Here is a 144179-nt window from a genome sequence, read left to right as displayed (position 1 = left end):
TGTATAAAACTGACCATACTGTGGAAGGTTCCTGAGTGTAGCAAGTGCTTTCCCAACAACAAAACGTCTAGTAATATGCTAGGTGTATCAGAGAGCATCCTCCACAATACATTTCACAGTGCCATGTATGTCACTGAGCTCCCCTCGCAGTAAAACCATGGATGGACTGCTCTGTGACAACTTTTATTTGTGAGCGGATCAGTGTGGTAATTTAATCTATTAGTTTGTTTTATATTCAGTTTAAGTACTATTTTGCAATGGAGGTGGGGTAGAGTCTGGTTGGGAAGATCTATGAAAAGCAAGGCAGAGGTACCGTAAAACTATGTGCTTCTCTGCTCTGATGTCTGGTCCCAGCCATGCTAACTCCTTCTCTCTCTAGGCTGCAGCTGCATTTCTATTTGCAAATATACACTGCGGCATTCTATAGACGTTCTACGCATGCACAATACGGGCTGCAGATGTCAGGAATTAATTAAAGGGCTGCAGTAGGTGGGGTAAGACAGCAAATGGAGGCAAAGAAGAAAGGTAATCTCTCGGACACTATAGTCACCAGCCCACTACAGCTTAATATCTGGTGTCTCTAGCCTGTCCCTTCAAAGAAAAGGCAGTGTTTACATTGCTGCCTAGTAACACCTTTAGGTGCAGTCTCTCAGATGGCCACTTGAGGTCCTTCCTGCAAAGTGTGCAGCAACTAAGGGAAAGCATTGGATTGGCTGAGATCATGAAGACTGGAGGCGGGGCCAGCTGTGCCAAGGGAGAAAAGGTAAGTTTAATCACCTTTTACTTCACTATGAGGGGAACTGGTGACCTAAACTGCTGCTCTATCACTCTAGTTTTAGGAAGCCATGTTTGTATGCCTAACACGATAATGTTCCTTTAAAGCAGCACTTATACCGCGCTATATTTAATAATCACATGGGATCACGCTGCAGTGATCATGGAATCTCCTGGAGCTATCCTCCATTTTCAGTTAGTTCTACACCTACCTGGGATCCTTGGGCTCCTCACAGCCCAGCCCCCTCATCCTACATCCATATTAGTGACATTAATTCCACCCATGTTTGGATGGAATTCGTTGATTCAGACCATTAGCTAATGCTACCAACCAATGATTTCCACCAATATCGGAACACAGCTGACATACATTAAGCACTTCTGCTTTAATGGGTTAATCCAAGCACCATAACTACTTCAGTGATTTCAAGTAGCCATGGTGTCTGGAGTCTGAATGCAGAGTCATTTGGGCACTATAATTCAGCCTGGAACGAGGTATTTCTATGCACATTCATTGGCTGCAGCTCTGCAAAAGCTGAATGTCCTTAACCTGCCTACAGAGGAAACCTGGCGGCCAGCAGGAACTCAGGTAAGAGAGCAAACCATTGCAAAATGGTTTAACCAATGATTGGGAAACGGGGCCATCATAACCGCTACAGTGGGATGGAATGGTTGGAATGGCACATAGGGATTAAGGAAAAAGCGCAAGTAACATTTTCTTTTCTTTGGTTTGTACTATATATTGGGGCTGATGTGTATTGTAGTGACTACATGTCATTTGTAAACCGGATTTAAATATTACTTGCGTGATGACACCAGGAACTATAACCACTACGGCATGGGTTATAAACCTGCTGGCTGCAAAACTCGCTGTATAAACGGTTTCAAAAGGCTCTCCTCAAATGTACGCTTTACAGGGGGTACTTCTAATGAGTACAGCGGTGAACGCCCAACCAAAGATATCTGGTCAGAACTCGAGATATACATAGTAAAAACAGAACCTAGAACATACATTTCTTATTATCCACGCTGCTGTAAACAGCTATGTTCACATAAAAAGCCTAACAATCGAACAGAACTCAGAACCATTATATAACTTTTTCTCCATATTTTTTACCTTAACAATGTTATGTATGCTTCTCTGTTCCCTTATTGTGCACAATAATTTTGAGCTAGCGGCAGTGTCGCTTTAAGGAAAATGACCGGCTCCCACATCATATCAGATGAGCAGTCCTATCACCTACCTAGAGAAGCAGTGGCTGGTTCTAGATACCAAAGACTCCTATGATATCACTGCTAAAATGTAGAGCTGGGAGCTCATGATGATATGACAATGTGGGGAATTTGGGAGCTAGAGAGCTCAGACAGAAGACCTAGGGCATGAGGATATGAGAAAAGCATGGAATTTGCAAAGACTTTGGACACGGCCTCTAATGTAACAGTTTCTCTTTAGGGAAAGCATGTTATGTGAGATTCTGATATTGGCATGTGTGTTTCACTTTAAGTTGCAATCACCGCTAGATGCATTGTTTCAAGGTAGACAGTCGGTGATTCCATGCACTGTGAATGTGTCTAAATCCTTGGCTACTTGACGCAATAACTTTTCCTGAAGGAATTCCTTCACTGGGCCCCTCTGTTTAACCCCTTAAGGACAAATGACATGTGTGACATGTCATGATTCCCTTTTATTCCAGAAGTTTGGTCCTTGAGGGGTTAAACAGCAAGGTCGGGTGTTACTGCAGCTGCTTCTGCTCCAATCTCCTGGATTCGACTTCTGGCTTTAATTACAGACAGCTTCTTGGACATCCCTCTACTCTGCATGATTACTTGGGTTTAGGAATTCAGGATTGGATTAACCCACTGATTACTTGGGTTTAGGAATTCAGTATTGGATTAACCCACTGATTACTTGGGTTTAGGAATTCAGGATTGGATTAACCCACTGATTACTTGGGTTTAGGAATTCAGTATTGGATTAACCCACTGATTACTTGGGTTTAGGAATTCAGTATTGGATTAACCCACTGATTACTTGGGTTTAGGAATTCAGTATTGGATTAACCCACTGATTACTTGAGTTTAGGAATTCAGTATTGGATTAACCCACTGATTACCTGGGTTTAGGAATTCAGTATTGGATTAACCCACTGATTACTTGTGTTTAGGAATTCAGTATTGGATTAACCCACTGATTACTTGGGTTTAGGAATTCAGTATTGCATTAACCCACTGATTACTTGGGTTTAGGAATTCAGTATTGCATTAACCCACTGATTACTTGGGTTTAGGAATTCAGTATTGGATTAACCCACTGATTACTTGGGTTTAGGAATTCAGTATTGGATTAACCCACTGATTACTTGGGTTTAGGAATTCAGTATTGGATTAACCCACTGATTACTTGGGTTTAGGAATTCAGTATTGGATTAACCCACTGATTACTTGGGTTTAGGAATTCAGTATTGGATTAACCCACTGATTACTTGGGTTTAGGAATTCAGTATTGGATTAACCCACTGATTACTTGGGTTTAGGAATTCAGTATTGGATTAACCCACTGATTACTTGGGTTTAGGAATTCAGTATTGGATTAACCCACTGATTACTTGGGCTTTGGAATTCAGTATTGGATTAACCCACTGATTACTTGGGTTTAGGAATTCAGTATTGGATTAACCCACTGATTACTTGGGCTTTGGAATTCAGTATTGGATTAACCCACTGATTACTTGGGTTTAGGAATTCAGTATTGTATTAACCCACTGATTACTTGGGTTTAGGAATTCAGTATTATATTAACCCACTGATTACTTGGGTTTAGGAATTCAGTATTGTATTAACCCACTGATTACTTGGGTTTAGGAATTCAGTATTGTATTAACCCACTGATTACTTGGGTTTAGGAATTCAGTATTGGATTAACCCACTGATTACTTGGGTTTAGGAATTCAGTATTGGATTAACCCACTGATTACTTGGGTTTAGGAATTCAGTATTGGATTAACCCACTGATTACTTGGGTTTAGGAATTCAGTATTGGATTAACCCACTGATTACTTGGGGTTAGGAATTCAGTATTGGATTAACCCACTGATTACTTGGGTTTAGGAATTCAGTATTGGATTAACCCACTGATTACTTGGGGTTAGGAATTCAGTATTGGATTAACCCACTGATTACTTGGGTTTAGGAATTCAGTATTGGATTAACCCACTGATTACTTGGGTTTAGGAATTCAGTATTGGATTAACCCACTGATTACTTGGGTTTAGGAATTCAGTATTGGATTAACCCACTGATTACTTGGGTTTAGGAATTCAGTATTGGATTAACCCACCGATTACTTGGGTTTAGGAATTCAGTATTGGATTAACCCACCGATTACTTGGGTTTAGGAATTCAGTATTGGATTAACCCACCGATTACTTGGGTTTAGGAATTCAGTATTGGATTAACCCACCGATTACTTGGGTTTAGGAATTCAGTATTGGATTAACCCACCGATTACTTGGGTTTAGGAATTCAGTATTGGATTAACCCACTGATAACTTGGGCTTTGGAATTCAGTATTGGATTAACCCACTGATTACTTGGGCTTTGGAATTCAGTATTGGATTAACCCACTGATTACTTGGGGTTAGGAATTCAGTATTGGATTAACCCACTGATTACTTGGGGTTAGGAATTCAGTATTGGATTAACCCACTGATTACTTGGGGTTAGGAATTCAGTATTGGATTAACCCACTGATTACTTGGGTTTAGGAATTCAGTATTGGATTAACCCACTGATTACTTGGGTTTAGGAATTCAGTATTGGATTAACCCACCGATTACTTGGGTTTAGGAATTCAGTATTGGATTAACCCACCGATTACTTGGGTTTAGGAATTCAGTATTGGATTAACCCACCGATTACTTGGGTTTAGGAATTCAGTATGGGATTAACCCACTGATTACTTGGGTTTAGGAATTCAGTATTGGATTAACCCACTGATTACTTGGGTTTAGGAATTCAGTATTGGATTAACCCACTGATTACTTGGGCTTTGGAATTCAGTATTGGATTAACCCACTGATTACTTGGGCTTTGGAATTCAGTATTGGATTAACCCACTGATTACTTGGGCTTTGGAATTCAGTATTGGATTAACCCACTGATTACTTGGGCTTTGGAATTCAGTATTGGATTAACCCACTGATTACTTGGGGTTAGGAATTCAGTATTGGATTAACCCACTGATTACTTGGGGTTAGGAATTCAGTATTGGATTAACCCACTGATTACTTGGGTTTAGGAATTCAGTATTGGATTAACCCACTGATTACTTGAGTTTAGGAATTCAGTATTGGATTAACCCACTGATTACTTGGGTTTAGGAACTCAGTATTGGATTAACCCAACGATTACTTGGGTTTAGGAATTCAGTATTGGATTAACCCACTGATTACTTGGGGTTAGGAATTCAGTATTGGATTAACCCACTGATTACTTGGGGTTAGGAATTCAGTATTGGATTAACCCACTGATTACTTGGGGTTAGGAATTCAGTATTGGATTAACCCACTGATTACTTGAGTTTAGGAATTCAGTATTGGATTAACCCACTGATTACTTGGGTTTAGGAATTCAGTATTGGATTAACCCACTGATTACTTGGGGTTAGGAATTCAGTATTGGATTAACCCACTGATTACTTGGGTTTAGGAATTCAGTATTGGATTAACCCACTGATTACTTGGGGTTAGGAATTCAGTATTGGATTAACCCACTGATTACTTGAGTTTAGGAATTCAGTATTGGATTAACCCACTGATTACTTGGGTTTAGGAATTCAGTATTGGATTAACCCACCGATTACTTGGGTTTAGGAATTCAGTATTGGATTAACCCACTGATTACTTGGGTTTAGGAATTCAGTATTGGATTAACCCACCGATTACTTGGGTTTAGGAATTCAGTATTGGATTAACCCACTGATTACTTGGGTTTAGGAATTCAGTATTGGATTAACCCACTGATTACTTGGGTTTAGGAATTCAGTATTGGATTAACCCACTGATTACTTGGGCTTTGGAATTCAGTATTGGATTAACCCACTGATTACTTGGGCTTTGGAATTCAGTATTGGATTAACCCACTGATTACTTGGGCTTTGGAATTCAGTATTGGATTAACCCACTGATTACTTGGGGTTAGGAATTCAGTATTGGATTAACCCACTGATTACTTGGGGTTAGGAATTCAGTATTGGATTAACCCACTGATTACTTGGGTTTAGGAATTCAGTATTGGATTAACCCACTGATTACTTGAGTTTAGGAATTCAGTATTGGATTAACCCACTGATTACTTGGGTTTAGGAACTCAGTATTGGATTAACCCACCGATTACTTGGGTTTAGGAACTCAGTATTGGATTAACCCACCGATTACTTGGGTTTAGGAATTCAGTATTGGATTAACCCACCGATTACTTGGGTTTAGGAATTCAGTATTGGATTAACCCACTGATTACTTGGGTTTAGGAATTCAGCATTGGATTAACCCACTGATTACTTGGGCTTTGGAATTCAGCATTGGATTAACCCACTGATTACTTGGGCTTTGGAATTCAGTATTGGATTAACCCACTGATTACTTGGGTTTAGGAATTCAGTATTGAATTAACCCACTGATTACTTGGGGTTAGGAATTCAGTATTGGATTAACCCACTGATTACTTGGGTTTAGGAATTCAGTATTGGATTAACCCACTGATTACTTGGGTTTAGGAATTCAGTATTGGATTAACCCACTGATTACTTGGGCTTTGGAATTCAGTATTGGATTAACCCACTGATTACTTGGGTTTAGGAATTCAGTATTGGATTAACCCACCGATTACTTGGGTTTAGGAATTCAGTATTGGATTAACCCACCGATTACTTGGGCTTTGGAATTCAGTATTGGATTAACCCACTGATTACTTGGGTTTTGGAATTCAGTATTGGATTAACCCACTGATTACTTGGGTTTAGGAATTCAGTATTGGATTAACCCACTGATTACTTGGGTTTAGGAATTCAGTATTGGATTAACCCACTGATTACTTGGGTTTAGGAATTCAGTATTGGATTAACCCACTGATTACTTGAGTTTAGGAATTCAGTATTGGATTAACCCACTGATTACTTGGGTTTAGGAATTCAGTATTGGATTAACCCACTGATTACTTGGGTTTAGGAATTCAGTATTGGATTAACCCACTGATTACTTGGGTTTAGGAATTCAGTATTGGATTAACCCACTGATTATTTGAGTTTAGGAATTCAGTATTGGATTAACCCACTGATTACTTGGATTTAGGAACTCAGTATTGGATTAACCCACCGATTACTTGGGTTTAGGATTTCAGTATTGGATTAACCCACCGATTACTTGGGTTTAGGAATTCAGTATTGGATTAACCCACCGATTAATTTAGGAATTCAGTATTGGATTAACCCACTGATTACTTGGGTTTAGGAATTCAGTATTGGATTAACCCACTGATTACTTGGGCTTTGGAATTCAGTATTGGATTAACCCAGTGATTACTTGGGCTTTGGAATTCAGTATTGGATTAACCCACTGATTACTTGGGTTTAGGAATTCAGTATTGGATTAACCCACTGATTACTTGGGGTTAGGAATTCAGTATTGGATTAACCCACTGATTACTTGGGTTTAGGAATTCAGTATTGGATTAACCCACTGATTACTTGGGTTTAGGAATTCAGTATTGGATTAACCCACTGATTACTTGGGCTTTGGAATTCAGTATTGGATTAACCCACTGATTACTTGGGTTTAGGAATTCAGTATTGGATTAACCCACCAATTACTTGGGTTTAGGAATTCAGTATTGGATTAACCCACCGATTACTTGGCTTTGGAATTCAGTATTGGATTAACCCACTGATTACTTGGGCTTTGGAATTCAGTATTGGATTAACCCACTGATTACTTGGGCTTTGGAACTCAGTATTGGATTAACACACTGATTACTTGGGTTTAGGAATTCAGTATTGGATTAACCCACTGATTACTTGGGCTTTGGAATATAGTATTGGATTAACCCACTGATTACTTGGGCTTTGGAATTCAGTATTGGATTAACCCACTGATTACTTGGGTTTAGGAATTCAGTATTGGATTAACCCACTGATTACTTGGGTTTAGGAATTCAGTATTGGATTAACCCACTGATTACTTGGGTTTAGGAATTCAGTATTGTATTAACCCACTGATTACTTGGGTTTAGGAATTCAGTATTGTATTAACCCACTGATTACTTGGGTTTAGGAATTCAGTATTGTATTAACCCACTGATTACTTGGGTTTAGGAATTCAGTATTGGATTAACCCACTGATTACTTGGGTTTAGGAATTCAGTATTGGATTAACCCACTGATTACTTGGGCTTTGGAATTCAGTATTGGATTAACCCACTGATTACTTGGGTTTAGGAATTCAGTATTGGATTAACCCACTGATTACTTGGGTTTAGGAATTCAGTATTGGATTAACCCACTGATTACTTGGGTTTAGGAATTCAGTATTGGATTAACCCACTGATTACTTGGGGTTAGGAATTCAGTATTGGATTAACCCACTGATTACTTGGGTTTAGGAATTCAGTATTGGATTAACCCACTGATTACTTGGGTTTAGGAATTCAGTATTGGATTAACCCACTGATTACTTGGGTTTAGGAATTCAGTATTGGATTAACCCACCGATTACTTGGGTTTAGGAATTCAGTATTGTATTAACCCACTGATTACTTGGGTTTAGGAATTCAGTATTGGATTAACCCACTGATTACTTGGGTTTAGGAATTCAGTATTGGATTAACCCACTGATTACTTGGGCTTTGGAATTCAGTATTGGATTAACCCACTGATTACTTGGGTTTAGGAATTCAGTATTGGATTAACCCACTGATTACTTGGGTTTAGGAATTCAGTATTGGATTAACCCACTGATTACTTGGGTTTAGGAATTCAGTATTGGATTAACCCACTGATTACTTGGGGTTAGGAATTCAGTATTGGATTAACCCACTGATTACTTGGGTTTAGGAATTCAGTATTGGATTAACCCACTGATTACTTGGGTTTAGGAATTCAGTATTGGATTAACCCACTGATTACTTGGGTTTAGGAATTCAGTATTGGATTAACCCACCGATTACTTGGGTTTAGGAATTCAGTATTGGATTAACCCACCGATTACTTGGGTTTAGGAATTCAGTATTGGATTAACCCACCGATTACTTGGGTTTAGGAATTCAGTATTGGATTAACCCACCGATTACTTGGGTTTAGGAATTCAGTATTGGATTAACCCACCGATTACTTGGGTTTAGGAATTCAGTATTGGATTAACCCACTGATTACTTGGGCTTTGGAATTCAGTATTGGATTAACCCACTGATTACTTGGGCTTTGGAATTCAGTATTGGATTAACCCACTGATTACTTGGGGTTAGGAATTCAGTATTGGATTAACCCACTGATTACTTGGGTTTAGGAATTCAGTATTGGATTAACCCACTGATTACTTGGGTTTAGGAATTCAGTATTGGATTAACCCACTGATTACTTGAGTTTAGGAATTCAGTATTGGATTAACCCACTGATTACTTGGGTTTAGGAATTCAGTATTGGATTAACCCACCGATTACTTGGGTTTAGGAATTCAGTATTGGATTAACCCACCGATTACTTGGGTTTAGGAATTCAGTATTGGATTAACCCACCGATTACTTGGGTTTAGGAATTCAGTATTGGATTAACCCACTGATTACTTGGGTTTAGGAATTCAGTATTGGATTAACCCACTGATTACTTGGGTTTAGGAATTCAGTATTGGATTAACCCACTGATTACTTGGGCTTTGGAATTCAGTATTGGATTAACCCACTGATTACTTGGGCTTTGGAATTCAGTATTGGATTAACCCACTGATTACTTGGGCTTTGGAATTCAGTATTGGATTAACCCACTGATTACTTGGGGTTAGGAATTCAGTATTGGATTAACCCACTGATTACTTGGGGTTAGGAATTCAGTATTGGATTAACCCACTGATTACTTGGGTTTAGGAATTCAGTATTGGATTAACCCACTGATTACTTGAGTTTAGGAATTCAGTATTGGATTAACCCACTGATTATTTGGGTTTAGGAACTCAGTATTGGATTAACCCACCGATTACTTGGGTTTAGGAATTCAGTATTGGATTAACCCACTGATTACTTGGGGTTAGGAATTCAGTATTGGATTAACCCACTGATTACTTGGGGTTAGGAATTCAGTATTGGATTAACCCACTGATTACTTGAGTTTAGGAATTCAGTATTGGATTAACCCACTGATTACTTGGGTTTAGGAATTCAGTATTGGATTAACCCACTGATTACTTGGGCTTTGGAATTCAGTATTGGATTAACCCACTGATTACTTGGGGTTAGGAATTCAGTATTGGATTAACCCACTGATTACTTGGGTTTAGGAATTCAGTATTGGATTAACCCACTGATTACTTGGGGTTAGGAATTCAGTATTGGATTAACCCACTGATTACTTGAGTTTAGGAATTCAGTATTGGATTAACCCACTGATTACTTGGGTTTAGGAATTCAGTATTGGATTAACCCACCGATTACTTGGGTTTAGGAATTCAGTATTGGATTAACCCACCGATTACTTGGGTTTAGGAATTCAGTATTGGATTAACCCACCGATTACTTGGGTTTAGGAATTCAGTATTGGATTAACCCACTGATTACTTGGGTTTAGGAATTCAGTATTGGATTAACCCACTGATTACTTGGGTTTAGGAATTCAGTATTGGATTAACCCACTGATTACTTGGGCTTTGGAATTCAGTATTGGATTAACCCACTGATTACTTGGGCTTTGGAATTCAGTATTGGATTAACCCACTGATTACTTGGGCTTTGGAATTCAGTATTGGATTAACCCACTGATTACTTGGGGTTAGGAATTCAGTATTGGATTAACCCACTGATTACTTGGGGTTAGGAATTCAGTATTGGATTAACCCACTGATTACTTGGGTTTAGGAATTCAGTATTGGATTAACCCACTGATTACTTGAGTTTAGGAATTCAGTATTGGATTAACCCACTGATTACTTGGGTTTAGGAACTCAGTATTGGATTAACCCACCGATTACTTGGGTTTAGGAACTCAGTATTGGATTAACCCACCGATTACTTGGGTTTAGGAATTCAGTATTGGATTAACCCACCGATTACTTGGGTTTAGGAATTCAGTATTGGATTAACCCACTGATTACTTGGGTTTAGGAATTCAGCATTGGATTAACCCACTGATTACTTGGGCTTTGGAATTCAGCATTGGATTAACCCACTGATTACTTGGGCTTTGGAATTCAGTATTGGATTAACCCACTGATTACTTGGGTTTAGGAATTCAGTATTGAATTAACCCACTGATTACTTGGGGTTAGGAATTCAGTATTGGATTAACCCACTGATTACTTGGGTTTAGGAATTCAGTATTGGATTAACCCACTGATTACTTGGGTTTAGGAATTCAGTATTGGATTAACCCACTGATTACTTGGGCTTTGGAATTCAGTATTGGATTAACCCACTGATTACTTGGGTTTAGGAATTCAGTATTGGATTAACCCACCGATTACTTGGGTTTAGGAATTCAGTATTGGATTAACCCACCGATTACTTGGGCTTTGGAATTCAGTATTGGATTAACCCACTGATTACTTGGGTTTTGGAATTCAGTATTGGATTAACCCACTGATTACTTGGGTTTAGGAATTCAGTATTGGATTAACCCACTGATTACTTGGGTTTAGGAATTCAGTATTGGATTAACCCACTGATTACTTGGGTTTAGGAATTCAGTATTGGATTAACCCACCGATTACTTGGGTTTAGGAATTCAGTATTGGATTAACCCACCGATTACTTGGGTTTAGGAATTCAGTATTGGATTAACCCACCGATTACTTGGGTTTAGGAATTCAGTATTGGATTAACCCACCGATTACTTGGGTTTAGGAATTCAGTATTGGATTAACCCACCGATTACTTGGGTTTAGGAATTCAGTATTGGATTAACCCACTGATAACTTGGGCTTTGGAATTCAGTATTGGATTAACCCACTGATTACTTGGGCTTTGGAATTCAGTATTGGATTAACCCACTGATTACTTGGGGTTAGGAATTCAGTATTGGATTAACCCACTGATTACTTGGGGTTAGGAATTCAGTATTGGATTAACCCACTGATTACTTGGGGTTAGGAATTCAGTATTGGATTAACCCACTGATTACTTGGGTTTAGGAATTCAGTATTGGATTAACCCACTGATTACTTGGGTTTAGGAATTCAGTATTGGATTAACCCACCGATTACTTGGGTTTAGGAATTCAGTATTGGATTAACCCACCGATTACTTGGGTTTAGGAATTCAGTATTGGATTAACCCACCGATTACTTGGGTTTAGGAATTCAGTATGGGATTAACCCACTGATTACTTGGGTTTAGGAATTCAGTATTGGATTAACCCACTGATTACTTGGGTTTAGGAATTCAGTATTGGATTAACCCACTGATTACTTGGGCTTTGGAATTCAGTATTGGATTAACCCACTGATTACTTGGGCTTTGGAATTCAGTATTGGATTAACCCACTGATTACTTGGGCTTTGGAATTCAGTATTGGATTAACCCACTGATTACTTGGGCTTTGGAATTCAGTATTGGATTAACCCACTGATTACTTGGGGTTAGGAATTCAGTATTGGATTAACCCACTGATTACTTGGGGTTAGGAATTCAGTATTGGATTAACCCACTGATTACTTGGGTTTAGGAATTCAGTATTGGATTAACCCACTGATTACTTGAGTTTAGGAATTCAGTATTGGATTAACCCACTGATTACTTGGGTTTAGGAACTCAGTATTGGATTAACCCAACGATTACTTGGGTTTAGGAATTCAGTATTGGATTAACCCACTGATTACTTGGGGTTAGGAATTCAGTATTGGATTAACCCACTGATTACTTGGGGTTAGGAATTCAGTATTGGATTAACCCACTGATTACTTGGGGTTAGGAATTCAGTATTGGATTAACCCACTGATTACTTGAGTTTAGGAATTCAGTATTGGATTAACCCACTGATTACTTGGGTTTAGGAATTCAGTATTGGATTAACCCACTGATTACTTGGGGTTAGGAATTCAGTATTGGATTAACCCACTGATTACTTGGGTTTAGGAATTCAGTATTGGATTAACCCACTGATTACTTGGGGTTAGGAATTCAGTATTGGATTAACCCACTGATTACTTGAGTTTAGGAATTCAGTATTGGATTAACCCACTGATTACTTGGGTTTAGGAATTCAGTATTGGATTAACCCACCGATTACTTGGGTTTAGGAATTCAGTATTGGATTAACCCACCGATTACTTGGGTTTAGGAATTCAGTATTGGATTAACCCACCGATTACTTGGGTTTAGGAATTCAGTATTGGATTAACCCACTGATTACTTGGGTTTAGGAATTCAGTATTGGATTAACCCACTGATTACTTGGGTTTAGGAATTCAGTATTGGATTAACCCACTGATTACTTGGGCTTTGGAATTCAGTATTGGATTAACCCACTGATTACTTGGGCTTTGGAATTCAGTATTGGATTAACCCACTGATTACTTGGGCTTTGGAATTCAGTATTGGATTAACCCACTGATTACTTGGGGTTAGGAATTCAGTATTGGATTAACCCACTGATTACTTGGGGTTAGGAATTCAGTATTGGATTAACCCACTGATTACTTGGGTTTAGGAATTCAGTATTGGATTAACCCACTGATTACTTGAGTTTAGGAATTCAGTATTGGATTAACCCACTGATTACTTGGGTTTAGGAACTCAGTATTGGATTAACCCACCGATTACTTGGGTTTAGGAACTCAGTATTGGATTAACCCACCGATTACTTGGGTTTAGGAATTCAGTATTGGATTAACCCACCGATTACTTGGGTTTAGGAATTCAGTATTGGATTAACCCACTGATTACTTGGGTTTAGGAATTCAGCATTGGATTAACCCACTGATTACTTGGGCTTTGGAATTCAGCATTGGATTAACCCACTGATTACTTGGGCTTTGGAATTCAGTATTGGATTAACCCACTGATTACTTGGGTTTAGGAATTCAGTATTGAATTAACCCACTGATTACTTGGGGTTAGGAATTCAGTATTGGATTAACCCACTGATTACTTGGGTTTAGGAATTCAGTATTGGATTAACCCACTGATTACTTGGGTTTAGGAATTCAGTATTGGATTAACCCACTGATTACTTGGGCTTTGGAATTCAGTATTGGATTAACCCACTGATTACTTGGGTTTAGGAATTCAGTATTGGATTAACCCACCGATTACTTGGGTTTAGGAATTCAGTATTGGATTAACCCACCGATTACTTGGGCTTTGGAATTCAGTATTGGATTAACCCACTGATTACTTGGGTTTTGGAATTCAGTATTGGATTAACCCACTGATTACTTGGGTTTAGGAATTCAGTATTGGATTAACCCACTGATTACTTGGGTTTAGGAATTCAGTATTGGATTAACCCACTGATTACTTGGGTTTAGGAATTCAGTATTGGATTAACCCACTGATTACTTGAGTTTAGGAATTCAGTATTGGATTAACCCACTGATTACTTGGGTTTAGGAATTCAGTATTGGATTAACCCACTGATTACTTGGGTTTAGGAATTCAGTATTGGATTAACCCACTGATTACTTGGGTTTAGGAATTCAGTATTGGATTAACCCACTGATTATTTGAGTTTAGGAATTCAGTATTGGATTAACCCACTGATTACTTGGATTTAGGAACTCAGTATTGGATTAACCCACCGATTACTTGGGTTTAGGATTTCAGTATTGGATTAACCCACCGATTACTTGGGTTTAGGAATTCAGTATTGGATTAACCCACCGATTAATTTAGGAATTCAGTATTGGATTAACCCACTGATTACTTGGGTTTAGGAATTCAGTATTGGATTAACCCACTGATTACTTGGGCTTTGGAATTCAGTATTGGATTAACCCAGTGATTACTTGGGCTTTGGAATTCAGTATTGGATTAACCCACTGATTACTTGGGTTTAGGAATTCAGTATTGGATTAACCCACTGATTACTTGGGGTTAGGAATTCAGTATTGGATTAACCCACTGATTACTTGGGTTTAGGAATTCAGTATTGGATTAACCCACTGATTACTTGGGTTTAGGAATTCAGTATTGGATTAACCCACTGATTACTTGGGCTTTGGAATTCAGTATTGGATTAACCCACTGATTACTTGGGTTTAGGAATTCAGTATTGGATTAACCCACCAATTACTTGGGTTTAGGAATTCAGTATTGGATTAACCCACCGATTACTTGGCTTTGGAATTCAGTATTGGATTAACCCACTGATTACTTGGGCTTTGGAATTCAGTATTGGATTAACCCACTGATTACTTGGGCTTTGGAACTCAGTATTGGATTAACACACTGATTACTTGGGTTTAGGAATTCAGTATTGGATTAACCCACTGATTACTTGGGCTTTGGAATATAGTATTGGATTAACCCACTGATTACTTGGGCTTTGGAATTCAGTATTGGATTAACCCACTGATTACTTGGGTTTAGGAATTCAGTATTGGATTAACCCACTGATTACTTGGGTTTAGGAATTCAGTATTGGATTAACCCACTGATTACTTGGGTTTAGGAATTCAGTATTGTATTAACCCACTGATTACTTGGGTTTAGGAATTCAGTATTGTATTAACCCACTGATTACTTGGGTTTAGGAATTCAGTATTGTATTAACCCACTGATTACTTGGGTTTAGGAATTCAGTATTGGATTAACCCACTGATTACTTGGGTTTAGGAATTCAGTATTGGATTAACCCACTGATTACTTGGGCTTTGGAATTCAGTATTGGATTAACCCACTGATTACTTGGGTTTAGGAATTCAGTATTGGATTAACCCACTGATTACTTGGGTTTAGGAATTCAGTATTGGATTAACCCACTGATTACTTGGGTTTAGGAATTCAGTATTGGATTAACCCACTGATTACTTGGGGTTAGGAATTCAGTATTGGATTAACCCACTGATTACTTGGGTTTAGGAATTCAGTATTGGATTAACCCACTGATTACTTGGGTTTAGGAATTCAGTATTGTATTAACCCACTGATTACTTGGGTTTAGGAATTCAGTATTGGATTAACCCACCGATTACTTGGGTTTAGGAATTCAGTATTGTATTAACCCACTGATTACTTGGGTTTAGGAATTCAGTATTGGATTAACCCACTGATTACTTGGGTTTAGGAATTCAGTATTGGATTAACCCACTGATTACTTGGGCTTTGGAATTCAGTATTGGATTAACCCACTGATTACTTGGGTTTAGGAATTCAGTATTGGATTAACCCACTGATTACTTGGGTTTAGGAATTCAGTATTGGATTAACCCACTGATTACTTGGGTTTAGGAATTCAGTATTGGATTAACCCACTGATTACTTGGGGTTAGGAATTCAGTATTGGATTAACCCACTGATTACTTGGGTTTAGGAATTCAGTATTGGATTAACCCACTGATTACTTGGGTTTAGGAATTCAGTATTGGATTAACCCACTGATTACTTGGGTTTAGGAATTCAGTATTGGATTAACCCACCGATTACTTGGGTTTAGGAATTCAGTATTGGATTAACCCACCGATTACTTGGGTTTAGGAATTCAGTATTGGATTAACCCACCGATTACTTGGGTTTAGGAATTCAGTATTGGATTAACCCACCGATTACTTGGGTTTAGGAATTCAGTATTGGATTAACCCACCGATTACTTGGGTTTAGGAATTCAGTATTGGATTAACCCACTGATTACTTGGGCTTTGGAATTCAGTATTGGATTAACCCACTGATTACTTGGGCTTTGGAATTCAGTATTGGATTAACCCACTGATTACTTGGGGTTAGGAATTCAGTATTGGATTAACCCACTGATTACTTGGGTTTAGGAATTCAGTATTGGATTAACCCACTGATTACTTGGGTTTAGGAATTCAGTATTGGATTAACCCACTGATTACTTGAGTTTAGGAATTCAGTATTGGATTAACCCACTGATTACTTGGGTTTAGGAATTCAGTATTGGATTAACCCACCGATTACTTGGGTTTAGGAATTCAGTATTGGATTAACCCACCGATTACTTGGGTTTAGGAATTCAGTATTGGATTAACCCACCGATTACTTGGGTTTAGGAATTCAGTATTGGATTAACCCACTGATTACTTGGGTTTAGGAATTCAGTATTGGATTAACCCACTGATTACTTGGGTTTAGGAATTCAGTATTGGATTAACCCACTGATTACTTGGGCTTTGGAATTCAGTATTGGATTAACCCACTGATTACTTGGGCTTTGGAATTCAGTATTGGATTAACCCACTGATTACTTGGGCTTTGGAATTCAGTATTGGATTAACCCACTGATTACTTGGGGTTAGGAATTCAGTATTGGATTAACCCACTGATTACTTGGGGTTAGGAATTCAGTATTGGATTAACCCACTGATTACTTGGGTTTAGGAATTCAGTATTGGATTAACCCACTGATTACTTGGGTTTAGGAATTCAGTATTGGATTAACCCACTGATTACTTGGGTTTAGGAATTCAGTATTGGATTAACCCACCGATTACTTGGGTTTAGGAATTCAGTATTGGATTAACCCACCGATTACTTGGGTTTAGGAATTCAGTATTGGATTAACCCACCGATTACTTGGGTTTAGGAATTCAGTATTGGATTAACCCACCGATTACTTGGGTTTAGGAATTCAGTATTGGATTAACCCACCGATTACTTGGGTTTAGGAATTCAGTATTGGATTAACCCACTGATTACTTGGGCTTTGGAATTCAGTATTGGATTAACCCACTGATTACTTGGGCTTTGGAATTCAGTATTGGATTAACCCACTGATTACTTGGGTTTAGGAATTCAGTATTGGATTAACCCACTGATTACTTGGGTTTAGGAATTCAGTATTGGATTAACCCACCGATTACTTGGGTTTAGGAATTCAGTATTGGATTAACCCACCGATTACTTGGGTTTAGGAATTCAGTATTGGATTAACCCACCGATTACTTGGGTTTAGGAATTCAGTATTGGATTAACCCACCGATTACTTGGGTTTAGGAATTCAGTATTGGATTAACCCACCGATTACTTGGGTTTAGGAATTCAGTATTGGATTAACCCACTGATTACTTGGGCTTTGGAATTCAGTATTGGATTAACCCACTGATTACTTGGGCTTTGGAATTCAGTATTGGATTAACCCACTGATTACTTGGGGTTAGGAATTCAGTATTGGATTAACCCACTGATTACTTGGGTTTAGGAATTCAGTATTGGATTAACCCACTGATTACTTGGGTTTAGGAATTCAGTATTGGATTAACCCACTGATTACTTGAGTTTAGGAATTCAGTATTGGATTAACCCACTGATTACTTGGGTTTAGGAATTCAGTATTGGATTAACCCACCGATTACTTGGGTTTAGGAATTCAGTATTGGATTAACCCACCGATTACTTGGGTTTAGGAATTCAGTATTGGATTAACCCACCGATTACTTGGGTTTAGGAATTCAGTATTGGATTAACCCACTGATTACTTGGGTTTAGGAATTCAGTATTGGATTAACCCACTGATTACTTGGGTTTAGGAATTCAGTATTGGATTAACCCACTGATTACTTGGGCTTTGGAATTCAGTATTGGATTAACCCACTGATTACTTGGGCTTTGGAATTCAGTATTGGATTAACCCACTGATTACTTGGGCTTTGGAATTCAGTATTGGATTAACCCACTGATTACTTGGGGTTAGGAATTCAGTATTGGATTAACCCACTGATTACTTGGGGTTAGGAATTCAGTATTGGATTAACCCACTGATTACTTGGGTTTAGGAATTCAGTATTGGATTAACCCACTGATTACTTGAGTTTAGGAATTCAGTATTGGATTAACCCACTGATTATTTGGGTTTAGGAACTCAGTATTGGATTAACCCACCGATTACTTGGGTTTAGGAATTCAGTATTGGATTAACCCACTGATTACTTGGGGTTAGGAATTCAGTATTGGATTAACCCACTGATTACTTGGGGTTAGGAATTCAGTATTGGATTAACCCACTGATTACTTGAGTTTAGGAATTCAGTATTGGATTAACCCACTGATTACTTGGGTTTAGGAATTCAGTATTGGATTAACCCACTGATTACTTGGGCTTTGGAATTCAGTATTGGATTAACCCACTGATTACTTGGGGTTAGGAATTCAGTATTGGATTAACCCACTGATTACTTGGGTTTAGGAATTCAGTATTGGATTAACCCACTGATTACTTGGGGTTAGGAATTCAGTATTGGATTAACCCACTGATTACTTGAGTTTAGGAATTCAGTATTGGATTAACCCACTGATTACTTGGGTTTAGGAATTCAGTATTGGATTAACCCACCGATTACTTGGGTTTAGGAATTCAGTATTGGATTAACCCACCGATTACTTGGGTTTAGGAATTCAGTATTGGATTAACCCACCGATTACTTGGGTTTAGGAATTCAGTATTGGATTAACCCACTGATTACTTGGGTTTAGGAATTCAGTATTGGATTAACCCACTGATTACTTGGGTTTAGGAATTCAGTATTGGATTAACCCACTGATTACTTGGGCTTTGGAATTCAGTATTGGATTAACCCACTGATTACTTGGGCTTTGGAATTCAGTATTGGATTAACCCACTGATTACTTGGGCTTTGGAATTCAGTATTGGATTAACCCACTGATTACTTGGGGTTAGGAATTCAGTATTGGATTAACCCACTGATTACTTGGGGTTAGGAATTCAGTATTGGATTAACCCACTGATTACTTGGGTTTAGGAATTCAGTATTGGATTAACCCACTGATTACTTGAGTTTAGGAATTCAGTATTGGATTAACCCACTGATTACTTGGGTTTAGGAACTCAGTATTGGATTAACCCACCGATTACTTGGGTTTAGGAACTCAGTATTGGATTAACCCACCGATTACTTGGGTTTAGGAATTCAGTATTGGATTAACCCACCGATTACTTGGGTTTAGGAATTCAGTATTGGATTAACCCACTGATTACTTGGGTTTAGGAATTCAGCATTGGATTAACCCACTGATTACTTGGGCTTTGGAATTCAGCATTGGATTAACCCACTGATTACTTGGGCTTTGGAATTCAGTATTGGATTAACCCACTGATTACTTGGGTTTAGGAATTCAGTATTGAATTAACCCACTGATTACTTGGGGTTAGGAATTCAGTATTGGATTAACCCACTGATTACTTGGGTTTAGGAATTCAGTATTGGATTAACCCACTGATTACTTGGGTTTAGGAATTCAGTATTGGATTAACCCACTGATTACTTGGGCTTTGGAATTCAGTATTGGATTAACCCACTGATTACTTGGGTTTAGGAATTCAGTATTGGATTAACCCACCGATTACTTGGGTTTAGGAATTCAGTATTGGATTAACCCACCGATTACTTGGGCTTTGGAATTCAGTATTGGATTAACCCACTGATTACTTGGGTTTTGGAATTCAGTATTGGATTAACCCACTGATTACTTGGGTTTAGGAATTCAGTATTGGATTAACCCACTGATTACTTGGGTTTAGGAATTCAGTATTGGATTAACCCACTGATTACTTGGGTTTAGGAATTCAGTATTGGATTAACCCACTGATTACTTGAGTTTAGGAATTCAGTATTGGATTAACCCACTGATTACTTGGGTTTAGGAATTCAGTATTGGATTAACCCACTGATTACTTGGGTTTAGGAATTCAGTATTGGATTAACCCACTGATTACTTGGGTTTAGGAATTCAGTATTGGATTAACCCACTGTCAGGGTCTTACCTGAGTTGGGAGTTTGTAGCGCAGATATGTCGCTCACCCTTGCAGATAGCCACAGGCCGAGGTGGTCAGGTAAGAATTCACCTGGCCTGTGGGTCTGTGCACGGGGGCTGTGCAGGATGCAGTACCAAATTCGCAGGACAGGCAAGGACAGAACCAGCAGGATAGTCGAGGGATAGCCGAGGTCAAAGGAAGCCAGAGGTTAGAATAAACGTAGTCACAAGCCGAGGTCAAATATACGAAGCAGAATAAACAGGAACACTGGTACAACACAGGAACACAGATCAAAGACTTGACAACGAGTGCAGGGCGAGGCTGGGTTTAAATACCCTGCTAATGAAGATCAGAGTCAGGTGAGAAGCAGACAAGTCAAGGTGCAGCCCCCGGTGTAGTAGCCAAGCCAGGATGAACAAGGCCGGAATCAGAAGTCTCAGGTAAAGCCGCTGTGGCTCAGAGGTAGAGAGCAGGACTGGGATAGACAAGTACCCTGGTTCAAGTCCCCTGCTGGGAATTCCAGGAGCGACCACGTCTGGCCGTCTGTCTCACAGGTGAGTACCCTGACACCCACTGATTACTTGAGTTTAGGAATTCAGTATTGGATTAACCCACTGATTACTTGGATTTAGGAACTCAGTATTGGATTAACCCACCGATTACTTGGGTTTAGGATTTCAGTATTGGATTAACCCACCGATTACTTGGGTTTAGGAATTCAGTATTGGATTAACCCACTGATTACTTGGGTTTAGGAATTCAGTATTGGATTAACCCACTGATTACTTGGGCTTTGGAATTCAGTATTGGATTAACCCACTGATTACTTGGGCTTTGGAATTCAGTATTGGATTAACCCACTGATTACTTGGGTTTAGGAATTCAGTATTGGATTAACCCACTGATTACTTGGGGTTAGGAATTCAGTATTGGATTAACCCACTGATTACTTGGGTTTAGGAATTCAGTATTGGATTAACCCACTGATTACTTGGGTTTAGGAATTCAGTATTGGATTAACCCACTGATTACTTGGGCTTTGGAATTCAGTATTGGATTAACCCACTGATTACTTGGGTTTAGGAATTCAGTATTGGATTAACCCACCAATTACTTGGGTTTAGGAATTCAGTATTGGATTAACCCACCGATTACTTGGCTTTGGAATTCAGTATTGGATTAACCCACTGATTACTTGGGCTTTGGAATTCAGTATTGGATTAACCCACTGATTACTTGGGCTTTGGAACTCAGTATTGGATTAACACACTGATTACTTGGGTTTAGGAATTCAGTATTGGATTAACCCACTGATTACTTGGGCTTTGGAATATAGTATTGGATTAACCCACTGATTACTTGGGCTTTGGAATATAGTATTGGATTAACCCACTGATTACTTGGGTTTAGGAATTCAGTATTGGATTAACCCACTGATTACTTGGGCTTTGGAATTCAGTATTGGATTAACCCACTGATTACTTGGGTTTAGGAATTCAGTATTGGATTAACCCACTGATTACTTGGGTTTAGGAATTCAGTATTGGATTAACCCACTGATTACTTGGGTTTAGGAATTCAGTATTGGATTAACCCACTGATTACTTGGGTTTAGGAATTCAGTATTGTATTAACCCACTGATTACTTGGGTTTAGGAATTCAGTATTGTATTAACCCACTGATTACTTGGGTTTAGGAATTCAGTATTGTATTAACCCACTGATTACTTGGGTTTAGGAATTCAGTATTGGATTAACCCACTGATTACTTGGGTTTAGGAATTCAGTATTGGATTAACCCACTGATTACTTGGGCTTTGGAATTCAGTATTGGATTAACCCACTGATTACTTGGGTTTAGGAATTCAGTATTGGATTAACCCACTGATTACTTGGGTTTAGGAATTCAGTATTGGATTAACCCACTGATTACTTGGGTTTAGGAATTCAGTATTGGATTAACCCACTGATTACTTGGGGTTAGGAATTCAGTATTGGATTAACCCACTGATTACTTGGGTTTAGGAATTCAGTATTGGATTAACCCACTGATTACTTGGGTTTAGGAATTCAGTATTGGATTAACCCACTGATTACTTGGGTTTAGGAATTCAGTATTGGATTAACCCACCGATTACTTGGGTTTAGGAATTCAGTATTGGATTAACCCACCGATTACTTGGGTTTAGGAATTCAGTATTGGATTAACCCACCGATTACTTGGGTTTAGGAATTCAGTATTGGATTAACCCACCGATTACTTGGGTTTAGGAATTCAGTATTGGATTAACCCACCGATTACTTGGGTTTAGGAATTCAGTATTGGATTAACCCACTGATTACTTGGGCTTTGGAATTCAGTATTGGATTAACCCACTGATTACTTGGGCTTTGGAATTCAGTATTGGATTAACCCACTGATTACTTGGGGTTAGGAATTCAGTATTGGATTAACCCACTGATTACTTGGGGTTAGGAATTCAGTATTGGATTAACCCACTGATTACTTGGGGTTAGGAATTCAGTATTGGATTAACCCACTGATTACTTGAGTTTAGGAATTCAGTATTGGATTAACCCACCGATTACTTGGGTTTAGGAATTCAGTATTGGATTAACCCACCGATTACTTGGGTTTAGGAATTCAGTATTGGATTAACCCACCGATTACTTGGGTTTAGGAATTCAGTATTGGATTAACCCACCGATTACTTGGGTTTAGGAATTCAGTATTGGATTAACCCACCGATTACTTGGGTTTAGGAATTCAGTATTGGATTAACCCACCGATTACTTGGGTTTAGGAATTCAGTATTGGATTAACCCACTGATTACTTGGGTTTAGGAATTCAGTATTGGATTAACCCACTGATTACTTGGGTTTAGGAATTCAGTATTGGATTAACCCACTGATTACTTGGGCTTTGGAATTCAGTATTGGATTAACCCACTGATTACTTGGGCTTTGGAATTCAGTATTGGATTAACCCACTGATTACTTGGGCTTTGGAATTCAGTATTGGATTAACCCACTGATTACTTGGGGTTAGGAATTCAGTATTGGATTAACCCACTGATTACTTGGGGTTAGGAATTCAGTATTGGATTAACCCACTGATTACTTGGGTTTAGGAATTCAGTATTGGATTAACCCACTGATTACTTGAGTTTAGGAATTCAGTATTGGATTAACCCACTGATTACTTGGGTTTAGGAATTCAGTATTGGATTAACCCACTGATTACTTGGGTTTAGGAACTCAGTATTGGATTAACCCACCGATTACTTGGGTTTAGGAATTCAGTATTGGATTAACCCACCGATTACTTGGGTTTAGGAATTCAGTATTGGATTAACCCACTGATTACTTGGGTTTAGGAATTCAGCATTGGATTAACCCACTGATTACTTGGGCTTTGGAATTCAGCATTGGATTAACCCACTGATTACTTGGGCTTTGGAATTCAGTATTGGATTAACCCACTGATTACTTGGGTTTAGGAATTCAGTATTGAATTAACCCACTGATTACTTGGGGTTAGGAATTCAGTATTGGATTAACCCACTGATTACTTGGGTTTAGGAATTCAGTATTGGATTAACCCACTGATTACTTGGGTTTAGGAATTCAGTATTGGATTAACCCACTGATTACTTGGGCTTTGGAATTCAGTATTGGATTAACCCACTGATTACTTGGGTTTAGGAATTCAGTATTGGATTAACCCACCGATTACTTGGGTTTAGGAATTCAGTATTGGATTAACCCACCGATTACTTGGGCTTTGGAATTCAGTATTGGATTAACCCACTGATTACTTGGGTTTTGGAATTCAGTATTGGATTAACCCACTGATTACTTGGGTTTAGGAATTCAGTATTGGATTAACCCACTGATTACTTGGGTTTAGGAATTCAGTATTGGATTAACCCACTGATTACTTGGGTTTAGGAATTCAGTATTGGATTAACCCACTGATTACTTGAGTTTAGGAATTCAGTATTGGATTAACCCACTGATTACTTGGGTTTAGGAATTCAGTATTGGATTAACCCACTGATTACTTGGGTTTAGGAATTCAGTATTGGATTAACCCACTGATTACTTGGGTTTAGGAATTCAGTATTGGATTAACCCACTGATTACTTGAGTTTAGGAATTCAGTATTGGATTAACCCACTGATTACTTGGATTTAGGAACTCAGTATTGGATTAACCCACAGATTACTTGGGTTTAGGATTTCAGTATTGGATTAACCCACCGATTACTTGGGTTTAGGAATTCAGTATTGGATTAACCCACCGATTAATTTAGGAATTCAGTATTGGATTAACCCACTGATTACTTGGGTTTAGGAATTCAGTATTGGATTAACCCACTGATTACTTGGGCTTTGGAATTCAGTATTGGATTAACCCACTGATTACTTGGGCTTTGGAATTCAGTATTGGATTAACCCACTGATTACTTGGGTTTAGGAATTCAGTATTGGATTAACCCACTGATTACTTGGGGTTAGGAATTCAGTATTGGATTAACCCACTGATTACTTGGGTTTAGGAATTCAGTATTGGATTAAACCACTGATTACTTGGGTTTAGGAATTCAGTATTGGATTAACCCACTGATTACTTGGGCTTTGGAATTCAGTATTGGATTAACCCACTGATTACTTGGGTTTAGGAATTCAGTATTGGATTAACCCACCAATTACTTGGGTTTAGGAATTCAGTATTGGATTAACCCACTGATTACTTGGGGTTAGGAATTCAGTATTGGATTAACCCACTGATTACTTGGGTTTAGGAATTCAGTATTGGATTAAACCACTGATTACTTGGGTTTAGGAATTCAGTATTGGATTAACCCACTGATTACTTGGGCTTTGGAATTCAGTATTGGATTAACCCACCGATTACTTGGCTTTGGAATTCAGTATTGGATTAACCCACTGATTACTTGGGCTTTGGAATTCAGTATTGGATTAACCCACTGATTACTTGGGCTTTGGAACTCAGTATTGGATTAACACACTGATTACTTGGGTTTAGGAATTCAGTATCGGATTAACCCACTGATTACTTGGGCTTTGGAATATAGTATTGGATTAACCCACTGATTACTTGGGCTTTGGAATATAGTATTGGATTAACCCACTGATTACTTGGGTTTAGGAATTCAGTATTGGATTAACCCACTGATTACTTGGGCTTTGGAATTCAGTATTGGATTAACCCACTGATTACTTGGGCTTTGGAATTCAGTATTGGATTAACCCACCGATTACTTGGGGTTAGGAATTCAGTATTGGATTAACCCACTGATTACTTGTGTTTAGGAATTCAGTATTGGATTAACCCACTGATTACTTGGGCTTTGGAATTCAGTATTGGATTAACCCACTGATTACTTGGGTTTAGGAATTCAGTATTAGATTAACCCACTGATTACTTGGGTTTAGGAATTCAGTATTGGATTAACCCACTGATTACTTGAGTTTAGGAATTCAGTATTGGATTAACCCACTGATTACTTGGGTTTAGGAATTCAGTATTGGATTAACCCACTGATTACTTGGGTTTAGGAATTCAGTATTGGATTAACCCACTGATTACTTGGGTTTAGGAATTCAGTATTGGATTAACCCACTGATTACTTGGGTTTAGGAATTCAGTATTGGATTAACCCACTGATTACTTGGGTTTAGGAATTCAGTATTGGATTAACCCACTGATTACTTGGGGTTAGGAATTCAGTATTGGATTAACCCACTGATTACTTGGGTTTAGGAATTCAGTATTGGATTAACCCACTGATTACTTGGGTTTAGGAATTCAGTATTGGATTAACCCACTGATTACTTGGGTTTAGGAATTCAGTATTGGATTAACCCACCGATTACTTGGGTTTAGGAATTCAGTATTGGATTAACCCACCGATTACTTGGGTTTAGGAATTCAGTATTGGATTAACCCACCGATTACTTGGGTTTAGGAATTCAGTATTGGATTAACCCACCGATTACTTGGGTTTAGGAATTCAGTATTGGATTAACCCACCGATTACTTGGGTTTAGGAATTCAGTATTGGATTAACCCACTGATTACTTGGGCTTTGGAATTCAGTATTGGATTAACCCACTGATTACTTGGGCTTTGGAATTCAGTATTGGATTAACCCACTGATTACTTGGGGTTAGGAATTCAGTATTGGATTAACCCACTGATTACTTGGGGTTAGGAATTCAGTATTGGATTAACCCACTGATTACTTGGGGTTAGGAATTCAGTATTGGATTAACCCACTGATTACTTGAGTTTAGGAATTCAGTATTGGATTAACCCACCGATTACTTGGGTTTAGGAATTCAGTATTGGATTAACCCACCGATTACTTGGGTTTAGGAATTCAGTATTGGATTAACCCACCGATTACTTGGGTTTAGGAATTCAGTATTGGATTAACCCACCGATTACTTGGGTTTAGGAATTCAGTATTGGATTAACCCACCGATTACTTGGGTTTAGGAATTCAGTATTGGATTAACCCACCGATTACTTGGGTTTAGGAATTCAGTATTGGATTAACCCACTGATTACTTGGGTTTAGGAATTCAGTATTGGATTAACCCACTGATTACTTGGGTTTAGGAATTCAGTATTGGATTAACCCACTGATTACTTGGGCTTTGGAATTCAGTATTGGATTAACCCACTGATTACTTGGGCTTTGGAATTCAGTATTGGATTAACCCACTGATTACTTGGGCTTTGGAATTCAGTATTGGATTAACCCACTGATTACTTGGGGTTAGGAATTCAGTATTGGATTAACCCACTGATTACTTGGGGTTAGGAATTCAGTATTGGATTAACCCACTGATTACTTGGGTTTAGGAATTCAGTATTGGATTAACCCACTGATTACTTGAGTTTAGGAATTCAGTATTGGATTAACCCACTGATTACTTGGGTTTAGGAATTCAGTATTGGATTAACCCACTGATTACTTGGGTTTAGGAACTCAGTATTGGATTAACCCACCGATTACTTGGGTTTAGGAATTCAGTATTGGATTAACCCACCGATTACTTGGGTTTAGGAATTCAGTATTGGATTAACCCACTGATTACTTGGGTTTAGGAATTCAGCATTGGATTAACCCACTGATTACTTGGGCTTTGGAATTCAGCATTGGATTAACCCACTGATTACTTGGGCTTTGGAATTCAGTATTGGATTAACCCACTGATTACTTGGGTTTAGGAATTCAGTATTGAATTAACCCACTGATTACTTGGGGTTAGGAATTCAGTATTGGATTAACCCACTGATTACTTGGGTTTAGGAATTCAGTATTGGATTAACCCACTGATTACTTGGGTTTAGGAATTCAGTATTGGATTAACCCACTGATTACTTGGGCTTTGGAATTCAGTATTGGATTAACCCACTGATTACTTGGGTTTAGGAATTCAGTATTGGATTAACCCACCGATTACTTGGGTTTAGGAATTCAGTATTGGATTAACCCACCGATTACTTGGGCTTTGGAATTCAGTATTGGATTAACCCACTGATTACTTGGGTTTTGGAATTCAGTATTGGATTAACCCACTGATTACTTGGGTTTAGGAATTCAGTATTGGATTAACCCACTGATTACTTGGGTTTAGGAATTCAGTATTGGATTAACCCACTGATTACTTGGGTTTAGGAATTCAGTATTGGATTAACCCACTGATTACTTGAGTTTAGGAATTCAGTATTGGATTAACCCACTGATTACTTGGGTTTAGGAATTCAGTATTGGATTAACCCACTGATTACTTGGGTTTAGGAATTCAGTATTGGATTAACCCACTGATTACTTGGGTTTAGGAATTCAGTATTGGATTAACCCACTGATTACTTGAGTTTAGGAATTCAGTATTGGATTAACCCACTGATTACTTGGATTTAGGAACTCAGTATTGGATTAACCCACCGATTACTTGGGTTTAGGATTTCAGTATTGGATTAACCCACCGATTACTTGGGTTTAGGAATTCAGTATTGGATTAACCCACCGATTAATTTAGGAATTCAGTATTGGATTAACCCACTGATTACTTGGGTTTAGGAATTCAGTATTGGATTAACCCACTGATTACTTGGGCTTTGGAATTCAGTATTGGATTAACCCACTGATTACTTGGGCTTTGGAATTCAGTATTGGATTAACCCACTGATTACTTGGGTTTAGGAATTCAGTATTGGATTAACCCACTGATTACTTGGGGTTAGGAATTCAGTATTGGATTAACCCACTGATTACTTGGGTTTAGGAATTCAGTATTGGATTAAACCACTGATTACTTGGGTTTAGGAATTCAGTATTGGATTAACCCACTGATTACTTGGGCTTTGGAATTCAGTATTGGATTAACCCACTGATTACTTGGGTTTAGGAATTCAGTATTGGATTAACCCACCAATTACTTGGGTTTAGGAATTCAGTATTGGATTAACCCACTGATTACTTGGGGTTAGGAATTCAGTATTGGATTAACCCACTGATTACTTGGGTTTAGGAATTCAGTATTGGATTAAACCACTGATTACTTGGGTTTAGGAATTCAGTATTGGATTAACCCACTGATTACTTGGGCTTTGGAATTCAGTATTGGATTAACCCACCGATTACTTGGCTTTGGAATTCAGTATTGGATTAACCCACTGATTACTTGGGCTTTGGAATTCAGTATTGGATTAACCCACTGATTACTTGGGCTTTGGAACTCAGTATTGGATTAACACACTGATTACTTGGGTTTAGGAATTCAGTATCGGATTAACCCACTGATTACTTGGGCTTTGGAATATAGTATTGGATTAACCCACTGATTACTTGGGCTTTGGAATATAGTATTGGATTAACCCACTGATTACTTGGGTTTAGGAATTCAGTATTGGATTAACCCACTGATTACTTGGGCTTTGGAATTCAGTATTGGATTAACCCACTGATTACTTGGGCTTTGGAATTCAGTATTGGATTAACCCACCGATTACTTGGGGTTAGGAATTCAGTATTGGATTAACCCACTGATTACTTGTGTTTAGGAATTCAGTATTGGATTAACCCACTGATTACTTGGGCTTTGGAATTCAGTATTGGATTAACCCACTGATTACTTGGGTTTAGGAATTCAGTATTAGATTAACCCACTGATTACTTGGGTTTAGGAATTCAGTATTGGATTAACCCACTGATTACTTGAGTTTAGGAATTCAGTATTGGATTAACCCACTGATTACTTGGGTTTAGGAATTCAGTATTGGATTAACCCACTGATTACTTGGGTTTAGGAATTCAGTATTGGATTAACCCACTGATTACTTGGGTTTAGGAATTCAGTATTGGATTAACCCACTGATTACTTGGGCTTTGGAATTCAGTATTGGATTAACCCACTGATTACTTGGGATTAGGAATTCAGTATTGGATTAACCCACCGATTACTTGGGCTTTGGAATTCAGGATTGGATTAACCCACTGATTACTTGGGGTTAGGAATTCAGTATTGGATTAACCCACTGATTACTTGGGTTTAGGAATTCAGTATTGGATTAACCCACTGATTACTTGGGCTTTGGAATTCAGTATTGGATTAACCCACTGATTACTTGGGATTAGGAATTCAGTATTGGATTAACCCACTGATTACTTGGGTTTAGGAATTCAGTATTAGATTAACCCACTGATTACTTGGGTTTAGGAATTCAGTGTTAGATTAACCCACTGATTACTTGGGTTTAGGAATTCAGTATTAGATTAACCCACTGATTACTTGGGCTTAGGAATTCAGTATTAGATTAACACACTGATTACTTGGGCTTTGGAATTCAGTATTGGATTAACCCACTGATTACTTGGGTTTAGGAATTCAGTATTGGATTAACCCACTGATTACTTGGGGTTAGGAATTCAGTATTGGATTAACCCACTGATTACTTGGGCTTTGGAATTCAGTATTGGATTAACCCACTGATTACTTGGGATTAGGAATTCAGTATTGGATTAACCCACTGATTACTTGGGTTTAGGAATTCAGTATTAGATTAACCCACTGATTACTTGGGTTTAGGAATTCAGTATTAGATTAACCCACTGATTACTTGGGTTTAGGAATTCAGTATTAGATTAACCCACCGATTACTTGGGTTTAGGAATTCAGTATTGGATTAACCCACTGATTACTTGGGTTTAGGAATTCAGTATTGGATTAACCCACTGATTACTTGGGTTTAGGAATTCAGTATTGGATTAACCCACTGATTACTTGGGCTTTGGAATTCAGTATTGGATTAACCCACTGATTACTTGGGCTTTGGAATTCAGTATTGGATTAACCCACTGATTACTTGGGCTTTGGAATTCAGTATTGGATTAACCCACTGATTACTTGGGGTTAGGAATTCAGTATTGGATTAACCCACTGATTACTTGGGGTTAGGAATTCAGTATTGGATTAACCCACTGATTACTTGGGTTTAGGAATTCAGTATTGGATTAACCCACTGATTACTTGAGTTTAGGAATTCAGTATTGGATTAACCCACTGATTACTTGGGTTTAGGAACTCAGTATTGGATTAACCCACTGATTACTTGGGTTTAGGAACTCAGTATTGGATTAACCCACCGATTACTTGGGTTTAGGAATTCAGTATTGGATTAACCCACCGATTACTTGGGTTTAGGAATTCAGTATTGGATTAACCCACTGATTACTTGGGTTTAGGAATTCAGCATTGGATTAACCCACTGATTACTTGGGCTTTGGAATTCAGCATTGGATTAACCCACTGATTACTTGGGCTTTGGAATTCAGTATTGGATTAACCCACTGATTACTTGGGTTTAGGAATTCAGTATTGAATTAACCCACTGATTACTTGGGGTTAGGAATTCAGTATTGGATTAACCCACTGATTACTTGGGTTTAGGAATTCAGTATTAGATTAACCCACTGATTACTTGGGCTTTGGAATTCAGTATTAGATTAACACACTGATTACTTGTTAATGTATCCTGTTTATCGCCTCCACTTTGCTGCACACATTAACCCTTTACAAAACCTGCTGGATCTTTATGTTTTTAGAATTGGCTATGAACACAGGACTTGTATTACTGTTTAAAGCGGCACTGTCATGGGCGCATCCTTTTTGTCTTTTTTAACCCCAATCCCGAGTCATCCCCAAATGCCCCAAGACCCCCAATTTTACTTTTTTAGATCTTTATTTCGCACCCGGACGAATTTCAGCTATCCACCCTTAGTGACGAAAGGGAGGGACCTATGGTCTCTCCCCTCCTCCCGGCCCACACCCATGAACAGGTGGTAGGGGGCCTTCAGTGACAAAAAGGGGGGGGACCTACTGCCTCCCCCAGCCCCCACCCATGAGCGGCGCGTGGGTGTAAAGCTCAGCGTGGAACCAAAACCTACAAACTATAACACAACAAATAGACAAGCCGAACACCGATCCTTAGAATGGTCAGGTGTAAAATATCCTATATTTTGGAAATGTCTCTTACATACAAGGTGTGGTTGGTGTTGAGTGACATGAACAGACGACAATAAGTGTTGTAAGCTAATCTCTATTTCTGAGTGTCTGTAGAACAAGCATATTGTATCAATAGCATTGACTTGTAATGCTTGCACAGCCATTTTGGTAGTATATATGTGTAAGAGGGTGTCTATGAGAATGAGACACTGAGACACGGAACATCAAAGGCAGAGTGTCTCCGCTCTCTGAATGTCCAGCATGTACCATCAGCTGTGAGAGTGTCTCCGCTCTCTGAATGTCCAGCGTGTACCATCAGCTGTGAGAGTGTCTCCGCTCTCTGAATGTCCAGCGTGTACCATCAGCTGTGAGTGTCTCTGCACTCTGAATGTCCAGCGTGTACCATCAGCTGGGAGAGTGTCTCCGCTCTCTGAATGTCCAGCATGTACCATCAGCTGTGAGAGTGTCTCCGATCTCTGAATGCCCAGTATGTACCATCAGCTTTGAGAGTGTCTGCCCTTTCTGAATGCCCAGCATGTACTGTCAGCTGTGAGAGTGTCCTCACACTCTGAATGTCCAGCATGTACCATCAGCTGGGAGAGTGTCCTCACACTCTGAATGTCCAGCATGTACCATCAGCTGGGAGAGTGTCTCCGCTCTCTGAATGTCCAGCATGTACCATCAGCTGTGAGAGTGTCTCCGCACTCTGAATGTCCAGCGTGTACCATCAGCTGTGAGAGTGTCTCCGATCTCTGAATGCCCAGTGTGTACCATCAGCTTTGAGAGTGTCTGCCCTTTCTGAATGCCCAGCATGTACTGTCAGCTGTGAGAGTGTCCTCACACTCTGAATGTCCAGCATGTACCATCAGCTGGGAGAGTGTCTCCGCTCTCTGAATGTCCAGCATGTACCATCAGCTGTGAGAGTGTCTCCGCACTCTGAATGTCCAGCGTGTACCATCAGCTGGGAGAGTGTCTCCGCTCTCTGAATGTCCAGCATGTACCATCAGCTGTGAGAGTGTCTCCGCACTCTGAATGTCCAGCGTGTACCATCAGCTGTGAGAGTGTCTCCGATCTCTGAATGCCCAGTGTGTACCATCAGTTTTGAGAGTGTCTGCCCTTTCTGAATGCCCAGCATGTACTGTCAGCTGTGAGAGTGTCCTCACACTCTGAATGTCCAGCATGTACCATCAGCTGGGAGAGTGTCCTCACACTCTGAATGTCCAGCATGTACCATCAGCTGGGAGAGTGTCTCCGCTCTCTGAATGTCCAGCATGTACCATCAGCTGTGAGAGTGTCTCCGCACTCTGAATGTCCAGCGTGTACCATCAGCTGGGAGAGTGTCTCCGCTCTCTGAATGTCCAGCTTGTACCATCAGCTGTGAGTGTCTCTGCACTCTGAATGTCCAGCATGTACCATCAGCTGTGAGAGTGTCTCCGCTCTCTGAATGTCCAGTGTGTGCCATCAGCTGTGAGAGTGTCTCCGATCTCTGAATGCCCAGTGTGTACCATCAGCTTTGAGAGTGTCTGCCCTTTCTGAATGCCCAGCATGTACTGTCAGCTGTGAGAGTGTCTCTGCTCTCTGAATGTCCAGCATGTACCATCAGCTGTGAGAGTGTCTCCGCACTCTGAATGTCCAGCGTGTACCATCAGCTGTGAGAGTGTCTCCGCACTTTGAATGTCCAGCGTGTACCATCAGCGGCTTTGAGTTTGTGTGCTGCTTGTACTCATGTGTTGATCCCATAGGCGTTTGTGATGTGCGATCATGTGCCTACGCAAAGCAGTTGTACCTAGGTGGGTGTTGGACTTCCCACGACTCAGTTTATTTTGGCACAGGTTGCAAATGGCATCGCTGTTGTCAGAGGCAGACACACAAAAAAAATGCCACACTGCTGAGCTCTGCAATGAAGGCATTCTGGTGGTGGACACAGCATGCGTTGATTGTCGTGCTGTCGGGCTGACCCCGGGTGCCGATGCATGCTGTCTGACTGTGCCACTAGCTCCTTGTGACTACCTGCTTCCAACTCGTCTCCTCCTCCTCCTCTCTGTCTCCCCATCTGAACTTTCGCCCTGTTCTTCTTCTTGCCGAGCGGGCACCCACGTGACATCCATGGACGCATCGTCATCATCAACCGCTTCACTTGTATCTGACAACTCAGCAAAGGAAGCAGCAGCGGGTACAACATCATCATCACACCGTACGTCCATGTGTGTAATGCTGCCTGCCTGAGACATATCCCTGTTATCTATATCATCTGGCAATAATGGTTGCGCATCACTCATTTCTTCAAACGGATGTGTAAATAACTCCTCTGACATACCAAGTGAAGCGGCTGTGGTGCTAGTGTTGGTGGTGGCGGCAGGCGGGTGAGTGGTATCTTGAGAGGTGCCCGAAGCTAAGCTGGAGGAGGATGGTGCGTCAAGGTTCCGGAAGCTGTAGAAGAGTGGGTGTCCTGTGTTAGCCAGTCAACTATGTCCTCAGAACTTTTCAAGTTCAGGGTACGTGGCCTCTGAAAACTGGGCATTATTCTAGGGCCAAAGGGAATCACAGCACCACGACCACGATGGCCCCTGCGGGGTGGCCTGCCTCTGCCTGTCATTTTTTTTTGGATTAGTGGTACTATGCGTGCAAGCTACTGTGAGACCAGATATGAGTGGCAATGTGCACTGGCAGAGGTTGGCAGAGTACACGGTTTAGGCCTGACACCCGCTTGAAGTACACTGACTGCTATTAGCTTACAGTGAAAAACTTTTTTGCTTTTTAAAGGCACGCTATTGTGACACCAGATGTGAGTGGCAAAGTGCACTTGCAGAGGTTGGCAGAGTACACGCTGAAGGCCTGACACCCAGACGCTTGCAGACAACTAACTGCTATTCAATCTATAACAGTGAAAAAAATGTTTGGGTTTTAAATGCACGCTATTGTGACACCAGATATAAGTGGCAATGTGCACTGGCAGATGTTGGCAGAGTACACGCTGTAGGCCTGAAACACCCGCTTGAAGACAAGTAACTGCTATTCAATCTATAACAGTGAAAAAAGTTTTTTGGTTTTAAATGCACGCTATTGTGACACCAGATATGAGTGGCATTGGGCACTGGCAGAGGTTGGCAGAGTACACGCTGAAGGCCTGACACCCACTTGAAGTACACTGACTGCTAGTAGCTTACAGTGAAAAACGTTTTTGCTTTTTAAAGGCACGCTATTGTGACACCAGATATGAGTGGCAAAGTGCACTTGCAGAGGTTGGCAGAGTACACGCTGAAGGCCTGACACCCACTTGAAGTACACTGACTGCTATTAGCTTACAGTGAAAACCTTTTTGCTTTTTAAAGGCACGCTATTGTGACACCAGATATGAGTGGCAAAGTGCACGCTGAAGGCCTGACACCCGCTTGAAGGACACTGACTGCTATTAGCTTACAGTGAAAACTTTTTTGCTTTTTAAAGGCACGCTATAGTGACACCAGATATGAGTGGCAAAGTGCACTTGCAGAGGTTGGCAGAGTACACGCTGAAGGCCTGACACCCAGACGCTTGCAGACAACTAACTGCTATTCAATCTATAACAGTGAAAAAAATTTTTGGGTTTTAAATGCACGCTATTGTGACACCAGATATAAGTGGCAATGTGCACTGGCAGATGTTGGCAGAGTACACGCTGTAGGCCTGAAACACCCGCTTGAAGACAAGTAACTGCTATTCAATCTATAACAGTGAAAAAAGTTTTTTGGTTTTAAATGCACGCTATTGTGACACCAGATATGAGTGGCATTGGGCACTGGCAGAGGTTGGCAGAGTACACGCTGAAGGCCTGACACCCACTTGAAGTACACTGACTGCTAGTAGCTTACAGTGAAAAACGTTTTTGCTTTTTAAAGGCACGCTATTGTGACACCAGATATGAGTGGCAAAGTGCACTTGCAGAGGTTGGCAGAGTACACGCTGAAGGCCTGACACCCACTTGAAGTACACTGACTGCTATTAGCTTACAGTGAAAACCTTTTTGCTTTTTAAAGGCACGCTATTGTGACACCAGATATGAGTGGCAAAGTGCACGCTGAAGGCCTGACACCCGCTTGAAGGACACTGACTGCTATTAGCTTACAGTGAAAACTTTTTTGCTTTTTAAAGGCACGCTATAGTGACACCAGATATGAGTGGCAAAGTGCACTTGCAGAGGTTGGCAAAGTACACGCTGAAGGCCTGACACCCACTTGATGTACATGACTGCTATTAGCTTACAGTGAAAAACTTTTTTGCTTTTTAAAGGCACGCTATAGTGACACCAGATATGAGTGGCAAAGTGCACTTGCAGAGGTTGGCAGAGTACACGCTGAAGGCCTTGTGGAGTGTGGATCATTATTTAATGTGCAGTTTGCAATGTATATGTGTATTATATGGTGTGGCACATACATATATATATATATTTAATACTAATGTACATTTGGTTGTATGAAATACTACAGGTTTCTTAACTTAGCTTAGATTTGAAAACGTTACACTTTCAATGACATTTCCACAAGGTTAACAGCTAAAAGGTTGAAGTTAAATTAGAACAAACACATGTGCTGTCAGTTAAATGTATACAAAAACACTTTGTAAGCTAACTACAAGCTCAAGCCATTTAAGGAATATCCCAAACTTAGATATGCAATACATTACATCATGTAACAAGTTAGAAAACCTTTTTGGGAAAATCACACAGGTGGGGGCTGCTTTATGGAGGACAAAATGGCTATTTAACTGAAGGAGAAAGGATAGGATGTTGTCATTCAACCATTATTCCATTCTCACTTGCACACGGACACCATACACAAGGACATATGCTGTAGCCACTAATACTTTGGTAAGATTGATTATTTACCGACTATTTTTGCATTCTGTTACATTCATCCAATACACTTTTATCTTATATTTATTTGAGTCATTGTTTCATTTATTACAATATTTTTACAGTGCTTTTTGGGTCTTCAGACACTGAATTATTTTAGTGATAAGTCAAGTTATCATCTAGAATGGTTAAGGAAAACAGTATTTATAAGTAATTTGGGAACGGAAGGGTCTACTCCGTATACAGCTATAGATTGCATAAAGACACGCTAAGCTTAGAATGACCCGGAGTGACCTTTTGTCGGTAAAGGTCCACATCATACCTGAAGCGAGCCATAACTACCAAAATTGAAGTATCACCGAAACCGACAGGCCTGACACCCAGAAGCTTCCAGACAACTAACTGCTATTCAATCTATTACAGTGAAAAAAAAATGTTGTTTTTAAATGCAAGCTTAAACCCTTAAGGACCAAACTTCTGGAATAAAATGGAATCATGACATGTCACACATGTCATGTGTCCTTAAGGGGTTAAGCTATTGTGACACCAGATATGAGTGGTGGCACTGGGCAAGTGGGCACAGTATCCACTGTGAGCCTGACACAGAAGCTGGCAGACAACTAACTGCTATTCAATCTATTACAGTGAAAAAAAATTCTTGTTTTTAAATGCAAACTTAAGCTATTGTGACACCAGATATTGATACCGGAGAAACTGACGGAAGCCAAGCACAGAGAGATGGACACAGGTTTCTTCAGGAAGGAAGAGATTCTTTATTGGATCACCGATCGGGACTCAGAGGGACTAATGTCACCAAAATACAGCAAGTTCTGAGCCCCGGACAATAGTGCAGGCTCCTTATATAGGCACATAACTCCTCCCATATTAAGCTCCACCCGCACATTCTCTTGACCAATCAATACAAACAAGAATTAACTTCCTGCTTGACCGCATGGCTTGTCCAGCACAATGGAGGAGGGGAATACTACATCCTGTATTCTTGCACATGCTCCGTACACTACTGATCGTATCTTGCCTCGTGCAACCAACTGATCGATACGTCAGCATATGCACGTACACATGCCACGTGGTAATCTCGGCCTACTAAATTTATTTTTACCGAGATTCCACCACATTCCCCCCTTTGATGCCTCTTGATATTTCACAATTACTAGTTTGCATACACCGCAAGTTACCTTGAACCAGACCAGACTTATCTATGATGTGAATCTTCAACACTCATCTTCCTGCATTGGTTCTCCCTGATCTAGAGCCTTATATTTATAAATTGCCATTATCTGTGCAGCAGCCTTCCTCTCTGCTATATTTTCTATCAGGCTTTGCACAGACCTAACTACTAAGGGTATAAGACACGGCAGGAGTAGACACAACATTAAAATCAGTAGGACTCCACCTACCACTGCCTTAAGCCCTCCAAACCACTCATACCAGCTACCAAACCAACTACTTGGATTGTACCCTTTCCATACCTGAGTAGGCACATGCGCTAGTTTAACCATATGGCTAGTAAGCTCAGCTATTGCTTGCCCTTCGTCATCTATTTGAAGACAGCAATTGCTCAGGTTAAACTTCCCACATACACCTCCCTCTACTGCCAAAAGGTAATCCAAGGCTAATCTATTTTGGTATACTGCTGTCCTCATCCTGGTATTATGCTTCGCTAGAAGATTGAGCGCTTGTGATGTCTCGTTAGTAATGATCTCAACCACCGCCTGTAATCTTATAATACGGTTGAGCATATAAATTGGGGTTCTATAACCAAAGGTACCGTCCTCTGCCCACGTGGCTGGCCCATAGTAATCTATAATACGCTTGGGAGGCCATTCATTATCTATCTCTATGGGTCCCCTTTTCTTCCTATGATTCACATCATACACTTTAACACCTAAAGTCTCACCTGTTTCAATAGGTAACAAGAAGAAGGATGGTTTGAGCATACCCAACACACATGCCCCTTCCCAGTCCTGTGGCAACTCCGAATAGGCTTTCTTACCACAGATCCAGTACAAATTTGCTGGGGCTCTCCAGGTAGATGTGATGGATAGGTCAAACCACACATCCTTTAAATTGGCGTATCTAGCAAACGGGTTAGATGGTTCTGAGACATTTGAAGCCGACCACCAAGTTGTATTCTTCGTATCATCATCATAAGCTTTTTGCCCTAGACAAGTTAATTCTCCTACAGAAGTATTGTACATCATTCCTTTCCTCGCTATGCAAACATAACCTATGATGGAGGTCTTTAATCTCCACTCAGATTTACCTCTAACACTCATATGATAATCGGCTTGTGTAGATATTAATTGGTCAACTGCCTCAGAACCGAACATTACCTCCTTTGCTTCCCAAGGCCATTGGTCTCCCATGTTAGTACCTCCACACACATAGCAGTTGGTAACATTAAGACTACCGGCAATACTTTCGGCTAAATCAATAAACAGGTTTTTAGCATTATGGGGGATCTTATTATCTATGCTCATCTCTTCATAAAAGGAATGGTATACTTGATGAGTTTGGGAGGATACCGTATCAGTCTCTATCCCTATAAACAATACTGTCCCAGGATCTAAACCCGTCCCATATATTTGAAACCCAAATAAATTACCATATTTATCTAAGAACTTGTCGGAGTTATTTATAAGTATATGGACTGGATTGCATTCCATAGACTTACAATATGGGCTGGTAGGCAACTTAGTCACAATCATGTCCTTGTCTACTGTCTGTCCCCAAGTTGCCCACCCCACACAAGACCAATATGGGCAAAAGTTATAATCTTTATTTGGGCATCTAGGACTCACATATTTATTTTTACTACTGGGACAAATATATTTATCGTTAGACCCATACGTCCTCTCCCATCTAAGATCCCCACATACATTCCACGGCTTTCTACCACTTGATATCGCCTTACACACATCAAATAGCAGAACACCCGAACAATGTACGGATTCTAATACCGTCTTATTAATAGGGTCCCCTGAGGATCTCCATTCCTGAGAGTCAACCAAATTGTACGAGGTTGATACTCTGGACTGAAGCACTTAGGTTCTCCTACTCCTAAATGGCACACACTATATTCTATATTTAGGTATCTACATCTTGATACATCTCCTTTACACTCGTATTGTGAATGCCAAATTAGGGTTTGGGAAATATGGTTACCTGTTCTTGTAGTTTTAATGCATACCTCACAGCTAGGAGTGTCGGTACCTCTACCTTCCTGAATATAAAAATACACATAAATAAACATTATCATAAACACATCTTTCGTCGTCATCCTCAGTCTTCGTCCGTGCGAAGGCACCTCAGCTTCCAGGATGTAAGGGCTGCAGGGAATGGAGTTCTGCTCGTCTTCACAGGGGTCCCTTCGAGACTTTTCCTGGCTTATATACTATACGTCGGTGAGCGGACAGGCTTTATTATGGCCTTCTCACTCACTTACCAAATCTCTGAAACAATAACATTTGTAATCCACAAAGTTCCTCGTCACTCCGACTGAGTCGTGCGTTTTAACCGGATCTTGCAGGGATTCTCTGGATCTGCTGTAACTTGCCAAGAATCGACTGCTGCTGGTTTAACCCTGGAGTGATGTATCCACGGAGTCACTTCGGCTACTTTTATCGCTGTAGGGGTAGACAAAAGAACAACATAAGGACCTCTCCACTTGGGCCCTAACGGTACATTATTCCACTCTTTAATCCACACTTGGTCTCCTGGGTGGTAACTATGAACTGGGGGATAAATATTCACAGGTAATCTATCTTGTACCCATTTCTGTACCTCCTCCATAGTCTTACCCAACTCTACAACCTGCTGCCGGGTAATTCCTTCTCCCAACTGACTCAAGTCCCCCCTTAAGTTACCAAGTACGGGAGGTGGTCGCCCATACATGATTTCAAAAGGAGAGAGGCCCATCCTTCTGGTAGGTGTACTGCGGATTCGCAATAGAGCTATGGGCAAGAGAACGTTCCACTTAAGTTGGGTTTCCTGACACATTTTAGCCAACTGATTCTTAATAGTTCTATTCATTCTCTCTACCTTACCAGAACTCTGGGGTCTATATGCCGTATGAAGCCTCCACTTTATACCAAGCATATGAGTCAGTTGTTGTAGGCACTGATGAACAAAAGCTGGACCATTGTCCGATCCTATAGAGCAGGGTAGTCCATATCGGGGTATTATTTCTCGTAGCAGGAATCTTACAACTTCTCCTGCTTTCTCTGTACGAGTAGGACATGCTTCTACCCAGCCTGAATAGGTACACACAACCACCAGCAGGTAGCGATGTCCACCCGATTTAGGCATCACTGTATAGTCAATTTGTAAATCGGACATGGGGAGTCCCCCCATAAACTGGACTCCTGGTGGCTTTACTGGTCCTTGCCTTGCATTATTTTTAGCACACGTTACACATCTTCGTACAATGGCCTGAGTCAAGTTGGACAATCTTGGTATGTAGAAATGTTTTCTGAGAGATTCTTCTGTGCTGTCTCTCCCAGAATGTGTCCCGTTGTGATAGTTTTGGACAATTTCTACCGCTAGTGATGCTGGAATGACTATTCTTCCATCTTCTAACTGATACCATTTGTTCTCCAAATACTTTCCAGGTTCAGTCTTTAACCCCTTAAGGACACATGACGTGTGTGACACGTCATGATTCCCTTTTATTCCAGAAGTTTGGTCCTTAAGGGGTTAACCACTCCTCTTCTTGAGCTGTATAAACTGGAGTCCATTGAGACAGTGGAGTTGGTATAAGAGCAGCTATATGCCCCACATACTCTTGTCTTCCCGATTCAGCGGCACGCTTAGCTGTACTGTCTGCCATCCGATTTCCTTTGGTTACATCACCATCTCCTCTCAGATGCGCTCGACAATGTATAATACCGACTTCTCTCAGCTCCCACACTGCTTCCAATAGTTGTAGGATTTCAGCTGCATACTTGATTTCTTTGCCTTCTGAATTCAATAGTCCTCTTTCTTTATACAAAGCTCCGTGGGCATGAGTGGTTAAAAACGCATACTTGGAGTCCGTGTAGATGTTCACTCTTAAACCTTCAGCCAATTGTAATGCTCGTGTCAGTGCTATCAATTCTGCCTTTTGTGCTGATGTTCCCTTTGCCAGTGGCCGAGCTTCTATCACCTTGTCTATTGTTGTTACTGCATATCCTGCATAGCGGATCCCTTCTTTCACATAACTACTGCCGTCGGTGTAATATTGAACATCGGGGTTCTGGATGGGAAAATCACGAAGATCGGGTCTACTTGAAAATACTTCATCCATTACTTCCAAACAATCATGTTGACTTTCAGTAGGTTGTGGCAAAAGGGTAGCTGGATTTAAGGTGTTTACAGTCTCTAAATGCACTCTTGGGTTTTCACACAACATTGCTTGATACTTGGTCATACGGCTCTTACTAAACCAATGATTTCCTTTGTAATCCAACAACGTCTGTACTGCATGTGGGACTCGTACATAAAGTTCTTGACCCAGAGTGAGTTTATCAGCTTCAGCTACTAGCAGGGCGGCTGCAGCTACGGCTCTTAGACAAGGTGGAAGTCCGCTGGCCACTGCATCCAGTTGCTTAGACATGTAGGCAACAGGTCTTTGCCATGATCCCAAGTACTGTGTCAATACTCCCACAGCCATTCTTCTTTGCTCATGTACGTACAGGTAGAATGGTCGTGTGTGATCAGGTAGACCTAATGCTGGGGCACTCATCAAAGCCTTCTTCACATCTTCAAATGCCGTTTGCTGTTCTTAAGAAGGGGTCGTGCTCTGTACCTTTGATAGCTGCATACAGAGGTTTTGCCAGTATCGCGTAGCTGGGAATCCATATCCTACAGAAGCCTGCTGCCCCCAAGAATTCTCGCACTTGTCTTCTATTCTTGGGTATCGGTATTTGGCACACAGCTTCTTTTCTCTTTGGCCCCATAATTCTTTGACCTTCAGAGATATGGAATCCCAGATATTTGACAGTTGGCAAACACAACTGAGCCTTCTTTCTAGACACCTTGTATCCTGCCTTCCAGAGAATGTGTAGTAGATCGTGCGTCGCTTGCTGACATATTTCCTTTGTAACTGCTGCTATCAACAAGTCATCTACATATTGTAACAATACACACTCTCCTGGGAGGGACTCGAAATCCAATAAATCTTGACTTAGAGCTGAACCAAATAGGGTAGGTGAATTTTTAAACCCTTGGGGCAGTCTTGTCCAGGTCATTTGGCGTTTTGAGCCCGTTACAGCGTTTTCCCATTGGAAAGCGAAGATACATTGACTTTCTGCGGCAATTCGGAGGCAAAAGAAGGCATCTTTGAGGTCTAGGACTGTAAAGTAAGTAGCCCCGCCCGGAATTAAAGCAAGCAGGTTATATGGATTGGGCACAACTGGATGTATACTAACAACCGCATCATTGACTGCTCTCAAGTCCTGCACAGGTCGATACTCATCTGTACCGGGCTTTTGAACAGGCAGCAATGGGGTGTTCCAGGGGGAAGTACAGAATTTTAGGATACCATACCGTATGAACTTATCCAGATAAGATTGGATGTTCTTCTTAGCCTTCTGCGGGATGTGATATTGTCTTAGGCTTACTGGATAAACCCCAAGTTTTAGTTCGATTTTAATAGGTGGAATATTGCGGGCCAGTCCTGGTGGGTTGTTCTCTGCCCAAACTCCTGGTATGTTGAATAAGGACTCATCACTCCTAGGGTTTTGGCTAGTCAACGCTGTATAAAGTCGCCACTCTTCTTCCTTTGGTACGGATAATGTCATAATACCTGAAGGTCCATTAAACTTTAAGGATGTTGTTCCATTTGGTAGGAACGTAATCTGCGCTTGTAACTTAGATAGCATATCACGTCCCAGCAATTGGACTGGACATTCAGGCATATAAAGGAATTGATGTTTTACTACGTGGCCTCCCAATGTACAGAGTCGACTTTTAAGAACCGGTTTTGCAGCACTTCTTCCAGTTGCTCCTATTACAGTAATAGTTCTTCCAGATGGAGGAGCAACTAGGTCAGTCACCACCGAATGTTCAGCACCAGTGTCGATCATGAACGCACTCCTTTTTCCCCCTATTGATACATCGACCATAGGCTCCGCTCGACCAAGGGGGATGGAGCCCGGTCAGTATCAATAGTCCGCCATGACCGTGTCAGCCAATCCTACAAAGTCCCTACCTTCTCTATCGCGGTACCTTTGCGCGGCTGGATAGTACCTATCTTCCCTTACACTTCCTCTGTTCCCATTACTCCCTCTATTACCATTGCTCCCTCCGGGGCCTCCTCTACCTCTCGCTCTGCCTCTAAAGTTTCCGTAACCTGCCCTGGGTAAGTCTCTCTCGTACTGCTCTCTTTGCGGACACTCGTTTCTCCAATGCCCTTCTTCCTTGCAATACGCGCACTGATTCCTACTCAAAGGCTCCCTATTCCATCTACTATCGCCTCTATCTGGGCCCCGTCTATCTACGCCTGCGATCGCTACCGCTAGCATATCAGCCTTTTGACGCATCTTGCGCTCTTCCTCTTTCTTCGTCTCTGTATCCCTGTTCATGTACACTTTATTCGCTACCTCCATTAGTTGGGTGATAGACATACCTGCAAACCCTTCTAACTTTTGTAGCTTGCGCTTAATATCTCCGTAAGCTTGGCTGACAAAGGCGGAATTCACCATTCAGGAATTATCTGCGTCTTCCGGATTAAAGGGGGTATACAAGCGGTATGCCTCCAATAATCAGTCAGAAAAGACACTGGGCGCTTCATCACTTTTCTGAATCACCTCAACTGTCTTCGACATGTTAATAGCTTTCTTCCCTCCGGCTTTCATGCCAGCAATTATAGCGTCTCTATAGGCTCTGAGTTGAACCATATCTGCGCCATTTACATTCCAATCGGGATCGGTATTAGGGTAATGAGTGTTGTGGATCAGAATGTTGATCTTTGTTATATTCAGAGGAAACCCAAATTGTTGTTACAAGTGCACTCGGAGAAGCAAGAATTAGACACCAGACACCTGTTGGTATTCAAAATAAGCCTCTGACGTTTTTTTATTCATCAGCTGGGTTTTATACATTTAAAAAGTAAGTGCTTACGTGCAAATACTCTTAGAACAAAAATAGCAAGGGAATACAGATAAGACATAGGAATAGGACATAGGATAAGACATAGGAATGAGCGCCATGTATACATAACAAATAAGTTTCTGGGTAAGAGAGAACAACAAGATTAGAGTAGAGACATCTTGGGTGGGGGCTCTCTGCTCCCGGGACTTAGACATATATGGTCTTAAGTGTTGTTCAAGCATCAAGCAATCAATCCTGATTCCAAGTTAGCCAATTTTAATACAGGATATCATTATATGACACCTATAAGCTTGAGCCTTGGAATCGAGATAAATTCTATCACAATCCCCTCTTTTGATCCAAGGGTCACCCAAATGTCCAAGGTATATCCAGGCCTGCTAGCCAAAGCCTGTGGGACTTTCATTTATTGCTTCACCACGGTTCCCTTGGACTGAGCGACCACCAGAATCAGCGGAGGAGAGTTCTTTCATTTGTTAGGCGAGGTAACATCATAAAACCTTTCCGAGGTCGGAGCTGGAATGTAAGTTAAGGTACGACCAACAGTAGGTTTGCTTTTACATAGAGAGGTTAGTAGACATGAAAAAAATCTAAAGGTTAGAAAAATAGCCATAATGACAAATATAGCTAATAGCAAAAAGTACAAAATTTTCTTAATTAGTAAAGTCAACCATGTTCCTAGCCCAAATGTCCAATCCCAATCCTCAAAGAAGCCGTTATCTTGTTTGATATCCTGTACTAAGTCATGTAAATCTTTTATATGTTTATGGATCATAGTGCCATGGTCAGATAGGTTAAAACAGCACATACCTTCAATAGCTTCACATCCTAAGTCATGTTTCATTAGTAAGTAGTCAATGGCTGCTCTATTCTCAAGGATTGCCTTCTTATTTGCCTGGTTGTCCATAAGTAGCTCTTCTAGGGCCTGTGAAGTGGCATTTAAACCTTTTGCAAGGGAACAGGCTACAGCATTAACTACTCGGGTATTATACAGTGCTAAGCCTGGGACTCCTACCAAGGTGTACGCTAGGGCAGAGTATTCGGCTTTGGATAAGAGAGTGATTTCAGAGTTACAATCAGAAGTAAGGGTGTTTTTAACATCTCTCCTGTCTTTCAGCAGTTTGTGTAGCTGGGTGGTTTTAGTGATCAGGTCAGATTTGGAAAACATGGTCATGGTTAGTCGAGAAATTGCACAGGGACCTCCTGTAATGTTACCTGGGACATAAGCATAAGTAATATTTCCACAGGAGAAAGTCCATCCTTTAGGAAGATAGACATTGTAGTGGTAACTCATAACTTGGTGAGTTTTGGTACAATTCATAGTGGTGCTCAGGGCTCTACAATTCGTGGTATTTTTCCACCATGTGGGGCAAACAGGGATTCAGTATTAGGGTCTCTTGAACAATTACATGAAAAAGACCAACATAGTTCAGCGCCTGTCACATTAATTGTCTTCAGGGATAGGGGGGGCATGCCTACCAGTGGTTTGAAGGCATAAGAATATAGTTGTAGAGATTTATGGGGTCTATGGGTATGTAGGTACTTCCTCAACAGTGAGATTGGTGTGGGGACAGCTATAAGACAAGATTCTATGGCGTTTTCAGTACTAAGGAGAGGGTTGAGGCAAAAGGAGGTTAAATTGAAAGCCTTTGCTATCTGCAACCATATATTTTCCTGCCATGCATTATTATTTTCTGGTCTCAAGTCAGAGTAGCATATCTGAACAGAGCATAATATGGTAAAGGATATGAACAGCTTCATGTTGGTGGATCAGTCGGAGTGACTTGTTTACAGTGACTGGCGTGTATCCACGTGGCTTTTCCTTCTAGTTTTACCGAGGTAGCCGTAGTCAAGAGCACTTGGAATGGACCGTCAAAGCGTGGTTCAAGTCCTTTCCTCACATGCCTCTTTATCACCACCCAATCACCAGGCTGCAGTTTGTGAGTTGCAGAGTCAGAGTCTGGATCTTTTCTCCACATTTTGTCATCATCAGGTTCTGCATCTTGTTTCCTCCAGAGGTCATGTTCTTCCTTGCTTGCCTGTCTTTGTAAGCTCAACAGTATATTGTAGTCAACGGCGTCATCTGTAAGAACAACTTGTAGGAAGGTTTTACCTTTAGAGGGATGAACTTGAATTGCTGCTTGCTTGGCAGCTTCGTCTGCTCTGTGGTTTCCTCTTGAAATTTCATCTGTGATCTTCACGTGAGCTGCCACCTTGATGATGCCTACTTGAGTGGGTAACAGGATAGCGTCCATAAGTGCACTCACGGCTTCAGAATTCTTGATTGGAGTTCCTGCTGAGGTGAGAAAATCACGAGCCCGCCAAATAGGGCCAAAATCATGGGCTATACCAAAAGCATAGCGAGAGTCTGTAAAAATATTAGCAGTCTTACCAGAAGCCATTTTACACGCTTCAGCGAGTGCCTTCAGCTCTGCCTCCTGTGCAGAGCAGTGAGGAGCGATTGGTTCAGCTTTTATTATCTCATATGCAGAGACTACAGCATATCCAGTGTGGAAATTACCCTTCTCATCAGCATATCTGGAACCATCTACAAAAAACTCAAAATCTGCATTAGATAATGGAGAATCAGTTACATGCAAAAAACCTGCTGTTTCTTGTGCCATTAGTGCTGCACAATCATGGGGTACCTGGGCATCAGCTAACTCATCTGGTGAAAGTGAATTTACAAAAAGATCAGAAGTACAAGTACCATTCCCACTCCCCTCTTTTAAATCCAGGGGAAGTAATGTAGATGGATTTATTACCATACACCTTTTAAGAGTAACATTAGGTGGCATAAGCAAGGCACATTGCATTCTGAGATGCCTTGCAGTATGTATGTGTTTTGGTTGAACTTGTGACAGTATGCTGTTGATATCATGTGGTGTGTATATGGTCACCGGATTATCTAAAACAATATCAGTGGCTTTGTCCAGGAGGGCAGTAACAGCCGCCACTGCCCTAACACATGAGGGGGCACCCCTGGCAACAGGGTCCAATCTGGTGGAGTAGTAAGCTATTGGTCTTTGTTTACCACCATGGTCCTGTGTAAGGACAGATGTAGCATAACCTGATTGCTCAGTACAGAACAGGTTAAAATTCTTTCTGTAATCTGGGAGACCCAGTGCTGGAGCTGACGTTACCAGTATCTTAAGTGTATAGAAGGCATTTTCTGCCGCATGATTTAATTTAAATGGTTTGTTTTCGTTGGCAAGACAATCATACAGTGGTTGCATGTAGATAGCTACTGAACGCAGCCAAGGACGACAGTAAGATATCAAACCGAGAAAGGTACGAAGCTGGGCTAGGCTGCGGGGGGGTTTAATATTTTGAACTGCAGTCTTTCTACTCTCTGTGAGATGTTTTATGCCCTGGGAAATGCAATGTCCTAGGAAAATAACTTTCTCTACACAAGCTTGCAGTTTCGTTTTTGACGCTTTACAGCCTGCTTTTGCCAGGAATTTCAGCAAGGAGAGAGTGTTTACAATACAAGATTCCATATTATCGCAACATAGGAGTAGGTCATCGATATACTGCAATAAAATTACATTATTTGGCCTCTCCCATTCTTCAAGAATCTGGGCCATTGCCATGCTGTACATAGTGGGTGAGTTTTGTGCGCCCTGTGGCAATACTGTCCAAGTGTACTGTTTGTGTTTATGTGTAAATGCAAATAAAAACTGACTGTCGGGATCCAGGGGGACACTGAAAAATGCATTTGCCAAGTCAATAACCATAAATACCTTAGAGGAAGGTGGTATTTGTGCCAACAAGGAGTGTGGGTTGGGAACATTAGGGGCAATCAGTTCAGTTACAGCATTAATTGCCCTCAAATCATGTACCATACGGTATACCACAGGTTTACCTTTCTCTTGCTTTTTCTTAATTGGGTACAATGGTGTGTTACAAGGGGAGGTGGTCTGGACAACTACCCCTGCCTGCAGAAACTCTTGCACAGATTGCGAAATAGCATCTTCCTGTGCTGGGCTTAGGGGGTATTGTTTTTGGTATGGAGGTTTGGCTCCGGGCAGGAGATTCACCTTGACTGGGGGCACAGAGAGTCTGCCTGTATCTGTCTTCCCTGTAGCCCATAAGGAATCAGGGACTGAGGACAAGTCAATGGTAGGTTCTGGCACATGGCTGGGCATAGTGAGAGTTGCCAGAACATTTGAAAGAGATATCATTTGTTTGTCCTCTAAAGGCACAGACAATGTTACTTTTCCAGTGGGGCTATACTGGATATTTGCACTAAGAGCAGGCAGTATATCACTGCCTAGTAGATTAACAGGGGCATTAGGGCTGACAAGTAGCCTTGTCACAAGGGCAGTAGAGTCGTGTAGCTTCAATTTCAGCTTGTGGGTAAGGGGAATGTCATTTTCGATACCATCCACCCCTACACATGATAATACATCATTCGATTTCTCATACGGGAACACATATTTTTCCTGTAACATCGATTTAGCAGCGCCAGTGTCCAACAGGAAAGGGACTATTCGGCCCCCAGGTAGTGTAACATTGATAATGGGTAAGGGTCCTGCAGAGTCAGGGATATTTATAATATGTAGGGACACTGGTTTGCCAATTTCCTATTAGGGAGGGGGAGGTGGTGGAGGTGGTTGGCTGTCTTGGGAGTTATCATTAGAATCCTGGGGTTTTCTATTTTTAGGAGGACACTTGCAGTTACGTTTAATGTGTCCTTTCCTGCCACAATTCCAGCAGTCTACCTGCCTTCTGTCTCCATCAGCTCTAGGGACAGTTACAGCCATTAGAGGTGTGCTCCTCTTTCTAGTATTTAGATTAGCTTCCACTCCCCTAGCCACCTTCACCAGATCACCATAGGTTAAACTTCTCCACTCAGGTCTAGCATTTTGGAGACCAGTCCTTATGGGTATGTGGATACCATCCATGAAGCAGTTAATAAGCAGTCTGGTCGAAGTGGTTTCAATATCTGTGTAACCCAATGCCTCCCAAGCCATCTGTAGTCTGGTGAAAAATGTTTCTACAGGTTCATCTTTCCCTTGTAATATATCTCCTAATTTATGGGCTAGTTCCTCTGTCTTTACCTTAGCCCATTCTCTTATTGCAGTGACATAGCATGCTCCAGATGCAGACTTGGTTCTAAACCATTCATCTGTTTGCATGTTGCTTTTTCTGAGGTTATCTTCATGGGCATCAGTATATTTAGCAATTATTCTAGCCAAAATGGGGCCAGCTTTTAGTGCCACAATCTGTTTTAAATCCATCCAAGTACACTGGTAAGTAGCTTGAATTGTGGATAGAGACTGAACTAGAGCTAAGGGGGCCTTTTCAACATCTGCCAGCTGCTGTATTATTGCCAGTTGTTCACTGGGTGTCCAGGGCTTATATTCTTCCCAGTATTTGATACTTGAGCTCGGCTGTCTGTTCTCATGGTACATGCTCTCAACTTTTGGTATCATTGGAGTAGAAAATTGTGGAGCTAATGGCCCCACTGGGGTGTCTATTGGGGCAACTAGGGGTTCCTTTAAGTCTGGGCTATCTGCCTGCTCTAATGAACCCATAGGCCTTACAGGGGCTGCTAGGGGACCATATGAAGTCCCACTGCGTAATATTACTGGAAAGAGAGGTTTTGATCTCTGTAAAAGGGAAAGCGCCTGTCCTTTAGGGACCAAAGGAGTCCCTGCATTATCCTGGTAAAGGGGTGGGTTTACAAGATTTTTCCCAGGATCCTGCCAACTCTGGGACCCTAGAGGTCCAAAACATTGATAATATGGTACACCTTTCCTGGTGGTTTCTCTACAACCACATTTAGTTAATTCAACAGCAGTATCATGCCATTTTTGTGCAACTTCTACTAAGTTATTATCTTCTAACCAACCTCTGTAATTTGCCATAAATTCACTCCATATATGTGGGTCTAGAGTGCCCTCTGAGGGCATGCCAGCTTTCTTAAGTAACCTCTTAACATTCTTAATTGCTCCTTGTTCTTTGTGATGCTTGACAATAGTCAAAGCCGTAAATCCCCCTTGGGTACTTTCAGAGCTACCCATCTTAAAACTTGTAAGGGTTACCGTATATACTCGAGTATAAGCCGAGTTTTTCAGCCCATTTTTTGGGCTGAAAAACCCCAACTCGGCTTATACTCGAGTCAGAGTCTGTATTATGGCAATTTGCATTGCCATAATACAGACCGGGGGAGAGGGGGGCTGGCAGAGCTGTACTTACCTTTCCTGCAGCTCCTGTCAGCTCTCTCCTCCTCCGCGCCGTCCGTTCAGCACCTCGGTCAGCTCCCAGTGTAAGTCTCGCGAGAGCCGCGGCTCTCGCGAGACTTACACTGGGAGCTGACAGAGGGAGCTGCACAGACCGCGCGGAGGAAGAGAGAGCTGACAGGAGCTGCAGGAAAGGTAAGTACAGCTCTGCCAGCCCCCCTCTCCCCCCCACTGAACTGCCACTGGACCACCAGGGAAGGAGAGCCCCCCTCCCTGCCATATATCAAGCAGGGAGGGGGGACGAAAAATAAATAAATAAATAAAATAAGAAATAAAATTAAAAAAAAATTAATAATACAAAAATAAAAGGGGTATAAGGACCACTATGGGAGGGGGGGGGGTATAAGGACCACTATGGGAGGGAGGGGGTGGGTTAAGGACCACTATGGGAGGGAGGGGGGTATAAGGACCGCTATGGGAGGGAGGGGGGTATAAGGACCGCTATGGGAGGGAGGGGGGGTATAAGGACCGCTATGGGAGGGATGGGGGGGTATAAGGACCGCTATGGAAGGGAGGGGGGGTATAAGGACCGCTATGGGAGGGAGGGGGGGGGGTAAGGACCACTATGGGAGGGAGGGGGGGGGTAAGGACCACTATGGGAGGGAGGGGGGGATAAGGACCACTATGGGAGGGAGGGGGGTATAAGGACCACTATGGGAGGGAGGGGGGTATAAGGACCACTATGGGAGGGAGGGGGGGATAAGGACCACTATGGGAGGGAGGGGGGTTAAGGACCACTATGGGAGGGAGGGGGGGGATAAGGACCACTATTGGAGGGAGGGGGGTATAAGGACCACTATGGGAGGGAGGGGGGGTATAAGGACCACTATGGGAGGGGGTGGGATAAGGACCACTATGGGAGGGAGGGGGGGTATAAGGACCATTATGGGAGGGAGGGGGGGGTATATGGACCACTATGGGAGTTATGGGGGGGATAAGGAACACTATGGGAGGGAGAAGGGGGATAAGGACCACTATGAGAGGGAGGGGGTGGGATAAGGACCACTATGGGAGGGGAGGGGGAAGTAAGGACCTCTAGGGGAGGGGAGGGTAAGGACCACTAGGGGAGGGGTGAGTCAGGACCACTGGGGGGGGGGGAGTGAAGGAACACGGGGGTGGGGAGGTAAGGACCACTGAGGGAGGAGGAGGGGAAGTCAGGACATATGGGGGGGGGAGGGGGCGGCAAAAAATTTTTTGCCTACGGCGGCAAATATCCTTGCACCGGCCCTGCACACACTGCATTCACACACTGCATTCATGCACACACACACTGCATTCATGCACACACACACTGCATTCATGCACACACACACTGCATTCATGCACACACACACTGCACTCATACACACACTGCACTCATACACACACGCTGCACTCATACACACACACATACGCACACACTGCATTCATTATACACACACTGTAAATAAATATTCAATTAATATATTTTTTTTAGGATCTAATTTTATTTAGAAATTTACCAGTAGCTGCTGCATTTCCCACCCTAGTCTTATACTCGAGTCAATAAGTTTTCCCAGTTTTTTGGGATAAAATTAGGGGCCTCGGCTTATATTCGGGTCGGCTTATACTCGAGTATATACGGTAATTACTTCCTTACACAAGACAAACTGTACAATAACAGTGTATTTAAACACTTATGACCGCTGCAGTGGAATTTTCACAGTTCTGTCTTCTAAACACAGATCAGGAGATCTGCCCTTGGAGGATTCTAACTCAAATTATAAAACAAATGACAAGGCAAACAATAAAAATAACTTACAACCCACAGTTCTATTCCACTATCTCAAGAATCCTTTCACAAGACATAACACAACCTCCACCTGAATATAACCATAATACCACAGAAAACAAGTTCTTTAGATCAGACGTTTTTAAAATCCTTACCCACCCGGACCGGGGTCTCAAAGAGCACCAGAGAGTCTAAATCATTTATAGGTAGAAAAATAAAAGCTTTTTCTTACCCGCTGCAGCTGATTAACCGTCTGGGCTCCGAGCCAACCCTTCTGGGTCCGGATGAACTGGATTCGTCTGATCCCGGGGTCACGGCACCAAATTGTTGTGGATCAGAATGTTGATCTTTGTTATATTCAGAGGAAACCCAAATTGTTGTTACAAGTGCACTCGGAGAAGCAAGAATTAGACACCAGACACCTGTTGGTATTCAAAATAAGCCTCTGACGTTTTTTTATTCAAAATCTGGGTTTTATACATTTAAAAAGTAAGTGCTTACGTGCAAATACTCTTAGAACAAAAATAGCAAGGGAATACAGATAAGACATAGGAATAGGACATAGGATAAGACATAGGAATGAGCGCCATGTATACATAACAAATAAGTTTCTGGGTAAGAGAGAACAACAAGATTAGAGTAGAGACATCTTGGGTGGGGGCTCTCTGCTCCCGGGACTTAGACATATATGGTCTTAAGTGTTGTTCAAGCATCAAGCAATCAATCCTGATTCCAAGTTAGCCAATTTTAATACAGGATATCATTATATGACACCTATAAGCTTGAGCCTTGGAATCGAGATAAATTCTATCACATGAGTTGCGGCCCATGCTGCTGGATTGGCTTGATTCAAAGCACGGGCTCTATCCTCTAGCGCTTTAATGGCCGCTTGATTAATCCTTGTCCTTTCCTCATTATTGAACAATGTCATTAATAACTGCTGGCAATCAGCCCATGTCGGGTTATGTGTCTGAACTATCGAGGTGAACAGATCGGTCATAGCTTGTGGTTTCTCAGTGTACGAGGAATTGTGGGTCTTCCAATTCAAGAGATCGGTAGTCGTGAACGGGACATATACGAAGACTGGGTCAGCATGTGCCATTTGACCTGCGGCATCGATATAAGCTGACCCGGGATTCAGACGAAGAGGCATCTGATAATGTCTAAGTTGCTGGGTACCGGTCAGTTGTCGGGTTAGTATGGGGCTACATGGAGGGGCGTCAGTTATGGGTTCCAGTCGGGGAGAAATAGGGAATGAGGATGCACGTACACATGCCACGTGGTAATCTCGGCCTACTAAATTTATTTTTACCGAGATTCCACCACAATATGAGTGGTGGCACTGGGCAAGTGGGCACAGTATCCACTGTGAGCCTGACACAGAAGCTGGCAGACAACTAACTGCTATTCAATCTATTACAGTGAAAAAAAATATTTTGTTTTTAAATGCAAGCTTAAGCTATTGTTACACCATATATGAGTGGTGGCACTGGGCAAGTGGGCACAGTATCCACTGTGAGCCTGACACAGAAGCTGGCAGGCAGGCAACTGCAATTACATTACACAGGAAAAAAAAAAGAAAGAAAAAGCAGACTGATGTTATAGCCCTAAAAAGGGCTTTTTGGGGTGCTATCCTTACAGCAGAGATCAGATGAGTCCTTCAGGACTGTAGTGGACACTGAATACCCTAGCCTAGCTATTAATTTCCCTATCAAATGAGCAGCAGCTACACTTTCCCTCCTCTATCTAAGAATGCAGCTTCAGAATGAATCTAAAATGGATGCTGTACAGGAGGTGGGAGGGTCTGGAAGGGAGGGTCTGCTGCTAATTTGCTGGAATGTGTCTGCTGACTGTGAGGCACAGGGTCAAAGTTTACTCAATGATGACGAATAGAGGGCGGATCGAACCGCGCATGTGTTCGCCCGCCGTGGCGAACGCGAACACGCTATGATCGCCAGGAACTATTCGCCAGCGAACAGTTCGGTACATCAGTAGTCATGTATAATATAAATATAAATACAGTGTTATACATATAATATACATATACAGCACGTATAATAGGTGTCATGTATAATATAAATATAAATACAGTGTGGGATGGGTTAGGGTTAGGCTAGGGTTAGGGTAGGGTTGGGGTATGGTTAGAGTAGGGTTAGTGTTAGGGTAGGGTTAGGGTAGGTATAGGGTTAAGTTAGGGTTATGATTAGGTTAGGGTAGGGTTAGGCTTATGGTAGGATTAGGGTAGGGTTTGGGTAGGGTAGGGTTAGGTTAAAGGACCACTCTAGTGCCAGGAAAACATACTCGTTTTCCTGGCACTAGAGTGCCCTGAGGGTGCCCCCACCCTCAGGGACCCCCTCCCGCCCGGCTCTGGAAAGGGGAAAGGGGTTAAATCTTACCTTTTTCCAGCGCTGGGCGGAGAGATCTCCTCCTGCTCTCCTCCTCCGATCCTCCTCTTCTCCTCCCCGTCGGCTGAATGCGCACGCGCGGCAAGAGCTGCGCGCGCATTCAGCCAGTCACATAGGAAAGCATTCATAATGCTTTCCTATGGACGCTGGCGTGTTCTCACTGTGAAAATCACAGTGAGAAGCACGCAAGCACCTCTAGCGGCTGTCAATGAGACAGCCACTAGAGGACATAGGGGGAAGGCTTAACCCATTCATAAACATAGCAGTTTCTCTGAAACTGCTATGTTTATGAAAAAATGGGTTAACCCTAGCTGAAGTGGTCTGGGTGCCCCCTCATTAAGCTGAAGTGGTCTGGGTGCCTAGAGTGGTCCTTTAAGGTAGGATTAGTGTTAGGGTAGGGTTAGGGTTATGTTATGGTTAAGGTAGGGTTAGGATATTGGTAGGGTTAGGGTAGGGGTAGGGTTAGAGTAGTGTTAGGGTTAGGGTAGTGGTAGGGTTAGAGTAGATTTAGAATAGGGGTAAGGTAGGGTTAGGTTAGGGTTATGGTAGGATTAGGGTTATGGTAAGGTTAAGGTTAGGGTTAGGGAGCCTTATAGATGTTCAGAATTCCAAAGTCCCGAATTGCGGAAGTGCCAAATTGCCGAAGACCCGAACCGAAGTGCCGAAGTCACAAATTTTGGAAGTCCCGAACCGAAGCCCTGAATTTCGGTAGTGCTGAACCGAACCAAAATTTTGAATCATTCACATCCCTAAAATATAGTGTTACACATATAATATACATATACAGAACATATAATAGGTGTACACGTGTAATATAAATATAAATACAGTGTTATAATAGGAGATAGAATCAGTACAATTGTAGATCCAATGATATACATTTCATTTCAAGATACCCACAAGTCAACTTCACTCTTCGTTATCTTTATATTCGTGTGTAACTGTATTACAGGCTTGTCTAGTAACTATGTGTTCTATCTAGCCCTGCCTGAGATGTATTGTGTTTCTCTCCTGCATTTACAGCTTTGCGTGGCGTGATATGAATTCTGTGATCTACGAAACAATCCACAATATGATCCAGAACTGACCTCATTGGACCAGCCATGAAAAGACTTGCACTCGTAGACTGATGCTCCTAAAAGGAAACTTTTTTTTACCTCACTTTTCATATGGTCTTGCTCTAAAATGTTGTGCAGGTAGCATGGGAACTTAGGAGGGATGCAGGGCAACACAATTCTGGAGGACTGGCTGGCTATAAAATAACTTGAAACTGACTTTGTTTATTGTGCAAATGCTTTGCTGTTTCTACGTCTCTTACAGCCCCACATCCTGCAGTCATCATGTGTCAGTGTTGTGCATGTCCGCTTTTGGCCACACTCGATACATCCACCTCTTTCTCTATCTATGGCTGCAGAGCAGGAGCTTGTGTCTGCTAGTAAGAAGGGAAGAGAGGAGTGTACAATTGAGTGCCGAGAAGAACGGTTCCAAATTTGTATTTATTAAGAGAGAGAGAGATGTGAGCTGTGGGGTTTGTAAGATGGACAGATATATGGGCTATGAGATGGAAGATAGAGACCGACAAAGGCTGTATGTAGACTTAATATGTCTCCTGTAAGTGTTTCTCCAGCACCACCTCCACCAGATACAAGAAACACGGGATGATTGGTTATTTTATTGTTTTATCTATAAGATTCAATAATTAATTCTGCCCGCATTGTCTGGCCTGAATTCTTCTCAACAACAGAATTCTCATGTGGATCAGTTAAGAATAAATGTATGGAGTCTGCATTTCACACATTGCTGCACTGTCATTACATTTAATTTAAGCAGTGATATGTTTTTTACATGAAATTATATATATTGATTTAAAAAAAAAAGAAAATTGAGGTTTTATCGGGCAGTCATGTTAGTTCAGACTCTACTATCATCTGCTGTTCAGCCTAACTTTCCTGCTGCTGCAAACCGGTCCTTAACGCATTTATCTCCCAGGCCCAGAGATTCCTGGGAGGGGCTTGTGCTAAATACAATGGAGACCCCCTCCTGGGGTCTGTGCATAAAAGGCAGAGTTTGGCCCATTAAAATCAGTTGTAGTCCCAGAATTATGTGTCGTCTAGTTACTGGGAGAGGAAAGGGCTAATCCAGAGCTGCCCAACAGGTAGATCCCCAGATGTTGTAGAACTACAACTCCCATGATGCTTTGCATGCCTTTAGAATGGCAAAGCACCATGGGAGTTGTAGTTCTACAACATCTGGGGATCTGCCTGTTGGGCAGCACTGGGCTTATCAGTGCTCAGCACCTTGTTCCAGCGGGTAAAGTCCTTGTAAGGACTACAGCTCACAGGACTGTGTGTCGTCCAGTCCCTGGGAGGAAATAGAGCTAGTCCCCTATTCTGCTCCATGACGGAGAGCCTCCAGGAGGACCCCAGTTAAGCCACGGAAACTGGGGCAGAAGAGGGCCAGTTTTTCCCGGTTCCAGCTAGGAAGCGGTCTTTGGCGGAGGTACCCAGCCGGGGGAAAGGGATCTCCGCTACACTATGGACCCTAAAATGTGTGAACAGAGTGTCTTTTTTTCATTTTACAAAAAATGCAGATTTCAATAGAAATAAATCTTGTTACACCCCCTGGCTATCAATCATTCAATTGATCCTGTTACTTGCCAGTTGTTCAGCTCAAGAGGCAGCTGAACTCAAGAGGCAGCAATTGCTCAGGGCACCTGCCTTGTAGGGACTTGTCATTGAGCTGCACTGGGAAGTCTGTGATTGGACAGCCACAGAAAGTGTGGGTGAGGTTAAATAGGAGGGACCTTCAGGCTGCAGACAAGAGATCTGAAGCTTTTACAAGACAATCTTAGATATACCCTAGTCAACAAAAAATGCAAAACAAATGAAAAATAACCTCATGCATGTTTTCATTGGTGCATGCCTACTAAACACTGTGTTTGTTTTTTATTTGGGAATTTGAGAGTCCCTTTAAGTTTTCTAGTAACATCAAAAGCAGGAACAAACCACTCCCCTGTATAATGTCCCTAAATATGAAACCACTCCCCTGTATAATAGACCCGTCCCTGAAATACCCTCTTTATAGAGGAATGGGCTTTATCCAGGGCTGTAAAAACACCCACAAAAGCACCCAAGGTCCTTTATAAAGGAGTCCCCGAATAACAGGCCTTGGGCATCCTTGCCCGCCTCGGTGAGGGCGAGGTTGGCGAGTTTGGGCTCGATTTTGAAAAGAATGGCTTTACGCCGTTCTATGGACAGGGAGGTGTTAACACAGCCCACTATGCAGATTGCCCTCTGCACCCAGCCACGGAGTTCCTCCGGGTCAACCTGCCTGTTTTCGGCTCTGGCGATTACAGCCAGGTCAAATAGTTTGGCCAAAGGACCAAATATGTCCAGGTGTATATCCTGGCACGATGTAAGTGCCGAATCTAAGCCCTTGCGGGGATACCATCCCAACTTTGAGAGGAATTGGGTCATCTTAGGATCTACAATAGGGGTCTCACAGACTTTGCTGGGCACCAGAGGTCTAGGACATTCTGCCCTGAGTTTATTTCGCGCCGCCTTGCTGAGGGGGCGCTGTACCCAATTTTCCAGGTATCGTGCCACATGGTCTGCTGGGAGCCATTCTGCCAACCTCAGATGATGGAGAACATCCGGGTCAAATATGGTTCCCCAGACGGATCCATGACGGTTGATCCCGCAGTAGCGGGGGAGTCACTCCGAGAGCCACTCACTACCATTCCCGATTGAGCGGGGACAAAAGGGTCAGTGTCCTGCCCGCATACCTCATCGTCAGTCACACACAGACTCGGCATCAGCCTCCTCACTAGACCAGATTTCTGAGTTGGAGTCGCTCTCTTTTTGTGCTCTAGCACATTTTCACTGCCGCGCCTGTTCTGGCTGGCACGGGAAGGTTCTTTTGCGTGACATGGGCACACTATCATGGGTGGTCATGGGTGCACCTGTCATATTGGTTCTGGAGGCAGGGGGACTTAAGTGCCTGGATTTGGCAGTAGCCTTTTTAGGTGCGCCCCCTGTAAGGCCTGGAGCGGTGTGGTCGGTGTGGCCGAACCTTCTGCGGCTAAAGGGTGCACAAATAAGGCCTGTGATATGGCTGGGAGAGGCCAGAGCACATAGAGCCCATAGCGGCCATAATAACGTCCGAAACTGAGCGCTGTAGCGCCAGGGACTGGGCTTCATCAGGCATAGACATAGGGTACACTGCAAAAGAAGGGGAATAAGAGCTGGAAGAGGGGTTACCCAAAACTTGGGGTATGCCCATCTCCCCAGGGGAAAAAGGGACTGGCAGGCACTTTGAATTTGGGCATAGTAATACTGTGAGATTTCCCCTTTAACTGCGAATATATATGAAGGACTGTAAGGAGTGAAAAAATAAAAATAAAATGACAGAACAGATTAGCAGGAATTAATCACCCCAAACTAGCTATACCTTTAAGAGAGTAGGGAGCTCACCAGGGTCGAGACCGGCAGATAGGAAAAAAAACATGAGGCAGAGCAAAGAGCCAGAAGGACAGTATGTAAGAAAATGGCCGCCAGCAATCTAGCGAAATTTGCAGCAAAAAACCCTGTGAATTTGTCAAATTAAAGAGCCGAACGTTCGGTAAAAAAGAGACAAATTTGTGTGAACAAATAGACTAATGGAATGAATAGAGAAACAGACAAACGAGCAGACCATTCGTATAAAATTAGTCGAACGCGGCAAACAGACGAAAGATGCTATATGCCGGTAAAACTAACGAACGGCATGGTTTCGTGATGAATTTAGCCGAACAGGCTTGATTCATTCACTAAAAACAGCCGAACGGGTAGGAGAAACAGGCGCAAAAGGGCGCCAAAAAGACAGGGAGAAGCCACAGTGTTGCGGTCACCGGCCCGCCGAGCCTCACGGTCGTGCCCGACCGGCACGACCGCACCGACTACACGAGCTTACCTGCTCGTCCGCGAGCCGGGAACCGCGCACGTAGTTCTTCCGGGCATCACGCCCGAATCCAATATGGCGCCGACCACGTGGTCGCGTCTATGGATAGCCCCGCCCCCGAGAATTATACTAACGTGTGCGTGACGTCACGACGTCAACGCACACGCACGTTCTGGGGTCAGAGGTCGCCCTCTGACCAATCATAGCTTAGAGAGGGGTATTTAAACCCCTAATTCACCCCAGTACTTTGCCATGTCGTGGTTTCAGTTTCCTGGTTTCCTGAAAGTGCTAATTCCGTGTTTCTGATTTCCTGGTATCCTGATCCTTGGCGTTTCCCTGGTTATTCTGATCTCTGGTTTCCCTGACTTGGCTTGTTTAATCGGTATTGAGTATTTTCTGGCTTCCTTGACCTCGGCTTTCCCTTTGACCATTCTCTGTCTCTAGCGTATTAGTCCGGCCATTCTAAGGTCCGGTTTACGCTCTATCCTGTTATTTTCCTTTTCTTACTTATGTATATGTTTACATAGTTTCTGCGTGCTGGACCACATTACTAGTCGTGACATTACGACATGGCCATGGATCCTGCAGAACTATGCAAACATATGATCGCCTGTGAAAATAGGGTGGAGGATATGGACCACAGGTTAGACCAATTTGCCCAGGCATTTCAGACCTTGCTCCAGAGGACTGCCTATTTAGAGGTCCCTCCTGTACCACCTGTGGTTCCGCCACCTGTAGTGGTTCCCGTACCACATAAACCACCGTCCATAACCTTGTCACCGCCCCCTCATTATGGAGGTGATTCTAGGGAATTCAGAGGTTTTTTGTTTTTTTTGTCAATCTGATTTTTATTAAGGCATATAATATGGGGTACAAAAGAGAAGACGGAGGAAACGTTTAAGCAAGTTACATTATAGGGTTGGTACAACAATACGCAAAGTTAGAGTACATTTCCAGATTTTCAATGCCTCATTTTTTTTTTTTTGTAGTGTAGTTAAACTCCATTTTAAAAATACAAGCTAAGGATCGCAGGATCCGGGTTGGTATCTCGCTAGGTCATGCTAGTCAGGCATCAGGTTACACATGGGTGAGAAAAACATTAGTTACTTATACTAGGTACATGCTAACTTCAATATGCAAGCAGGTCTGGCTAGTTCAGCGTTAATGGTACTGGTCGGGTAGGTTAAGCAACAAACAGTGAGCTGCGAGCAGGTTGATTCGAAACATACATGTGCATATGAAGACACATCATATCTAGACGTAAGTTCCCTTACATGTAATGAAACAAACAATAGCCTTATAAACATAGGCCTAAAATTGCTAGGCATTTAGGTAGTTGGTACCACAGTAGACAGGGCATATGGTGTGCCACTCGTGGGGTTCTGGATTCTAACAAGCTAGATAACTATCTGTGTATTCAACAGTAGGAAAAACAATTGAGAATAGCATAACAGTATTCGAGTAAGCAGTGTGGTAGGCCAGGTTAAATCGTTATACGGTCTAGGGTGAACCAGCAAAGCACAGCTAGTTAATAGCTATAAAACTAACAGGTAACTTGGGGGTGAGGTTACAAACATAAGTCCAGCAAAGAGAGGTCGTGTAGCAGAGTAGGTAATGTCCCAACAGTCCTTAGCCAAGCGTGGTGGTAGTGAGACTGTCTGCAGGGGGGGTTAGTAGGTTTTTTCAGCCTATACCGCTGCTTGGTGGTGCAGCCACGCACGTCTGGAGATTGGGAGAAATGGCTACGGCAGCTTGTAAGATCCCTAGGGGTATGACTTGGTGCGGACTTGCGGCAGCCGACTGCCAGCCCCAGGCCTCTGTGAAGGCCCTCACCTGTGTTCCACTGACACGGTTGCTCAATGAGGCCGGGTCGTCCCTTCTGCGGGCGTCATGTGGGGCTCGGATGTTCTGCCGCCGCCTGCGGCGGGTGAGCCTCCGACGGTGTGGTTGGTGTCTAGGAGTCTGACTCCATGTGGTCTTCAGCCTGGGAAGGCCTTGTGGGCGGCCTTCAGTACCGCGTCCCTGTCGTAGGTAGCGCTTTGGGCGTTGGGGTACACCTTTGGGCCTGGTGGCAGTTCCGTCACCCAGTTGAGGTGATTTTGAGTAGATTTAGTGCTTCACCTGTCCCCTCCACCGCTTATCATGGCGTTTCTCAAGAGCCGTCTGGCAGGGCGAGCTTGGTGCGTAGCGGGGAGGGTACCTTGTGTCAGGCGGCAGTTTCTTGGTCCTCGGTTTGCTCTCAAGCCTCTTCCAGAAGGCTGTGAATAGCCGATCAAGGCGGACCTCCAGCGGCTCCGTTAGGTCCCATGTGGCGAGGATCTGTGTGGAGTCCGCCATCTTGTCTGCTACTGCGCATAGTGTTCGTCGCTTTCGGGTTACCCCGTCCTCGCTTGGCTTCGGGTATTGGTTAGCTGGGACCGGGATAACCCCCACCGGTCCATAGGGGGGGGAACGCGGGCCTGGTCTCTGTCTGATAGCCATCGCTGGCGGCGGAGGAGCGGCCGCCTCCTCCGCGCCGGCCATGCTTATAGGCCTCGGGTTGCTTCGCCGGGTGTTCTGCGGTCGGTGCCTGGTATGTGGCACCATCGTGTAGCCCTCGTCAGCAGCTCTCCGTTGGTGGCCCATATGTCGGGTTTTAGTGCAGTTTTGTGGCATTTTAGTCGCCAAATTCGTCGTTTGGAGCGGGAGCAGCTTTGTCCTGCGTCCGCTCAGCTCTGCGTCCAGGCCACGCCCCTTCAGAGGTTTTTTAAACCAAATTGAATACCACTTTGAGGCCTCCCCAGGTTCATTCCCAACAGATAGATCTAAAATAGGCTATCTGATGAACCAATTAACTGGAAAAGCCTTGACTTGGGCTAACCCCTTATGGGAAAGTGGTGACGCAGTAGCCCGTGATTACAGTACCTTTCTTACGGCCTTTAAGGCTACATTTGAACCTAAAGGCAGGGAGAAGAACGCTGCCAAAGCCCTTATGAGAATCAAGCAAGGCAGTCGTTCTGTAGCCGATTATGCAATACAGTTCAGGACATTAGCGTCTGAGGTTGATTGGACCAATAGTGGTCTGGTGGCTGCTTTCTCTGAAGGTCTAGCTGAGAGTATACAAGATGAGACTGCAGCTAGAGACCTTCCGTCCTCTAGTTAATCTTAATGAGTTTATTGCCTACATGATAGACATTGATAACCGGCTCAGAGAGAGAGAGAAAAACAAACAACGTAACAGACGTTCTAATTTGTCCATAGCTCCTCGTTTCTCTAACCCAGTGGTGAGTAGCCAAACGCCTCTTCCAGAACCTGAACCCATGCAATTGGGTAGTGCTAAACTCACTGAGGCAGAGAGACAACACAGACGTAACGAGGGGTTATGTATGTATTGTGGCAAGAAGGGACATCTAAGATCGTCATGCCCGGTTCGGCCGGAAAACTTGCACACCTAAGGCACGTACGGGGACCGACCTTAGGTGTAATGTATATGTCCCCTAAATTGACTAAGAACCGTTTCCTTGTCAAAGTAACCTTATCTTTCGAGAACACTACTGTTCAGTGTGAGGCTATGATTGACTCTGGGGCAGCGGAGAATTTCCTAGACAAAGAGTTCTCTGCAAAACATCTCCTGCCCTTAAGACATAAAGAGAAACCTATAGCAGTCGAGGCCATTGATGGAAGGCCTCTTACCCAGCCTTTCATCACACACGAAACTCTGCCAATCACTGTCTCAGTGGGTATTCTCCACTCTGAAGAAATGACCTTTCAAATCATATCTTCACCTACAGTTCCGATAATACTCGGTTTCCCTTGGCTCCTGAAACACAATCCACGTTTGGATTGGATTGAAGGAGAGATTGTGAGTTGGGGTGAGAGATGCAAAGGTGTTTGCTTTAAGCAAATCCCACAACCTACTGGCACCATTAATGTTCCTGTTACACCTCCCTTGACCACACAAATTCCACAGCAGTATATGGATTTGAAAGAGGTATTCAACAAGGTCCAGTCAGAAGGGTTACCTCCTCATAGACCTTATGACTGTACTATAAACTTATTACCAGGGACTATGCCTCCCAAGGGAGGAGTCTATGCCTTGTCCCCCCAGGAAAATCTTTGTTTGGAGGAATATATTAAGGATGCCCTCAGAAAGGGTCATATCCGTAGGTCCTCCTCACCAGCCGGGGCTGGATTCTTCTTTGTCTCTAAAAAAGAAGGAGACCTACGCCCTTGTATTGATTATAGGGGTTTGAATAGGATTACCATAAAAAATGCCTACCCTATTCCCCTTATATCAGAGCTATTTGACAGATTGAAGGGAGCTCGAGTCTTTACCAAGCTCGATCTCCGAAGTGCATACAATCTAGTCAGAATTAAGGACGGTCACGAATGGAAGACCGCATTTAACACCAGAATGGGACATTTTGAATACCTGGTTATGCCGTTTGGATTATGTAACGCTCCAGCGGTATTCCAGGATTTTATTAACGATGTCCTAAGAGAGTACCTTCACATGTTCGTTCTAGTGTATTTGGACGACATTCTCATCTATTCCCCAGACCTAGAGACACATCACGAACATGTGAGAATTGTACTGAAAACCCTGTTACAGAACGGCCTTTACTGTAAACTGGAGAAATGCCAGTTTGACCAAACGGAGATACAATTCCTTGGATACGTTATATCTCCGTCTGGTTTCCAGATGGATCCTCGCAAACTGGAGGCAGTCTTACAGTGGCCATTACCCAAGGGCCTTAAAGCTACTCAACGCTTTATAGGTTTTGCGAATTACTACCGCAAATTCATAAGGGGATTTTCCTCCGTGATTTCCCCTATAACCAATTTAACAAAAAAAGGAGCAAATTGTATATCTTGGCCCAAAGAAGCAAGAGAGGCATTTGAACGATTAAAATCTTTATTTTCCTCAGCACCTGTCCTGACCCATCCTGATCCATCCAAACCATTTATCCTAGAGGTGGATGCATCAGAGACAGGAGTTGGAGCCATTCTGTCTCAAAGAGAAAGTCCAGATACGCCTTTACATCCCTGTGGATTTTACTCTCGCAAACTCACACCTGCAGAGAAGAATTACGACATAGGGAATAGGGAACTTTTGGCCATTGTACTTGCCCTTAAGGAATGGAGGCATCTCTTGGAAGGTTCCAAAGAGCCACTTTTGATCTTTACTGATCATAAGAATTTGGCTTATATTGGGGACGCTAAGAGACTGTCCTCTCGTCAGGCTAGGTGGTCATTGTTCCTCTCCCGATTCAATTTCGTAATTACATACAGACCTGGTACTAAAAACACCAAGGCAGATGCACTTTCTCGGCAGTTTGAGACAGATGAAGTTCCGGAACAGGCGATATATCCTATTGTACCTCCTGAATGCCTCATTGCCACTACAGTTTCCGAAGGGTCTTCTCCACTCTTCTGTGCCATAATAGCAGATCAAACTCAGGCACCTGTGGGAAAACCTCCGGACAAACTGTATGTGTCACCTCAGTTTCGAAAGAAGGTACTAGATTTGTTCCATGACAACCTCACAGTGGGCCATCCTGGAGTCCATAAAACTCTCTCTGCCATCTCCAGGAGATTTTGGTGGCCTGCTCTTAGAAACGATATCAAAGATTATGTTGGGGCATGTCAAATATGTGCCGTTTCTAAAGTTCCTCCTAGGTCACCTCCTGGACTGTTACAACCACTGCCCATACCTAGTGCTCCATGGACCCACTTGGCCATGGATTTCATTGTGGATCTACCCAGTTCAAACGGGTTTAATACAGTCCTTATGGTTATTGATAAATTCACGAAGATGGCACATTTCGTCCCACTTAAAAAATTACCATCTGCTCAAGATCTAGTTCAAATATTCTTGAGAGAGATCTTTCGGTTGCACGGTGTACCCAAAAGCATAGTATCTGACAGAGGTACCCAGTTTGTTTCTAGGTTTTGGCGTTCCTTTTGCAAACAATTGGGCATCGAACTCTCCTTTTCGTCAGCATATCACCCTCAAACAAATGGAGCAGCAGAGAGGGCGAATCAGTCTTTAGAAGACTATTTACGTTGCTTTATAAATGCCAATCAATCTAACTGGTATGAGCTCTTACCCATGGCTGAGTTCGCCAGAAACAACGCCACTCATGTTCTAATCACAGTCCATTCTTTGTTAATCAGGGTTATCACCCCACTGTTTTTCCTTCTGCATTCTCAGACACAGAAATCCCCGCTTTGAACACCCGTTTAGAATTGATTCATGATACCTGGGATTCCGTCCATTCAGCTCTGCAAAAAGCCTCATTACGAGCAAAGGTCCAAGCTGACAAAAAACGGGGCGCTAATCCTGTCTATCTTCCGGGTGACAGGGTGTGGCTCTCCACAAGACATATCAAGCTTAAGGTCCCGTCCATGAAATTTGCCCCTCGGTACATTGGTCCCTTTCGAGTTACCCAACGTATTAATCCAGTGACCTATTCTTTGGCACTACCGGCTCATATGAGAATAGCGAATACTTTCCATGTGTCTCTGCTCAAGCCCCTTACTTGCAATCGCTACACCAGGGTATCCACTCCTCCTCCGCCCTTGGTAGTGGGTGATCAAGAAGAATACGAAGTCCGTTCTATCATGGACTCCAAATTATCCAGAGGTGTCTTGTCCTATCTCGTTGACTGGAAGGGTTATGGTCCCGAGGAACGTTGTTGGGTTCCTGCTGACCGGGTCCATGCGCCCCGTCTTATCCGGTCATTTCACAACCGCTTTCCTCTTAAGCCGGGTCCTTCCCGCCCGGTGCGCGGTCTTCGAGTGGGGGGTACTGTTGCGGTCACCGGCCCGCCGAGCCTCACGGTCGTGCCCGACCGGCACGACCGCACCGACTACACGAGCTTACCTGCTCGTCGGCGAGCCGGGAACCGCGCACGTAGTTCTTACGGGCATCACGCCCGAATCCAATATGGCGCCGACCACATGGTCGCGTCTATGGATAGCCCCGCCCCCGAGAATTATACTAACGTGTGCGTGACGTCACGACGTCAACGCACACGCACGTTCTGGGGTCAGAGGTCGCCCTCTGACCAATCATAGCTTAGAGAGGGGTATTTAAACCCCTAATTCACCCCAGTACTTTGCCATGTCGTGGTTTCAGTTTCCTGGTTTCCTGAAAGTGCTAATTCCGTGTTTCTGATTTCCTGGTATCCTGATCCTTGGCGTTTCCCTGGTTATTCTGATCTCTGGTTTCCCTGACTTGGCTTGTATTTTCTGGCTTCCTTGACCTCGGCTTTCCCTTTGACCATTCTCTGTCTCTAGCGTATTAGTCCGGCCATTCTAAGGTCCGGTTTACGCTCTATCCTGTTATTTTCCTTTTCTTACTTATGTATATGTTTACATAGTTTCTGCGTGCTGGACCACATTACTAGTCGTGACACACAGACAGCAAGAAGGAGATAAGTCAAACGGAGAAAAGATAAGAGCAACAAAAGGAAGCTCATGGGAGAGGGATATAAATAGTAATACCCCAACGAAGGTCTGGAACCCTGGGCTCAAAGGTAACAAACAAATGCATAATACACAATAACCATAGAAGAAATAAATAGAAGAACAAATTCGTAATAACATGTAGAAAATAAAGCAATAATGAGTCTACAACGAATAATACCAATAAAATAATAAATAGCATTAATAAGAAGAAATCAATGATAATTAAGAAACATATATATGGAAGAGAAAATTAGTCATGCACTTATCTTTGTGTGGAGCAGCAAAGAAAGAGGAGATATGTGGGGAGGTGCTGACTATTATACTAGGACTTGGTATGGGAGTGGCCTATCACTGTGGTTACCATTTTTCTTACTGTTTCTATTCTGTGCTGCTATTGGTGGACAGTAAAGAAAGGGTTAAGCAATATGAGCCCCCTTGTCTTGACATAAAATCAGGGATTAACATATCCAAATGTGGCTGAAATAAATGCGTTTTCAGAAGACTTGCATTATTGTTGGTTTACTGACTGAATCACTGACTCAATGTCTTTTAATCAAAATGTTTGGAATGAATTGTATTATTTTGTAATATCTATTGTAGGTTGCACATTGGGTGAAGTTATCGCTGTTTATGTTGGTGATAGGTGAACCAGAACCAGACCCAAAAGGTCTGAAAGAAATAGGACGCCCCCTTGTGGGTATGTATGAAATGAAAACTTAGCTTTTAATAGCTCCATAGTAAAATAAAATTCTCAAAGTAAATAAAAAATACAAAAATCAAAATCAGTAATAGTAGAGTCAGGAGACGAAGAATATGGGCTCATAGGTGGGATATAGCTCTTTGAAGATACTTTCAAATAAGCATATCAATGACTTCTTGTAGAGATAAATCCCTTTTATGTGCTAAAATCGTTAACATACACTGCTAAGTAGCTAGGAAAGGGGGACAAAAAACCCCATCAATTATCCTTAAACACAGAAACCCTAGAACTCTTGAGATAAGCTTGTAAGATTTGATAAAGTTACAAAGTATATAAGTTGCACAGCAAATAAGTTGCACAGCAAACAAGAAATAAGGGTACTGCTAAGAGTAGCTGCAGTGTGTATATATAAAGGATACTTGTAGGTTCAGCTTGTAGAGAGTAGAGGAGGATAGAGTCTATTACAAATATAACTGGTGTGCTGGAGTGAAAGAGGAGAGGATCGCCGATCAGCTAAATTACTTCAAACACCCCTTACTGCCCCTCTCTGCACCCAGATTAGACCCCCAAAAACGAAATCCAAGCTGGCAGAGTCCCTAATAAAAGGTACAATACAGAATCCAATACTAGCTGACTAGCTAACTGTTAAACGATGCACGAGCTAACTAAATCTCCTGGCTATCTGTTTGCCTGACACGTGTTTCGGCGCTTAACAACGCGCCTTCTTCCGAGTTATTATAGTTATCATAGTTATTGTAGATTATAGTTATTGTAGTTATTATAGATAGTTATTGTAGATAGTTATTATAGATAGATAGTTATAGTTATTGTAGATAGTTATAGATAGTTATTATAGTTATTGTAGATAGTTATTATAGATAGTTAGTTACTATAGATAGTTATTGTAGATAGTTATAGATAGTTATTATAGTTATTGTAGATAGTTATTATAGATAGTTATTGTAGATAGTTATTTAGTGACTTTAGCCATATGCAGGCTCACACCAGAGTTTGTTCTATATATTTTATTATTGTGTTGCCATTTTCACCTGGTCTATCACCAGAAGAGCTGTCTCACCAAGGTTAGTTTAAATGATTCATTGGATCTTTTTTGGGACAATTTTCTCTGGCTTTTTTGCATCAAGGGACACCTCGTATAAGACCCTGGTGAATTGCTCCCTCTGAGAAAGCAGTAAAGGAGGAGACTATATTTAAAAGAAGAAAAACTACCACAACAAGAGGACATAGTTTTAAATTAGAGGGACAAAGGTTTAAAAATAATATCAGGAAGTATTACTTTACTGAGAGGGTAGTGGATGCATGGAATAGCCTTCCAGCTGAAGTGGTAGAGGTTAACACAGTAAAGGAGTTTAAGCATGCGTGGGATATGCATAAGGCTATCCTAACTATAAGATAATGCCAGGGACTAATGAAAGTATTTAGAAAATTGGGCAGACTAGATGGGCCGAATGTTTCTTATCTGCCGTCACATTCTATGTTTCTATGTTTCTACGTAAATGGCACTTAGACCTCTCTATATTATGGCTAGTTAATCGTTTATCATCTATCACATTATGACTGTATTTTTTTTAGGCCTGAATTGCCCATCCCTATTTTTCAGTAGAGTCCAAGGGCTGTTTAATTGTGTATTTTGTAGTCTCTCATTCTTTAGTTTCATACCATCATCGCATTAAAGTTGATTTATTTTATGTTTATTTGATGAGGGATCTCTTAGCTAGACTTGTATCTGTCTAATTCTGTATATATTTCAGTAGTTGTTGTGGGTTATCCCCACTAGAGGTCTCTTTGGCACAATTTTTAGTTCCCGTGTGGAGCTTTGGCATTATTTATAAAGTGAATGTTGCTGATTGTTAAAGAAAATATATTCGAGACATGAGATTAAAATGGTTTTCTAACTGATATCGCACATTTGTGAAAAGAAAAGAATGCGTATTTGCAGTAGTCAATAAATCTTTTATAAATTCTTTCATGAAAAATAAATGTTTCTGGTTCTTTGATTAATGACGTGTTATATAAAATTGGTTGAGTTAAAAAAGTCTAAAAATCATACATAATAAAAGAAAGGCTTAGCTTTATTAACTTTTAAGGGGATTAATGGGGGGGCAAGTCACCTAAGTGGTTTTAACACTATAGGATCAGGAATATGTTTGTGTTCCTGACCCTAGAGTGTTCCTTTAATATGTTATTTTTTTTTTGCATGCACAAATCGTTATAGTTTTTGCATAAAAATAATTATTTTGCTGAAAGCTGCACTGTAAGCCTGCCTCTTTAGCCACGCCCCCTCACCCCAGAAAACCACTTCCTATATAAATGTATGTACACAGCTCAGCTAATGACAATACTGAACGATATAAGCAAAAAAACAAATCACCTGCATTAGAAAGGGTGGACACCCCGGGAGACATATACAGGGTTATTCACGAAAGTGAGAATTTAAGGCCAGAGCAGCCAAACTGAGAGCAGGGCTGGCTTAGAGAATGTTTCCAGTTTGGCTATTTTGACCTTAAATATGAAATTCACATTGGATTCTCACTGTATTGAATAATGCTTAGAGATCCTATACACACACACAGTCCGCAGCAAAGCAAGTCCTGGACTTCAGGCTTCAGCCACATCCTGTAGCCAAAATGGCAAATTAGATCCACATTTCTGATCTCTGACCAATCAATGGGAAGCAGAGATATCACCTGGGTATCCCACCCAATACACTGATTAATCCACGAAGAGGCTCAGTGAAGGTATATAAGTGTCTGTTTAGGTTACACATGTCAGACGTGTCGTCCAAGGATATTGTGAGGTAACTGCAAAGCCTGATTATTTCTCCAAACACCAGGACTTGTAACTGAATCCAATTACTGCCCAGCTTTTCCGTACTAGGATAAACCGTCCTGGTGATTCCATTTACCAGTAAAATCGTCCTGACGAAAAACTCCTTGAGTTTAAAAAAAAACTGGCTATATCACACCCTGCTTATATTTTACCCAGAGACCAGTCTCTCCAGCCCTGTAACCGGTCTATCTGATACTCTGTGTCTTCCCTCCCCTAGTTATATCACACCCTGCTTATATTTTACCCAGAGACCAGTCTCTCCAGCCCTGTAACCGGTCTGATACACTGTGTCTTCCCTCCCCTGGTTATATCACACCCTGCTTATATTTTACCCAGAGACCAGTCTCTCCAGCCCTGTAACCGGTTTATCTGATAAACTGTGTCTTCCCTCCCCTGGTTATATCACACCCTGCTTATATTTTACCCAGAGACCAGTCTCTCCAGCCCTGTAACCGGTCTATCTGATACACTGTGTCTTCCCTCCCCTGGTTATATCACACTCTGCTTATATTTTACCCAGAGACCAGTCTCTCCAGCCCTGTAACCGGTCTATCTGATACACTGTGTCTTCCCTCCCCTGGTTATATCATACCCTGCTTATATTTTACCCAGAGACCAGTCTCTCCAGCCCTGTAACCGGTTTATCTGATAAACTGTGTCTTCCCTCCCCTGGTTATATCACACCCTGCTTATATTTTACCCAGAGACCAGTCTCTCCAGCCCTGTAACCGGTCTATCTGATACACTGTGTCTTCCCTCCCCTGGTTATATCACACCCTGCTTATATTTTACCCAGAGACCAGTCTCTCCAGCCCTGTTACCGGTCTGATACACTGTGTCTTCCCTCCCCTGGTTATATCACACCCTGCTTATATTTTACCCAGAGACCAGTCTCTCCAGCCCTGTAACCGGTCTATCTGATACACTGTGTCTTCCCTCCTCTGGTTATATCACACTCTGCTTATATTTTACCCAGAGACCAGTCTCTCCAGCCCTGTAACCGGTCTATCTGATACACTGTGTCTTCCCTCCCCTGGTTATATCACACTCTGCTTATATTTTACCCAGAGACCAGTCTCTCCAGCCCTGTAACCGGTCTATCTGATAAACTGTGTCTTCCCTCCCCTGGTTATATCACACCCTGCTTATATTTTACCCAGAGACCAGTCTCTCCAGCCCTGTAACCGGTCTATCTGATACACTGTGTCTTCCCTCCCCTGGTTATATCACACCCTGCTTATATTTTACCCAGAGACCAGTCTCTCCAGCCCTGTAACCGGTCTATCTGATACACTGTGTCTTCCCTCCCCTGGTTATATCACACTCTGCTTATATTTTACCCAGAGACCAGTCTCTCCAGCCCTGTAACCGGTCTGATACACTGTGTCTTCCCTCCCCTGGTTATAGCACACTCTGCTTATATTTTACCCAGAGACCAGTCTCTCCAGCCCTGTAACCGGTCTATCTGATACACTGTGCCTTCCCTCCCCTGGTTATATCATACCCTGCTTATATTTTACCCAGAGACCAGTCTCTCCAGCCCTGTAACCGGTCTGATACACTGTGTCTTCCCTCCCCTGGTTATATCACACCCTGCTTATATTTTACCCAGAGACCAGTCTCTCCAGCCCTGTAACCGGTCTATCTGATACACTGTGTCTTCCCTCCCCTGGTTATATCACACCCTGCTTATATTTTACCCAGAGACCAGTCTCTCCAGCCCTGTAACCGGTCTATCTGATACACTGTGTCTTCCCTCCCCTGGTTATATCACACCCTGCTTATATTTTACCCAGAGACCAGTCTCTCCAGCCCTGTAACCGGTTTATCTGATAAACTGTGTCTTCCCTCCCCTGGTTATATCACACCCTGCTTATATTTTACCCAGAGACCAGTCTCTCCAGCCCTGTAACCGGTCTATCTGATACACTGTGTCTTCCCTCCCCTGGTTATATCACACTCTGCTTATATTTTACCCAGAGACCAGTCTCTCCAGCCCTGTAACCGGTCTATCTGATACACTGTGTCTTCCCTCCCCTGGTTATATCATACCCTGCTTATATTTTACCCAGAGACCAGTCTCTCCAGCCCTGTAACCGGTTTATCTGATAAACTGTGTCTTCCCTCCCCTGGTTATATCACACCCTGCTTATATTTTACCCAGAGACCAGTCTCTCCAGCCCTGTAACCGGTCTATCTGATACACTGTGTCTTCCCTCCCCTGGTTATATCACACCCTGCTTATATTTTACCCAGAGACCAGTCTCTCCAGCCCTGTAACCGGTCTATCTGATACACTGTGTCTTCCCTCCCCTGGTTATATCACACTCTGCTTATATTTTACCCAGAGACCAGTCTCTCCAGCCCTGTAACCGGTCTGATACACTGTGTCTTCCCTCCCCTGGTTATATCACACTCTGCTTATATTTTACCCAGAGACCAGTCTCTCCAGCCCTGTAACCGGTCTATCTGATACACTGTGCCTTCCCTCCCCTGGTTATATCACACCCTGCTTATATTTTACCCAGAGACCAGTCTCTCCAGCCCTGTAACCGGTCTATCTGATACTCTGTGTCTTCCCTCCCCTGGTTATATCACACTCTGCTTTTATTTTACCCAGAGACCAGTCTCTCCAGCCCTGTAACCGGTCTATCTGATACTCTGTGTCTTCCCTCCCCTGGTTATATCACACCCTGCTTATATTTTACCCAGAGACCAGTCTCTCCAGCCCTGTAACCGGTCTATCTGATACACTGTGTCTTCCCTCCCCTGGTTATATCACACCCTGCTTATATTTTACCCAGAGACCAGTCTCTCCAGCCCTGTAACCGGTCTATCTGATACTCTGTGTCTTCCCTCCCCTGGTTATATCACACCCTGCTTATATTTTACCCAGAGACCAGTCTCTCCAGCCCTGTAACCGGTCTATCTGATACACTGTGTCTTCCCTCCCCTGGTTATATCACACCCTGCTTATATTTTACCCAGAGACCAGTCTCTCCAGCCCTGTAACCGGTCTATCTGATACACTGTGTCTTCCCTCCCCTGGTTATATCACACTCTGCTTATATTTTACCCAGAGACCAGTCTCTCCAGCCCTGTAACCGGTCTATCTGATACTCTGTGTCTTCCCTCCTCTGGTTATATCACACCCTGCTTATATTTTACCCAGAGACCAGTCTCTCCAGCCCTGTAACCGGTCTATCTGATACACTGTGTCTTCCCTCCCCTGGTTATATCACACCCTGCTTATATTTTACCCAGAGACCAGTCTCTCCAGCCCTGTAACCGGTCTATCTGATACACTGTGTCTTCCCTCCCCTGGTTATATCACACTCTGCTTATATTTTACACAGAGACCAGTCTCTCCAGCCCTGTAACCGGTCTATCTGATACACTGTGTCTTCCCTCCCCTGGTTATATCACACTCTGCTTATATTTTACCCAGAGACCAGTCTCTCCAGCCCTGTAACCGGTCTATCTGATACACTGTGTCTTCCCTCCCCTGGTTATAGCACACTCTGCTTATATTTTACCCAGAGACCAGTCTCTCCAGCCCTGGAACCGGTCTATCTGATACACTGTGTCTTCCCTCCCCTGGTTATATCACACTCTGCTTATATTTTACCCAGAGACCAGTCTCTCCAGCCCTGTAACCGGTTTATCTGATACACTGTGCCTTCCCTCCCCTGGTTATATCACACCCTGCTTATATTTTACCCAGAGACCAGTCTCTCCAGCCCTGTAACCGGTCTATCTGATACACTGTGTCTTCCCTCCCCTGGTTATATCACACTCTGCTTATATTTTACCCAGAGACCAGTCTCTCCAGCCCTGTAACCGGTCTGATACACTGTGTCTTCCCTCCCCTGGTTATATCACACCCTGCTTATATTTTACCCAGAGACCAGTCTCTCCAGCCCTGTAACCGGTCTGATACACTGTGTCTTCCCTCCCCTGGTTATATCATACCCTGCTTATATTTTACCCAGAGACCAGTCTCTCCAGCCCTGTAACCGGTCTATCTGATACACTGTGTCTTCCCTCCCCTGGTTATATCACACTCTGCTTATATTTTACCCAGAGACCAGTCTCTCCAGCCCTGTAACCGGTCTATCTGATACACTGTGTCTTCCCTCCCCTGGTTATATCACACTCTGCTTATATTTTACCCAGAGACCAGTCTCTCCAGCCCTGTAACCGGTTTATCTGATACACTGTGTCTTCCCTCCCCTGGTTATATCACACCCTGCTTATATTTTACCCAGAGACCAGTCTCTCCAGCCCTGTAACCGGTCTGATACACTGTGTCTTCCCTCCTCTGGTTATATCACACTCTGCTTATATTTTACCCAGAGACCAGTCTCTCCAGCCCTGTAACCGGTTTATCTGATACACTGTGCCTTCCCTCCCCTGGTTATATCACACCCTGCTTATATTTTACCCAGAGACCAGTCTCTCCAGCCCTGTAACCGGTCTGATACACTGTGTCTTCCCTCCCCTGGTTATATCACACTCTGCTTATATTTTACCCAGAGACCAGTCTCTCCAGCCCTGTAACCGGTCTGATACACTGTGTCTTCCCTCCCCTGGTTATATCACACCCTGCTTATATTTTACCCAGAGACCAGTCTCTCCAGCCCTGTAACCGGTCTGATACACTGTGTCTTCCCTCCCCTGGTTATATCACACTCTGCTTATATTTTACCCAGAGACCAGTCTCTCCAGCCCTGTAACCGGTCTATCTGATACTCTGTGTCTTCCCTCCCCTGGTTATATCACACTCTGCTTATATTTTACCCAGAGACCAGTCTCTCCAGCCCTGTAACCGGTCTGATACACTGTGTCTTCCCTCCCCTGGTTATAGCACACTCTGCTTATATTTTACCCAGAGACCAGTCTCTCCAGCCCTGTAACCGGTCTATCTGATACACTGTGTCTTCCCTCCCCTGGTTATATCACACCCTGCTTATATTTTACCCAGAGACCAGTCTCTCCAGACCTGTAACCGGTCTATCTGATACACTGTGTCTTCCCTCCCCTGGTTATATCACACCCTGCTTATATTTTACCCAGAGACCAGTCTCTCCAGCCCTGGAACCGGTCTATCTGATACACTGTGTCTTCCCTCCCCTGGTTATATCACACTCTGCTTATATTTTACCCAGAGACCAGTCTCTCCAGCCCTGTAACCGGTCTGATACACTGTGTCTTTCCTCCCCTGGTTATATCACACCCTGCTTATATTTTACCCAGAGACCAGTCTCTCCAGCCCTGTAACCGGTCTGATACACTGTGTCTTCCCTCCCCTGGTTATATCACACTCTGCTTATATTTTACCCAGAGACCAGTCTCTCCAGCCCTGTAACCGGTCTGATACACTGTGTCTTCCCTCCCCTGGTTATATCACACCCTGCTTATATTTTACCCAGAGACCAGTCTCTCCAGCCCTGTAACCGGTCTGATACACTGTGTCTTCCCTCCCCTGGTTATATCACACTCTGCTTATATTTTACCCAGAGACCAGTCTCTCCAGCCCTGTAACCGGTCTGATACACTGTGTCTTCCCTCCCCTGGTTATATCACACCCTGCTTATATTTTACCCAGAGACCAGTCTCTCCAGCCCTGTAACCGGTCTATCTGATACACTGTGTCTTCCCTCCTCTGGTTATATCACACCCTGCTTATATTTTACCCAGAGACCAGTCTCTCCAGCCCTGTAACCGGTCTATCTGATACACTGTGTCTTCCCTCCCCTGGTTATATCACACTCTGCTTATATTTTACCCAGAGACCAGTCTCTCCAGCCCTGTAACCTGTCTATCTGATACACTGTGTCTTCCCTCCTCTGGTTATATCACACCCTGCTTATATTTTACCCAGAGACCAGTCTCTCCAGCCCTGTAACCGGTCTATCTGATACACTGTGTCTTCCCTCCCCTGGTTATATCACACTCTGCTTATATTTTACCCAGAGACCAGTCTCTCCAGCCCTGTAACCGGTCTGATACACTGTGTCTTCCCTCCCCTGGTTATATCACACTCTGCTTATATTTTACCCAGAGACCAGTCTCTCCAGCCCTGTAACCGGTCTATCTGATACACTGTGCCTTCCCTCCCCTGGTTATATCACACCCTGCTTATATTTTACCCAGAGACCTGTCTCTCCTGCCCTGTAACCGGTCTATCTGATACACTGTGTCTTCCCTCCCCTGGTTATATCACACTCTGCTTATATTTTACCCAGAGACCAGTCTCTCCAGCCCTGTAACCGGTCTATCTGATACACTGTGTCTTCCCTCCCCTGGTTATATCACACTCTGCTTATATTTTACCCAGAGACCAGTCTCTCCAGCCCTGTAACCGGTCTGATACACTGTGTCTTCCCTCCCCTGGTTATATCACACTCTGCTTATATTTTACCCAGAGACCAGTCTCTCCAGCCCTGTAACCGGTCTATCTGATACACTGTGCCTTCCCTCCCCTGGTTATATCACACCCTGCTTATATTTTACCCAGAGACCAGTCTCTCCAGCCCTGTAACCGGTCTATCTGATACACTGTGCCTTCCCTCCCCTGGTTATATCACACTCTGCTTATATTTTACACAGAGACCAGTCTCTCCAGCCCTGTAACCGGTCTGATACACTGTGTCTTCCCTCCCCTGGTTATATCACACTCTGCTTATATTTTACCCAGAGACCAGTCTCTCCAGCCCTGTAACCGGTCTGATACACTGTGTCTTCCCTCCCCTGGTTATATCACACTCTGCTTATATTTTACCCAGAGACCAGTCTCTCCAGCCCTGTAACCGGTCTATCTGATACACTGTGTCTTCCCTCCCCTGGTTATATCACACCCTGCTTATATTTTACCCAGAGACCAGTCTCTCCAGCCCTGTAACCGGTCTATCTGATACACTGTGTCTTCCCTCCTCTGGTTATATCACACTCTGCTTATATTTTACCCAGAGACCAGTCTCTCCAGCCCTGTAACCGGTCTATCTGATACACTGTGCCTTCCCTCCCCTGGTTATATCACACCCTGCTTATATTTTACCCAGAGACCAGTCTCTCCAGCCCTGTAACCGGTCTATCTGATACACTGTGCCTTCCCTCCCCTGGTTATATCACACCCTGCTTATATTTTACCCAGAGACCAGTCTCTCCAGCCCTGTAACCGGTCTATCTGATACACTGTGTCTTCCCTCCCCTGGTTATATCACACTCTGCTTATATTTTACCCAGAGACCAGTCTCTCCAGCCCTGTAACCGGTCTATCTGATACACTGTGTCTTCCCTCCCCTGGTTATATCACACTCTGCTTATATTTTACCCAGAGACCAGTCTCTCCAGCCCTGTAACCGGTCTGATACACTGTGTCTTCCCTCCCCTGGTTATATCACACTCTGCTTATATTTTACACAGAGACCAGTCTCTCCAGCCCTGTAACCGGTCTGATGCACTGTCTTCCCTCCCCTGGTTATATCACACCCTGCTTATATTTTACCCAGAGACCAGTCTCTCCAGCCCTGTAACCGGTCTATCTGATACACTGTGTCTTCCCTCCTCTGGTTATATCACACTCTGCTTATATTTTACCCAGAGACCAGTCTCTCCAGCCCTGTAACCGGTCTATCTGATACACTGTGCCTTCCCTCCCCTGGTTATATCACACTCTGCTTATATTTTACCCAGAGACCAGTCTCTCCAGCCCTGTAACCGGTCTATCTGATACACTGTGTCTTCCCTCCTCTGGTTATATCACACCCTGCTTATATTTTACCCAGAGACCAGTCTCTCCAGCCCTGTAACCGGTCTGATACACTGTGCCTTCCCTCCCCTGGTTATATCACACTCTGCTTATATTTTACCCAGAGACCAGTCTCTCCAGCCCTGTAACCGGTCTATCTGATACACTGTGTCTTCCCTCCCCTGGTTATATCACACCCTGCTTATATTTTACCCAGAGACCAGTCTCTCCAGCCCTGTAACCGGTCTATCTGATACACTGTGTCTTCCCTCCCCTGGTTATATCACACTCTGCTTATATTTTACACAGAGACCAGTCTCTCCAGCCCTGTAACCGGTCTATCTGATACACTGTGTCTCCCCTCCCCTGGTTATATCACACCCTGCTTTTATTTTACCCAGAGACCAGTCTCTCCAGCCCTGTAACCGGTCTGATACACTGTGTCTTCCCTCCTCTGGTTATATCACACCCTGCTTATATTTTACCCAGAGACCAGTCTCTCCAGCCCTGTAACCGGTCTATCTGATACACTGTGTCTTCCCTCCCCTGGTTATATCACACTCTGCTTATATTTTACCCAGAGACCAGTCTCTCCAGCCCTGTAACCGGTCTGATACACTGTGTCTTCCCTCCTCTGGTTATATCACACCCTGCTTATATTTTACCCAGAGACCAGTCTCTCCAGCCCTGTAACCGGTCTATCTGATACACTGTGTCTTCCCTCCCCTGGTTATATCACACTCTGCTTATATTTTACCCAGAGACCGGTCTATCTGATACACTGTGTCTTCCCTCCCCTGGTTATATCACACTCTGCTTATATTTTACACAGAGACCAGTCTCTCCAGCCCTGTAACCGGTCTGATACACTGTGCCTTCCCTCCCCTGGTTATATCACACCCTGCTTATATTTTACCCAGAGACCAGTCTCTCCAGCCCTGTAACCGGTCTATCTGATACTCTGTGTCTTCCCTCCCCTGGTTATATCACACCCTGCTTATATTTTACCCAGAGACCAGTCTCTCCAGCCCTGTAACCGGTCTATCTGATACACTGTGTCTTCCCTCCTCTGGTTATATCACACTCTGCTTATATTTTACCCAGAGACCAGTCTCTCCAGCCCTGTAACCGGTCTATCTGATACACTGTGCCTTCCCTCCCCTGGTTATATCACACCCTGCTTATATTTTACCCAGAGACCAGTCTCTCCAGCCCTGTAACCGGTCTATCTGATACACTGTGTCTTCCCTCCCCTGGTTATATCACACCCTGCTTATATTTTACCCAGAGACCAGTCTCTCCAGCCCTGTAACCGGTCTATCTGATACTCTGTGTCTTCCCTCCCCTGGTTATATCACACCCTGCTTATATTTTACCCAGAGACCAGTCTCTCCAGCCCTGTAACCGGTCTATCTGATACACTGTGTCTTCCCTCCCCTGGTTATATCACACTCTGCTTATATTTTACCCAGAGACCAGTCTCTCCAGCCCTGTAACCGGTCTATCTGATACTCTGTGTCTTCCCTCCCCTGGTTATATCACACCCTGCTTATATTTTACCCAGAGACCAGTCTCTCCAGCCCTGTAACCGGTCTATCTGATACACTGTGTCTTCCCTCCCCTGGTTATAGCACACTCTGCTTATATTTTACCCAGAGACCAGTCTCTCCAGCCCTGTAACCGGTCTATCTGATACACTGTGTCTTCCCTCCCCTGGTTATATCACACTCTGCTTATATTTTACCCAGAGACCAGTCTCTCCAGCCCTGTAACCGGTCTGATACACTGTGTCTTCCCTCCCCTGGTTATATCACACTCTGCTTATATTTTACCCAGAGACCAGTCTCTCCAGCCCTGTAACCGGTCTGATACACTGTGTCTTCCCTCCCCTGGTTATATCATACCCTGCTTATATTTTACCCAGAGACTAGTCTCTCCAGCCCTGTAACCGGTCTGATACACTGTGTCTTCCCTCCCCTGGTTATATCACACCCTGCTTATATTTTACCCAGAGACCAGTCTCTCCAGCCCTGTAACCGGTCTATCTGATACACTGTGTCTTCCCTCCCCTGGTTATATCATACCCTGCTTATATTTTACCCAGAGACCAGTCTCTCCAGCCCTGTAACCGGTCTATCTGATACACTGTGTCTTCCCTCCCCTGGTTATATCACACTCTGCTTATATTTTACCCAGAGACCAGTCTCTCCAGCCCTGTAACCGGTCTATCTGATACACTGTGTCTTCCCTCCCCTGGTTATATCACACTCTGCTTATATTTTACCCAGAGACCAGTCTCTCCAGCCCTGTAACCGGTCTGATACACTGTGTCTTCCCTCCCCTGGTTATATCACACCCTGCTTATATTTTACCCAGAGACCAATCTCTCCAGCCATGTAACCGGTCTATCTGATACACTGTGTCTTCCCTCCCCTGGTTATATCACACCCTGCTTATATTTTACCCAGAGACCAGTCTCTCCAGCCCTGTAACCGGTCTGATACACTGTGTCTTCCCTCCCCTGGTTATATCATACCCTGCTTATATTTTACCCAGAGACCAGTCTCTCCAGCCCTGTAACCGGTCTATCTGATACACTGTGTCTTCCCTCCCCTGGTTATATCACACTCTGCTTATATTTTACCCAGAGACCAGTCTCTCCAGCCCTGTAACCGGTCTATCTGATACACTGTGTCTTCCCTCCCCTGGTTATATCACACTCTGCTTATATTTTACCCAGAGACCAGTCTCTCCAGCCCTGTAACCGGTTTATCTGATACACTGTGCCTTCCCTCCCCTGGTTATATCACACCCTGCTTATATTTTACCCAGAGACCAGTCTCTCCAGCCCTGTAACCGGTCTGATACACTGTGTCTTCCCTCCTCTGGTTATATCACACTCTGCTTATATTTTACCCAGAGACCAGTCTCTCCAGCCCTGTAACCGGTCTATCTGATACACTGTGCCTTCCCTCCCCTGGTTATATCACACCCTGCTTATATTTTACCCAGAGACCAGTCTCTCCAGCCCTGTAACCGGTCTATCTGATACACTGTGTCTTCCCTCCCCTGGTTATATCACACTCTGCTTATATTTTACCCAGAGACCAGTCTCTCCAGCCCTGTAACCGGTTTATCTGATACACTGTGTCTTCCCTCCCCTGGTTATATCACACTCTGCTTATATTTTACCCAGAGACCAGTCTCTCCAGCCCTGTAACCGGTCTATCTGATACACTGTGTCTTCCCTCCCCTGGTTATATCACACTCTGCTTATATTTTACCCAGAGACCAGTCTCTCCAGCCCTGTAACCGGTCTATCTGATACACTGTGCCTTCCCTCCCCTGGTTATATCACACTCTGCTTATATTTTACCCAGAGACCAGTCTCTCCAGCCCTGTAACCGGTCTATCTGATACACTGTGTCTTCCCTCCCCTGGTTATATCACACTCTGCTTATATTTTACCCAGAGACCAGTCTCTCCAGCCCTGTAACCGGTCTATCTGATACACTGTGTCTTCCCTCCCCTGGTTATATCACACTCTGCTTATATTTTACCCAGAGACCCGTCTCTCCAGCCCTGTAACCGGTCTGATACACTGTGTCTTCCCTCCCCTGGTTATATCACACTCTGCTTATATTTTACCCAGAGACCAGTCTCTCCAGCCCTGTAACCGGTCTATCTGATACACTGTGTCTTCCCTCCCCTGGTTATATCACACTCTGCTTATATTTTACCCAGAGACCAGTCTCTCCAGCCCTGTAACCGGTCTGATACACTGTGTCTTCCCTCCCCTGGTTATATCACACTCTGCTTATATTTTACCCAGAGACCAGTCTCTCCAGCCCTGTAACCGGTCTGATACACTGTGTCTTCCCTCCCCTGGTTATATCACACTCTGCTTATATTTTACCCAGAGACCAGTCTCTCCAGCCCTGTAACCGGTCTATCTGATACACTGTGTCTTCCCTCCCCTGGTTATATCACACCCTGCTTATATTTTACCCAGAGACCAGTCTCTCCAGCCCTGTAACCGGTCTATCTGATACTCTGTGTCTTCCCTCCCCTGGTTATATCACACCCTGCTTATATTTTACCCAGAGACCAGTCTCTCCAGCCCTGTAACCGGTCTGATACACTGTGTCTTCCCTCCCCTGGTTATATCACACCCTGCTTATATTTTACCCAGAGACCAGTCTCTCCAGCCCTGTAACCGGTCTATCTGATACACTGTGTCTTCCCTCCCCTGGTTATATCACACTCTGCTTATATTTTACACAGAGACCAGTCTCTCCAGCCCTGTAACCGGTCTGATACACTGTGTCTTCCCTCCCCTGGTTATATCACACCCTGCTTATATTTTACCCAGAGACCAGTCTCTCCAGCCCTGTAACCGGTCTGATACACTGTTCCTTCCCTCCCCTGGTTATATCACACCCTGCTTATATTTTACCCAGAGACCAGTCTCTCCAGCCCTGTAACCGGTCTATCTGATACACTGTGTCTTCCCTCCCCTGGTTATATCACACCCTGCTTATATTTTACCCAGAGACCAGTCTCTCCAGCCCTGTAACCGGTCTATCTGATACACTGTGCCTTCCCTCCCCTGGTTATATCACACTCTGCTTATATTTTACCCAGAGACCAGTCTCTCCAGCCCTGTAACCGGTCTATCTGATACACTGTGTCTTCCCTCCCCTGGTTATATCACACCCTGCTTATATTTTACCCAGAGACCAGTCTCTCCAGCCCTGTAACCGGTCTATCTGATACACTGTGTCTTCCCTCCCCTGGTTATATCACACTCTGCTTATATTTTACCCAGAGACCAGTCTCTCCAGCCCTGTAACCGGTTTATCTGATACACTGTGCCTTCCCTCCCCTGGTTATATCACACCCTGCTTATATTTTACCCAGAGACCAGTCTCTCCAGCCCTGTAACCGGTCTGATACACTGTGTCTTCCCTCCTCTGGTTATATCACACTCTGCTTATATTTTACCCAGAGACCAGTCTCTCCAGCCCTGTAACCGGTCTGATACACTGTGTCTTCCCTCCCCTGGTTATATCACACCCTGCTTATATTTTACCCAGAGACCAGTCTCTCCAGCCCTGTAACCGGTCTATCTGATACACTGTGTCTTCCCTCCTCTGGTTATATCACACCCTGCTTATATTTTACCCAGAGACCAGTCTCTCCAGCCCTGTAACCGGTCTATCTGATACACTGTGTCTTCCCTCCCCTGGTTATATCACACTCTGCTTATATTTTACCCAGAGACCAGTCTCTCCAGCCCTGTAACCGGTCTGATACACTGTGTCTTCCCTCCCCTGGTTATATCACACTCTGCTTATATTTTACCCAGAGACCAGTCTCTCCAGCCCTGTAACCGGTCTGATACACTGTGCCTTCCCTCCCCTGGTTATATCACACTCTGCTTATATTTTACCCAGAGACCAGTGTCTCCAGCCCTGTAACCGGTCTGATACACTGTGTCTTCCCTCCCCTGGTTATATCACACCCTGCTTATATTTTACCCAGAGACCAGTCTCTCCAGCCCTGTAACCGGTCTGATACACTGTGCCTTCCCTCCCCTGGTTATATCACACTCTGCTTATATTTTACCCAGAGACCAGTCTCTCCAGCCCTGTAACCGGTCTATCTGATACACTGTGTCTTCCCTCCCCTGGTTATATCACACTCTGCTTATATTTTACCCAGAGACCAGTCTCTCCAGCCCTGTAACCGGTCTGATACACTGTGTCTTCCCTCCCCTGGTTATATCACACCCTGCTTATATTTTACCCAGAGACCAGTCTCTCCAGCCCTGTAACCGGTCTATCTGATACACTGTGTCTTCCCTCCCCTGGTTATATCACACCCTGCTTATATTTTACCCAGAGACCAGTCTCTCCAGCCCTGTAACCGGTCTGATACACTGTGTCTTCCCTCCCCTGGTTATATCACACCCTGCTTATATTTTACCCAGAGACCAGTCTCTCCAGCCCTGTAACCGGTCTGATACACTGTGTCTTCCCTCCCCTGGTTATATCACACCCTGCTTATATTTTACCCAGAGACCAATCTCTCCAGCCATGTAACCGGTCTATCTGATACACTGTGTCTTCCCTCCCCTGGTTATATCACACCCTGCTTATATTTTACCCAGAGACCAGTCTCTCCAGCCCTGTAACCGGTCTGATACACTGTGTCTTCCCTCCCCTGGTTATATCACACCCTGCTTATATTTTACCCAGAGACCAGTCTCTCCAGCCCTGTAACCGGTCTATCTGATACACTGTGTCTTCCCTCCCCTGGTTATATCACACCCTGCTTATATTTTACCCAGAGACCAGTCTCTCCAGCCCTGTAACCGGTCTGATACACTGTGTCTTCCCTCCCCTGGTTATATCACACCCTGCTTATATTTTACCCAGAGACCAGTCTCTCCAGCCCTGTAACCGGTCTATCTGATACACTGTGTCTTCCCTCCCCTGGTTATATCACACCCTGCTTATATTTTACCCAGAGACCAGTCTCTCCAGCCCTGTAACCGGTCTGATACACTGTGTCTTCCCTCCCCTGGTTATATCACACCCTGCTTATATTCTACCCAGAGACCAGTCTCTCCAGCCCTGTAACCGGTCTGATACACTGTGTCTTCCCTCCCCTGGTTATATCACACCCTGCTTATATTTTACCCAGAGACCAGTCTCTCCAGCCCTGTAACCGGTCTGATACACTGTGTCTTCCCTCCCCTGGTTATATCACACTCTGCTTATATTTTACACAGAGACCAGTCTCTCCAGCCCTGTAACCGGTCTATCTGATACACTGTGCCTTCCCTCCCCTGGTTATATCACACTCTGCTTATATTTTACACAGAGACCAGTCTCTCCAGCCCTGTAACTGGTCTATCTGATACACTGTGTCTTCCATCCCCTGGTTATATCACACTCTGCTTATATTTTACACAGAGACCAGTCTCTCCAGCCCTGTAACCGGTCTGATACACTGTGTCTTCCCTCCCCTGGTTATATCACACCCTGCTTATATTTTACCCAGAGACCAGTCTCTCCAGCCCTGTAACCGGTCTATCTGATACTCTGTGTCTTCCCTCCCCTGGTTATATCACACCCTGCTTATATTTTACCCAGAGACCAGTCTCTCCAGCCCTGTAACCGGTCTATCTGATACACTGTGCCTTCCCTCCCCTGGTTATATCACACTCTGCTTATATTTTACACAGAGACCAGTCTCTCCAGCCCTGTAACTGGTCTATCTGATACACTGTGTCTTCCATCCCCTGGTTATATCACACTCTGCTTATATTTTACACAGAGACCAGTCTCTCCAGCCCTGTAACCGGTCTGATACACTGTGTCTTCCCTCCCCTGGTTATATCACACTCTGCTTATATTTTACCCAGAGACCAGTCTCTCCAGCCCTGTAACCGGTCTGATACACTGTGTCTTCCCTCCCCTGGTTATATCACACTCTGCTTTTATTTTACCCAGAGACCAGTCTCTCCAGCCCTGTAACCGGTCTGATACACTGTGTCTTCCCTCCCCTGGTTATATCACACTCTGCTTATATTTTACACAGAGACCAGTCTCTCCAGCCCTGTAACCGGTCTGATACACTGTGTCTTCCCTCCCCTGGTTATATCACACTCTGCTTTTATTTTACCCAGAGACCAGTCTCTCCAGCCCTGTAACCGGTCTGATACACTGTGTCTTCCCTCCCCTGGTTATAGCACACTCTGCTTATATTTTACCCAGAGACCAGTCTCTCCAGCCCTGTAACCGGTCTATCTGATACACTGTGTCTTCCCTCCTCTGGTTATATCACACTCTGCTTATATTTTACCCAGAGACCAGTCTCTCCAGCCCTGTAACCGGTCTATCTGATACACTGTGTCTTCCCTCCCCTGGTTATATCACACCCTGCTTATATTTTACCCAGAGACCAGTCTCTCCAGCCCTGTAACCGGTCTATCTGATACACTGTGTCTTCCCTCCCCTGGTTATATCACACCCTGCTTATATTTTACCCAGAGACCAGTCTCTCCAGCCCTGTAACCGGTCTGATACACTGTGTCTTCCCTCCCCTGGTTATATCACACTCTGCTTATATTTTACCCAGAGACCAGTCTCTCCAGCCCTGTAACCGGTCTGATACACTGTGTCTTCCCTCCCCTGGTTATATCACACTCTGCTTATATTTTACCCAGAGACCAGTCTCTCCAGCCCTGTAACCGGTCTATCTGATACACTGTGCCTTCCCTCCCCTGGTTATATCACACCCTGCTTATATTTTACCCAGAGACCTGTCTCTCCTGCCCTGTAACCGGTCTATCTGATACACTGTGTCTTCCCTCCCCTGGTTATATCACACTCTGCTTATATTTTACCCAGAGACCAGTCTCTCCAGCCCTGTAACCGGTCTATCTGATACACTGTGTCTTCCCTCCCCTGGTTATATCACACTCTGCTTATATTTTACCCAGAGACCAGTCTCTCCAGCCCTGTAACCGGTCTGATACACTGTGTCTTCCCTCCCCTGGTTATATCACACTCTGCTTATATTTTACCCAGAGACCGGTCTATCTGATACACTGTGTCTTCCCTCCCCTGGTTATATCACACTCTGCTTATATTTTACACAGAGACCAGTCTCTCCAGCCCTGTAACCGGTCTGATACACTGTGCCTTCCCTCCCCTGGTTATATCACACCCTGCTTATATTTTACCCAGAGACCAGTCTCTCCAGCCCTGTAACCGGTCTATCTGATACTCTGTGTCTTCCCTCCCCTGGTTATATCACACCCTGCTTATATTTTACCCAGAGACCAGTCTCTCCAGCCCTGTAACCGGTCTATCTGATACACTGTGTCTTCCCTCCTCTGGTTATATCACACTCTGCTTATATTTTACCCAGAGACCAGTCTCTCCAGCCCTGTAACCGGTCTATCTGATACACTGTGCCTTCCCTCCCCTGGTTATATCACACCCTGCTTATATTTTACCCAGAGACCAGTCTCTCCAGCCCTGTAACCGGTCTATCTGATACACTGTGTCTTCCCTCCCCTGGTTATATCACACTCTGCTTATATTTTACCCAGAGACCAGTCTCTCCAGCCCTGTAACCGGTCTATCTGATACTCTGTGTCTTCCCTCCCCTGGTTATATCACACCCTGCTTATATTTTACCCAGAGACCAGTCTCTCCAGCCCTGTAACCGGTCTATCTGATACACTGTGTCTTCCCTCCCCTGGTTATAGCACACTCTGCTTATATTTTACCCAGAGACCAGTCTCTCCAGCCCTGTAACCGGTCTATCTGATACACTGTGTCTTCCCTCCCCTGGTTATATCACACTCTGCTTATATTTTACCCAGAGACCAGTCTCTCCAGCCCTGTAACCGGTCTGATACACTGTGTCTTCCCTCCCCTGGTTATATCACACTCTGCTTATATTTTACCCAGAGACCAGTCTCTCCAGCCCTGTAACCGGTCTATCTGATACACTGTGCCTTCCCTCCCCTGGTTATATCACACTCTGCTTATATTTTACCCAGAGACCAGTCTCTCCAGCCCTGTAACCGGTCTATCTGATACACTGTGTCTTCCCTCCCCTGGTTATATCACACCCTGCTTATATTTTACCCAGAGACCAGTCTCTCCAGCCCTGTAACCGGTCTGATACACTGTGTCTTCCCTCCCCTGGTTATATCACACCCTGCTTATATTTTACCCAGAGACCAGTCTCTCCAGCCCTGTAACCGGTCTGATACACTGTGTCTTCCCTCCCCTGGTTATATCACACTCTGCTTATATTTTACCCAGAGACCAGTCTCTCCAGCCCTGTAACCGGTCTGATACACTGTGTCTTCCCTCCCCTGGTTATATCATACCCTGCTTATATTTTACCCAGAGACTAGTCTCTCCAGCCCTGTAACCGGTCTGATACACTGTGTCTTCCCTCCCCTGGTTATATCACACCCTGCTTATATTTTACCCAGAGACCAGTCTCTCCAGCCCTGTAACCGGTCTATCTGATACACTGTGTCTTCCCTCCCCTGGTTATATCATACCCTGCTTATATTTTACCCAGAGACCAGTCTCTCCAGCCCTGTAACCGGTCTATCTGATACACTGTGTCTTCCCTCCCCTGGTTATATCACACTCTGCTTATATTTTACCCAGAGACCAGTCTCTCCAGCCCTGTAACCGGTCTATCTGATACACTGTGTCTTCCCTCCCCTGGTTATATCACACTCTGCTTATATTTTACCCAGAGACCAGTCTCTCCAGCCCTGTAACCGGTCTGATACACTGTGTCTTCCCTCCCCTGGTTATATCACACCCTGCTTATATTTTACCCAGAGACCAATCTCTCCAGCCATGTAACCGGTCTATCTGATACACTGTGTCTTCCCTCCCCTGGTTATATCACACCCTGCTTATATTTTACCCAGAGACCAGTCTCTCCAGCCCTGTAACCGGTCTGATACACTGTGTCTTCCCTCCCCTGGTTATATCATACCCTGCTTATATTTTACCCAGAGACCAGTCTCTCCAGCCCTGTAACCGGTCTATCTGATACACTGTGTCTTCCCTCCCCTGGTTATATCACACTCTGCTTATATTTTACCCAGAGACCAGTCTCTCCAGCCCTGTAACCGGTCTATCTGATACACTGTGTCTTCCCTCCCCTGGTTATATCACACTCTGCTTATATTTTACCCAGAGACCAGTCTCTCCAGCCCTGTAACCGGTTTATCTGATACACTGTGCCTTCCCTCCCCTGGTTATATCACACCCTGCTTATATTTTACCCAGAGACCAGTCTCTCCAGCCCTGTAACCGGTCTGATACACTGTGTCTTCCCTCCTCTGGTTATATCACACTCTGCTTATATTTTACCCAGAGACCAGTCTCTCCAGCCCTGTAACCGGTCTATCTGATACACTGTGCCTTCCCTCCCCTGGTTATATCACACCCTGCTTATATTTTACCCAGAGACCAGTCTCTCCAGCCCTGTAACCGGTCTATCTGATACACTGTGTCTTCCCTCCCCTGGTTATATCACACTCTGCTTATATTTTACCCAGAGACCAGTCTCTCCAGCCCTGTAACCGGTTTATCTGATACACTGTGTCTTCCCTCCCCTGGTTATATCACACTCTGCTTATATTTTACCCAGAGACCAGTCTCTCCAGCCCTGTAACCGGTCTATCTGATACACTGTGTCTTCCCTCCCCTGGTTATATCACACTCTGCTTATATTTTACCCAGAGACCAGTCTCTCCAGCCCTGTAACCGGTCTATCTGATACACTGTGCCTTCCCTCCCCTGGTTATATCACACTCTGCTTATATTTTACCCAGAGACCAGTCTCTCCAGCCCTGTAACCGGTCTATCTGATACACTGTGTCTTCCCTCCCCTGGTTATATCACACTCTGCTTATATTTTACCCAGAGACCAGTCTCTCCAGCCCTGTAACCGGTCTATCTGATACACTGTGTCTTCCCTCCCCTGGTTATATCACACTCTGCTTATATTTTACCCAGAGACCCGTCTCTCCAGCCCTGTAACCGGTCTGATACACTGTGTCTTCCCTCCCCTGGTTATATCACACTCTGCTTATATTTTACCCAGAGACCAGTCTCTCCAGCCCTGTAACCGGTCTATCTGATACACTGTGTCTTCCCTCCCCTGGTTATATCACACTCTGCTTATATTTTACCCAGAGACCAGTCTCTCCAGCCCTGTAACCGGTCTGATACACTGTGTCTTCCCTCCCCTGGTTATATCACACTCTGCTTATATTTTACCCAGAGACCAGTCTCTCCAGCCCTGTAACCGGTCTGATACACTGTGTCTTCCCTCCCCTGGTTATATCACACTCTGCTTATATTTTACCCAGAGACCAGTCTCTCCAGCCCTGTAACCGGTCTATCTGATACACTGTGTCTTCCCTCCCCTGGTTATATCACACCCTGCTTATATTTTACCCAGAGACCAGTCTCTCCAGCCCTGTAACCGGTCTATCTGATACTCTGTGTCTTCCCTCCCCTGGTTATATCACACCCTGCTTATATTTTACCCAGAGACCAGTCTCTCCAGCCCTGTAACCGGTCTGATACACTGTGTCTTCCCTCCCCTGGTTATATCACACTCTGCTTATATTTTACCCAGAGACCAGTCTCTCCAGCCCTGTAACCGGTCTATCTGATACACTGTGTCTTCCCTCCCCTGGTTATATCACACCCTGCTTATATTTTACCCAGAGACCAGTCTCTCCAGCCCTGTAACCGGTCTATCTGATACACTGTGTCTTCCCTCCCCTGGTTATATCACACTCTGCTTATATTTTACACAGAGACCAGTCTCTCCAGCCCTGTAACCGGTCTGATACACTGTGTCTTCCCTCCCCTGGTTATATCACACCCTGCTTATATTTTACCCAGAGACCAGTCTCTCCAGCCCTGTAACCGGTCTATCTGATACACTGTGTCTTCCCTCCCCTGGTTATATCACACTCTGCTTATATTTTACACAGAGACCAGTCTCTCCAGCCCTGTAACCGGTCTGATACACTGTGTCTTCCCTCCCCTGGTTATATCACACCCTGCTTATATTTTACCCAGAGACCAGTCTCTCCAGCCCTGTAACCGGTCTGATACACTGTTCCTTCCCTCCCCTGGTTATATCACACCCTGCTTATATTTTACCCAGAGACCAGTCTCTCCAGCCCTGTAACCGGTCTATCTGATACACTGTGTCTTCCCTCCCCTGGTTATATCACACCCTGCTTATATTTTACCCAGAGACCAGTCTCTCCAGCCCTGTAACCGGTCTATCTGATACACTGTGCCTTCCCTCCCCTGGTTATATCACACTCTGCTTATATTTTACCCAGAGACCAGTCTCTCCAGCCCTGTAACCGGTCTATCTGATACACTGTGTCTTCCCTCCCCTGGTTATATCACACTCTGCTTATATTTTACCCAGAGACCAGTCTCTCCAGCCCTGTAACCGGTTTATCTGATACACTGTGCCTTCCCTCCTCTGGTTATATCACACCCTGCTTATATTTTACCCAGAGACCAGTCTCTCCAGCCCTGTAACCGGTCTATCTGATACACTGTGTCTTCCCTCCCCTGGTTATATCACACTCTGCTTATATTTTACCCAGAGACCAGTCTCTCCAGCCCTGTAACCGGTCTATCTGATACACTGTGTCTTCCCTCCCCTGGTTATAGCACACTCTGCTTATATTTTACCCAGAGACCAGTCTCTCCAGCCCTGTAACCGGTCTATCTGATACACTGTGTCTTCCCTCCCCTGGTTATATCACACCCTGCTTATATTTTACCCAGAGACCAGTCTCTCCAGACCTGTAACCGGTCTATCTGATACACTGTGTCTTCCCTCCCCTGGTTATATCACACTCTGCTTATATTTTACCCAGAGACCAGTCTCTCCAGCCCTGTAACCGGTCTATCTGATACACTGTGTCTTCCCTCCCCTGGTTATATCACACTCTGCTTATATTTTACCCAGAGACCAGTCTCTCCAGCCCTGTAACCGGTCTGATACACTGTGTCTTCCCTCCCCTGGTTATATCACACTCTGCTTATATTTTACCCAGAGACCAGTCTCTCCAGCCCTGTAACCGGTCTGATACACTGTGCCTTCCCTCCCCTGGTTATATCACACTCTGCTTATATTTTACCCAGAGACCAGTGTCTCCAGCCCTGTAACCGGTCTGATACACTGTGTCTTCCCTCCCCTGGTTATATCACACCCTGCTTATATTTTACCCAGAGACCAGTCTCTCCAGCCCTGTAACCGGTCTGATACACTGTGCCTTCCCTCCCCTGGTTATATCACACTCTGCTTATATTTTACCCAGAGACCAGTCTCTCCAGCCCTGTAACCGGTCTATCTGATACACTGTGTCTTCCCTCCCCTGGTTATATCACACTCTGCTTATATTTTACCCAGAGACCAGTCTCTCCAGCCCTGTAACCGGTCTGATACACTGTGTCTTCCCTCCCCTGGTTATATCACACCCTGCTTATATTTTACCCAGAGACCAGTCTCTCCAGCCCTGTAACCGGTCTATCTGATACACTGTGTCTTCCCTCCCCTGGTTATATCACACCCTGCTTATATTTTACCCAGAGACCAGTCTCTCCAGCCCTGTAACCGGTCTGATACACTGTGTCTTCCCTCCCCTGGTTATATCACACCCTGCTTATATTTTACCCAGAGACCAGTCTCTCCAGCCCTGTAACCGGTCTATCTGATACACTGTGTCTTCCCTCCCCTGGTTATATCACACCCTGCTTATATTTTACCCAGAGACCAGTCTCTCCAGCCCTGTAACCGGTCTGATACACTGTCTTCCCTCCCCTGGTTATATCACACCCTGCTTATATTTTACCCAGAGACCAGTCTCTCCAGCCCTGTAACCGGTCTATCTGATACACTGTGTCTTCCCTCCCCTGGTTATATCACACCCTGCTTATATTTTACCCAGAGACCAGTCTCTCCAGCCCTGTAACCGGTCTGATACACTGTGTCTTCCCTCCCCTGGTTATATCACACCCTGCTTATATTTTACCCAGAGACCAGTCTCTCCAGCCCTGTAACCGGTCTATCTGATACACTGTGTCTTCCCTCCCCTGGTTATATCACACCCTGCTTATATTTTACCCAGAGACCAGTCTCTCCAGCCCTGTAACCGGTCTGATACACTGTGTCTTCCCTCCCCTGGTTATATCACACCCTGCTTATATTCTACCCAGAGACCAGTCTCTCCAGCCCTGTAACCGGTCTGATACACTGTGTCTTCCCTCCCCTGGTTATATCACACCCTGCTTATATTTTACCCAGAGACCAGTCTCTCCAGCCCTGTAACCGGTCTGATACACTGTGTCTTCCCTCCCCTGGTTATATCACACTCTGCTTATATTTTACACAGAGACCAGTCTCTCCAGCCCTGTAACCGGTCTATCTGATACACTGTGCCTTCCCTCCCCTGGTTATATCACACTCTGCTTATATTTTACACAGAGACCAGTCTCTCCAGCCCTGTAACTGGTCTATCTGATACACTGTGTCTTCCATCCCCTGGTTATATCACACTCTGCTTATATTTTACACAGAGACCAGTCTCTCCAGCCCTGTAACCGGTCTGATACACTGTGTCTTCCCTCCCCTGGTTATATCACACCCTGCTTATATTTTACCCAGAGACCAGTCTCTCCAGCCCTGTAACCGGTCTATCTGATACTCTGTGTCTTCCCTCCCCTGGTTATATCACACCCTGCTTATATTTTACCCAGAGACCAGTCTCTCCAGCCCTGTAACCGGTCTATCTGATACACTGTGCCTTCCCTCCCCTGGTTATATCACACTCTGCTTATATTTTACACAGAGACCAGTCTCTCCAGCCCTGTAACCGGTCTGATACACTGTGTCTTCCCTCCCCTGGTTATATCACACCCTGCTTATGTTTTACCCAGAGACCAGTCTCTCCAGCCCTGTAACCGGTCTGATACACTGTGTCTTCCCTCCCCTGGTTATATCACACTCTGCTTTTATTTTACCCAGAGACCAGTCTCTCCAGCCCTGTAACCGGTCTGATACACTGTGTCTTCCCTCCCCTGGTTATATCACACTCTGCTTATATTTTACACAGAGACCAGTCTCTCCAGCCCTGTAACCGGTCTGATACACTGTGTCTTCCCTCCCCTGGTTATATCACACTCTGCTTTTATTTTACCCAGAGACCAGTCTCTCCAGCCCTGTAACCGGTCTATCTGATACACTGTGTCTTCCCTCCTCTGGTTATATCACACTCTGCTTATATTTTACCCAGAGACCAGTCTCTCCAGCCCTGTAACCGGTCTATCTGATACACTGTGTCTTCCCTCCCCTGGTTATATCACACCCTGCTTATATTTTACCCAGAGACCAGTCTCTCCAGCCCTGTAACCGGTCTATCTGATACACTGTGTCTTCCCTCCCCTGGTTATATCACACCCTGCTTATATTTTACCCAGAGACCAGTCTCTCCAGCCCTGTAACCGGTCTGATACACTGTGTCTTCCCTCCCCTGGTTATATCACACCCTGCTTATATTTTACCCAGAGACCAGTCTCTCCAGGCCTGTAACTGGTCTATCTGATACACTGTGTCTTCCCTCCCCTGGTTATATCACACCCTGCTTATATTTTACCCAGAGACCAGTCTCTCCAGCCCTGTAACCGGTCTATCTGATACACTGTGTCTTCCCTCCCCTGGTTATATCACACTCTGCTTATATTTTACACAGAGACCAGTCTCTCCAGCCCTGTAACCGGTCTGATACACTGTGCCTTCCCTCCCCTGGTTATATCACACCCTGCTTATATTTTACCCAGAGACCAGTCTCTCCAGCCCTGTAACCGGTCTATCTGATACACTGTGTCTTCCCTCCTCTGGTTATATCACACTCTGCTTATATTTTACCCAGAGACCAGTCTCTCCAGCCCTGTAACCGGTCTATCTGATACACTGTGCCTTCCCTCCTCTGGTTATATCACACCCTGCTTATATTTTACCCAGAGACCAGTCTCTCCAGCCCTGTAACCGGTCTATCTGATACACTGTGTCTTCCCTCCCCTGGTTATAGCACACTCTGCTTATATTTTACCCAGAGACCAGTCTCTCCAGCCCTGTAACCGGTCTATCTGATACACTGTGTCTTCCCTCCCCTGGTTATATCACACTCTGCTTATATTTTACCCAGAGACCAGTCTCTCCAGCCCTGTAACCGGTCTGATACACTGTGTCTTCCCTCCCCTGGTTATATCACACTCTGCTTATATTTTACCCAGAGACCAGTCTCTCCAGCCCTGTAACCGGTCTATCTGATACACTGTGCCTTCCCTCCCCTGGTTATATCACACTCTGCTTATATTTTACCCAGAGACCAGTCTCTCCAGCCCTGTAACCGGTCTGATACACTGTGTCTTCCCTCCCCTGGTTATATCACACCCTGCTTATATTTTACCCAGAGACCAGTCTCTCCAGCCCTGTAACCGGTCTGATACACTGTGTCTTCCCTCCCCTGGTTATATCACACTCTGCTTATATTTTACCCAGAGACCAGTCTCTCCAGCCCTGTGTCAGGATCGGGACAGGGATCCAACACGCAGAGTACAAAGAGTGGAAAGGTACGTATACCGGGCCTTAGAATGGCCGGACTAACGTACCGAGAGTAATAGAGAATAGTCAGAGACAAGCCGAGGTCGAGGGAACGAGAAGACAGATAAGCGAGAGACAAGCCGGGTCAAGGGATAACAGAGAAGCAGAGTAGTACAACAAGCCGAGTCAAAACCAAATAGAGCAAACTAGAATACCAGAGCACTGAGTGACTAGACAAGCTAGAACCACGACAGGGCAATGAGCTGAAGTGAGAAGTAAGCTTAAATACCCTGGCTCTGGATGGTAATCACGCCTCTGACAAGTACCGATTGGATATCGGACACTTGAGTGACAGGTCGCTCGCGATAGCGTCATGACGTCACGTATTGAGCGTCCTGCTAGAAAAGGACGTGGATTCCTCGCGGCCGGTGTTTAAGTGACTGGATGAACCGCGAGGAACGAAGGAAACAGCTCGCCTGGACGGGCAAACCACCAAGTCTCTACCTCCCTTAGAGGTAGAGGCCTCAGGTACCCTGACAGTACCCCCCCTCTCAGATACGCCCACCGGGCGGAAGGAACCGGGGCGAGATGGGAAGCGGAGGTGAAATGCTCTGCGAAGGCGAGAAGCATGAACGTCCTCCTGAGGTACCCAACTCCTCTCCTCAGGACCATATCCCCTCCAGTTGACCAGATATTGCAATTTTCCCCTTGAAATTCTGGAATCAATGATGGAGCTGACCTCGTACTCCTCCCGACCCTCCACCTGAACAGGACGAGGCGAGGAGACCTTAGAGGAGAATTTGTTGCAAATAAGGGGTTTCAACAAGGAGACATGAAAAGAGTCAGGAATGCGTAAGGCAGGTGGCAGAGCAAGGCGATACGCAACCGGGTTGATACGAGTGAGAACCCTGTAAGGACCTATGTAGCGAGGAGCAAATTTCATAGATGGAACTTTTAGGCGAATATTCTTAGTACTCAACCATACCCTATCCCCAGGAACAAAAACAGGAGCCGCTCTTCTATGCTTGTCAGCGTGTTTCTTGAACAATGAAGAACTATGTAACAGAATTTGCCGAGTCTGATCCCATAATTTCTTCAGGTTGGCGACATGATCATCAACCGACGGTATCCCTTGAGAAGAGGAAACCGAAGGAAAAATCGAAGGATGAAAGCCATAGTTCATGAAGAAAGGGCTAGAGCGAGTTGAATCACAAACAAGGTTATTGTGTGCGAACTCCGCCCAAGGAATCAGACCGACCCAATCGTCCTGGTGTTCGGAAACAAAGCATCGCAGATACTGTTCGATCTTTTGATTGGTACGTTCAGCAGCTCCGTTAGACTGAGGGTGATAGGCAGAGGAGAAGTTCAATTTGATACCCATTTGAGAACAAAAGGATCTCCAGAAACGTGAGACAAATTGAGAACCTCTATCAGAAACAATCTCAGAAGGAATCCCATGTAGGCGAAAAACCTCTCTTGCAAAAATCTCCGCCAATTCAGGAGAAGTCGGAAGTTTAGGTAATGGCACGAAATGGGCCATCTTAGTAAATCTATCCACCACCGTGAGAATAACAGTCTGTCTCTTGGAAGCAGGTAAATCAACGATAAAGTCTATGGACAAACAGGACCAAGGTTTCTCAGGAATGTCCAAGGGGTGTAACAGGCCACATGGAGAAGCATGAGGTAGTTTAGTCTTGGCACAAGTCTCACAAGCTGCGACGAACTCCTCAATATCTTTTCGAAGTGAAGGCCACCAGAAATCCTTGGATATCAGAGAGTATGTCTTGCGAATACCAGGATGCCCAGCTATTTTACTTTCGTGAAAACATTGTAAGAGTTCCAGTTGAAGTTCAGGAGGAACAAAGTTTCTTCCCTCAGGAGTGTCTCCGGGAGCTAGATGTTGTGACTTCAAGATCTGGTCAAGTAGCGGAGAATGAATTTTATGACTGGTATTAGCAATAATATTGCATTTGGGTACAATGGAGGACACAAGTGGTTCAACTGAAGCAGAAGGCTCAAATTGGCGAGATAGCGCGTCGGCTTTAGAATTCTTTGAGCCAGGTCTGTAAGTCAGAACGTAATTGAAATGGGTAAGAAACAACGACCAACGAGCCTGCCTGGAGGACAAACGCTTGGCCTCTCCGATATAAGACAAATTTTTGTGGTCTGTTAGAATGGTAACAGGATGTAAAGTACCTTCCAATAAATGTCTCCACTCTTTCAAAGCCTTGATAACCGCCAGTAATTCTCTGTCACCAATGTCATATCTGCTCTCAGTACCGGACAATTTTTTAGAGAAAAATCCACATGGATGTAATGGTTTGTCAACACCCAACCTTTGAGATAGGACAGCACCTAAACCAGTCTCTGATGCGTCTACCTCAAGTAGAAAAGGCAGGGAAGTGTCGGGGTGAACTAAAATTGGAGCGGAAGCAAAAAGCTCCTTGAGAGTTTTGAACGCAAGAAGAGCTTCAGTAGTCCAATTCTTAGTATCAGCCCCCTGTTTGGTCATATTAGTGATAGGTGCGATAATTGAAGAACAGCCCTTAATAAAGCGCCTATAATAATTAGAAAAACCAATAAATCTCTGTACGGCTTTAAGTCCTTTGGGTAAAGGCCACTCTAGAATGGACTGGAGTTTATCCGGATCCATCTTGAATCCCTCCCCAGAGATCACATAGCCAAGAAAGGTTACCTGGGTTTGATCAAAGCTACATTTCTCCAACTTGCAGTACAAGCCATGCTGAAGAAGCTTGTGCAAAACCCTCCTGACTTGCTTGTGATGAGTCTCAATCTCACTAGAATGTATAAGTATATCATCTAGGTACACAATGACGCACTCTTGCTGAAATTCCCTAAGAACCTCATTTATCAGATCTTGGAATACAGCTGGTGCATTGCATAACCCAAAAGGCATAACCGTATATTCATAGTGGCCATAGCGAGTATTGAATGCCGTCATCCACTCATGTCCCTGCTGGATTCTCACCAAGTTATATGCCCCTCTGAGGTCTAACTTGGTGAAAATTGTAGAGCCCTTCAAACGATCGAAGAGTTCGGTGATCAAGGGAATCGGGTAGGCATTTTTAATGGTTATCTTATTTAGGCCTCGATAATCAATACAAGGTCTCAAAGAACCATCCTTCTTTTTAACAAAAAAAAATCCAGCCCCGGCAGGGGAGGAGGACCTCCTAATGAATCCCTTGTCTAAATTCTCGTGAATATACTCCTCTAGAACTGAGTTCTCTTTCGTAGATAATGGGTATACATGACCTCTGGGGGGCATGGTACCAGGGAGTAGGTTAATTTTGCAATCAAAGGACCTGTGTGGAGGTAAGGTATCGGCTTTCTTTTTGTCAAATACTGCCTTTAAATCTAGATACTGAGGCGGAATTTGTGTCTCTGTAGGATTGTCAGAGTTAGCCGATGTGTTGGTTAATCCGAGAGGCGAGACCTTCCGCAAGCATTTCTCTTGACAATTCTGTCCCCACGAAACTATCTCCCCTGATTCCCAATTAATAATAGGGTTATGTCTCCTCAACCAGGAGTACCCCAGGACTATGGGAATAGACGGAGAAGAGATGAGCAGTAAGGATATGTCCTCTCTATGTAGGATGCCAACAGTTAAGTTAATCGGTATGGTCTCATGGAAAATAACAGGCTCAAGTAACGGTCTACCATCGATGGCCTCAACAGCCAGTGGTGTCTCTTTTAACTGGGATGGAATAGCATGCTTGGCAGCAAAACCCTGATCTATAAAGCTCTCAGCAGCTCCAGAATCGATTAGTGCCATAGTCTTAACTACTCCCTTTTCCCACTTTAAAGAAACGGGTAACAGAAGCCTGAGCTCTTTGTAGTTGTGAATAGAGGACAAAGTAGAAACACCCAAGGCCTGTCCTCTAGAGAAACTTAGGTGCGAGCGTTTCCCGAACGATTGGGACAATTTAGGCGTAAATGACCTCTGACTCCACAATACATACATAAACCCTCCCTTCTCCTGTACTGTCTCTCCCTCTCTGTGAGATGAGTACTGCCTATCTGCATAGGTTCAGGAATACGTAAGTCCTCGAACTCAGAATCTTGAAAGGTAGGCGCTAGTTTAAAGGAGGGTCTACGGGTCCTATCTCGAGTGTTCTGCCTCTCTCTTAGGCGTTCATCAATACGAGATATAAAAGAAATTAAATCCTCCAAATTCTCAGGGAGTTCTCTAGTAGCGACCTCGTCAAGAATTACATCTGATAACCCATTCAGAAACACATCTATATAAGCCTGTTCGTTCCACTTAACTTCTGCCGCCAAGGACCTGAACTCTAGTGCATAATCCACAAGTGTTCGATTGTCCTGTCTAAGGCGCAACAGTAATCTAGCTGCATTGACCTTTCTACCAGGAGGGTCAAAAGTTCTTCTAAACGCAGCTACAAAGGCATTATAATTATAGACTAGTGGATTATCATTCTCCCATAAAGGATTGGCCCATCTCAGAGCTTTCTCAATGAGTAAAGTAATAACAAATCCAACCTTCGCTCTATCTGTAGGATAAGAGCGGGGTTGTAATTCAAAATGGATGCTAATCTGGTTCAGAAAGCCACGACACTTCTCCGGTGACCCGCCATAACGTACTGGTGGGGTAATACGGGAAGAAGCACCTACCGTGGCTACCTCTAGACCTGAGACTGCAGGAGAAATAGGAGTACGTGTCTCCTCAGGTGGATTACTAGCACGAGACAAAAGTGCCTGTAGTGCCAAAGCCATCTGATCCATCCTATGCTCCATGGCGTCAAACCTGGGATCCGAAGAACCAAGCTGACTGTTTGTACCTGCAGGATCCATTGGCCCTGTCGTAATGTCAGGATCGGGACAGGGATCCAACACGCAGAGTACAAAGAGTGGAAAGGTACGTATACCGGGCCTTAGAATGGCCGGACTAACGTACCGAGAGTAATAGAGAATAGTCAGAGACAAGCCGAGGTCGAGGGAACGAGAAGACAGATAAGCGAGAGACAAGCCGGGTCAAGGGATAACAGAGAAGCAGAGTAGTACAACAAGCCGAGTCAAAACCAAATAGAGCAAACTAGAATACCAGAGCACTGAGTGACTAGACAAGCTAGAACCACGACAGGGCAATGAGCTGAAGTGAGAAGTAAGCTTAAATACCCTGGCTCTGGATGGTAATCACGCCTCTGACAAGTACCGATTGGATATCGGACACTTGAGTGACAGGTCGCTCGCGATAGCGTCATGACGTCACGTATTGAGCGTCCTGCTAGAAAAGGACGTGGATTCCTCGCGGCCGGTGTTTAAGTGACTGGATGAACCGCGAGGAACGAAGGAAACAGCTCGCCTGGACGGGCAAACCACCAAGTCTCTACCTCCCTTAGAGGTAGAGGCCTCAGGTACCCTGACACCCTGTAACCGGTCTGATACACTGTGTCTTCCCTCCCCTGGTTATATCATACCCTGCTTATATTTTACCCAGAGACTAGTCTCTCCAGCCCTGTAACCGGTCTGATACACTGTGTCTTCCCTCCCCTGGTTATATCATACCCTGCTTATATTTTACCCAGAGACCAGTCTCTCCAGCCCTGTAACCGGTCTATCTGATACACTGTGTCTTCCCTCCCCTGGTTATATCACACTCTGCTTATATTTTACCCAGAGACCAGTCTCTCCAGCCCTGTAACCGGTCTATCTGATACACTGTGTCTTCCCTCCCCTGGTTATATCACACTCTGCTTATATTTTACCCAGAGACCAGTCTCTCCAGCCCTGTAACCGGTCTGATACACTGTGTCTTCCCTCCCCTGGTTATATCACACCCTGCTTATATTTTACCCAGAGACCAGTCTCTCCAGCCCTGTAACCGGTCTGATACACTGTCTTCCCTCCCCTGGTTATATCACACCCTGCTTATATTTTACCCAGAGACCAGTCTCTCCAGCCCTGTAACCGGTCTGATACACTGTGCCTTCCCTCCCCTGGTTATATCACACCCTGCTTATATTTTACCCAGAGACCAGTCTCTCCAGCCCTGTAACCGGTCTATCTGATACACTGTGTCTTCCCTCCCCTGGTTATATCACACTCTGCTTATATTTTACCCAGAGACCAGTCTCTCCAGCCCTGTAACCGGTTTATCTGATACACTGTGCCTTCCCTCCCCTGGTTATATCACACCCTGCTTATATTTTACCCAGAGACCAGTCTCTCCAGCCCTGTAACCGGTCTGATACACTGTGTCTTCCCTCCTCTGGTTATATCACACCCTGCTTATATTTTACCCAGAGACCAGTCTCTCCAGCCCTGTAACCGGTCTATCTGATACACTGTGTCTTCCCTCCCCTGGTTATATCACACCCTGCTTATATTTTACCCAGAGACCAGTCTCTCCAGACCTGTAACCGGTCTATCTGATACACTGTGTCTTCCCTCCCCTGGTTATATCACACTCTGCTTATATTTTACCCAGAGACCAGTCTCTCCAGCCCTGTAACCGGTCTATCTGATACACTGTGTCTTCCCTCCCCTGGTTATATCACACTCTGCTTATATTTTACCCAGAGACCAGTCTCTCCAGCCCTGTAACCGGTCTGATACACTGTGTCTTCCCTCCCCTGGTTATATCACACCCTGCTTATATTTTACCCAGAGACCAGTCTCTCCAGCCCTGTAACCGGTCTGATACACTGTGTCTTCCCTCCCCTGGTTATATCACACTCTGCTTATATTTTACCCAGAGACCAGTCTCTCCAGCCCTGTAACCTGTCTATCTGATACACTGTGTCTTCCCTCCCCTGGTTATATCACACTCTGCTTATATTTTACCCAGAGACCAGTCTCTCCAGCCCTGTAACCGGTCTGATACACTGTGTCTTCCCTCCCCTGGTTATATCACACCCTGCTTATATTTTACCCAGAGACCAGTCTCTCCAGCCCTGTAACCGGTCTATCTGATACACTGTGCCTTCCCTCCCCTGGTTATATCACACCCTGCTTATATTTTACCCAGAGACCAGTCTCTCCAGCCCTGTAACCGGTCTATCTGATACACTGTGTCTTCCATCCCCTGGTTATATCACACCCTGCTTATATTTTACCCAGAGACCAGTCTCTCCAGCCCTGTAACCGGTCTATCTGATACACTGTGTCTTCCCTCCCCTGGTTATATCACACTCTGCTTATATTTTACCCAGAGACCAGTCTCTCCAGCCCTGTAACCGGTTTATCTGATACACTGTGTCTTCCCTCCCCTGGTTATATCACACTCTGCTTATATTTTACACAGAGACCAGTCTCTCCAGCCCTGTAACCGGTCTGATGCACTGTCTTCCCTCCCCTGGTTATATCACACTCTGCTTATATTTTACCCAGAGACCAGTCTCTCCAGCCCTGTAACCGGTCTATCTGATACACTGTGTCTTCCCTCCCCTGGTTATATCACACTCTGCTTATATTTTACCCAGAGACCAGTCTCTCCAGCCCTGTAACCGGTTTATCTGATACACTGTGTCTTCCCTCCCCTGGTTATATCACACCCTGCTTATATTTTACCCAGAGACCAGTCTCTCCAGCCCTGTAACCGGTCTGATACACTGTGTCTTCCCTCCCCTGGTTATATCACACTCTGCTTATATTTTACACAGAGACCAGTCTCTCCAGCCCTGTAACCGGTCTGATACACTGTGTCTTCCCTCCCCTGGTTATATCACACCCTGCTTATATTTTACCCAGAGACCAGTCTCTCCAGCCCTGTAACCGGTCTATCTGATACACTGTGTCTTCCCTCCCCTGGTTATATCACACTCTGCTTATATTTTACCCAGAGACCAGTCTCTCCAGCCCTGTAACCGGTCTATCTGATACACTGTGTCTTCCCTCCCCTGGTTATATCACACTCTGCTTTTATTTTACCCAGAGACCAGTCTCTCCAGCCCTGTAACCGGTCTATCTGATACACTGTGTCTTCCCTCCTCTGGTTATATCACACCCTGCTTATATTTTACCCAGAGACCAGTCTCTCCAGCCCTGTAACCGGTCTATCTGATACACTGTGTCTTCCCTCCCCTGGTTATATCACACTCTGCTTATATTTTACCCAGAGACCAGTCTCTCCAGCCCTGTAACCGGTCTGATACACTGTGTCTTCCCTCCCCTGGTTATATCACACTCTGCTTATATTTTACCCAGAGACCAGTCTCTCCAGCCCTGTAACCGGTCTGATACACTGTGTCTTCCCTCCTCTGGTTATATCACACCCTGCTTATATTTTACCCAGAGACCAGTCTCTCCAGCCCTGTAACCGGTCTATCTGATACACTGTGTCTTCCCTCCCCTGGTTATATCACACTCTGCTTTTATTTTACCCAGAGACCAGTCTCTCCAGCCCTGTAACCGGTCTGATACACTGTGTCTTCCCTCCTCTGGTTATATCACACCCTGCTTATATTTTACCCAGAGACCAGTCTCTCCAGCCCTGTAACCGGTCTATCTGATACACTGTGTCTTCCCTCCCCTGGTTATATCACACTCTGCTTATATTTTACCCAGAGACCAGTCTCTCCAGCCCTGTAACCGGTCTATCTGATACACTGTCTTCCCTCCCCTGGTTATATCACACCCTGCTTATATTTTACCCAGAGACCAGTCTCTCCAGCCCTGTAACCGGTCTATCTGATACACTGTGTCTTCCCTCCCCTGGTTATATCACACCCTGCTTATATTTTACCCAGAGACCAGTCTCTCCAGCCCTGTAACCGGTCTATCTGATACACTGTGTCTTCCCTCCCCTGGTTATATCACACCCTGCTTATATTTTACCCAGAGACCAGTCTCTCCAGCCCTGTAACCGGTCTATCTGATACACTGTGTCTTCCCTCCCCTGGTTATATCACACTCTGCTTATATTTTACCCAGAGACCAGTCTCTCCAGCCCTGTAACCGGTCTATCTGATACACTGTGTCTTCCCTCCCCTGGTTATATCACACTCTGCTTATATTTTACCCAGAGACCAGTCTCTCCAGCCCTGTAACCGGTCTATCTGATACTCTGTGTCTTCCCTCCCCTGGTTATATCACACTCTGCTTATATTTTACCCAGAGACCAGTCTCTCCAGCCCTGTTACCGGTCTGATACACTGTGTCTTCCCTCCCCTGGTTATATCACACTCTGCTTATATTTTACCCAGAGACCAGTCTCTCCAGCCCTGTAACCGGTCTATCTGATACACTGTGCCTTCCCTCCCCTGGTTATATCACACCCTGCTTATATTTTACCCAGAGACCAGTCTCTCCAGCCCTGTAACCGGTTTATCTGATACACTGTGTCTTCCCTCCTCTGGTTATATCACACTCTGCTTATATTTTACCCAGAGACCAGTCTCTCCAGCCCTGTAACCGGTCTATCTGATACACTGTGTCTTCCCTCCCCTGGTTATATCACACTCTGCTTATATTTTACACAGAGACCTGTCTCTCCAGCCCTGTAACCGGTCTATCTGATACACTGTGTCTTCCCTCCCCAGTAAACCAGTTGAGATTTTTTTTCGATCTGTTGTGCTTTGGTCATGATCTGTCTGCACCTTCTGTATAAAATTACTTGGAATGTGTCCCTCTACTGTGGGAAGAGACTAACTCCATTTATTTTGTATGTTTTCAGTGATGGCTTCTGTAGATATAAGAGATGAGCTGACCTGCTCCATCTGCCTGTGCATGTATACAGATCCCGTAACGCTGCCTTGTGGACACAGCTACTGCCGAGTCTGCATTGAGACAGTGCTAGACACACACAAAGACCACAAACTGATGTGCCCTGAATGTAGGCAAACCTTCAATAGACAACCTGCGTTCAAACGAAATCTGAGACTGTGTAATATAGTTCAGCATTTTTCTGATGAACCTGTAAATAAAAAGGTTGGGATTGCTTGTACCTATTGTGTTCACTTGCATAAATCTGCTGTTAAAACGTGTCTTCTGTGTGAAGCCTCCATGTGTGAGACCCACCTGAAGGTCCATTGCCAATCAGCAGAACACGTCCTCCATGAGCCCACCACTTCATTTGAGAACAGAAAATGTGCTATTCATGCAAAGGTTCTGGAGTACTACTGCTCCGAGGAGGATGCTTGTTTATGTGTCTACTGCACCATGGCAGAAGAACATAAGGGACACACAGTGGAGGCTCTGGATGAGGCCTCGGAGAAGAAGAAAGAAATTCTAAAACATGTTCTAGTGAAAATGTTATCAAAAAGATATGATCATACAAAAGAAATCCAGAGTCTGCATGAGCGCAGATGTGAAGTGCAAGTAAAATCAGTCCGTGAAATGGAAAGAGTCCGTAAACTAGTTGGAAGCATCAGGGAACAATTGGAAGCCATAGAGACACAAATTCTGGGTGAAATCTCTAGCAAAGAAGAGCAGGTCTTGGAACAAATCAGACAACTGGAAATAAAGAATGAGGAGCTGTCCAGTAGGATGGGGTATGTTAAAGAGCTGTTTTACACGTCAGACCCATTAACCATCTTACAACAATGGAAATCATTCCGTTTTGATGTTCAGGACAAAAAAAGTGGTGCTAGAATGATCAACACTGTAGGAGATCTGGATGTGGGTCTGATCTTGGCAACTTTACAGAGAGGTCTTGCTCTTGCTGCGAAAGGTGTAAAGAGATGTTGGAGTGGGCCAGAGGTTTCAGACATATTACTGCATGTTAACTCTACTGGAAAAAATGTAATTGTATCAAATGACATGAAAACAGTGTTTGGGTCCCAAATAACAAGAACACATAGAGGAAACTCTGCAAGACTTCCAAATAATTGTGTGATAAGCACCAGCTGCTTTTCCATGGGGAAACATTACTGGGAAATGGAGGTTAGCGACTCTGGAAACTGGATTGCCGGCGTATGCTATCCCAGCAAAGACTTCAAGGGAGTGAAGTCAAATACTGGGAAGTCTTGGACTCTGGCAAAGTTTACGTCCAAGTATGTAGTGCGACATGACAGGAGAGCGATCCACTTAACTTCCCGTCCATCCTGTCAGAGACTAGCAATATACCTGGACTATGAAGCTGGGCGGCTGTCCTTCTATGAGCTGTCTGACCCAGTCAGATGCTTGCACACCTTCACTGCCACCTTCACTGAGCCGCTTCACCTTCTGTTGTATGTATATGGCAATGTCTGGGTGAGAATAATCGGCTAAAGGCAATCTGCATGTTGACCTTCTGCCGCTGAGTTCTGATTGTATAGATGGCCAGTGAATGAGGGCTGTAACTAGTTTCTTTATATATTGTCTTTAAATCTTAAATTAAAAGTACACGCACTTCCTGGAAGAATATTGACTGCTAAGACTGTATCTTATATAATATATTGGGGAAGAAAGAAAAAAAAACTGTACTCCAACTTATTTTGGGTACAACGTTTAAGATAATCTTGTAATGTTAAATAAAAAAGAGTACTTAATGCTTTTTGTGTAATTAATAATCAGACTTTGTTTTGAAATCCGATATACGCACTACCTTGTGGTATGGGGGGTACTTCTTACACCACTGGTTCCATAACGTCCATTTGGGACGATGACTGTCTTAGTCCAATTATTTGCGATCTAGTTGGTGGAATTAAATCTAACATTTCTGTTGCCACAAGCATTTGCTTTCCTGGAGTATTACATTTGGATTCCTATCCATTAGTACGTTTTGTGTGGGTTTCTTGTTTGTTTTGGGGGAAAGGGTGTGTGTGCTCTGTCTGAATATAGAAAGTAAATATTATAACCTTGCTCTCCTATAACGAAGCAGTAGAACTGTTATATCTAAAGAATATGAATGTTGCCATTCCCACCATGTATGAGATCTCCAATAATCTAAATGGTGCCTCCCAAAATCGCCCCAATGGGGTAATTAGTCATAGGAAACAAATATAACAAGTCATATGTAACCTCTTTTCACAATACTGGCAGAATATGAATATCTACAATGTGTCGTGTCAATTGAACAAGCTTTTCCGAGTCTCTAGTCACTTAGAAAAGTACCAGCCAATCCCATTGCTCCGTTTTAATTGCAGTCTTATCACTCTTGCTTTGGAGAATCAGGAAACCATAGAATTAAATTGAAAATAGCGGTGGCCCAGTAATACCGGTATCACACAATGCAGTGTTTTTAACTTGGCATAATGATAATACTGGACCGATTATAGTATTTTCTATTCAGGGATCAGTTTAAAACTTACAGAAGCAGAATGTTAACACCAGATTCTCAAATAGTTTAACCCGATCCAAATCATCGGGGGAATACGGGGTCATATGGGTGGGCAGAGTGGTCCAATGCAGCTATGGTTTAACTCTTTTAATGCTCCTGTTTGAGAATTGTTTTTTTTTTTTTTTTTGCATTACATTTAAATACATGGCTACAGATTTGAACTTCAGACGCACCAGTGATTTTATGCAGTTTAAGGTTGCCTAAGAAATTAAAAGTCTAATTACCTCACTCCAGCACCGTGCTTCCTCTGTGCTAGTGACCTCTCCTCCTCCATCGGCATCTGCCTCCTTAGTGGAGCCGAATGGGCATATGCGGCCAGAGGCACGAACGCATTCAGACCCGCCCATAAGAAACCATTACTCAATGCTTTCCTATAGGGATCTTCTTTTGACACTGGACTCAGTGAGGACGTCCAGCATCAAATAAGAGCGATTTACTCAGTGTAAATCGTGGAAACTGCCTCTAGTGGCTGTCAGACTTCCACTAGAGGCTAGCTTAACCCTCAATGTAAACATAGCAGTTTCTCTGAAACGAGGGGGACCTGGCACCCAGACCACTTCATTTGAGCTAAAGTGTTTTTTATGACTCTAGTTTCCCTTCAATTAAGTGAAATGACTGCAGTTTCATACTATTTCCCCCCCCCCCTTACACCCTGTGTTGCCCTCCTTAACTCGCCTTAGAAAATTATTTATCTGTGCAGAATATCTCTACATGCAATGCAGATTATTCACCCACAAAGACCTGCATACATTTCATCCTCCTTTCCCCTTGGTCTCAGGAGAAATTTGGACCACGCACATATTGTTGGTGTAAAGTCAGATTTTATTAGAAAGCCATGTGTTGGCTCCCACCGGAGCCTTTATCAAGTTAACACAAACATCACATGACCAAATTACCATAACTTGAAAATATAAAATAGTCATATTAGGTCCTTGATAGGTAAATTCCTAAACTTATAAGTGAAACCATAATCCTGAATTCTAGTCACACGTGGGACTATATATTATTTTCAAGTTTGGGTAATTTGGTGACTGGTCACGTGATCTGAGACCATGTGATCCTGATATAGGCTATTAAAGGTGGGGGGTTAGGGGCTGTAGTGGGGGATAGTGGTTAGGGGGTTCACTAGGATAGAGGCTGTAGTGAGGTAGTTAAAAGGCTGACAGGAAAGCTTAAAATAAAAAAATCTCTTCCTTCCTCCCTGAGCCTTACTTTGTGCCAGGGAGGGGGGAACGCATGGGGAAATAGTTTTGCTGAAGGCTGCCTACCCTGCTCTATATAATAATAGTGTGCGGTAAATACATACCATTCCCAGCATGTAGTATGAAATCCACCTGCATTTTAACATTCCTGGTTTCAGGATGAAACGTATCCGTGCAGGAACAAGCCCACGGTGCGGAGACGATTGTTGCCGGATGCTGTGTATACTTGACGCCGTGGGGATAGGGTTAATCCTGAATCCTGGAGTTTAACGTTTAAATGCCGTAAGAGGTAAATAAAGTCACAGTAAATTTATATTACGCGATCCGCTGGGGAGTCTGGGAGAAGAGCAGAGAAGTCGCACCCCCTCCTCCTGACATCAGGAGAGGCCGGCTGACTTCCCTGGCTGCTGTGTGCTGGCTCCAGGCTCCAAGCTCCTGTCCACCCCTCCCTAGTCTCAGGGATGAGGGGGGAGGGAATACACTCATATGTTTTTGTTTTTTCTTTAATCCAATTTAGTTTTGTATCTAATCTTTTTTTTTTTTAAAGCTGCCCCACTACAGCCCCTACCCGCCCAACACAACTAGGGTCCCCTGTGTACCCCACCACAGCCCCTGTCCCTCCCCTCTCAGCCCCTTGTCCCATCCCTTACCACCGCTGTGCCTGAATAATTCTGTGTGCCTTTATGGTTGTGTGTTGCTATATGGCATGGGAGGAAAAGGGACACACAAAATGGGCTGAGGGGGGAGAGCCACAGAATGGGGCTGGGGGAAAGAGACACGCAAAGGAGCTGGGGGGGGGAAGAAAGAAATACACCAAAGAGGGTAGGAAATTCAAAAGGGGGGGGTTTCAAGACACACAGATGAAGACACATTTTTCTTAAGAGGGTGGTGGCAAAATACCTCATCACCTGTGTAGCCAAAAATCATTGCACCGGCCCTGTGTATGCCTCAGCTTAGTGAATTCATTAACTATAATAAAAGCATAAAACTAGCTTTACTTACCTTCCAGTACCTCGCTGTGAAGGAGTTCCTATAATGTGAGTGTAAAACTAGTTTTACTTACCTTCCAGGAACTTTCTACGGAGGAGTTCCTCCTATAATCCCTTCCATGACCTCGCTGTGGAAGGATAACTGTGTGTGTAAAACTAGCTTTACTTACCTTATGGGACCTCACAGTGGAGGAGTTCCTATATTGAAAGTGTAAAACTAGCTTTACTTACCTTATGGGACCTCACAGTGGAGGAGTTCCTAAAATGTGAGTGTAAAACTAGCTTTACTTACCTTATGGGACCTCGCAGTGGAAGAGTTCCTATAATGTGAGTCTAAAACTAGCTTTACTTACCTTCTAGGACCTCACAGTGGAGGAGTCCCTATAACCCCTTAAGGACACATGACATGTGTGACAAGTCATAATTCCCTTTTATTCAATAAGTTTGGTCCTTAAGGGGATAATGTGAGTGTAAAACTAGCTTTACTTACCTTCCAGGACCTCACAGTGGAGGAGTTCCCATAATGTGAGCGTAAAACTAGCTTTACTTGCCTTCCAGGACCTGGATGTGGAGACATTCACAGGACATGCTTAGAGCAGTCTGTCCTCTGAGGTCCAGTCAGGCTCAGTCACCATGGGACTGAGCCTGGGCTGAGAAGGCTGAAGGAGTAGTACATACACTGGCCACGGCCCTGAACCGCAGGGAGGCGATCAGGTGGGTAAATAATGCTCCTGAGAGGCCCTGAGTGCTGTAATATACTTGCACATTATCACCAAATGGAGATCTCACTATCAGAGGATCGAAATAGCAATATATAGAGAATTATAGGATTTATTATAACATATTATACTTATTGTAAAGGATTTACCTGTATTTACCTGTGTTCAATCGGTTATTTCCTCTCCCTGCCATTTAAGTGACTTTGAAATATTCGTTTTATTTATGTGTTCGGGAAATTATTTGTTGTACCGAATGGAGACCACCCTGGGTAGCAATCAGAACTTAGAACACCAAGTAACCACACGAAAACCGCAAAGTAATTGAGAGCTCCAAGGTGGCCGCCATTCGGCATACGAACACGTGGCAAGAATAAAGTATGGCGGCCATCTTAAATCTCCTAAACGAGGCCAGCGGGACTTACTCGTCGAGTGCCTGGAACTGTTTTCGGCATGGCACTCACACAAACACCCGGTCTTTATGGAAGTCCTGTCTGACCTATTTCCAGTTGCAGTGCCAGACCGACGTTCGGGAGTTCCAATCAACCGAACAAGGGGAGCATTCTCATGTAACCAGCTGCAGTATAACTGGTGGTTTTCGTGTAATTCTGCACGAACGGAGACCGGCTCTTGCTACCAATTTCATGGAACTCTAAATTGGATACGACCGCATGGCGAGCCGGACAAACTTCCACACGATGCGACATGGAAACTACCGAATGGATTTTCGTGAAATTTGGATATGTTACTCCCAGTATCCTCAGCTACCCAGGGATGGGTTTTTATATTCTTATGTCATGTAGAAAGTATATTTCTAAAAATGTTGAAAATGTTAATGTTTCTGCCCAGCAGATAATTGAGTTTAGTCCTGTTACTGTATAAATGAAACGCCTGTTGCTTCCAGTAAATCAGTCTTGTTCCAGCATTAAGCTTTGGCTCATGTGTGGATTATTTGGTGATACCAGCGTTATTTTACCCTGTGAATTAGTGTTGTTATTCTGCTATTGGGAAAAAGGGAATACTAGATGGTGATACAGATTACTACCGTCACACTTATCACTCTATAAGATGTAAAAAAAACAGATAAAATTTGTATCTTGTAATACTTTTTTATTGGACTAACAGAATTTTTTAATGACAAGCTTTCGGGAGAACCTCCCTTGCTCAAGTCTGAAGCATTTCTGAGCGAAACGACAGTTTTCTAGTTTTGTGATACAGCAACATGAGTGCAGATAAGACACAGGTTTGGTAGAAAATAGACACCAGAGGGTCTTCAATATCTTGTGTGAAGATCACAGAGTGACGGGGAGAGCACTGGTGTACATATAGGGGTCGCAGCTGCGACCGGGCCCGGACGCCCTGCGGACCCCTGCGACCAGGTACCAGCCGGCATGTTTTGCGGCCACGGCCTGCGTGGCAAACCGCCGGGGCCGCCGTTCAAGGGGTCCATCAGTTGGCCCATGCAGTTAGGGCCACCCAATGGAGATGGTTTTTCAGGGAGCCCGGTCAGCGCCGTCAGGTTCGATGTTCCCAAAGTGCTGTATCAAAGCACATTAATAGAAAGTTATGTGGAAGGGAAAAGTGTGGAAGAAAAAGGTGCACAAGCAGCAGGGATGACCGCAGCCTGGAGAGGATTGTCAGGAAAAGGCCATTCAAAAGTGACTTTCACAAGGAGTGGACTGAGGCTGGAGTCAGTGCATCAAGAGCCACCACACACACAGATCCTGGACATGGGCTTCAGATGTCGTATTCCTCTTGTCAAGCCGCTCCTGAACAACAAACAACGACAGAAACGTCTTACCTGGGCTAAAGAAAAACAGACCTGGTCTGTTGCTCAGTGGTCCAAAGTCCTCTTTTCTGATGAGAGCGACTTTTGAATTCTAATTTACTGAGATTGTGGATTTGGGGTTTTCATGAGCTGTAAGCCTTAATCATCGCACTTATGACAAATCACGGCTTGAACTATCTTGCTTTGCATGTAATGCGTCTATCTCATATATTAGTTTCCCCTCTTACGTTGCATTACTGAAATAAATTAACTTTTGCACAATATTCTAATTTTTCGAGTATCCCATGTATGTCTGTCTGTCTGTTTGTGTGTGTGTGTGTGTGTATGTATGTGTCTTTGTGTGTATGTGTGTGTCTGTCGGGGGGTGGGGGAGGATTCAGGGAGAGAAGGGGGGCCCATGGATGTGTGTGTGCCACTGGGGGAGAGAGAGAGAGGAAAAAAACTGCAAAAGATGGTGCTAGAAGGGGAGAGTAAAAAAATAATTACTTAGATTAAGAATGGATGAATTCCCATCCAAGCGTTACAGAATATGCATGACGGCCTGTATACAGATATACACACACGCACATGCAATGTATATGTACAAGTATACACAAGTACATACGATGATATACATATAAATACAACCAAATGCACAACTATACATACATCCACACACAAGTGTCTACACATGTACAAATGTGCCAACACAGACCCATATATATGTATATGTACACATACAGCTATTCACATATACACACACTTTATACAGTATGTCACAAAAGTGAGTACACCCCTCACATTTTGTAAATATTTTATTATATCTTTTCATGTGACAACACTGTAGAAATGACACTCTGCTACAATGTAAAGTAGTAAGTGCACAGCCTGTATAACAGTGTAAAAGGCCCAGAGGAGGCGGGCTGAAAGCTAGCCGGATAGGAGGCATGTGTTGGTGTGGTGAGTGTAGGTGTCACAAGTGGGGGTGTCACTTAGGTTAGAGGTAGGGTGGGGTCATATAAAGAGCAGTCATTTTGTCCCCTTACCTCAGCCATCTTAGAAATAACGGCTGGTAACATCTTCCTTTCCTTGCTGCCTGTTGCCACATGCTTGTTCCACGGCCAGGGCTTATGGATATTGACTCCATCTTAGCTGCCCTCAGGGCTGAGGCCCTTCAAGATGGTGGCCGGCACCTGCAGTCCCAGCTGGCACGGCTGCAGGGTGCTGCTCTGGTGGCTGCTCCCTCTTCCAGCAGCCACGGTGCCCAGCGGCGTCGTGCGCGCCCCCATACCCGGTATAGCCCCTCACGGGAGGGTTGGGTGAGGGACAGGAGCAGGAGCCCTGTTGCCGGCCCGCGTGCCAGGTCCCCTGCGGCTGCGGCCGGTGCGGCTTCACGCGCTCCCAGCACCTCCTCCCGTCACGGCGGGCTGACGCGGACCACGCTGCCTCCGACCTTCCACCTACTCCGGTCTCGCGGGCGGCCGCGAGACCACAGGACAGGAGCTCGCGGGCGGTGCAACGTGCACCAACTACCCGCTCTGCGCAGACTGGATATCCGGGGGCAGGTTACCCCCCCTTCTGGACGGGTGAGTAGGCCGCAGGTCAGCAGGGCTATCTCCAGGGGGGTGGGGGGTTCAGGGGGCCGTGGTAGGGAGCCTGGATCGCCTAATCCTCACAGCAGCCCCCCTCCCCCCTGCTCTCCCTCCCCACCCTGTCTCCCCTGGGTCTGCACCTGCCACCACTTCTGCTGTTCCTCCACCTACATCTGATCCCTTAGTGGCTGTGGCCTATTTGGTTTCCCCTGGGCCTATCCCCACCCTTCTCCCTTCATCTTTAGCTGGCCCCCTCATGGCTGGGGCCCTCTCCGTTTCCCCTGGGCCTGCCCCTGCCATTATATCTGCCCCATCTGCTGGCCCCCTCATGGCTGGGGCCCATTCTGGATTCCCTGCCCCCCTTCATAGCAGAGTGACACTCACCTCTCCAGGCACTCTCGCAGATGGGTCCCAATCTGCCCCTCTTGGCTCTATGCCTGCTGGTTTCCCAACCACTTCCCCAAGCACCTGCACGGCTGGGGTGGGTGGGCTGGGTCACTTTTCACCTATATTGTCTTCACAGATTAACCCTGGTCGTCTATGGTGCGGTTTCCTGATGCTGTGACTGGTGCAGTTCCTCCTGCGGTCGCAGTTCCCGCGGGGCCGTTGCAACCTGGTGCCCATGTTATGGTTGTAACGGATCACCTGGCACCCCGACTTGGTACCTCCGTTAATGGATGCTCCTAGTGCTTCCTGAGGACTCCAAGCACTCTGGCAGACACCACAATCACCGAATCCGAGAAACCTTTTAAATTCTCCCAAGCATATGAATGCTGTAGACCATTGAATAGGAACCATACGAATAGGCTTGTACTCCTAGCAGTCAACTGGAACAGCATGCAATAAATCCTTCCCCCAATAATGAGACGACACATCACTTTGAGGGTAAAACAGGAACTCTGGACTGGCTCATCCAGCCTGGCTTTTATTTCCAACTCACACATACAGGCCACACCCAGGGGGAGGCATAAAAGAACCAATGACATAGATGTTACCTCCCACACATCCCCTCCCCTTAGTGTGACACATAATCCCATTATTCATACAGTTTAAAATATACTTTTTACACAATATTTATAACTTCAAAACCATACATCACATTCACACAAAATTACATATCCACAATCAATCCATTCAGGGGAACAACATATTAAAAAATGGCATGGATCAGACCAGGGGTTCAAAAGTTACTAAAAGTATCTTTTAAAACCCCTAGCTTTCCAGGTTTACAGGGCCTTCTCTGTGCTGGAGAAGTAATTCAATTATCTCCCAGCACAGAGACAGACTCCATTAAGCACATGGGGACACAAAGACAGTAAAACACTTTAAAATACATAAATTCACCTTTTACACATAACACACAGACATTTCACCTATCCCCAGATAGCTGGGATCTGCGCACACAAAACTACCGAATAGCGCGCAGATCCTACTCACACAGTACAATTGCCATGGAGCTAAAGTCTTTCCCATAGTCTTTCATTATATGAATAGGCTCCATGGTATAGCTATCTGGGGTATCACATTCCCATAAAGTCTGGTCCATAGTCCAACGGCAAGAGGCGGGCAATCAGCCCCCTCCAAGGACACGTGGCGAGGTCGGTTTCGCCACAATCCCAAAAAGTCCCAATATGTCCATCGATGATTTTAAAAGGGCCAGTAGCAGCAATATAAAGTACAATATGCCCCAAATAACCCAGGGGCCATAGTCAGCAGGTAGGAGGCTAGCAAACAGGCTTCTCCAGGGCCCAGTGGCGAGGTTGGTTTCGCCACAATGGTGCCGCAGCTGCCTTCACATTCAGTTTCGGATGGTGAGTATGCTGGTTCACCTGGGTCTGGGGGTATTGGCGCAGTGGGTATACCTGAATGGGATTCTTTACTACAAACCATGAGAAATGTTTTGCATTCTCTTGAGAAGGGCTCTCGCCCGGGGGTTCCAACCCCATACCCGGTATAGCCCCTCACGGGAGGGTTGGGTGAGGGACAGGAGCAGGAGCCCTGTTGCCGGCCCGCGTGCCAGGTCCCCTGCGGCTGCGGCCGGTGCGGCTTCACGCGCTCCCAGCACCTCCTCCCGTCACGGCGGGCTGACGCGGACCACGCTGCCTCCGACCTTCCACCTACTCCGGTCTCGCGGGCGGCCGCGAGACCACAGGACAGGAGCTCGCGGGTGGTGCAACGTGCACCAACTACCCGCTCTGCGCAGACTGGATATCCGGGGGCAGGTTACCCCCCCTTCTGGACGGGTGAGTAGGCCGCAGGTCAGCAGGGCTATCTCCAGGGGGGTGGGGGGTTCAGGGGGCCGTGGTAGGGAGCCTGGATCGCCTAATCCTCACAGCAGCCCCCCTCCCCCCTGCTCTCCCTCCCCACCCTGTCTCCCCTGGGTCTGCACCTGCCACCTCTTCTGCTGTTCCTCCACCTACATCTGATCCCTTAGTGGCTGTGGCCTATTCTGTTTCCCCTGGGCCTATCCCCACCCTTCTCCCTTCATCTTTAGCTGGCCCCCTCATGGCTGGGGCCCTCTCCGTTTCCCCTGGGCCTGCCCCTGCCATTATATCTGCCCCATCTGCTGGCCCCCTCATGGCTGGGGCCCATTCTGGATTCCCTGCCCCCCTTCATAGCAGAGTGACACTCACCTCTCCAGGCACTCTCGCAGATGGGTCCCAATCTGCCCCTCTTGGCTCTATGCCTGCTGGTTTCCCAACCACTTCCCCAAGCACCTGCACGGCTGGGGTGGGTGGGCTGGGTCACTTTTCACCTATATTGTCTTCACAGATTAACCCTGGTCGTCTATGGTGCGGTTTCCTGATGCTGTGACTGGTGCAGTTCCTCCTGCGGTCGCAGTTCCCGCGGGGCCGTTGCAACCTGGTGCCCATGTTATGGTTGTAACGGATCACCTGGCACCCCGACTTGGTACCTCCGTTAATGGATGCTCCTAGTGCTTCCTGAGGACTCCAAGCACTCTGGCAGACACCACAATCACCGAATCCGAGAAACCTTTTAAATTCTCCCAAGCATATGAATGCTGTAGACCATTGAATAGGAACCATACGAATAGGCTTGTACTCCTAGCAGTCAACTGGAACAGCATGCAATAAATCCTTCCCCCAATAATGAGACGACACATCACTTTGAGGGTAAAACAGGAACTCTGGACTGGCTCATCCAGCCTGGCTTTTATTTCCAACTCACACATACAGGCCACACCCAGGGGGAGGCATAAAAGAACCAATGACATAGATGTTACCTCCCACACATCCCCTCCCCTTAGTGTGACACATAATCCCATTATTCATACAGTTTAAAATATACTTTTTACACAATATTTATAACTTCAAAACCATACATCACATTCACACAAAATTACATATCCACAATCAATCCATTCAGGGGAACAACATATTAAAAAATGGCATGGATCAGACCAGGGGTTCAAAAGTTACTAAAAGTATCTTTTAAAACCCCTAGCTTTCCAGGTTTACAGGGCCTTCTCTGTGCTGGAGAAGTAATTCAATTATCTCCCAGCACAGAGACAGACTCCATTAAGCACATGGGGACACAAAGACAGTAAAACACTTTAAAATACATAAATTCACCTTTTACACATAACACACAGACATTTCACCTATCCCCAGATAGCTGGGATCTGCGCACACAAAACTACAGAATAGCGCGCAGATCCTACTCACACAGTACAATTGCCATGGAGCTAAAGTCTTTCCCATAGTCTTTCATTATATGAATAGGCTCCATGGTATAGCTTAAAACACGAAAACAGAAATGAAAAGGGTGCGCCTAACTTACATAAAAATAATATTATGCATAAATAAAATAATAATAAAATAATAGTCCAAAGTCCTACAATAAGTCCGAAGTGGTAAGTTCCACAAAGTATGGAGGATGCTTGAGAATGATGTCAGTCTTTACGCCTATGCACTTGTAGTTCGGTGATGATATGTGAAGATAAAAGCAGGAAAACAAAAATCCCAATGGTACAGTATGTCAGCAAGGTGAAAGGGGATAAAATAGTGATAATGAAAATTACTCACAATTTTCAGAGCTAAAATCCAGCTCTGATATTATATGCGTGAAGTGGAATGATCCCCACTCAAGGATATATAGGGTGACGCTGGTCAGCAAGTAGTGCAGGTGAAAAGTCCAGCGATGATCCGGCTCGGCCGATAATAAGAGAAAATAAAATATAGTGCTCTCTGTATGGCAGATAAAAATGCTAGAAGAAAATAAAAATATACTCACAGTATATAGAGCAGGCTGAACTGCTCGGTGTAAGCGTATGGGTGGTATAATCCCCACCTATGGATTCTTTGCGCTATTGCGTGGGTTTATAAATAATAAGTAAGGTCAGGTTAAAAAAGGTAAAAAAGGATATTTAAAGGAATATGGCAAACAAGATATTTTGGTGCCAAAAATTCCTTTATTACAAATATAAAATATAAAATATAAAATGTATAATATCTAGACGCGTTTCGCCTAAAGAGGCTTCTTCAAGTAGATAATAGAAAACATAACCTGACATACATGAACTTATATAGGGTACAATAGTATTAGTAAAATTTGAATATCCCGCCAAAATGGCGTCATTACCATAATTAGCATAAAACATAAAATATAATAAAAGTGTTTTTTAACCCCTTCAGGACGGAGTCAATAGTGCACGTTCTGATCAAAACAAAATGTAAACAAAAACTGGAATTTGCGCTATATGTCTGTTCAACCGTAGTTCCCCTCTTTCAAATTATATGCACCCACACTTATTATATATCATTTTGTTCAGGAGAAACAGGGATTTAATCTATCATTAACTATTCATATATGGAACATAATTTATTATGAATAAAATAAAAAAAAAAGGTGAGAAAATAAGATTTTTTTTTAAATTTGTATTTCCGTCTGCCATTTTAGCTGTGAATGTCATAATACTGTTAGGTTTTACTGCAAAAAAATGCGCATATTTGTAATCAGCGATGTCTCACGAGTACAACAGTACCCCCCATTAACAGGTTTTATGGTGTTTTGGAAAGTTACAGGGTCAAATATAGAACGTTTCATTTTCAAATTGAAATTTTCCAGATTAGTAATGTTACCTTTGAGACGGTGTGGTAGCCCAGGAAAGAGAATTACCCCCATAATGGCATACCATTTGAAAAATTAGACAAGCCAAGGTATTGAAAGTGGGGTATGTTTAGTCTTTTTTAGTAGCCACTTAGTCACAAACACTGGCCAAAATTAGCGTTCATATTTGTTTTTGTGTGAAAAAAGCAAAAAACTAATATTTGGCCAGTGTTTGTGACTAAGTGGCTACTAAGAAAGACTGGACATACCCCACTTGCAATACCTCGGGTTGTCTACTTTTGCAAATGGTATGCCATCATGGGGGTAATTCTCATTCTTGGGCTACCATACGCTCTCAAAGGCAACATAACCAATCTGGCAAATTTCAATGTGAAAAAAATGAAACGCAAGCCTTATATGTGACTCTCTAACTTTCCAAAACACCATAAAACCTGTACATGGGGGGTACTGTTATTCTCGGGAGACTTCACTAAACACAAATATTAGTGTTTTAAAACCGTAAAACATATTACAACAATAATATAGACCATAAAAGTGCCGTTCGCTTGTAAAAAATGCGAAAAACGTCACTTTTACTTAAAATATCATTGTTGTAATACAATTTACCAGTTTGAAACACTAATATTTGAGTTCAGTGAAGTCTCCCGAGTAAAACAGTACCCCCTATGTACAGGTTTTATGGTGTCTTGGAGAGTTACAGGGTCAAATATAGTGCTTGCGAATTAAATTCTCTGCACTTTCTCCCTATGTTGTCAGGCATGTCAATCAAATTTTAATTAATCAAATCACATAATTACGTTAAAAGATTATTTAAATATACACGTAGAATTTTAATATATATGCATTTATAGGTATTTAAATTCTACGTGTATACTAATGTAATCTTTTCTGTAATTATATGTATTTATCTATATATATATATTTGCGGTTATTTGTATTTTATACAACGATAGATATATATAGAATGTCATTCTAAGTGTATTTTGTTACCGATATATATATATATTAATAACAAAATACAGTTAGAATGAAATTACATATGCACATATAATTTATATTAAATTTTGTTTCAATATTTTATTTATTTTATTATTTTATTTATTTATTATTTTAATTATACGTATTTATATATAATATATATATGTACATCTATTATATATATAATATATATACATATTATATATATGTAACGTCATTCTAAGTGTATTTTAATATTAATTTATATACTTATATTAATATTAAAATACACGTTGCATGACGTTACATATATATAATATGTATATATATTATATATATAATATATATACATATTATATATATATTAAAATATATTTAATTTATTTTTAAACATGTTTATTTTATTTTTTTTACACCTCCTACCAGCAGGGGGACTGTCTGATATTTCAAACAGTCCCCCTGCTGGCAGATCCATAGCCAGCTATAGGGGGCCATGTGATCGCTCTTTGAGAGCGATCACATGGCCCCCGGGGGCCTCATTTGCCGGAGGGGGGCTGCCTGGGCTCTCAGGCAGACCCCCAGAAGAGGATCGCGGCGGAGGTGAGTAGTTGCTGGCTCCTGGGGGCTTAAACCGTTACGGCGTTCCATGCCGCCGCAACGGCTTTAAAGCCCATTTAAAGCGCGACGGCATGGAACGCCGTAACGGCGTTAAGGGGTTAAACACAATAGGATAAAATATTATAAGAGGCCAATCTTATGGGACCAGAAAGAACAGGAAAAGAGGCTTTAATCCTGTAAAAAATGATATATTAAGAACGAATTCGGAAATTAGCATAAAAAAATAAAAATGACTTTTACAGGTATAGAAGTGAAGCTATAACCCAAACTAACTGAGTGGTAATATTGGTTTATAAAAACGAAGCTTGTAGCTTGATAAATTAAAGAAAGAAAACGGGTCATGTGACGCGCGACTAGAATACTTCCGCGTCACGTGACTGATGTTTAGATAAATTAACATACTCCCTGGAGGGGATAATGGGGATATAAACAGGGAGGGGGGATAAAACTTAGGCACAGTGAGGGAAATTATAATTGTCAACAAATTTGATTAAGGTTAACATCATATATGCATATCTTGGGGAAGGTTAACTAAACTGTGAAATACAAAGTTTATAAAAACATAATAAAGATAATAAAATTAATAAAAATATATATGAAATGTAGTTAGTACATACTCATATAAGTAATATTTGTGTAGATAAACAATGATTGGAATGAGGAGCAGAAAGTAGTAGAAAAGTTATTGTTGCTGTGTAATAAAAAGTTATTGTTACTGTGTAATAAAAAAATTATTGCTACCATCATTAATATCATAAAGGATTAGAGGGGCATTTTTTATTTTTATAAAAAGTTAAAAAGGTCAAAGTCTATATTGAGACCTTTTGGAGTAAGGGTTTTTAGGTTATAGACCCACTCCATTTCTTTTTTTCCCAGAATCTTTTTGATGTCACCTCCTCTCCATGGGACATTACATATATCTATACCAATGCATTTTAAAAGTTTTGGATTTTTATCGTGTTTCAGAAAGTGCTTAGATACCGAATGGTTATCATAGCCTTTTGCAATGTTGCGACAATGTTCGGCCAGTCTTGTTTTTAGATCTCTAGTGGTCATACCTACATATTGTAAGCCACATGGGCATTCTAATAGATAAATGACGTTTTTTGTATTGCAGTGAATAAAGTGTTTTATCTGATAGTTTTTTTGTGTAATTGATGATTTAAAATAAGTAGTTTTAGACTTAATAATGTCACTGGTGCGTTTACATACTATGCACAAGCTTCGTTTTTATAAACCAATATTACCACTCAGTTAGTTTGGGTTATAGCTTCACTTCTATACCTGTAAAAGTCATTTTTATTTTTTTATGCTAATTTCCGAATTCGTTCTTAATATATCATTTTTTACAGGATTAAAGCCTCTTTTCCTGTTCTTTCTGGTCCCATAAGATTGGCCTCTTATAATATTTTATCCTATTGTGTTTAAAAAACACTTTTATTATATTTTATGTTTTATGCTAATTATGGTAATGACGCCATTTTGGCGGGATATTCAAATTTTACTAATACTATTGTACCCTATATAAGTTCATGTATGTCAGGTTATGTTTTCTATTATCTACTTGAAGAAGCCTCTTTAGGCGAAACGCGTCTAGATATTATACATTTTATATTTTATATTTTATATTTGTAATAAAGGAATTTTTGGCACCAAAATATCTTGTTTGCCATATTCCTTTAAATATCCTTTTTTTTTTTTTTTTACCTTTTTTAACCTGACCTTACTTATAATTTATAAACCCACGCAATAGCGCAAAGAATCCATAGGTGGGGATTATACCACCCATACGCTTACACCGAGCAGTTCAGCCTGCTCTATATACTGTGAGTATATTTTTATTTTCTTCTAGCATTTTTATCTGCCATACAGAGAGCACTATATTTTATTTTCTCTTATTATCGGCCGAGCCGGATCATCGCTGGACTTTTCACCTGCACTACTTGCTGACCAGCGTCACCCTATATATCCTTGAGTGGGGATCATTCCACTTCACGCATATAATATCAGAGCTGGATTTTAGCTCTGAAAATTGTGAGTAATTTTCATTATCACTATTTTATCCCCTTTCACCTTGCTGACATACTGTACCATTGGGATTTTTGTTTTCCTGCTTTTATCTTCACATATCATCACCGAACTACAAGTGCATAGGCGTAAAGACTGACATCATCCTCAAGCATCCTCCATACTTTGTGGAACTTACCACTTCGGACTTATTGTAGGACTTTGGACTATTATTTTATTATTATTTTATTTATGCATAATATTATTTTTATGTAAGTTAGGCGCACCCTTTTCATTTCTGTTTTCGTGTTTTATGTTACTTATATAAGGGGATTAGGGGAACTCCCCTTTTAAGGTGTGCAGCCGTTCTAAACTATATTTCTCTGTGGCTACGTAGCGCTGACTCTTCACCCCATTCCATGGTATAGCTATCTGGGGTATCACATTCCCATAAAGTCTGGTCCATAGTCCAAAGGCAAGAGGCGGGCAATCAGCCCCCTCCAAGGACACGTGGCGAGGTCGGTTTCGCCACAATCCCAAAAAGTCCCAATATGTCCATCGATGATTTTAAAAGGGCCAGTAGCAGCAATATAAAGTACAATATGCCCCAAATAACCCAGGGGCCATAGTCAGCAGGTAGGAGGCTAGCAAACAGGCTTCTCCAGGGCCCAGTGGCGAGGTTGGTTTCGCCACAATGGTGCCGCAGCTGCCTTCACATTCAGTTTCGGATGGTGAGTATGCTGGTTCACCTGGGTCTGGGGGTATTGGCGCAGTGGGTATACCTGAATGGGATTCTTTACTACAAACCATGAGAAATGTTTTGCATTCTCTTGAGAAGGGCTCTCGCCCGGGGGTTCCAACCCCCTTGCCCCTAGACGATCAGCTTCGCTCGGGTTGGGCAGTTAGCGGGGGGTCTAATCACTCGGGGGTCACATCATCACACTCGGCTGCTCCTACAGGGCCCAATGCCCCCCCCATCCGTGGAATTCTGGGGCAGGGGTTGTTCCCGCTGCGCATGGGGCAGCCTACATGTGCTGGTCAGGCCCGCTTGGCCTCCATTTGACTCCGGAGTTGCGAGCCAAGGTAGAAAAAGGGGAATTTGTAGAAATCTTCTCTCTCCTCCCTATGGAGGATCTGCCTCGGGTCGATTTGGATGCGAAGGAGTCAGAAAAGGACAAGGAAAAGTTTCCATATCGGAAGATACCAAAAACTTTTGGAAATTGGATCAGGGCTTTTTCTATCCTGGCGAGTGTAATAGGCGAAAAGTCTAACAAATGCTCTTCCCTGTTTTGCTACCAGGATATGGAATGCGTGCTGGATTTATGGCGGGCTAGGCTGGTGGCGTTATGATGAGCAGTTCCGCCAACGCTTAGCTGTTCGCCCTTCCCTGGGTTGGGACCAAATGGATATCTGCTTGTGGTTGGCCATCATGACCCGCCCGGCATCGCATCAAGGGGGTCTCTCGTCTTTTCTTGGGGGGGGCGGCGCGGGATCTTCAACCACCGCGTTGGGCAGTCAGTGCTGAATGGGCTGTTGTTGGCAGTATAATGAAGGACAATGTAAATTCGGTTCGGGTTGCCGTTTCAAACATGAATGCTCTGGTTGCGGCGGATCACACCCCGCTTCCAGATGCTTTAAGCGGGGCAAGGTTAGCGAAAAAGGTGATGCCATGGGAGCTAAGGGCGAAGACGCCAGTGGACGTCGACGCGATGCAACCGTGGCTAAAGCTCTATAGAAATAAAAAGCTGCCTTATTAATGGACGGTTTCAGGCATGGTTTTTGGATTCCCCACCGGGCTCTGCCGGCGTCCAGTTCATGCCGGAACTTGCGTTCAGTCTCTGACCACCCGGGGGTGGTCAGGGACAAGTTGGCCAAGGAAGTGGCATTGGGCCGCATGGCGGGCCCTTTCCGGGACCTGCCTCTCCCTGATCTCCGGGTGTCACCACAGGGCGTCGTTCCTAAGAGAGAGCCGGGAAATTTTGGCTCATTCATCATCTATCGCACCCCCACGGGGGTCCTGTAAATGATGACATTGCGGCAGAACTCTGCCGGGTTTCATACGCCTCATTTGATGCTGCGGTTTGTATGGTCATGGCCGCGGGCACTCATGGCAAAAACCGACATTGAGTCGGCTTTTCGCCTTTTGCCGGTTCACCCGGAATGTCATCATCTCCTAGGTTGTTCTTTTGAAGGGCACTACTACGTGGATATGTGCCTCCCGATGGGTTGTGCAATATCCTGCTTCTATTTTGAATGTTTTAGCTCCTTTCTGGAGTGGGTAGTGAAAACGGAGTCTGGTTACAACTCCCTCCTTCACTACCTAGACGATTTTCTGTGTGTTGGTCCTGCGCATTCCCCGACATGCGCACACATTTTGCAAGCAGTAGCGGATGTGGCCTGTGAGTTCGGCGTGCCTCTAGCGCCCGCAAAAAAACGTTGGGCCCTTCCCCGTGCTTATGCTTTCTCGGGATCGAGATTGATTCTGTTGTCGGGGAATGTCGGCTCCCGGCGGACAAATTGGCCGATCTACGGGGGGTGGTGCGGGAGGCGGGTTCCCTGCGAAAAATTACGTTACAGCGGCTTCAACTTTGCCTGTCGGATCATGCCTATGGGCAGAGTGTTCAACCGGCGCCTCGCGGCCACCACGGCTGGAATCTCCAAGTCGTTCCATTTCATCCGCTTGACTAAGGCGCTCAGGGAAGACTTGGCAGTCTGGTCTGTTTTCCTAGACGGGTACAACGGTAGGTCTTACTGGCAGCAACCAGAGGTTTCGAATGCAGCGCTTCACCTGTTTACAGACGCTGCGGGGTCAGCTGGTTTTGGGGCTATTCTGGGGACAGTGGTGCGCGGAACCTTGGCCCAGGGCTTGGGTTGACTCAGGCCTGACCAAGAACATGGCGTTCTTGGAGCTCTTCCCCATCCTGGTGGCGGTCCATCTATGGGGGACAGAGCTCAAGGACCGGCGAGTCGGATAGGAGGCATGTGTGGGTGTGGTGAGTGTAGGTGTCACAAGTGGGGGTGTCACTTAGGTTAGAGGTAGGGTGGGGTCATATAAAGAGCAGTCATTTTGTCCCCTTACCTCAGCCATCTTAGAAATAATGGCTGGTAACATCTTCCCTCCCTCCCGCCCTTTGTTGTTGTTTGTTATCTTGTTGCGTGTCACTAATTTTCTTTCTTGTCACAGCCGGCGGGTATGGTCCTTGCCGAACCAGTTGGGAAACGGAGTACTCCGGAAGAAGGAATGCTGGGTCTGGTCCCTCCCCTAACCTCGGAAAATGTGTTGGTAATTGGGCGTGCCCCCCGTGCCAGGAAAGGCGGCCAGGGTTGGCATGGGGAATTGGAAGGCCAAGTTGAAGGCCAGTTATCTCGGACGAGGGGGAGGGTAGGTACCCTGGAAGGGGGTACTCTAGAGTTGTTATGGTCCAGTTGGCAAGGACGAGTTTGAGTTACGTCTTACTCATATTAAGGATAGTTAATATTGGTTATATATATTTATATATATTTATACTTGTTATTTATAAATAAAGCTGTGGACTGTTTATACCACATTTACGTTTCTTGGTCTTAATTGGTGGAGGATGGGGGGGAGTAGGTTTTTGGGTATATTGGGTCGCACCACACAATAACCACTACCTGCACACATGTGCTGTCTCCTCAAAGTAACTCAACACACAGCCATTAATGTCAAAACCGTTGGCAACAAATGTCAGTACACCCTTAAATGGAAATGTAGAAATTGCGCCCAAAGTGTCAATATTTTGTGTGGCCACCATTATTTTCCAGCACTGCCTTAACCCTCATGGGCATGGAGTTCATCAGAGCTTCACAGGTTGCCACTGGAGTCCTCTTCCACTCCTCCATGCCGACATCATGGAGCTGGTGAATGTTAGAGACCTTGCGCTCCCCCACCTTCCGTCAGGGCCGGACTAGGGATTCCAAAGCAGCCCTGGAAAAAAAATCTATGCCAGCCCCATAAGTCATTGCCCCATATAGTGTTGCATGTAATATGTAAGGCTATGTCTTGCCACCCTAGATGATTGATATATATATATATATATATATATATATATATATTGCTTTTTCCAATATAAAATATTGGTCCTTCCTGTGTCAGTGCGGATTGGCTGAGATCATCAAGCTTGATGATCTCACCCATAGAGGCAGGGCCAGTCGAGGGGAGACCAGCACGACGTGGGGGGGAAAGGTGAGTAAAAACACACATACACACACACACACACATAGCATGACAGACACACACCATAACACAGACAGACCGTGACACAGACACACACACACCATGACAGACAGACACACCATGACACAGACAGACACACACACCATGACTGTGACACACACATACCATGACAGACACACACACCTTGACACACACACACACCATAACACAGACAGACCGTGACACACACACACTGTGACACAGACACACATTACATGACACATGCAGACACACACACACCACGACACAGAGAGACCGTGACACAGACACATACACACCGTGACACAGACACACACATTACATGACAAACACACACACACCATGACACAGACAGACCTTGACACAGACAGACACACATTACAAGACAGACACACACACAATGACACAGACACACATTGCATGACATTGCAAAGATGGGGTACATTGATGTTGTGGCAGGCTTATGCAATGTATGATCATATAATGTAACTAAATCCCCATTATTATTTTTTGCCTAGATTAGGTGTTTTAAAAAAAACTTTTAAAAAATAATAAAATCTGTCAACATTGAAGTTGCTGTTTAGTAGATAGGAGAGTGCGCTGGATCTTGTGTATTGTTTATTGTATAATATGGCCCCCAGCAGCACCCCATTTAAGCATGTTCAGGTGAGTACAACCATCCCCCATGTTTCATATATATATATATTTGGGAGTCTAGCCAACTCCTTGGTTTTGCACCCCTCCCTGTTACAGGTGCCTCATCTCAGGTCCCTATTTAGCCTTGTACTGCAGAGAGCCTCAGATGGAATTTTTTCCCAAGTAAGTGGGTTAATCTCATAAGAGCAGACATTAGACTGTGAGAGTAGGACCTGCCAAAGATGGGGTACATTGACGTTGTGGCAGGCTTATGCAATGTATGATCATATAATGTAACTAAATCCCCATTATTTTTTTTGCTTAGATTAGGTGTTTTTAAAAAAACTTTTAAAAACGAATAAAATCTGTCAACATTGAAGTTGCTGTTTAGTAGATAGGAGAGTGCGCTGGATCTTGTGTATTGTTTATTATATATATATATATATATATATATTGCTTTTTCCAATATAAAATATTGGTCCTTCCTGTGTCAGTGCGGATTGGCTGAGATCAAGCTTGATGATCTCAGCCATAGAGGCAGGGCCAGTCGAGGGGAGACCAGCACGACGTTGGGTGGGGGGGGGGGGGGGGAGAAAGGGGAGTAAAAACACACATACAAACACACATAGCATGACAGACACACACCATGACACAGACAGACCGTGACACAGACACACACACACACACCGTGGCACAGACAGAAACACACACACACCATGACAGACAGACACACCATGACACAGACACACACACACCATGACTGTGACACACACATACCATGACACACACACACACACACCTTGACACACACACACACACCATAACACAGACAGACCATGACACAAACACACACACACTGTGACACACACACATTACATGACACATGCAGACACACACACACCAAGACACAGAGAGACCGTGACACAGACACACACACACACCGTGACACAGACACACACACATTACATGACACAGACAGACACACACACATTCTGATATAGTAATCTTTTAAGCAAACCAATAAGTTTGAATGACTATCTGTTCCTGAACAAATTAGAAATAATTAAATTGCGTATACGCAGAAGTAAATTCACACTGACACGAGGTTCAGGTTAAATGAAAGAACTTCAGAAAATTAAATGGCATGTGTTAAAAAGTGGGCGCGCAGACCCTTATAAAGGCATTATTACATCATTGAAGAAAATCAAGATATCAACAAGTAAACATTGTTAATTGGTTTAGGTGTTAAGTGGTTAGTTAAAAGCCCTCCCTGCTGGGTGTTATATCTAACGTCACAACTGTCGTCATGATCTTCTCCTCCAGATTTCAGCGCCATCTTGCTAGCACGAGGATCACACTTGATGGGAGGGGGGCTTTGGCAGCTATTCATTTTGAGTAATTGGCACGTTAGTCTCTCAAGGTTAGTTCTCAAGGCCTTTTTAGTAACTTACACATTTTATTAAGACTATCTGCTACAATATTTCACTCAACAGGATCCTAGCATTTCCTGCTGACACACTATTTCTATGAACAAAGCATTCTTGTAAAGCTTAAACTTATGAGGCCTAAGAGAGAAATATAAGGATATAGATTTAAAGGGGCCTAAGATTTAAAGGGGCCTAATAATTCTACGACAATTCCATGACAAACACACACATTCCATGACAAACACACACACACCATGACACAGACAGACCGTGACACAGACAGACACACATTACATGACAGACACACACACACACAATGACACAGACACACATTGCATGACACAGACAGACAGAGACACACACACACCATGACAGACAGAGACACACACACACACACCATGACAGACAGAGACACACACACACCATGACACAGAGAGAGAGAGAGACACACACACACACACACACACACACAATGACACAGACAGACACACACACCATGACAGACAGAGACACACACCATGACACAGACACACACACATACACTCACACTGACACACATAATTTTTACCTTTGTGCTGGTGGCCGCATGGGGGAGCTGGCTGTTCTGGCGGCCGCATGGGGAGCTCAGTTTGATGGTGGCTGCAAGGGGGAGCTGGCTGTTCTGGCGGCCGCATGGGGAGCTCAGTTTGATGGTGGCTGCATGGGGGAGCTGGCTCTTTTGGCGGCCGCAGGGGGAGCTGGCTCTTCTGTCTCTGCTCCCCCGCCCTCGCACGCTAGTGGGCCAGTCCGGCCCTGCCTTCCATTTAAGGATGCCCCACAGATGCTCAATAGGGTTTAGGTCTGGAAACATGCTCGGCCAGTCAATCACCTTTACCTTCTTTAGCAAGGCAGAGGTTGTCTTGTAGGTGTGTTTGGGGTCATTATCATGTTAGAAAACTGCCCTGCGGCCCAGTCTCCTAAGGGAGGGTATCATGCTCTGCTTCAGTATGTGACAGTACATGTTGGCACTCATGGTTCCCTCAATAAACTGTAGCTCCCCAGTGCCAGCAGCACTCATGCAGGCCCAGATGACACTCCCAAAATGACACAGAGCACTCTGATTGATTGGCTTGCAATCCAACCAATCAGAGTGCACTGTGTCATTTTACACAGCGTGGGAAAATTCCAAAGAACTTTCCCATTCTTTGTAAAATGACTAGCACTCTGGTTGAATTCCAAGCCAACCAATCAGTGTTCTGAGTCAAATTGCAGGGCATGGGCTTGCGGAGCTCAGTCTGTGCCGTGCCTTCGCTGGGTGAAGATGGATTCAATTTTTTAGCGTCTGGCTTTTTCTTTTTCAGCTGATTTTTTGGGGGGGCGCTCAGGTTTTTTATTTTATTTTTTACAAGTTCGACGGGTATTCTGGTTTTCATTTGGCCTCTTTTGGGCCTGAAAAATGAAGATTTTAGATAAAAGAAGACATCAAATTTTTTTATAGGCACTTAGTTCTTTTATTCCCCCCCCTCACTATTTTTATGGTGAAGGGGTACGTAGGGGTTTACTTTTGTCTTAGATGGTGGGGGTGACTAGGGGCTTGGGGCCTCCACCCGCCGCTCAGGGGTGGGACCGGGGGGGGAGGACAATAGGTTCCCCCCCTCATTGTTTTTAGGGCCCGACCCGACGCTCATTGGGTGGAGGCCGGGGGGGAACAATAGGTCCCCCCCAACATTCTCATTTAGGGCCCCCACCCGCCGCTCAGGGGGACAAAAGGTCCCCCCCTCATTGTTTTTAGGGCCCCAACCCGACTGTCAGGGGTAGGGGCTGGGGGAGGACAATAGGTATTATAAAATATTTTTAGAGCTGATACCATCGAGCCCTACACTGTTACTCCAAGTAAATCCGAAGTGGGGATCATACCACCAACGCTATATCAATAGAGCACTGTTTCTGCTCTACACTTGTGAGTATTACTTATCATTTTTTTTTATTCTTTATTCTTTATTTTTGTAGTGCAGGTGAGTACATACCGCTTTTCATGCCCCAACGGCATAGAACTAAAATAAAAATACAGGATACATTGCTTACATGGTATAAAAGCATTGCGATTGTCCGGCACTAATTTTTTAAGGTATAGTAACAGGTGTATAAACATGCTTGTGTGAGTTATCTAGTGTTCGATTACAGTATCAGCTTTCCTAATAGGTGAGGTTTCCTAGAAACTTGGTGAAATGTAATAATACAAGAGGTTGATTTCAGACTGTTTCTGCTTTGTTTTGGAACTGCTAGGTAAGATATTTCCAGTATGGCTGCCTTGTCTGTGTGTGTGTGGGATGTGCTTTCAGCCCCAGAGAGGTGAGAGCGGTCTGGGTACAGTGAGTTGACTACTTGGCAGTGAAACTAGATGGAGGTGCGTTTTAACATAAGGTAGGGTAAAGTGGGCATCACTAATGTTGAGTTCTGTCAGGTTAAAACAAAATTGTGGAACAACGTGCTTCTAAGGCATGAAATAATAGTGTTTCCCAACTGGGTATGGTCGGACTTGGGGTAGTCGGCACCCTGACTTATTGACTTATCCCCATCTCAGTTCTCTGCCCTTTAACCGATGCCATCTCTGGTGGCTTGGTAGTTGCTTCCCTCTGCTGGCAGTCGGTAGACCCACAGTGGCTCGTGCTTGCTGGGCTGTCGGCATGTCTTCCACCCCAGTCTGGGTGAGTGATTAGACTGTGGTCTTAGATCCAATCTTTCCGCTGTTTGGCTGTATTGCCAGTATGCCCCTGGGACCCGCTGGTTTCTGCTCTCCCTTGGCTTGCTCCGGTGTGTACAGTGGCGCCGGCGTCTCTTGTAGCGTGTGTGAGTTAGCGGTCTGGGCGTGGGTCGGGACTTAGTGGCTTTAGGCTTGCCTGATGGTTCCCTTGCTACCGGTTGCGCCCGCGAGGTTCTGCTTGGTGGCAGGAGGAGACGTTTCTTGTAGCGCCATTTCTGTGCCTGTTTCTCCTCGTGGAGTGAGCCTCGATTTTGTGAGCGTGTAGGCAGCCGTGAAGGTGAGTGTACCTCTGTGCCTGGGGTCAGTGCTTGTCGGTCCTCTATTCTTCGCCAGAATGCCTCGAATATGGCATTCAGCTTTGCCAGGATGTCTGGACCTTATTTTATGCCAGGCGGCCCAGTTGCTATCGGCACCATTCTGGGATGGATGGGCCCTGTCTGGATGTGCTGCTCCGTTGCGTGGGTGAGCTCTCTTGGGACCGGGATGACCCCCGCCGGTCCATAGGGGGGGGAACAAGGGCTTTTTGTCATGCTTACCGCCGTGGCAGACTGCGGGGAAGCGGCCGCCTCCCCCGCGCCCGCCATGCCTGTAGGCCGCAGGTAGTTTTCCGCCATGTCGTGCACAAAGTGCAGATTGTTTGGTGTCAGCATGTACCCCACAGTGGCACCTCACTATTGGGGGCACTTTCGTGTCGTTTTGATGCCCTACAGGCCTGGTTTTGGCTTAATTCTTGCCTGCAGTTAGAGGAGCTATACAGTTTCGTGTCTGCTTGGCTCAGCGGTTAGGCCCCGCCCCCTCTTATCACTCTTTTATACTCTATTTTATCACAATTGAGATCACTATTGTTGCCTTTAATCTTCCCTTTGGAGTTTTGGATTACCAGACGGTGCTGACGGATACATCTTCCCACATCCCATAAGCGGGGATTATACCGCATTATGCTCTTCACACGAGAGCTGGTCATAGCTCTTTTAAATGTGAGTTCTCTACCTCATGTTACTTACTGCACTTTTGGACTCTAGACATACTGCACTATTGGTTGCTTTCTGCCTCTTCTCTGTTTCATATATACAAACTAACACCCTGAGACGTATCCAGTCCCATTGAAGAGAATACGTCTTATCAAGGCTCCCTGATTTTTTTTGTGTTGTATTTGATCCATTGAAGGACTTGAGGGGTGCCCATTCTGCATATATTGTGTGTTGATTAGCGCTGACTTCCTGCTGTATTTTGTGTCTACATAAAGATGGCCTAGGCTATAAGAAGATTGCCAAGACCCTGAAACTGAGCTGCAGCACGGTGGGCAAGACCATACAGCAGTTTTACAGGACAGGTTCCATTTAGAACAGGCCTTGCAATGGTCGACCAAAGAAGTTGAGTGCAGGTGCTCTGCGTCATATCGAGAGGTTGTCTTTGGGAAATAGACATATGAGTGCTGCCAGCATATCTGCAGAGGTTGAAGGTGTGGGGGGTCAGCCTGTCAGTGCTCAGACCATACTCTCCAAACTGCATCAAATTGGTCTGCATGGCTGTCGTCCCAGAAGGAACCCTCTACTAAAGATGATGTACAAGAAAGCCAGCAAACAGTTTGCTGAAGACAAGCAGACTAAGGACATGGATTACTGGAACCATGTTGTGTGGTCTGATGAGACCAAGATAAACTTATATGGTTCAGATGATGTCAAGCGTGTGGGGCGGCAACCAGGTGAGGAGTACAAAGACAAGTGTGTCTTGCATACAGTCAAGCATGGAGGTGGGAGTGTCATTGTGTGGGCCTACATGAGTGCTGCTGGCACTGGGGAGCTACAGTTCATTGAGGGAACCATGTATGCCAACATGTACTGTAACATACTGAAACAGATCATGATCCCCTCCCTTCGGAGACTGGGCCGCAGGGCAGTATTCCAACATGATAATGACCCCAAACACACCTCTAAGACAACCTCTGCCTTGCTAAAGAAGCTGAAGGTAAAGGTGATTGACTGGCTGTAACGGATCACCTGGCACCCCGACTTGGTACCTCCGTTAATGGATGCTCCTAGTGCTTCCTGAGGACTCCAAGCACTCTGGCAGACACCACAATCACCGAATCCGAGAACCTTTAAATTCTCCCAAGCGTATGAATGCTGTAGACCATTGAATAGGAACCATACGAATAGGCTTGTACTCCTAGCAGTCAACTGGAACAGCATACAATAAATCCTTCCCCCAATAATGAGACGACACATCACTTTGAGGGTAAAATAGGAACTCTGGACTGGCTCATCCAGCCTGGCTTTTATTTCCAACTCACACATACAGGCCACACCCAGGGGGAGGCATAAAAGAACCAATGACATAGATGTTACCTCCCACACATCCCCTCCCCTTAGTGTGACACATAATCCCATTATGCATACAGTGTAAAATATACTTTTACACAACTTTCATAACTTTAAAACCATACATCACATTCACATAAAAATACATATCCACAATCAATCCATTCAGGGGAACAACATATTAAAAAATGGCATGAATCCGACCAGGGGTTCAACAGTTACTAAAAGTATCTTTTGTTCCTTTCTGGCTGGCAGGTAAACATCCCCACAATGCACTCTGGTTTCCTCCCTTCTGCCCTGGAGTTAATTGGAGAAGTAATCCAATTACCCAGGACTAAAGGCAGACTCCATTAACCACATGGTTGCAAAACGACATAAAACACTTTAAAATACATAAAGTCACATTTACACATAACACACAGACATTTCACCTATCCTCAGATAGCTGGGATCTGCACGCACAAAACTACCGAATAGCGCGCAGATCCTACTCACACAGTACAATTGCCATGGAGCTAAAGTCTTTCCCATAGTCTTTCATTATATGAATAGGCTCCATGGTATGGCTATCTGGGGTATCACATTCCCATAAAGTCTGGTCCATAGTCCAAAGGCAAGAGGCGGGCAATCAGCCCCCTCCAAGGACACGTGGCGAGGTCGGTTTCGCCACACTTCTCCCCTTTACCCCCCAGACTAACAGGGTACTTGACCTCCTGCCGGTCAGTGCCCTTGTTAGTCCAGGAGCCCACCCACAAGACAGAAACAGCAGAGCAGCCCACCCACAATAAACAGTTACTACACCTGGGTGAGGGAGAATCTTGTCCAGGTTCAGGTGCCTCACCACGGCTGTGTGTAGGACTGGTAGGCTGCCTTGGTAGGTTGCTGAGGGGGCAGAGACCAGCGGTACTCTGTCCTGTTGCCAGCACTACCACGGGAGTAGTCTGGTTGGAGCCTGGTTGCTGGAGACCGACTGTCTCCCCTTTAAATACACCGCTCTGCTGCTGGAGACCGACTGTCTCCCCTTGAGTTACACCGCTCTGCTGCTGGAGACCGACTGTCTCCCCTTGAGTTACACAACTCTGCTGCTGGAGACCGACTGTCTCCCCTTTAGTTACACAGCTCTGCTGCTGGAGACAGACTGTCTCCCCTTTGGCTAAACAGCCCTGTTGTGGGGGGGCAGGACCGACCGTCCCTACCCCCTGTGCTGGAAGTGCTCAGACCACGGTCCCATCTGCACAGGTGTGGGGCTTACAGTCTCCCCCTGGTACATTAAGCTGCCGCTGGGGAGAGGTGGTAACCAGCTCCTCTCCCATTAGAACACTCTGCCGCTGGGGAATGGAGACTGGGCTCTCTATTCCCTGTACATTAATGATACGCCGCTGGGGAGAGGTGGTAACAATCTCCTCTCCCATGCATACTTCCCGTCTCTGCGGAGGGAGACCGACTGTCTCTCCTCCCAGCACAGTGTCCTGCTGTGGGGGAAAGGGGGCTGGGCTCTCTATTCCCTGCTGGATACTCTGCCGCTGGGGAATGGAGACCGGGCTCCCAATTCCCAACAAATCACACTGCCGCTGGGGAGGGAGGACGGCTCCTTCAGCTCCCTGTAACTTGGGCGCAGAGACCACGGTCCCATCTGCGCTGGTGTGGGGCTTACGGTCTCCCCTTGGTGGGTTAGGCTGCCGCTGGAGAGAGGGTGTAACAAGCTCCTCTCTCTGAACTGTAACCTGCCGCTGGGGATCTGGGCCGACTGCCCAGCATCCCTGTAGGGCCGGTATAGAGACCGCAGTCCCATCTCCACCTGCCATCTGTGGGTCTTCCCAGGACCAATCCGTGAGGCCCCGCAACATTTGTGAGTAAGGGCCCGGTGGAGAGACCTTGGTTCCATCTCTACCTGCCTGTTGTGGTTCCTCACAGGACCAGTCTATGAGGACCCCCACTTCGGGTTCCTCCCGCTGCCTCAGGGAAAGACGGCTAACCTCCTCGGATGCAGCCTCTACTCGGCTGCTGTACCACTCCTGCTGCTGAGCATACTTCCTCTCTTTTGCCAACCGGAATTCTCGGTCCAGCCTTGTGTTTCGCTCAGCCATGACCTGGTTCCAGATCACCCGGCGTGTCTCCATGGGTATATCATCCCCATACTCGGCCACTCGCTGCCTCACCTCGGCCAGCCAATCATCTCCAGAGCCAGAACCTTCCATACTTGTCTGCTCCCAGGGGCGCTGCACGACTGCTAGCGTTGCCCTCAATTTGTAAATCCAAACAGTGTCTCTGAGCTGCTTTACCTCGCACTAGGACGCCATCCCACCGCTTGCCACCAATGTAACGGATCACCTGGCACCCCGACTTGGTACCTCCGTTAATGGATGCTCCTAGTGCTTCCTGAGGACTCCAAGCACTCTGGCAGACACCACAATCACCGAATCCGAGAACCTTTAAATTCTCCCAAGCGTATGAATGCTGTAGACCATTGAATAGGAACCATACGAATAGGCTTGTACTCCTAGCAGTCAACTGGAACAGCATACAATAAATCCTTCCCCCAATAATGAGACGACACATCACTTTGAGGGTAAAACAGGAACTCTGGACTGGCTCATCCAGCCTGGCTTTTATTTCCAACTCACACATACAGGCCACACCCAGGGGGAGGCATAAAAGAACCAATGACATAGATGTTACCTCCCACACATCCCCTCCCCTTAGTGTGACACATAATCCCATTATGCATACAGTGTAAAATATACTTTTACACAACTTTCATAACTTTAAAACCATACATCACATTCACATAAAAATACATATCCACAATCAATCCATTCAGGGGAACAACATATTAAAAAATGGCATGAATCCGACCAGGGGTTCAAAAGTTACTAAAAGTATCTTTTGTTCCTTTCTGGCTGGCAGAAAAACATCCCCACAATGCACCCTGGTTTCCTCCCTTCTGCCCTGGAGTTAATTGGAGAAGTAATCCAATTACCCAGGACTAAAGGCAGACTCCATTAACCACATGGTTGCAAAACGACATAAAACACTTTAAAATACATAAAGTCACATTTACACATAACACACAGACATTTCACCTATCCCCAGATAGCTGGGATCTGCACGCACAAAACTACCGAATAGCGCGCAGATCCTACTCACACAGTACAATTGCCATGGAGCTAAAGTCTTTCCCATAGTCTTTCATTATATGAATAGGCTCCATGGTATGGCTATCTGGGGTATCACATTCCCATAAAGTCTGGTCCATAGTCCAAAGGCAAGAGGCGGGCAATCAGCCCCCTCCAAGGACACGTGGCGAGGTCGGTTTCGCCACACTGGCCAAGCATGTCTCCAGACCTAAACTCTATTGAGCATCTGTGGGGCATCCTTAAATGGAAGGTGGGGGAGCGCAAGGTCTCTAACATCCACCAGCTCCATGATGTCGTCATGAAGGAGTGAAAGAGGAACACAGTGGCAACCTGTGAAGCTCTGGTGAACTCCATGCCCATGAGGGTTAAGGCAGTGCTGGAAAATAATGGTGGCCACACAGAATATTGACACTTTGGTCGCAGTTTGTACATTTCCACTTAAGGGTATACTGACATTTAGACATTAATGGATGTGTGTTGAGTTATTTTGTGCTGTCACATGAAAAAATATAATAAAATATTTACAAAAATGTGAGGGCTGTACTTACTTTTATGACATACTGTACATGACACAGTGGTGTCCAGAAAATTCACAGATCTTGTAGAATATTCCATTTTTAGTTTGATTGATGGATGGAATGAGTTAAAGGAGTCATGGAACTGTATCAGTTTTTCTTCACTTTCAGTCCAAATTATGAAGATATCGATAATATTTGTATGGTTTGGTGTGTTGTATTTCTAGGAATCTCTGTTCTAGAGGTGCCATAAACAGATTAGCATATTGGGATGCCATTTTAGTACCCATAGCAATGCCCATGGTTTCTAGGTAAACCTCATTGTTAAAACTGAAATAATCATGTGTGAGGATGAATTTCTGGGACTGTATTTTTGGTTGTCGGCATAGGAGAGAAAAAATAATAGAATCATTAAAAATTCTAAATCAGAGAGGTGTGGTTAGCAGCCGAACAGGCTCTAACCGACCCACACGCTACGAAAAGCCTAACCAGCAACTCCAAAACGCCTGAAACTGAGCCAGGAAACCTCCACCTATACCATGGCACCGTCCAAACAGCTCAAACTTACGAATTAGATCAGTTCCACCAAAAAGGACCAACACCGGCCTATCCAAGATGCGACAGCAGCGGGTTTCCCTCTCCTGCAACCCGAGAGTGAGGCGACATCGAGCCAATAACTCAGACACTCCTGTCATCGAGAAACAGATTATACAATGTATACGATGCTACAAGAACTGAGAGCAACTTTAAACACAGACTTGAAGCAAATGACTGTGGAGTTCAAGCGGGAGCTCTCAGAGATTGGTGACCGGACAGACCGGCTGGAAAGACGCATGGAAGAAATATGCTCGCCACATAATGACATGGCAGAGAAACGTCAGAATCTAATCGAAGAGCACATCCAGCTGAAAAGAAAGCTTGCAGACATGTAGGACCACTCAAGATGTAATAATGTGTGGTTCTGGGGCATTCCGGACTCTATCACCTAAGAAGCCCTACCTGTCTACATTAAAGGCCTGTGCCAGGCCGTAATGCCTGCACAAGGGGACGCGGACTGGATGATGGATCGGGCTCACCGACTCCCTAGGCCGCAACGCTTCACCTCCGACATGCCATGTACTGCGGTGGTATGATTCCACTACTACAAGTCCAAAGAATCTCTTCTCACCATAGCTCGAAAGCTCTCAAGCTTACCGGAACCTTATCAAGAGGTGCAACTGTTTGCGGACCTTTCAGCACTGACAATGAGCCGCAGGAGAGAATTTATCTCAGTCACAAAAACCCTGCGCAACCATGGAATCCAGTACCGTTGGGGCTATCCCACAAAAATACTTCTCTGGAAGAATAACAAGAACTATGTGAAAGAAGAACCGGAGAACGGATTGCGCCTTTTTAGAGAATGGGGTTTATTCTGTTCGCCTGATCAACCAGCACCAGCCCCAAAACCACAAAGAAGATTATCTGGTGAATGGCATCATCTCCTCAAGGGACAGCACTAGACAGACCCACCGGACCCACCTTGCCTGCTGGCAAGTAATTGATCTTTAATGGGGCACAAAACGGGTTAAAACAAACCAGGACCTAACACTACCTTGAGGTCCACACGGTTATTGGCGACCCCTTAGTTACAACAGATCAAAATGGTGATGTTCATATCTCCCAACTGTCACGTTCTGTTCCTGGTTGCGGATCATTCTGGTAATGGCTTCTGGTATCCAGTACTCCTTTTGCTATTCTTGTTTAATATTTCTTGGTTTTTGGTTTTCTATTCTGTGTCTGGTTTTCTTTATGCTGGGATTTCTGGGTTCATTCCTATAGTTCGTCCCTGGATTTCCCAGTCTCCAGGTTTCCTTTAAATGTTTGTTTTATGTGCCACACCCTTATGTTTCCAGCTTTCATTATGTGTTGGAGTTCCTGCAGGCAGCGGCTCAAAGCTTCTGTCCTTTCTTGCAGGTAAGTGCTATATATGTGTTCTTAATCTGTGGTTGTTTTAGCATACATTAGGCAGTGTAGGACCTGCCAGATATGGGGTACATTGGCGTTGTTGGCAGGCTTATGCAATGTATGATCATATAGTGTGACTAAACCCCCATGATTTCCATATGTAGTACTTAGTTATTTCTCCTCTTGTTTTGCCTATGTTATCTTGTCGTGTCTTAGTTTGTATATACCTGTCCATGTTCAGCCCTGTCCCGTCATGCCCATGTTTAGTTAATGTTCCCTTATGTATTGTGTCATGTTCTGGGTTTAGCTTCCTATCCTTCTCTGGTTCTGGGTTCTACTAGTTATGTCTTGTTTTCATGTTTGGTGCCTGTTCTAGCTTTGTCTTGTTTCTAGTACTGGATACACCCTTGCTGCAGAGCCTCCCTATACAGCTCCTGGGAGGTCTGCTTATTTCCTAGCTCCTAGTTCCTTGGATCCGCAAAAGCTGAATCAGGGTTCTGGTTGTGGCTGCACAAACGCTGGTGCTCAACACCAGGGGGCGTGCGGTTACCCTGCACCAGACCCTGCTAATCCACCTCCACGCTGAAGACTCCCACTTCATCAGGCATTATGGGTCCCGGTCCATGCCCCGCCACCTGGACACTGTGTCTGGGTTCCGGGCACCGGACTACCACCCTGACACCAACCCCCAATGATTGACAATGGAAACTAGTCCTACCATGCTATATGCACTAGAAACCCATGACACAATCAGGAGGGGAAGGAAGGGTCTGATCTACAAGCTACCGACTATTGGCTTTAAATAGTTTTTTTCATAAATTCATGATTCTACCAAAAATAAGGATACTTAAAGGGTCGGTGCACATGGCTGCACCACATCGTCACCCCCCGTTGAGTCTGCACCCAGAGCACTAGGCGCGGATGGAGGCTCAGCCATGTTAACTGTTTCTATAGGGCACAATGTCAATATTTTAGTTTTTCTTTTAAATTTATGTTATTAACTATATTACGGTTTATTGATGCTGCATGTGTTTCACTTGTTCTCCGTAACAAATTAATCCGCTTATATTAATGTGTTTAATGGTATTTATCGTCCTGACAGGAATATTTGTGTCCAGCTACAGCCGTGCTCCCGGATACCTAATAAACCCAGTATGTCTAGGGACGCCGACCGCTGCGGATCTATGCCTCCTAATAACCCCATGACCTCCCACGTTGAGGATGACGACGCACACACGTTTTGGGTCAAAGGCTGATTACAGCCAATCGGAAGGTTATTTAAACTTATTTTTACATTCTCTCATTGCCCTGTATTTTTCATCGCTGTGTCTGATTCTCTATCCCTGACCTTGGCAAGTATTCTGACTATTCTTGGATACGTTAAGTCCGGCCATTCTAAGGTCCGGTTAGACACTATCCTTAGTCCTAGTTGCGTGCGGGATCAATTAGTAATCCTGACATTCTCAACCAAAGGGAGCCCACGGCCCCCTTAGGGCACGTTTGTTACTGCCACCAAAAACCCCTCCCCATAGGGACAATGCATAAATAAGAGAAACAGCTGCAAGTTTGAATTACAATAATTTATGGCATCACCTAATTCCATGGTTATTTTCTTCCAGAATGTCAAAGGCCTTAATAGTCCCATCAAAGGAGAATGGCAGCGCAAGCAATCTGTAGTTCAGGGGAGGCCATTGCCTGCCGGCAAGAGACCAACTTCTGCAAGTGTAACCCCCCGAGATTTACAATTAAAAATTACTCCCAGGCATGTCATGCATATGCCCTAACTTAATCGATGATTATTGGGTGTTTACTCAGAGCAGTCAACATGCCAGTCGAGAAGGTCGGCTGCTCATTCTGACGGGCTACTTGAATGGTCTAGAGATCGCTATAGTCTCCCTCTATGCTCCTAGTGAGTACCAGAAATCCTTTTTTACCTCCGCACTGAGGAGGGTCAAAAAATGTAAACAGGGAAATGTGTTGCTCTGCACTACACTACAGACCCGGAACAGACCCGCACTTAGACATTCAAAGCACATGAGACAAAGGCCCCAAGCCGGGGTCCCTGGCACTGGGCCAGCACCTGACCCGTCTACTTCACGAGCATGACCTGTATGATACATGGAGGTGTCTATACCCCGGTATGCGGGGTTACACCTATTACTCCCCAGTTCATTGGACCCACTCAAGAATTGATCTGTGCCTCATGGATAAAAATACCTTAAACCATATATCTGATGGGTCCAATCACATGGTCAGACCACGCACCGTTTACGGGTCCTGTACCTGGCTCATGGCAAAGGCTCATGGCGTCTGAATGAGGCCCTCCACGACCACCCAGACAACTACACTAAAATCCACACTCAACTCAATGACTATTTCAAACACCATAACACATGCTCGACTCCCATTACCACTCAGTGGCTAGCACACAAGGTGGTCATACGGGAATTACTAATTCAACTAGGATTGGCAGCCAAGCTAAAGAATAATGACACCAAATCTGAGCTCCTTCAAAAACTCACATTGTTAGAAACCAAACATAAAGCCATACCAACAAAACAAACTCACAGGCATATACAACGAATCCGACTCGAACCACAGGATATAGAATTGCACACAACAGAAAAACATATGAGATACCTTGTAACGGACCGTTTCACTTACAAGAGGATAAAACCCAGTTTAGGCGATATCCCCCTTTACCAGATGCAGAGGCAGCTACTGCAAACACCACTCTCCCGACTGGAACCACATGAACATTGGAACAGCTGAACAAGAAAAGCATACAATCCGCTTACACTCCTGGCAGTCAGCATACAATCCAATTCCCCCAAAGAACGAGACGACACATCGCTTTGAGGGTAAAACAGGAACTCTGGACTGGCTCATCCAGCCTGGCTTTTATTTCCATCTCACACATACAGGCCACACCCAGGGGGAGGCATAAAAGAACCAATGACATAGATGTTACATCCCACACATCCCCTCCCCTTAGTGTGACACATAATCCCATTATGCATACAGTTTAAAATATACTTTTACACAACTTTCATAACTCTAAAACCATACATCACATTCACATAAAAATACACATCCACAATCAATCCATTCAGGGGAACAACATATTAATTTAAACGAAACTCCCCTATCTTACCTCCAGAAGAGGAAATAATATATATATATATTTGTGTTAGGTGCTTATGATAGTACAGAGTGAAATACCATAATTAAATTTAGGATAGTAAAAAGGGCAAGTCGGTTGTGGTGTGCCGGAACCGACGATGAGGTAGGCCTGAGAAAGAAGAGGGCCTACCCAGGAAGAAGAAATAGAAGGAAATAAATGTTAAAATGTGGTGT

General features: G+C 44.4%; 1 protein-coding gene across 1 annotated transcript; it reads left to right on the top strand.

The window, feature by feature from the left end:
- The first annotated feature begins 71684 nt into the window (after positions 1–71684).
- Positions 71685–108006, top strand: LOC134575253 (E3 ubiquitin-protein ligase TRIM11-like). Its single transcript, XM_063434511.1, has 2 exons — positions 71685–71712; positions 106361–108006. The coding sequence occupies exon 2, from the start codon at positions 106363–106365 to the stop codon at positions 107893–107895; it is 1533 nt and encodes a 510-aa protein (XP_063290581.1). The 5' UTR covers positions 71685–71712; positions 106361–106362; the 3' UTR covers positions 107896–108006.
- Positions 108007–144179: the final 36173 nt, after the last annotated feature.

Source organism: Pelobates fuscus, chromosome 10 (assembly GCF_036172605.1).
Source record: "Pelobates fuscus isolate aPelFus1 chromosome 10, aPelFus1.pri, whole genome shotgun sequence".
Taxonomy (NCBI): domain Eukaryota; kingdom Metazoa; phylum Chordata; class Amphibia; order Anura; family Pelobatidae; genus Pelobates; species Pelobates fuscus.
The sequence above is the reverse complement of the archived record's forward strand: the minus strand, read 5'-3'. Positions and strand labels throughout refer to the sequence as shown.

What these genes read in the sequence shown, in the direction of transcription:
- LOC134575253 (XM_063434511.1), top strand. Translation starts at nt 106,363, where the DNA reads ATGGCTTCTGTAGATATAAGAGATGAGCTGACCTGCTCCATCTGCCTG.